Source organism: Stenella coeruleoalba, assembly GCF_951394435.1.
Source record: "Stenella coeruleoalba genome assembly, chromosome: 12".
Classification (NCBI taxonomy): Eukaryota; Metazoa; Chordata; class Mammalia; order Artiodactyla; family Delphinidae; genus Stenella; species Stenella coeruleoalba.
Window position 1 is genome coordinate 12,632,972 of NC_137158.1, and position 142,584 is coordinate 12,775,555.

The window sequence follows — 142,584 nt, forward strand, 5'->3', positions numbered from 1 at the left end:
TGATTAATTTCACTTTATTTTATTTACTTTTGCTTGATTGTATTGTATTTCAAACTTGCTACGAATTCTTATGGCAGTACACACAGTGTTCCCTCTCCACTTTCTATACCAGAATGATACAGAACTGTCATCTTCTGTGTAGTTTTCTGAGAAATTAGGTAACTGGCACCAGGCTTGAACACTTTCAAATTACTGGAAGTCCTCAAGAGTTCAATTCCACACCTGCAATCCAATTCAGAAGTCCAGGGTTAACTTGTGTCAGCCACTAAGGTACTGATAGAATTAGGGACATCCTGTCAACAAATCACTGTTGCTGACATCTCCACTTCATAGTTCCTAATCCTTCTTTTCCATAGTATTCTGATCTTTATGCTATCTGAAACTGGTAAGCTGACTGTGGATACTGGAAATATATTACAGGAGCTAGACTGAAATCAGAAGGGCAGTGTCCAATCTTGGCTCCAACACTTATTTATTAATTATGTGATCTTGGACAAGTTTCTTAACTTTCTTAAATTCTCTTAGCCTTATTTACCTGTAAGATCAGAATATCAATACCAGTATCACAGGGTTATTGGAAAGCTTAAAAGAACAAAAACTTCTATAAAGCAATTAGGACAATGAATAGCATCATTCTTTAAAATGTATACTTCAAAACATTATGAACTCTATTATTTTTAAGAGTTTTTCTGAGTAAGCACACGATTTTTTTTTTGGGGGGGGAAACACATTATGAGAACTTTCTTTTGCTAAAGTAATTGATCTGTGATTCTGTATGAGCAATATTGTCCATTCAGTAAACATCTGCTGAGTGCCTACTCCATGCCAGGCAACACACTATGGGAATCTGCTGAGATGTGTTTCAATAGTAAAACATGAAATTACCCTTAAATTCAAATGATACCTAAAAGTACAAGCAGACCAAAAGTAGTGGGTGAGAAGGTACTGTTTCCTTGCTCTTTCAAGAGGAGAATGGGAGGTTGTTTCTTTCTCATTTGAGAAGACATCTACAGAGATGCATGCTCTCAGAGGTGGCACTCATGGTCCCACCTCTAAAGGAAACTGCATGGAATTCGACAACAGGTCAGAGGTTTACAAGCTTGGGAATCCAACATGGAATCTAGATGGCCAGTTTGAGTGGTGAAGTGGAAATGATGAAGAATCATGAAACAAGATACAATGTTATGTGAAAAAGACCATAGCATGGAAGTATCTCTGCTTTGGTTATAACAGTATTTAGGTATGGACAAACTAGAAAAATGAGAACTGTTGATATGTCAGAATGAGGACAATGTGAGTAAAATTTTCTCCTATTTGATATCCTTTACTGTTGTAATAATGTTGCCTAGGCAATAAAGTCAAGTTAAGAGAAACCAAAAATAAAGACTAAAAAGTTTTTAAAAATGTAAAACTACCATGGGCAAGTAAAAATTTTCAAATTGAAATGAAGCACTATTTATTTAAAGCATTGTCTTGAAATACCATCCAAAGCAATCCTTAACATATGGAAACTCAACCTGTAGATAAAAACAACATTAATTAATTAAACAGAATCTATCCTTTACTACTCACCTCTCCTCCTCCCCATTGTAGAACTTTTTCTCTCTACAGCGAGATCCCAGGTGTCCAAGGTTCTGCCCCTTCTTTCTCCTCTTCCTGAGGCCGTCCTTTGCCACCAGAGTTCCGTATCACTTCTGAAACCCACATCTCCCAAGGGATTAGGACTTAGAAAAACCATCGATGCAAAGTTAGGTCTAATGAAATAGAGTTAGACATCTGTGCACTAGCTTGGGACTACCTCTCATTTGTAACTTTATTTTATGAAAAATTGTACTTAGCAGGTAAATTTTCCTATAAACTTTTAAGTTTCAAATGAAATTTAAGAACAAAATCTATTCTTACCTTTGTCCTGAAAGACAGAGATTTTGCAAGTTTGGTTCCAGACAAACTCAGTAAAGCAAGTCACACAAAATTTTTGATTTCCCTGTGCATATAAAAGTTATGTTTACACTATAGTGTAACATAAGTATGCAATAGGATTATGTTTAAAATAACCATGTACATACCTTAATTTAAAACTACTTTATTGTTAAAAAATGCTAACCACCTCCTGAGCCCTCTGAAAGTCATAATCTTTTTGCTGGTGGAGAGTCTTACTTGGATATTGATGGCTGCTGACTGATCATGGTGGTTGTTGCTAAAGGTAGGGGCGACTGGGGCAATTTCTTAAAATAATATCACAACAAAGTTTGTCACATTGATTGATTCTTCTTTCCATGAATGATTTCTCTGTAGCATGCAATGTTGTTTGATTGTATTTACCCACAGAAGAACTTCTTTCAAAATTGGAGTAAATCTTCTCAAACCCTGCCTCTGCTTTATCAACTAAGTCTGTGTAATATTCTAAATCCTTTGTTGTCATTTCAACAGTTTTCACACTGTCTTCACCAGGAGTAGATTCCATGTCAAAAAATCACTTTCTTTGCTCATCTGTAAGAGCAGCTCGTCATCCATTCAAGTTTTATCATGAGACTGCAGCAATTCAGCCACATCTTTAAGCTCCACTTTGAATTCTAGTTCTCTTGCTGTTTCCACCATCTCCTTAATTACTTCCTCCACTGAAGTCTTGACCCACTCAAAGTCATCTTGGAGGGTTGAAATCACTTCTTCCAAATTCCTGTTAATGTTGATATTTTAATCTCTTCCCATGCATCACAAATCTTCTTAGTGGCACCTAGAATGTTGAAGCCTTTCTAGAAGGTTTTCAATTGACTTTGCTCACATCCATCAGAAGAATCATTATCTCTGATAGTTATAACATTACAAAATATATTTCTTGAATAAAAGACTTGAAAGTCAAAATTACTCCTTGCTTCATGGATGTAGTATTAGCAGACATGAAAACAACATAAATCTTGTTGTATACCTCCACCAGAGCTCTTGGGTGACCAGGTGCATTGTCAGTGAGCAGATTTATTTTGAAATAAATCTTTTTTCCTGAGCAGTAAGTCTCAATAGTGTGCTTAAAATATTCAGTAAATCATGTTGTAAACCTATGTGTTGTCATCCAGGTTTTGTAGTTCCATTTATAGAGCACAGGTAGAGTAGATTTAGCATAATTGTTAAGGACCCTAGGATTTTTAAAAAGAAAAATGATCATTGGCTTCAACTTCAAGTCACCAGCTGCATGAGCCTCTGACAAGAGAGTCAGCCTGTCCTTTGAAGCTTTGAACCCAGTCATTGACTTCTCCTCTCTAGCTATGAAAGTCCTAGATGGCATCTTCTTTCAATATAATGCTGTTTCATCTACATTGAAAATTTGTGGCTTGGTATAGCCACCTACATTAATGATCTTAGCTAGATCTTCTGGATAACTTGCTGCAGCTTCTACGTCAGCTGCTTCACCTTGCACTTTTATGTTATGGAGATGGATTCTTTCCTTAAACCTCATGAATCAACCTCTTCTGGGTTCAAACTTTTCTTCTGATGCTTCCTCACCTCTCTCATCCTTCATAGAATTGAAGAGAGCTAGGGTCTTGCTCTGGATTAGGCTTTGGCTTAAGGGAATATTGTGGCTGGTTTGATCTTCTATCCAGACCATTAAAACTTCCTTCATATCAGCAATATGGCTATTTCACTTTCTTATCATTCATGAGTTCACTGGAGTAGCATTTTTCATTTCCTTCAATAACTTTTTCTTTGCATTCACAACTTGATTAACTGGTGAAAGAGGCCTAGCTAACAGTGTATCTCAGTTTTTGAAATGCCTTCTTTACTAAGCTTAATAATTTCTAGCTTTTGATTTAAAGTAAGAGACATGTGAATCTTCCTTTCACTCAAACACTTAGAGACCATAGAAGAGTTATTAATTGGAATAATTTCAATGTTTCTGTGTTTCAGGGAATAGGAAGGTCCAAGGAGAGGGAGAGAGGTGGAGAAATGGCCAGTCAGTGGAGCAATCAGAACACACACATTTATCAATTAAGTTCAACATCTTATATGGGTGTGGTTCACGGCACCCCAAAACAATGACAGTGGTAACATCACTGATCATCATCATTGATCACAGATGACCATGACAAATATAATAAAATGAAAAAGTTTGAAATATTGCAGGAATTAACAAAATATGACACAGTGTGTCATATATGAAGTGAATAAATGCTGCTGGACGTGGGGTTGTCATAAACCTTCAATTTGTGAAAAACACAGTATCTGTGAAGCCTGATAAAGTGAAGCACAATAAAACAAGGTATGCCTGTACTATATAACACTTGTATTCAGACATTTCACATAAAAGTCATATAATTACAGGCAACTGATCAATAAGTAAATCAGCCTCTATTAGTACTCATGAAATCCTGAATATTAGCACTTTTAAATTGAGTTGTTCTCTTTCTAAACTTAAGGAAGATTTAGCATCGTAAGCCATCACATAGAGACCAACATCTGTACTTCTGAGAGGTATGGTAAATGACAGGATCCACACATTTCCACCAGAATGCTGAGTTCTAGCGGAACAGGATGACACTCTCTGTTCTCATATAAATACAAGAATGATAGCTTTGTTTTATGTCTTTTGAGTTATAGGGAAGGAAGAGAGGACTATATGGCGAAATGACTTAATCTAGATTGTCAGCAAAGTCATAGTGTTGCAAGGTCCCTTATATGATGTTTCACTGGACTGAAACATTTTGGAAACTAATTCATCTGTGCTCCATTTTTTGTTTTATAACCTAGGTACTTAAAAAAAGAAGTTAGTATATAATGTGGCAATAGCTATCTTTTACCTGCTAAAAACAATGTCTTGGGAAAAATGCAAAAGAAAAAATTCAACTGGAGCTTTTATTAATGATATTTCTCCAGAAATTCAGATACCAATCCATTCTGGAAACTCCTCCAACCTAAGTTTCACTAGCATTTTTATTCCTAGAACATTATTATGTATTTCCTCGTGCAAGGTTATATAATTGCTCCCGAAGTGTTCTCTATCTGTGTATTTCATCTGTCAAATTATATTGTTGTTTCCTCTCAGGGAGTGAACATGGCTTTTCTTTTGCACGCCTCCTTTGAAATCGTTCTTAAGTGGTTTAACTACAAAGTAATGGATAGAAAAAATGGTCATATAGTTTACACAGTTTTACTACCACAAATAAAATATTTATTTCCAAAGAAACCAAATTGCATTAATTTAGATAGCTGTCTCTGATGAAATGAGTGGCTATTTTACTTATTAATAATATGTGTGCCATAACATCTGCTCTGTGCTACCCTCCATGTGTTGCAAGCACAGGCTGGACCCAGGCATGGTGAGCTGCCCAGATTCCCTCTCCAGGACTGAGGCCCTCAGTGTTGCCTGCTGATGGTACAAACATGAAGCCCTCTCTAGAAGTTTTCCTAGACCATGAGGAACTGCCTGGCTGAAGGCCAGGAGCAGCCTTTACCTTCCTCCTCAAATAATGACAGCTGTGAAGAGCCATACCTGCTCCCATGAGCCCAGTGGAGCCAGCTAAGACCTCTTTTGAATCTGCATCACAGCTCAACCCTCCCTCTGCCCACGCCTGGCTCCCTCATGCCCTTACAGGAGTAATCCCAAGGCATTACTCAATAACCCCTGCACACAAACCTTGTCTCATGTCTGCTGCCTGAGAACTCAACCTGGGACCTTCCTCCCTCAGGAAGGAAAAGAAAGTGATCTGAGAGAAAGTATAATATGGGAAAGAAAAATAATTTGTTCACAGGCACACTTTGCTTCCAAAATACCTGCATCTGGTATTCTGTGTTTCCTTAAGTGAAAAAGAGCAGCAGCTAGGAGGTTTTAATCCTTTTATTTCTCCTGTTGGTGGCTCAGTCCAGGCACTCCCTTGTCAGGAATTTAAACTATGTGAATCCATTAAACAGGACTTTAGAAGCTCCTTACCCATGATGTACGTGCCAAAACAAATGTACTGCTAACCATCAAGCAGAGCTAATGGATATCTAATGGGACATTTAAAGCACTATTATATGATGAAATAGAAAAATCTATAGTAAAAGAAATCGGTAATACTTCCCTTTGTCCTATGTGCAGCATAACTCAGAGTTTGGTATGAAAATACAGTTATATCCATTTATTTTTCCAGTTAATTTCTCAAACTCCAAATTGTCCTTATTAGCAGGAAGCCCAATGTCTCAATTCTGAGGCTGGAAAGGAATTCAAAGAGAAGTTAAACTCTGATGTTTTATTCCTTAACAAAAATTTGAAACAAATAGGATAAGATAGTAATATGTGTTAATTCTGAGCAGATGTATATGTATATTTGTATTACTTTCAGTACTTTTCCATATTTATGAAAATTTTCACAGAAGATAGATGAATAACCTTACAGTCAGTAGAATAAATAAAATCTTGATTCACTAGGTACCCAACAGCATATGGAAGAGACAGTTTGATTTATCTTAAATTCATTTATTTGAGAATCAGTTCAAACCCCACCCCCCCAAGCAGCAGTTGCCTAGCTCTGGGCACTGCCAACGTGTCACTACAGTAAGTCCCCTACATACAAATGAGTTCCGTTCTGAGAGCGTGTTCATTAAGTCCCATTTGTTTGTTAAGTCAAACAAAGTTAGCCTAGGTACCCAAATAACATTAACAGCTATATATACTGCACTGTAATAGGTTTATAATGCTTTTTGTACAAATAATACATAAAAAAACAAAGAAACACAAAAAATAAAACATTTTTAATCTTACAGGACAGTACCTTGAAAAGTAGAGTAGTACCAGCTACATCACACCTGCTTTTACGCTTGCTTCTGGACATCCTGGGCTTGAAATAAAAGTACTGTACTACTGTACTCTATACAGTACTGTACAGTAAAGTACACAAAAGCACAATCACTTGTAGAGGATGCACACATGTGACAATGTGCGCCAGACACATGAACTAACTTATGTGACTGGACATGCAAATGTATGTTCACATCTTTGAACGTTCACAACTTGAAGGTTCGTATGTAGGGGATTTACTGTACTGTGTCCCAGACAGTGGCTATGTCCCCTCTCTCTGACTTGGTGGCTGAGACATATCTGTTCTCTATTTGCCAATCACCCCAGGTACCTCTTCGTATTCATCTGAACTACGACTTCACACAGGATTCACTCTCGGTCATGAGAGTCCTCCACTCAGAATTAAGTCCTAGGAGTTGTTTGCATTTACCCACTCTTTCCTTGCTTCCTCTTCATCTTGCTTTTTGGCAGTCCTCAATTTTCACATCAGGACCAATGTTTCCCTGTTTTTGTCTACTCAAATCTCTCTAGAGATCCAATCAGCAAGTTTAGAAGTGTGCAAATGTCCTGATAATAAAAAAGAGATGTTAACAAGTCTTTATAAAGAGAAACCATGAAAACACAAAGGGGAACAGGTAGAGTCATGCTTTCTTTGTCCAGAACGCGGGGACCTGGCATTTAAATTTATCTGGAATATGTCCCACAACCTAAAAATTGAGACAAAAAATAAAATAAAAAAGCGTCTGAAAAGTGTAGAGAACATCAAGTCCACAGATTAAGTCACATATTAAGTTTGCTTAGAGGAGCATCCTTCAGGCCTGAATTCAGAAAGTGTTTGCCTTATTTTAGATACAATTTTACTAAGCCTGGTAATCTGGGTTTCATGCTCTCTGAATATAAATTAAATTGGATGAGTCAAGAAGGACTTATAATAATAACTAGACGAAGGAGAAGAGGCTAAAGTTTTCTGAAAATCAATAATAGGAATTTCAAAATAATAATAATAATGTGGAGTCACTTAATATAGAGACTCACGGTTTTAAAAAACTGAGTAGACTTAAAGACCTCTCTGTATCGTGCCACGGTATAATAGTAATAATGTCATAAAGAAAAAATTAAGTCCTGTAAAGATAGTGATTAACAAATCAAAAAAAAAAAGAGTCTAAAGTACATATTAGAAAGCTTTCTATCCATCCAAAATGACAGAATTAAAATATTTATTTAAAGCTGTCTAGGAAACTGGGCTACAGAGCAGTTCTTCCAATTCAAATCTAAGTGTGTCATTTCTGTGCTTAGTGTTTTACTTTGGTTTCTATTTCCACAACCATGGTCTCCAAAGAGGGGTGTATGTACCTCAGGGGGGAAAAGACAATCTTTTGGAGTGAAGGAAGAAAATATTGAATTTTTTGCATTCATTACACTGTATTAAGAAAAAGAAATTCACTACACTCTGTTGATATGTAATATACAGGTGGACCCTGGTGCCCTCCTTCAGTTCCACTGATAATAAATGGTCACATAAAGAATTCAGAAGCAAGAGTTGGGTGCCCCAGTGCAGTTTATGATGACACCCTCACTCTTTCATTTACTTTCAAAGTATTGCAATGTACTGCAGTTTATATGAATCAGCAAGTGAATGTATCATTTATATTATTTAGTTTTGACTAAATCTCAGAAAATGAGCGAGTTGCTTAAGAACACTCCCCCAAAGAAACCATTGATTGAAGACAATAATATAAGCAAAGAGAGCAATTAAAAAATTACAGAGCTGAGACATCTTCTTCCCTTCACACAAGCTTTCTCCCAGCCACATCGCAAGGTAAAGAGAAGGGTGACCTAATAAGAGTTGAGAAGATGGTTGGCAAAAAAGTTCAAAATTATCAAGAAGATTATTAAATATACTGATTAACATCTACCATTATTATAGATGAACCTCAAAGTATGTTTCATACCTAAAGATATCAGCTAATGATAATATAAAGCTATCCCAATTAGCAAAACCCTTCAAACTCCATTTTATTTCATCTTTAGCACATCCTCTTGAAAATTCTATTTTTATTTGTGTTTAGTAATGTGCCTCATTCACTGAACGGCTATTTATTGAGCCCTCTTGTGCCAGGTACTGTTATGGACACTTGAAAGATATCAATAAGTAAGAGAGATGTTTTTTAAAACTGCTCTTATGGAGGTCACAGACAATTAAATAAATAAATAGACATACAGATATTGAATGAGTGCTTTTTTTTTTAACAAATTGTATGTGTAAAAACTAAAAAGTTTGTATAACACTGGTATCCAAAAAAATGTCTTACATGGCATGCAAGAACCTTCCTACATGTGTGACTTTAATTCTTGCCATGTGTAGTATCAAACTTCACTCCCCTGTAATTGTGACATATTTACATTTCTTCAAATATTTCATTATACTACTCCTCTCCTCAGTGTTTTATTGTCTCTCTTCACTCTGACCAAAGTAATTTGTCTACCCTTTATTTCCTGGCCATCTTGTTTCTCATGTCTCCTTTATATCCTTCAAACTAAGCTCACTCCCCCTTCTCTATGGAACCTCATGTGGTTGTTCTCCAGAATGAATCAGTCCTTTCTTATGCCCTCCATTACTGTACCTTGTGTCGAAGTCCATTATTGCAATTTTCACATTGTTCTGACCCAATTTTTGACATACTCATGATATTTCCTCAAAGGAGAGATTACATCTTATCCTTTGTTCTATCTCCAGGCCTAGTACCATATCTAGCTAGCACACAGTAAGCCCTATAAAATATTTTAAGAGAACTGTAAACTAATCTCAAAATAGTTTTCAGATAACTAAAGTTTCACTTTTTCATTTCATCAAAAAAAATTAATTAAGGGACAAGCTTTGCTGGTTTTCCAAGAGAATATGTGTCTGGTCAACATGAAGTTAATAACAGTTATTTGTATCATATGCTGTCTTGATTTTACAATGTCTAAAAGCATTATCCTGATTCCTGTTTGGCAATGTTTGTTCCACAAACAAAATGGTTGTAAATCTGTAAGGTAGACTAATCTGCTAACATTGTTTGAACAAAATTGCTAGAAGTTGCCTGTAATTTTTTTCACTTCCAGGAAGCAAATTGAATTAGAAAGACAGTGTGATCCCAGGAGTATCTCACTTCCTTATTAATTTTACTGAAAAGTTACTGTGAAAACTAAAGAACACACTAAAGACTAAAGAATACACATATTATAGCCATGAATACTGGTAATGTATGTAGAATTACAGGAACCCAAGTTGTGTAGTCTTCAAAACACCAAATAAATTTCAACTACCAAGGTTTTCATTTGGCATTTTCATTAGCTGTTTCTTGCCTCTGGCTAAATTGTCCATTTTATGGCCTTTGTTCTTACATGCCATCTTGTACTACATGCAAAATGGATTTCAAAAGACTCCAGTGATCTATGTTCCAAGGAAGAAAACACTGTGGGTGAGCCATTAAAGAATTTAGGGATGAACTTTACCTGGTAATTTTAGCCACTTAATGCCACATCCACAAATGAGAGAAAGAGAGAGAGAGAGAATATTAAAGAGGTTCAGCTGCAACTATGATTGCAATAAAAAATATGCAGAAAGCAACAGGAAATGCCTAACAGAAAATATGCAAAGGCACAACTTCTTTTGTTTTCATTATTTTGACAATAAATCTTAATATTTTCCAGAAATTTGGATGGATATGATAAGAAACTATGTTTATAATAATGTGATTAGGTTTGCTAAATTAAGAACAGCAAGAAGGTCATGTATCCTCTGCTATTTTGGGAAACAGTGAACAACTAAAAAGACTGATATCTATAGAAATTCTGTTGGTCCCATTAATTCTTATTATAATTGAAATAAGGGAAAGCTTACATGTTCTATAAGATCATTTTGCCTAAGCTACCTTAATCATTTTCTTACTGGTATTGACTAAGTTCCATTGTTTTCTTAAAACCCTTTTTAATGCAACATTTTTTATGTTCTATATCCACATCTAAAATATGAATCTTCTACTTTTGACTTCAGTGTTGGGTACTTTGGCTTAATCAGACATGGTATTTTAATCATTTATCATCTGGTTTATTACTATATGATAAACCTTAGCAAGAATTTTTTTTCCTGAAATTGACCTTTTATTGTGGTCCAAGTACAGAATTACCAAACTGTTCTTTGTTAAATATGTAAAAACAAAATTAAAACCAATATTATAGTTGATGATACAAATAAATCTACATGTGCTTTTGTACTGAATTATGTGGACGTAAAAGAAAAACACAAGTGGTGGCTACCATAATAACTTAAATCAGTGGCTTTTATGCATTTTTTCCTTTGACAGATTTCTTTCATTATATGACATCTGATGTCAAAGGCTACTGAATAAAATAGATCAAAGTGAAGCTCCTCTGGTAGAACCCGACTTTATGGGGTCAGAGCTCTTTCTCCTGGCACCTCTCCCTTGTCCCAACCGTGTCCCCCAAGGCACTGCCACAGAAGCTCTATGCTTCTAGAAATTCCCGATGTCAAAACTGTGGTTTTAAAGTATAAGATCCTTTAGAAGAATGGAATATTACTTCTAGAAAACTAATGTGCCAGTTATTTCATACATATATTCTTATTTCACCCTTGAATCAACCCTGTAGATGGGATATTTATTCCTACATTACATCTATGGTAGCTGAAATTCAACACAATGAAGCCATTTACCTGGGCATTTATGCTGCCCATGAGTGGTAGAGTTGAGGTTTCCGTTCACATCTGTCCATTCCAAAAGCTGACTTTTTTTTACTTTATCATCTGCATTTCCTTAAAAAAATAAAAGGGTGGGAGAGAGACAACAGGGCTGTGATTAGACCCTCTTATGAGAATTTGGCATTAGATATATATTAAAAAAAAAAAAGCATTTGCTGTTCTCTAGATTAAAGACACCAAATTACTAAGTTGGTAGTTGAGCAGTTCGCTCTTTTTGGGTCAAAAGAATGGTCACAGGGTAAATGGTTTCTTTTGAGCCAAAACCTATATGTGCCCAGAAGTGTGCTGGGTGCTGCTCAGGGGTGTGATGGTGGAGAACAATTTTTTCACTGCTAAACTGGGAGGGAAATGTTGACCAGTGGATTCCCAAGCCTGGTTGACTTTTAAAATTATGTGGGGAAGCTCCTAAACAAAATGATACCTTCATCCCACTCAAGGATTCTGATAATTGGTGGAGGTGGTGATCTGGGCTTTTGTGTTTTTAAAAGTGATTTATCGAGTAGTCAGAACTGATGTCAAGAAAGTGCTCAGGGGAGGAGTTTCAAGATGGCGGAAGAGTAAGACGTGGAGATCACCTTCCTCCCCACAAATACATCAGTAATACATCTACATGTGGAACAACTCTTACAGAACACCTACTGAAGGCTGGCAGAAGACCTCAGACCTCCCAAAAGGCAAGAAACTCCCCCACGTACCTGGGTAGGGCACAAGAAAAAAGAATAAACAGAGACAAAATAATAGGGACGGGACCTGCCCCAGTGGAAGGGAGCCGTGAAGGAGGAAAGGTTTCCACACACTAGGAACACCTTCGCGGGCGGAGACGGAGGTTGGCAGAGGGGGGAAGCTTCGGAGCCACGGAAGAGCGCAGCCACAGGGGTGCGGAGGGCAAAGCGGAGAGATTCCTGCACAGAGGATCGCTGCTGACCGGCACTCACCAGCCCGAGAGGCTTGTCTGCGCACCTGCCAGGGCAGGCGGGGCTGGGAGCTGAGGCTCGGGCTTCTATCAGAGGACAGGGAGAGCACTGGGGTTGGCGGCGTGAACACAGCCTGCAGGGGGTTAGTGCACCACGGCTGGCCGGGAGGGAGTCCGGGAAAAACTCTGGACCTGCAGAAGAGGCAAGAGACCATTGGTTCGGGATGCGCGAGGAGAGGGGATTAAGAGCGCCACCTAAACGAGCTCCAGAGACAGGCGCGAGCCACAGCTAACAGTGCGGACCCCAGAGATGGGCATGAGACACTAAGGCTGCTGCTGCCGCCACCAAGAAGCCTGTGTGCGAGCACAGGTCACTCTCCACACCTCCCCTCCCAGGAGCCTGTGCAGCCCGCCACTGCCAGGGTCCCGGGATCCAGGGACAACTTCCCCGGGAGAATGTGCGGTGCGCCTCAGGCTGGTGCAACATCACGCTGGCCTCTGCCACTGCAGGCTCGCCCCACATCCATACCCCTCCCTCCCCCCGGTCTGAGTGAGCCAGAGCCCCCCAGTCAGCTGTTCCTTTAACCCCGTCCTGTCTGAGCGAAGAACAGACGCCCTCAGGCAGCCTACATACAGAGACGGGCTCCAAATCCAAAGCTGAACCCCGGGAGCTGTGTGAACAAAGAAGAGAAAGGGAAATCTCTCCCAGCAGCCTCAGGAGCAGCAGACTAAATCTCCACAATCAACCTGATGTACCCTGCATCTCTGGAATACCTGAATAGACAAGGAATCATCCCAAATTGAGGTGGTGGACTTTGGGAGCAAAGATATATTTTTTTTTCTCTTTTTCTCTTTGTGAATGTGTATGTGTATGCTTCTGTGTGTGATTCTGTCTGTATAGCTTTGCTTTTGCTTTTACCATTTGTCCTGCAGTTCTATCTATTTTTTTTTTTATATATAGTTCTTTAGCACTTGTTACCATTGGTGGATTTGTTTTTTGGTTTGGTTGCTCTCTTCTCTCTTTTTTTCTTCTTTTTCTTATTACTTAAAAAATATTTCTTATTGTTAATAATTATTTTTTACTTTAATATCTTTATTTTATTTTGTTTCTTTCTTTTTTCTCCCTTTTATTCTGAGCCATGTGGATGACAGGGTCTTGGTGCTCTGGTCAGGTATCAGGGCTGTTTCTCTGAGGTGGAAGAGCTGAGTTCAGGACATTGGACCACCAGAGACCATCCAGCTCCATGTCAAATGAAACGGCAAAAATATCCTAGAGATCTCCATCTCAACGCCAAGACCCACCTCCAATCAACGACCAGCAAGCTACAGTACTGGACACCCTATGCCAAACAACTAGCAAGACAGGAAAACAAACCCACCCATTATCAGAGAGGCTGCCTAAAATCATAATAAGGTCACAGACACCCAAAAACACACCACCGGACGAGGTCCAGCCCACCAGAAAGACAAGATCCAGCCTCATCCACCAGCACACAGGCACTAGTCCCCTCCAACAGGAAGCCTACACAACCCACTGAACCAACCTTAGCCACTGGGGGCAACACCAAAAACAACGGGAACTACGAACCTGCAGCCTGTAAAAAGGAGACCCCAAACACAGTAAGATAAGCAAAATGAGAAGGCAGAGAAAAACACAGCTGATGAAGGAGCAAGGTTAAAACCCATCAGACCTAACAAATGAAGAGGAAATAGGTAGTCTACCAGAAAAAGAATTCAGAATAATGATAGCAATGATGATCCAAAATCTTGGAAATAGAATGGAGAATATACAAGAAACGTTTAACAAGGACCTAGAAGAAATAAAGAGCAAACAAAAAATGATGAACAACACAATAAGTGAAATTAAAAATTCTCTAGAAGGAATAAATAGCAGAATAACTGAGGCAGAAGAATGGATAAGTGACCTGGAAGAAAAAATAGTGGAAATAGCTACTGCAGAGCAGAATAAAGAAAAAAGAATGAAAAGAATTGAGGACAGTCTCAGAGATATCAGGGACAACATTAAACGCACCAACATTCAAATTATATGGGTCCAAGACAAAGAGAAAAAGAAAGGGACTGAGAAAATATTTGAAGAGATTAGAGTTGAAAACTTCCCTAATATGGGAAAGGAAATAGTTAATCAAGTCCAGGAAGCACAGAGAGTCCCATACAGGATAAATCCAAGGAGAAACATGCCAAAACACATATTAATCAAACTATCAAAAATTAAATACAAAGAAAAAATATTAAAAGCAACAAGGTAAAAACAACAAATGACATACAAGGGAATCCCCATAAGGTTAACAGCTGATCTTTCAGCAGAAACTCTGCAAGCCAGAAGGGAGTGGCAGGACATATTTAAAGTGGTGAAAGGGAAAAACCTACAACAGAGATTACTCTACCCAGCAAGGTTCTGATTCAGATTTGATGGAGAAATTAAAACCTTTACAGACACGCAAAAGCTAAGAGAATTCAGCACCACCAAACCAGCCTTACAGCAAATGGTAAAGGAACTTCTCTAGGCAGGAAGCAGAAGAGAAGGAAAAGACCTACAATAACAAACCCCCCAAAATTAAGAAAATCGTAATAGGAACATACATATTGATCATTACCTTAAATGTAAATGGATTAAATGCACCAACCAAAAGATTTAGACTGGCTGAGTGAATACGAAAACAAGACATATATATATGCTATCTACAACAGACCCACTTCAGACCCATGGACACATACAGTCTGAAAGTGAAGGGATGGAAAAAGATATTCCATGCAAAAGGAAATAAGAAGAAAGCTGAAGTAGCAATTCTCATATCAGACAAAATAGACTTTAAAATAAAGAGTATTACAAGAGACAAAGAAGGACACTACATAATGATCAAGGGATCAATCTAAGAAGAACATATAACAATTGTAAATATTTATGCACCCAATGTAGGAGCACGTCAATACATAAGGCAAATACGAACAGCCATAAAAGGGGAAATCGACATTAACACAATCATAGTAGGGACTTTAATACCCCACTTTCACCAATGGACAGATCATCCAAACTGAAAATAAATAAGGAAACACAAGTTTTAAATGACACATTAAACAAGATGGACTTAATTGATATTTATAAGACATTCCATCCCCAAAAACAGTATACACTTTCTTCTCAAGTACTCATGGAACATTCTCCAGGATAGACCATACCTTGGGTTACAAATCAAGCCTGGGTACATTTAAGAAAATTAAATTCGTATCAAGTATCTTTTCTGACCACAACACTATGAGACTAGATATCAATTAAAGGAATTATCTGTAAAAAATACAAACACCTGGAGGCTAAACAACACATTACTAAATAACCAAGAGATCGCTGAAGAAATCAAAGAGGAAATCAAAAAATACCTAGAAACAAATGACAATGAAAACACAATGACCCAAGTCCTATGGGATGCAGCAAAAGCAGTTCTAAGAGGGAAGTTTATAGCAATACAATCCTACCTTAAGAAACAAGAAATCTTAAATAAACAACCTAACCTTACACCTAAAGCAATTAGGGAAAGAAGAACAAAGAAACCCCAAAGTTAGCAGAAGGAAAGAAATCATACCAATCAGATCAGAAATAAATGAAAAAGAAATGAAGGAAACAATAACAATGATCAGCAAAACTAAAAGCTGGTTCTTTGAGAAGATAAACAAAATTGGTAAACCATTAGCCAGACTCATCAAGAAAAAAAGGAAGAAGACTCAAGTCAATAGAATTAGAAATGAAAAAGGAGAAGTAACAACTGACACAGCAGAAATACAAAGGATCATGAGAGATTACTACAAGCAACTATATGACATAAAATGGACAACCTGGAAGAAATGGACAAATTCTTAGAAAAGCACAACCTTCCGAATTGAACCAGGAAGAAATAGAAAATATAAACAGACCAATCACATACACTGAAATTGAAACTGTGATTAAAAATCTTCCAACAAACAGAAGCCCAGGACCAGATGGCTTCACAGGCGAATTCTACCAAACATTTAGCGAAGAGCTAACACCTATCCTCTTCAAACTCTTCCAAAACACAGCAGAGGGAGGAACACTCCCAAACTCATTCTACAAGGCGACCAACACCCTGATCCCCAAACCAGACAAAGATTTCACAAAGAAAGAAAACTACAGGCCAATATCACTGATTAACATAGATGCAAAAATCCTCAACAAAATACTAGCAAACAGAATTTAACAGCACATTAAAAAGATCATACAACATGATCAGTGTGGTTTATCCCAGGAATGCAAGGATTCTTCAATATACTCAAATCAATCAATCTGATACACCATATTAACAAATTGAAGAATAAAAACCATATGATCATCTCAATAGATGCAGAAAAAGCTTTCAACAAAATTCAACCCCTATTTGTGAAAAAGCCCTCCAGAATGTAGGCACAGAAGGAACTTACCTCAACATAATAAAGGCGATAGACAACAAACCCACAGCCAACATCGTCCTCAATGGTGAAAACTGAAACCATTTTCACTAAGATCAGGAACAAGACAAGGATGCCCACTCTCACCACGATTATTCAACATTGTTTTGGAAGTTTTAGCCACAGCAACCAGAGAAGAAAAAGAAATAAAAGGAATCCAAATCAGAAAAGAAGAAGTAAAGCTGTCACTGTTTGCAGATGACATAATACTATACATAGAGAATCCTAAAGATGCTATCAGAAAACTACTACAGCTAATCAATGAATCTGGTAAATTAGCAGGATACAAAATTAATGCACAGAAACCTCTTGCATTCCTATACACTAATGATGAAAAATCTGAAAATGAAATTAAGGAAACACTCCCATTTACCATTGCAACAAAAAGAATAAAATACCCAGGAATTAACCTACTGAAGGAGACCAAAGACCTGTATGCAGAAAAGTATAAGACACTGATGAAAGAAAGTAAAGACGATACAAATAGATGAAGAGCTATATCATATTCTTGTATTGGAAGAAAAAACATTGTGAAATGACTATACTACCCAACGCAATCCACAGATTCAATGCAATCCCTATCAAACTACCACTGGCGTTTTTCACAGAACTAGAACAAAAAAATTCACAATTTGTATGGAAACACAAAAGACCCCGAATAGTCAAAGCAATCTTCAGAAGAAGAACAGAGTTTGAGGAATCAGGCTACCTGGCTTCAGACTATACTACAAAGCTACAGTAATCAAGACAGTATGGTACTGGCACAAAAACAGAAGTATAGATCAATGGGACAGGATAGAAAGCCCAGAGACAAACCCACGCACATATGGTCACCTTATCTTTGATAAAGGATGCAAGAATATACAATGGAGAAAAGACAGCCTCTTCAATAAGTGTTGCTGGGAAAACTAGAGAGCTACATGTAAAAGAATGAAATTAGAACACTCCCTAACACCATACACAAAAAGAAACTCAAAATGGATTAAAGACCTAAATGTAAGGCCAGACACTATCAAACTCTTAGAGGAAAACATAGGAAGAACACTCTATGACATAAATCACAGCAAGATCCTTTTTGATCCACCTCCTAGAGAAATGGAAATAAGAACAAAAATAAACAACTGGGACTTAATGAAACTTAAAATGTTGCACAGAAAAAGAAACCATAAACAAGATGAAAAGATAACCCTCAGAATGGGAGAAAATATTTGCAAACAAAGCAACTGACAAAGGATTAATCTCCAAAATTACAAACATCTCATGCAGCTCAACATCAAAAAAACAAGCAACCAAATCCAAAAATGGGCAGAAGACCTAAATAAACATTTCTCCAAAGAAGATATACAGATTGCCAACAAACACATGAAAGAATGCTCAACATCACTAATTATTAGAGAAATTCCAATCAAAACTACAATGAGATATCATCTCACACCAGTCAGAATGGCCATCATCAAAAAATCTAGAAGCAATAAATGCTGGAGTGGGTGTGGAGAAAAGGGAACCCTCTTTCATTGCTGGTGGGAATGTAAACTGATAAAGCCACTATGGATAACAATATGGATGTTCTTTGAGAAACTAAAAATAGAACTATCATGCAACCCAGCAATCTCACTACTGGGCATATACCCTGAGAAAACCATAATTCAAAAAGAGTCATGTACCACATGTTCATTGCAGCTCTATTTACAATAGCCAGGACATGGAAGCAACCTAAGTGTCCATCGACAGACGAATGGATAAAGAAGATGTGGCACACATATACAATGGAATATTACTCAGCCATAAAAAGAAATTGAATTATTTGTAGTGAGGTGGATGGACCTAGAGTCTGTCATACAGAGTGAAGTAAGTCCGAAAGAGAAAAACAAATACCATATGCTAACACATATGTATGGAATCTAAAAAAAAACAAGAAAACAAAAACGATGGTCATGAAGAACCTAGAGGCAGGATGGGAATAAAGACACAGACCTACTAGATAATGGACTTGAGAACACGGGGTGGGGGAAGGGTAAGCTGTGACAAAGTGAGACAGTGGCATGGACATATATACACTACCAAATGTAAAACCAATAGCTAGTGGGAAGCAGCCGTATAGCACAGGGAGATCAGGTCGGTGCTTCGTGAACAGCTAGAGGGGTGGGATAGGGAGGGTGGGAGGGAGGGAGACACAAGAGGGAGGAGATATGAGGATGCATGTATATGTATAGCTGATTCACTTTGTCATAAAGTAGAAACTAACACACCATTGTAAAGCAGTTATACTCCATTAAAGATGTTAAAAAATAATAAATTAATTAATTTTTTTTAAAAAGTTCTCAGTTAGGGAAAGTTTACCTGTCGAGGTACAGTGTTACATAGCTGTGACAGCAGCGAGGCTAGAAGGCATGGATGTGGGGATAAGGCGTGTAAGAGAGGTTTAATAGCATCTTTATTTCTTTGTTGAAAAAACAGAAAGCTCATTAAAGATTTTTAGATCCTTTCCAAAATGAGGCCTATATATAAAATGTTGACAAACTTCTGAATTGCTGAAGTTTCTACCTTAAATGTCTACATGTTCAAAATTTTTAAACAGAACAAGGAAAATTAGGGAATACCTGTAGATCAAAGCAACTGAATTATAAGTTTGAGTATGGAGTTCATCTTGATTTCAATCCAGTTTTAAGTTTTCCAATGGGAGAATATTTTCAAACATGAAAAATCTACTTTTTTGACTATAACCCATGCATGCGGGATCTTATCCCCAACCAGGGATGGAACCCACACCCCCTGTTGTGGCAGAGTGGATTCTTAACCACTGGAGCACCAGGGAAGTCCCTGAATAATCTTTTAATAATCAGCTTATGTGCTCAATAATGAGTAAACAATCCAATTATTTTTATTATAGAAAAAATTATCTAATGGTTTAAAAATTAGGTCATTGGCTGTTCTGAACAGATATTATTTTACATCTTAAAAAGAATGAATTGTTCTGACTGTATCATCCAACAATAATATTGGATGTCCATAAAATATTTCTTTTCATTACAAATGTCTAAATAGTCAAAGATTAATGAGGATAATGAGCAACTAATGGATTATTTGCAAGACTTAGAACATTATCCCATCCAAACAGAAACTACCTGAATGGCTTTTTCTGCAAACACAAGGTCCTTGGAAACTTGAGAAGAATTTGTAGAACTGTCTCATATTTAAGTAACTTTCTGAATCTGCTAGTGATTAGAATATGAAAAAATAACATGGAATGCAAATAAGTGGCATATACATTTAACAAAGAAACCTAAAGCCCTACTTTGATAAAGCATCTAAGTCTGTGAGGAAGACTACATCTAACAAAGAACAGACCAGTCAGAATATACTTTCTGGCCAGGATTTCTGAGTCTCTTAATGTGCCCAGTGACTAAAGTAATATTTCCTGAGTTTCAAAACATGTGTGCCTATGTACACAAGATAAAAATGAGGTACCAGTGAGTTTTCTTTCTTTGATTCCTCCTTAGCCTCAATCTTTCCTCACTTTGCTCCATATTATTAATTGTTCAATCCCATCTGTGAAGAACAGACTTGCTTCCCCCAATGTTACCACCTCTGGCAGGAAAACCCTGAAATAGAGCCATTCCTCTGCCCCTTGTTATCTTTTTCTCAACCTCTTCTCAAGTACTTCCCAGCCCTTGTACTGCACATGGTGACAGGGCTAATTTTCATCCCAGATAATCAGATATTTGCTCTACAGAAACTCTCCAGATAGGTTCAAGTAAGCTATAAACTCGGTGATATATTCGTTTTATAGAATTTAGTCCATCCTTTTGTATCTTTCTCATTGTTATCAATAATATGATCCAATGACACACAGCAATTAAAAATTTGAAAAACCACAAGGGCCAATCAAACTTAAAAGTTTTAATGTCTGTTTCCTTATGATATGATTATCTTTCTGTGTATTATAATTTTTTAAGGCCTTAAACCTGGGCTAACTTAAACACGGGAAAATTGTAGTTACAACAAATATGCTCATATTTGTGCTCTCCCACTTACTAACCCTCTTGCCTTGGACAAACCTCAACTTCTCTGAGCCTCACTTTCTTTATCAGTAAGATGAATTTAATATTACACCTGGCTTTCCTACTGCAAGGGATTATTGCAAGAATAAAACAAAATCATTTATGTAATGATGACTAGTACATAACACTGTGGTATCTAAATACTATTGTTGGCATGTTGTGTGCCATTTTCCTTGTGCACTGACAATGGATACAGGTAAAACATTGTAAGTGTCCAGTTGCCCACATAACTGTGCTCACAATATTAACATCATACATGCCAAGAAGCAGGTGAAGCAGAGCTCCTAACATGACAGATTATATACCCAATAAATATAATTGAATGAATACCACATTTTAAACTAATTTTCAACAATTCTCATTTAGAGTCTCCCCCCAAAATAAGCCTGAATTTGAAGGTAAAAGGGCAGGCGGTTATATTTATCATGTCGGGTTCGATATATCATTCAATGTTTGAGTTCTTTCATGAAGTTTTGAAGACCCCTAAACATATAAGGCTGGTAAATTCTTCCTCATTTTATGGGTGAGCCGACTGAGAAGCAGGGAACTGAGTGGGCCCCCGTGATGGACGGCTGGGAGGGAAAACATGCTCTGAGTACCAGCCCTCATGCTGCCTTCAGACTGGCAGACCCAGTGGTGCCTTTGCAGTTTGGACTTAGTCCCCACCTGATTATTAACCAATGTGCTCTTTCCTTACTTACCCTGCAAACACATGTGTTTCATGTTTGTAGTTGGATGTTAGTTCGCATCTTACTGGAATATTTTGTCTACTGTTATATAATTAAGCTAGAAGGACCACTGTGGAATGTGGCATAGCAACATGACCCAAAGATCATCAAAGGAGTCACAAGTCTTTTAATGATCATGTATAATTGGTTAACCACACAAAGTAGTCTTGATTTTGCTTATATCAAGCAAAATTTAATAATATTTTGAAAACAGTATCTGTGCCTTATTTTGTTGTTTTTGTTTGTTTGTCTGCAGCATACCAATACCTAACAAGATTTTATAGAAGGACGTGTTGTCTATTGAGGACAATTCCTGGATCACAGAACAAAAGTGATCATCCTCATTGTGGATATATTATTATAATCATCAAGACATTGGCTGAAAGCCAATTTATGTATTTATAAAGTCATTTTGTTTTAGGTTGAATAATTCTAACTGTAATTTGTCACTTTGAATAGCAGTGACACTTCTGTTCACAGAGCCAGAAGAGTTTAAATGGGATGGGATTCTCTGGAAAATTTTTCCTCCTTTAATTTTAAAAGTCTGTCAGAATGTTCTCTTTTCCATTCCATCAAATCATGAGCTTTTCAGTAAAACACCAGTGAAAGGGGAAAACGAGGGAAATATTGACTTTGCAAATGGTATCCATGAGTCTTTTCTCTTAAAGACCCTTACCAACTTTTTAGTTCAGCTACACTCAGGTTCTTTTTTATTTTAAGACAATAAAGAATTTTTTCATAATTAATCTGTCATATTCATTCTGACAAAACAGAGCTCAGTGTTTAAAGTTATCCTAGGACAAACACAAAAACTGCCAAAAATAGTAGATTCAAGACGTACTGTTGTTCAATTACTCGCTGAAGTACCCTGAAGTTTGACTTTGCTATTTTCACACATCCTCTGTCTTGCAGGATTCACTAGCTTGTGCCTGGTTGAGAGTCCTGATTTGAAGTCTCCTTGGCAAAACATAGCTGTCTATTCCAGGAGTTTTTCTCGTTGCTTTTGTAACATTTTTCTTAAATCCACTATAAGGAAAGACAATTTTACATTAATTTTTTAAAAGCATGGGTGTACAGTGCTATGAAATTCTTGATGAATTTTATTTTCCACCGGAGATTATGTATCATACAGGTAATCAAAGCCAAACAAACTAAACAAAAAAACAATTGACCTGACTGGAAAGGAGGGATCTCTGAACTTTCTCCCACCGTGGGTTAGAACCCAGATATTTGGGGCTGAGGCTGGAGTGTGAAAGACTGAAAATATGCCAACCTTTGATTTCTACCTGAGAGTACACGTATTTCTGAGCGTAGGTTCCCTTCTGGTACTTCACACCACACAGCACATGCGAGTCCATATACCACATGGTGTAATGCCATGTTTGATGGTAGTCAGGATCAGTTTCTCATCTTCATCCTCTGCTTCTTGTCTTATTATTACTTGAGTGCTAGATTTATAGCTGTGACTTTCCCAAATGGAAATGGAACACATCAGAACACATTTTTCCAAACATGTAATTAACCATAGATTCATATTATTTCTTATGTGTGATTTCTTCAAAGAGCTTTGATTTTTTAAATTTAAATTTATTTTAAACAACATTTTGGAGAATGTACTGTGTTGACACTAGAGGAGGTAATCTAGGTAACAACAAAATGCTCACTTTGTCCTCTTATTATGGTTCAGAAATAAGATAGGTACACAAATAATTACAATATAAAGCAGAATGTGAATTGTTTCAATCAGGGGAATATGTTTTTATTTTCCCTTCCTTGTGTGACAACTTACTGTAGCTTTTCCTGACTGCTTTTTCTTTATATGTTTATAATGTATGCTGTGGCCTTTGACATTTATGTATGCTTGAAGTAATCAAGGTTGTTATTTCTTCAAAGGAAAATATTTTTTATACTTTCCAATAGTTTGACATTTGAAGTGTTGAATTTTATCTAATAAAAAGGAAAAAATAAAATGCTGTTGCTTACAAGACATTGCCATTACTTCTCAGTTTCATAAAAACATACTCCTTTGCCTGTAGTAAATGTAAGTAGAAGGTGAAATGCTTATAGAGGATGATAACTACCAGGGCGGCTTTGATTTTATTTTTGCTATATGACTATGCTCTGTGATGGTTTCATTTCAAGCCAGACACGATGACCTTCCCAATTTCAGAAAAATTTTCTCCATGATTGCTTCATCTTAGAACTGTAGAGCACATATTTCCATCTGGAAATGAATCACTCAGTGATCCACATGTGCCATACCAACTAAAGTCAATCTGGGGCCCGTCTCCAGTGGCTCTGCCAAATACAAGGATAATCCAAGCCATGAGATGTTGGCTTTCCTATTTGATTAACGAGGGCAATACTTAAATTTGATATATTTTAAGGTCAATCGTTTGCTTAAAAGCAAAAGGCCTTCATTTATCTTATTCTTAATAAAATGGTCAAGTGTAAATGTGGATTAAAACCTTCTTCATTTTGAGCCATTGAAACGTGCTTCATTTTGGAAAGTGGATTGTTTCCGTCTAATTTTCTCTTTTTTCCTGATGACAAAGAATTTCGTTTATTGAATTTGTTGAATTTCATTTACTTCCCATTTATTTTACTGATGGCAAGGGATTTTATTTATTGAACTATTGAATTTCATTTATTTTTCTTTTATGATATAAATTTCTCTTTTATTCTTTAAAATAAATTTTGAAAATCTTTTGACAAATCAAAATAACCTAAGTGCCCTCATGTCTCAACAAATATACCTACCAAAGGACACAATGGGTTTTAAAAGAAAATGAAAAGACTGTACCATATAGACACACCAATTCTGTTATCAGCAATATCAATGAGCACAATTCTTGTTGTCCATGCAATTATCTTTTTGTTGTAAAATTTATACCTTGTTTACCAAAGGTCAAGATCACTGAAGATCTTATTAAGTAAAGGTGGAAATGATAGCGATAATTCACTTATAAGTCAAACTCAAATAAACCTTGAAATAAGGTGGGCTTGTGTTAAATATGAAAAAAACACTTCTTTATTCTTCCCTCCCTATCAGATGTAGAATGTGAGTTTTGTTTCATACACAATTACTCATAGCTTGTGTACTAAGTTCAAAAGGTAGAAAGCACAAGATTTGTTATCTATATTATATTCCATATAGAGTATATAGCATATATTAGATAGGTCCTTATCTTATATAAGGACCTATCTAATATTGACTTAGCTTAGGTTCCCCAGAAACCAGAGCCTGAGACAAGAGTTTGTATGCAAGCAGGTCATTTGATAACTGATCCTATTTATAGTAGTGAGGGACTTGAGAGAGTGAAAGAAGGAAGGAGGGAGAGAGTCAACATAATTATCACTGTTTGAGCACCACTATGAGTAAAAAGGTGCTCAATCCTTCTGGGAACTTCAAGGGAAGGGGACTTAGAACGTTTAGTTGTAGATGGCCAGTAAAGTCTATTATATCTTGCAAGCTTATGACCTGTACATCATTGCTAATTCAATACAGTTATATTCTTTCAGAGCAGCAATGCCCGAGATGGGTTCATTAGAATACATGAATAATGATAACATTTGTAACCGGTACCCCAAGTTTTATGTTCAAGTAAATATGAGAAGTATTTAAACAAACTGGAATAGATTTCTTCGCTCAACACTTTCTGAATATTTAATACTTTGATGAGTTTCTGAATCATGATTTTAAATGATCTGCTACTAAAATTATTTTTTCTATTTCAACTATGTTTATTGTCTCATTTGGATTTTCTCTTTCTCCTTAATTTTATTTAATTTTTAATGTACTCTTTAAAAATGAAATTTTCAATTAAAATTTCCTACTATCATAATAATTTTTTACTATTTCAATCTCATCCATATTCCCAATATTATTTATAATTATGTCTTCTCTCATTTATATAGACCTGTTACTTTTGTAAAAGAAGTAATTTCTGGATTTAGGTTTCAATTTGAATTTTTTTCTAAATTAATTCTTTTATCTTTCTCATTCTGTTTTCCATATATTAATTTTTTACTTGTTTTTCTTTTACTAACTTCTTTTTTATTCCAAATTCTGAAATTTAATTTTTATTGAATTATAATTGACTTAAAATATATTAGTCTCAGGTATACAAAATATGGTTTCTTTATTTTTATACATTATGAAAGGATCACCACAATAAGTCTAGTTACCATCTGTCATCATACAAAGATATTAAGTTATTATTGACGATATTCCCCACAATGTACATTTCATCCTGTGACTCATTTACTTTGTAACTGGAGTTTTGTACCTCTTAATTTCTCTTACCTTTCACTCATGCACCTACCCCCTTCCCCTTTGGCAATCACCTGTTTGTTCTCTGTATCTATGTCTGTTTTGTTATGTTTGTTCATTTGTTTTGTTTTTTAGACTTCACAAATAAGTGAGATATATATATATATATATATATATATATATCACATCTTCTTTATCTATTCATCTATTGATGGGCACTTAGGTTGCTATCATATCTTGGCTATTGTAAATAATGCCAGGAGTGGAATTGCTGTATTGTATGATAGTTCTACTTTTAATTTTTTGAGGAACCTCCGTATTGTTTTCCACAGTGGCTGTACAATTTTACATTTCCACCAGCAATGCACGAAGATTCTTTTTTCTCCACATCCTCACCAACACTTGTTATTGCTTGTCTTTTGGATGGTAGTCATTCTAACAGGTATGGAGCGATATCTCATTGTGGTTTTGATTTGCATTTCCCTGATAATTAGTGATGTTGAGCATCTTTTCATGTGCCTGTTGGCCATCTGTATGTCTTCTTTAGAAAAGTATCTATTCAGGTCTTCTGCCCATTTTTTAATTGAATTATTTGATTTTTTTATATCGAGTCATATAAGTTCTTAATATATTATATTCTGGATATCAACCTCTTATTGAATACATCATTTACAAATATATTCTCCCACTCAGTAGGTGGCCTTTTGGTTTTGTTGATGGTTTCCTTTGCTGTGCAAACCTTTTTAGTTTGATATAGTCCCATGTGTTTATTCTTGCTTTTGTTTCCCTTGCCTAAGGACACATCAAAAAAAAAAAAATGCTAGGACTGATTTCAAAGAACATAATGCCTATGTTTTTTCCTAAAGGTTTTATGGCTTCAGGTCTTACATTCAAGTCTTTAATCCATTTTGAGTTTATTTTTGTTTGTTTGAGAAAATGGTACCATTTCATTCTTTTAGGTGTAGCTGTCCAGTTTTCCCAACACAATTTATTGAAAAGACTGTCTTTTCACCATTGTATAGTCTTCCTTCCTTTGTCATAGATTAATTGACCACACCAGTGTGGGTTTATTTCTGAACTCTATTTTTCCCTATCGATTTATGTGTCTAATTTTGTGCCAGTACCACACTGTTTTGATGACTGCAGCTTTGCAGTATAGTTTAAATTCAGGGAGCACAATACCTTTAGCTTTGTTCTTCTTTCTCAGGATTGTTTTAGCCATTCAGGGTCTTTTGTGCTTTTATACACATTTTAGAATTATTTGTTCTAGTTCTGTGAAAAAATACCATGAGTATTTTGATAGGAATTGCATTGAATTTGTACATTGCTTTGGGCAGTATGGACATTTTAACAACATTAATTCTTCCAATCCATGGGCATGGAATATCCTTCCATTTATTTGTGTCGTCTTCAGTTTCTTTCATCAATGTCTTGTAGTTTGCAGAGTATAGGTCTTTCACCTCCTTGGTTAAATTTCTTCCTAAGTACTTTATTCTTTTCAATGCAATTGTAAATGGGATTGTTTTCTTAATTTCTCTTTCTGATAGTTTGTTATTAGTTTACAGAAATGCAACAAATTTCTGTGTATTAATTTTGTATCCTGCAACATTACTATATTCATTTATTAGTTCTAGTAGTTTTTTGGTGGCACCTTTAGGATTTCTATATATTGGTATCATGTCATCTGCAAATAGTGACAGTTTTACTTCTTTCTTTCCAATTTGAATGCCTTTTATTTCTTTTTCTTGCTTAATTTCTGTGGCTAGGACTTCCAATATGTTGAATAAAAGTGGTGAAAGTAGGCGTTCTTGTCTTATTCCTGATCTTAGAGGAAAAACTTCCAGCTTTTCACTGTTGAATACGATGTTACCTGTGGGTCTGTCATATATGGTCTTTATTATGTTGAGGTACATTTCCTCAATATCCACCTTGTTGAGAGTTAATATCATAAATAGATGTTGAATTTTGTCAAATGCTTTTAGTGCATCTATTGAAATGATCATATGATTTTTATTCTTTGTTTTGTTAATATGATGTATCACATTGATTGATTTGCAAGTGTTGAACCATCTTTGCATCCTTGGAATAATTCCCACTTGATTATGGTATGTGATCCTTTTAATGTATTGTTGAATTAGGTTTGCTAATATTTTGTTGAGGGCTTTTGCATTTGTGATCATTGTTGGCCTGTAATTCTCTTATTTTGTAGCATCTGTGTCTGGTTTTGGTATCAGGGTAATGCTGGCCTCAAATAATGTGTTTGGAAGCATACCTTCCTCTTCATATTTTGGAATAGTTTGAGAAGACAGCTATTATTTTGTTTTAAACGTTTGGAAGAATTCACGGGGGAAGCCATCTGGTCCTGGAATTTTGTTTGTCATAAGTTTTTTGATTCCTGATTCAATTTTGTTGCTAGTAATTGGTCTATTCAGATTTTCTGTTTCTTCATGGTTCAGTTTTAGAAGATTTTATGCTTCTAGGAATTTGTCCATTTATTCTAGATTGTTCAATTTGTTTGTATATGATTGTTTATAGTTGTTCCTTGCTATCTTTTGTATTTCTGTATTGATTGTAACTTCTTTTTCATTTCTGATTATATTTATTTTGGTCCACCTTTTTTTTTTTTTTTTTTTTTTTTTTTTTTTTTGCGGTACACAGGCCTCTCACTGTTGTGGCCACTTCCATTGCAGAGCACAGGCTCCAGATGCGCAGGCTCAGCGGCCATGGCTCACGGGCCCAGCCAATCCACGGCATGTGGGATCTTCCCAGACAAGGGCATGAACCAGTGGCCCCTGCATCGGCAGGCGGACTCTCAACAACTGCGCCACCAGGGAAGCCCTGGTCCACCTTATTTTTCATGATGAGTCTGGCTAAAGTTTTATCAATTTTATTTATCTTTTCAAAGAATCAGCTCTTAGTTTCATTGACCTTTTCTATTGTTTTTTAGTCTATTTCATTTATTACTACTCTGACCTTTATTATTTTCTTCCTTCTAATTACTTTGGGTTTTGTTTGTTCTTTCCCTAGTTCCTTTAGTTTTAAAATTATTTTTTTTTATTTGAAAATTTTCTTGTTTCTTGAGTAGATGTGTATTGCTATGAACTTTCCTCTTAGAACTGCTTTTGTTTTGATACCACTTTATACCAGTGTGGTCAGAAAAGATGCTTGATATGATTTCAATCTTCTTAAATTTATTAACATTTGTTTTGTGAAATAATATGTGATCTATCCTGGGGAATGTTTTATGTTCACTTGAAAAGAATGTGAATTGCTCTTTGGGGATGGAATATTCTGTATATATCTATTAAGCCCTTTGGTCAAATGTATCATTTAAAGCCAATGTTTTCTTGATTTTCTGTCTAGATGACCTATTCATTGATGTAAGTAGGGTGCTAAATCCCCTATTATTATTGTTTTGCTGCCAATTTCTCCCTTTATATCTCTTAATATTTAGTTTATTTACTTAAGTCCTTCTATGTTGATACATAAATATTTACAAATGTTTTATTCTTTTGGATTGACCCCTTTATCACTATGTAATACCTTTATTTGTCTTTTGCTATAGTCTTTGTTTTAAAGTCTATTTTGTCTGATATAATTATTGCTACCTCACCTTTCTTTTTGTTTCCACTTGCATAATCTTTTTCTATCTCTTCACTTTCAGTCTCTGTGTGTCTTTAGATCTGAAGTGTGTCTCTTATGGGTAGCATATATATGGGACTTTTAAAACATCCATTCAGCCACCCTATGTTTTTTATTGGATAATTTAATCCCTTTATATTTAAAGTAATTATTGATTAGCATGTACTTATTACCATTCTGTTAATTGCTCTTTTTTTTTTTCTTTTGGTAGTTCTTCTCTGTTCTTTTCTTCTTTTTTGCTCTCTTTCCTTATGGTTTTATGACTCTCTTTAGTGTCATGTTTGGATTGCTTTCTCTTTATTGATTTATTTGTGTGTGTGTGTGTCTATTACATGCTTTTTGTTTGTGGTTACCATGAGGTTCATATACAACAACCTATATATATAGTAGTCTGCTTCTGCTCTACATTTTTACTCCCTCACTCTCCCCCAAATTTTGTGTTTTGGGCATCATAATTTACATCTTTTTATGTTGTGTATCCCTTAACTAGTTATTGTAGTTATAGTTGATTTCATTTTATAAGTGGTTGATCTACTACCTTTACTATATATTTGACTTTACTAGTGAGAATTTTTCTTTTATGTATTTTCTTATTTCTAGTTATGGCCTTTTCTTTTCTACTTAAAGAAATTCCTTTAACATTTTTTATAAGGCCAGTTTAGTGGTGATAAACTTCTTTAGATTTTACTTCTCTGGGAACCTCTTCATCTCTCCTTCAATTCTAAATGATAACCCTGGCAGGTGGAGTATTCTTGGTTGTAAGTTTTTTCCTTTCAGCACATTGAATATAGCATGCCACTACCTTCTGACCTAGAAAGTTTCTACTGAAAAATCTGTTGACAGTCTTATGGGGTTTCCCTTGTAAGTATTAAATTGTTTTTCTCTAGCTGCTTTTAAGATTCTCTCTTTATCCTTAACTCTGACGATTTTAATTATAATGTGTCTTGACGTGGTTCTCCTTGGGCTGATCCTGTTTGGAACTCTGTGCTTCCTGGACCTGGATATCTGTTTCCTTTCCCAGGTTAGGAAAACTTTTTGCCATTTCTTTATATAATTTTTCAGACCCCTTCTCTATCTTTCTCCTTCTATACTGTTAATGACAGTCTGCTTGATGTTATCCTAGAGGCCCTTAGGGTATCCTTAGTTTTTAAAACTCTTTTTGTTAAAATATTGCCACTATGTGTGGGTGAGATCCATTGTTTTGTCTTCCAGCTCACTGATTTGTGCTTCTACTTCATCTATTCTGCTCTCGAACCCCTCTAGTATAATTTTCATTTTAATTATAACCTCTGTTTGGTACTTTCTTTATTTTCCATCTCTTTGTTGAAGTTCTCATTGTGTTCATCTATTCTTCTCCCCAGCCTGGTGAGCATCTTTATGACCATTATTTTGAACTCCTTATCTGGTAGCTTGCTTATCTCCATTTCATTAAGGTCTTTTTCTGGTGATTTGTCTTGTTCTTTGGTGTCTTATTCTCTGTCTCCTCATATTGCCTGATTCTGTGTTTGTCTGTATGTACTAGGCAACACAGCTACCTCTCCCAGTCTTGAAGATGTGGTCTCATGGGGTCTTGTGGGGTCTTGTGATGTGTGGGGCCCAGAAGCACAATCTCTCCTAGTCTCCAGAGCCCAGCACTCAAAGGTCATCCCTTGAGCACCCTTGCAAGGTATGGTGGGGCCACAGCTGCTGCACAAGATAGACTGGGCCCAGGGCACTCAACTAACTTGGTTGTGCAGGGCAGGTGGGGCTTGGGACAAGCCCATTGGTGCTAGTGGGAGAGCACCAAAAATGGGGGCCTCAGCTCCATCACCAGCAATTTAGAATGAAATTGCAAAAATGGCACCCACTCAACATTTATGTCCCCAGAGAAAATCACTGGTGCTTCCTGCCTTTCTAACAGCTGTTTTAGGATTAGCAAGTGGGTCCCCCTCACTTCTGGTTTAGGCACTTTTCAAACTGCTGCTTTTGTTCTGGATGTCAGGGTAACTGAATCTGTGTGGGAGATCTTTTAGAGCAGGTTCTCAGCTGCTGTGTGGGATGGGTGGGACATGGGACCTGCCCACCAGTGCAAGCAGGCTAGAGGGAGGGCACCAAAAGTGGCACTCACCAGCTCCAACACAGGCAAGTTAGAATGAGTTTGCAAAAATGATGCATGACAGTGTTGCCATCCCCAGAGAATGTCACTGCAGGTTCCCCCCTTTCCAGCAGCTGCTTTAGGATTTGTAGGTGGGTCTCCCTCACTTTTCAAACTGTTGCTTTTGCATTGGATCTCAGGGCAAGTGAGTTCTCACGTGAGCTTTTCAAGAGTGTGTTCTCCATTCCCCACAGTTCTATGGCTCCCCTTGATTTAATCCCTATTGATTTTCAAAACCAGGCATTTGGAGGGCTCATTTTTCTAGTGTTGGACCCAGGGGTCAAGGTGCCTGATGTAGGGCACAGACCCTTCACTCCTTGAAGGAAAGTTCGTATTTTGGGGACCCCTTCCCAGTTGTGGGACATTGAACCTGGCATGGAGTCCTAGATGAGAGACTGATTCTCTGCCTCTCTTACTGTCTCCATACAATACATCTTTTTTATCTTTTGTTGTGCAGGTGCTTTTCATCTAGTTCTCAAGTCCTTTTCAGGGGAAAATTATTCCATGTGTAGCTGTAAATTTTTTGTGTCCATGAGAAGAAGTGAGGATGGACCTCCTATGCTACCATCTTGAACTCTCTCTCCTTATTATTATTTTTTTTTTTTGTGGTACGTGGGCCTCTCACTGTTGTGGCCTCTCCCGTTGTGGAGTACAGGCTCCAGACGTGCAGGCTCAGTGGCCATGGCCCACGGTCCCAGCCGCTCTGTGGCATGTGGGATCCTCCCGGACCGGGGCACGAACCCATGTCCACTGCATCGGCAGGCGGACTCTCAACCACTGCACCACCAGGGAAGCCCTGTCTTACTTAGTTATAAAGGAAGATTTTCCTCATGGAGAACTTCAAAAGATGTAGGTGCCATAAATTTATAATTGTAAAAAGTAATAGGTAATACATTTTGAGCTTGTGTTATGTGCAAAGCACTGCTCCAAGAGCTTTATGTGTATTAATGTATTTAGTTATCACAATTTTGCAAGACAAGGAAGATTATTTTCTCCACTTTACAGAAATAAAAAATTGAGGCACAAAGTAAACTGCAGGAAATTTGCCTTAGAGTTTTAAAGGTGATCCAAGACAGAATCTTTTGAGTAAGTAATACAAGTGGGTATGAAAACTGCATTGGCATATTTATTTTCCAATTATGTCCAAAGTTTGGTGTATCTGGAAGTTTCAGTAGTACATATTTATAGTTTATTTTCAAACATATTTTATACATCATAAATACAACATAACTTTTAAATATATTTTTCAATACATCAATAAAACATCTATGATATTCATTCTATTTTTCTCTCTAAAGTAGTCTTTTGGCTTTTCTGAAAGCATCTTATTTCCAATTCTAGGGATGACTTTCTTAATAATACTTATTTTGAAAAGAATGTTTTATTTTCATTTTGTGCAATTTCGACCAAGTGTTCAAAATGAAGTTTGAAGGACCAGAACCAAATGTCCAAGCACGAGTTTTAGAAAAGATTCATAAGTATGATGGGTACAGGCTGGAAGTTGGTTTGGAGGATTTGATGGGATTAAGATTAGCGTTAGGGTTAGGGTTAGTGTTGGGGTTTGGATTCGGGGTGAGGATGAGAAAGGAAAGGAAGCTGATGGGTAATTTACATTAAGCAGTTAGACAGAAGTTAATAGTGTCAATTATTATTATTACTGTAATTTGTATATCACAATTGTTTACATTAAAATATTTAGTAAATATTTATATTGGTTATTTTAATAATTATGAAACTGAGCAGGACTCTTTGGGGCCCTCCTGGGTACAAAACCCTTTCTGTATGTCATGTTTCTCATTTGTAGGAAAAAGGCTTCAGTCTCCCTCCCTGAATTCCAAAGGGCAGATTCAAACAGTTACTAATTAAGGAAGGGAGGGAATGCAGAAGCTAAGGAGGAGTGGTCAAGAAACAATAGTGCAGGGATATGGGCTTCCCTGGTGGTGCAGTGGTTGAGAGTCCGCCTGCCGATGCAGGGGACATGGGTTCGTGCCCCGGTCTGGGAAGATCCCACATACCGCGGAGCGGCTGGGCCCGTGAGCCATGGCCGCTGAGCCTGCGCATCCAGAGCCTGTGCTCCGCAACAGGAGAGGCCACAGCAGTGAGAGGCCCGCGTACTGCAAAAAAAAAAAAAAAAAAAAAAATAGTGCAGGGATAAAGCAGTGTCCTGGTTCCTCCTTAAGAGACATACATAACAATATATCTCCGAGTTCTTCTACAGGAACTAAGGCCCCCACCCAGCCAGAGGGTGGTAACTTCAGGCTGAGCACAAGCATGTGGGGTCCAGACTGGTTGGAACCATAAGGCTGATGATTGAGATTTCTAGGACACCAACCTGTTACCTCACCACCAACCAGGCAGTTGAAGGTTACACACCCTGCAGCTCTCCCCCCAAATTTTGCCATTAAAAACTCTCCCCCAAAAACCATTGGGGAGTTCTAGTCATTTGAGTACTAGCAACCCGTTCTCCTTGCTCATCCACTGTGATACACTTTCTGTGCTCCAAACTCCAACATTTTGGTTTGTTTGGTCTCACTGTGCATTGGGCACACAAGCTTGGGTTCAACAACAGTTACAGTGTTACAAGTTAGGGTAGATTGTAAATGCCTTCCATGTCTGGGGAAACCTAACTGGTTCGTTCTCAATACCATAAACCTGATTCCAAAGTGCTGTTTGTGTGTTGACTCATCAAATAATTATTTGTTAATTGTTTAACCAGTGTGCATAAAAGCTTAGCCTCAGCACCACCTGGACTACTTATTCAAAATTGAGGTTCCTGGGCCTCACCACAGATGTACCAAATCTGAATCTCTAGTAAGGAGGCCCTGATATCTGCATTTTCAGAAGCTCTCTGAGCAGCTATGAGAAACACTATTGGAAAACCATTATGTAGGCCAAAGTGATGAACAACTGTCCCAAGAATGTCATGGTCCCTAAATCAATTCCCAGATTTAAGTGGGTTTATAAACGCAGAACCCTTTGAAAGTAGGGGAGGTGGTGAACTCCCCTTGAGGAAGGACCTTAGTACACTACCAAAAATTCATACTCTTAAACTGTTATCCCAGCTTTTCACCCAAGGACATGTGGCCTTTTACCAGAGTAACTGCTATGAGGAAAGGACATAATCAAGCCTTTCAGAGACTACTGGATACTGGCTCTGAACTGACATTAATTCCAGGATTCAAAATGTCATTGTGGTCCACCAGTCAGAGTAAGCACTTATGGATGTCAGGTGACCAATGGAGTTTTAGCTCAAGTCTGTCTCACAGTGGGCCCAGTGGGTCTCTGAACCCATCTTGTGGATGTTTTCCAGTTCCAGAATTCGTAACTGGAATATATATACTCAACAGTTAGCAGAATTCCCACATTGATTCTTTACCTGTGGCTATCATGGTGGGAAAGGTCAGGTGGGAGCCACTAGAACTGCCTCTACCTGGGAAAATAGTAAACCAAAAGCAATACTGCATTGCTGGGGGGATTACAGAGATTAGAGCCCCTATCGAGAACCTGAAAGACTCAGGGATGGTGATTCCCACCACATCCCTGTTCAACTAGTCTATTCGGCTTGTACACAAGACAGATGGAGGTTAGAGAACGACAGTGGATTATTGTAAGCTTAACCACGTGATGATTCCAATTACATCTACTGTATCAGATGTGATTTCATTGCTTGAGCAAATTAACACATTCACTGGTACCTAGTGTGCAGCTATTGATCTAGCAAATGCCTTTTTCTCCATATTTGTCCAAAAGGCACCAAAATCAGTTTCCTTGCAGCTGGCAAGATCAGCAGCACACTTTCCCTGTCCAACCTCAGGAAAGTATCAACTCTCCAGCCCTATGTAATAATTTAGTTTCCAGGGATCTTGATCACCTTTCCCTTCCACAAGATAACACACTGATCCATTACATATTCTGATTGGAACTAGTGAGCAAGAAGACATGACTACCTTAGACTTACTGGTAAGACTTATTGGTATGTCATTGGCTGAGAAATAAATCTGACCAAATTTCAAGGGTCTTCCAGGGGTCCAGCGGTGTGGGCATGTAGACAGTAAGTTGTTGCTTTAGCCTCTTCTACAATCAAAAAAACGCACAATGCCTAGTGAGCCTCTTTGGATTTTGGAGACAACATATTCCTCATTTGGGTGTGTTACTCTGGCCCATTTACCGAGTGAAGCTGCTAGTTTCAGGTGAGGCCTAGAACAAGTGAAAGCTCTGCAACAGGTCCAGGCAGTTGTTGCAAGCTGTTCTGTCGCTTGGGCCATATGATCCAGCAGACCCAATTCTGCCTGCAGTATTGGCGGCAAATAGGGATGCTGTTTGTAGCCTTCGGCAGGTCCTGTAGATAAATTTCAGTGCAGGTCCTCAGGATTTTAGAGCAAAAAACCATCCTCTATAAATAACTGTTCCTCTTATGAGAATGAGTCCTTGGCCTGCTAGTGGGCCTTAGTAGAGGCTGAATGCTTAACCACGGGTCTCCAAGTTAACCAAACAACCTGACCTGCCCATCCTGAACTGGGTGTTTCCTGACACAGCAAACCATAAAGCTGGACATGCACAGCAGTACTCCACCACCAAATGAAAGTGGTATATGTGTGACCGGGTCCAAGCAAGCCTCAAAGACACATGAAGATGTAACCCAAATACTCATGGTTCAAGCTGCTGCTATACTGCTTTCTCTCTCCCAGACTGCACCTATGGCCTGCTGGGGAGTTTCCTATGATTAGCTGACAGGGGAGGAGAGTCTTGAGCCTGGTTTAGATATGGTTCTGAACAACATGCAGGCACCACCCAGAAGTGGATAGCTGCAGCACTACAGCCTCTCAGTCAGATATCCCTGAAGGACAGTGGTGAAAAGAGATTCTCCCAGTGGGCAGAACTTTGAGTAACGCACCTGGTTTTTCACTTTACATGAAAGGAGAAATGAACAGACGTGTGGTTATATAGCAATTCATGGGCTGTGGTCAATACTTTAGTTGAATGGTCATGGACTTGGAAAGAAAATGATTGAAAAATTGGTTGGAAAGAAATTTGGGGAAGAGGTATTATATGAATAGACATCTCTGAATAGGGCAAAAAGAAATGTGAATATATTTGTGCCCCCTGTGAATACTCACCAAAGGGTGACCTCAACAGAAGGGGATTTTAATAATCAAGTGGATGGGATGGTGACCCATTTTGTGGATACCAGTCAGTCTCTTTGCTCAGCCACACTTGTCATCAACAAATGGGCTAATGAGCAAAATGGCTATGGTGGCAGGGATAGAATTTATGCATGGGCACAGCAACAAGGACTTCCAATCACCAAGGTCATCCTTGCTATGGCCATCACGGAGTGCCCAATCTGCCCGCAGCAGAGACAAACACTGAGTCCCTGATATGGTACCATTCCACATATCAGCCAGTTACCTGGTGGCAGATTGATTACATTGGACTGCTTTCATCATGGAAGAGACCGTGTTTTGTTCTTATTGGAATAGTTACTCTAGATAGAGATTTGCTTTCCCTGCACACTATGATTTTGCCAAAACTATCATCCATAGACATACATGGAATACCGTGTATAAGGCTATCCACCATCATGGTATTCCATACAATATTATTTCTGATTGAGGAACACTTCACCGGAAAAGAAGTGTGTCAACGGGTCCATGTTCATGGAATTCACTGGTCTTACCATGTTCCCTACCATTCTGAAACAGCTGGCTCAAGAGGATTGTGGAATGGCTTTTTGAAGACAGTTACAGTACCAGTTAGGTGGCAATAACTTGCAAGGTTGAGACAAGGCTCTCCAGAAGGCTGTCTATGCTCTCAACCAGTGTTCAGTATATGGTGCTGTTCCTTCCCTAGCTAGAATTCATGAGTCTAGGAATTAAGTAGTAGAAATGGGAGTGGCACTACTTGCTAGTGATCCACTAGCAAAGTTTTTGCTTCCTGTTTCCAAGACTCTGCTGGCCCAGAGGTCTTATTTCCAAAGGGAGGAATGCTTCCCCTAGAAGATACAGTAGTGATGCCACTGAACAGGAAGTTAAAACTGCCACTGAATTTTTGGGCTCTTTATGTCTCTGAATCAAAGAAGGGAGTTACTGTGCTGTCTGAGGGGATTGAGTGTGACTACTCTGAAGAAACTGGATGACTACAGTAGAGGTGAGGAATAGTATGTCTGGATACAGGAGATCCCCTAGGGTGTCTCTTAGCATCACCATGCTCTGAGATTAAGGTCAATGGAAAACTACAACAACCCAATTCAGGCAGGACTACTAATGGCCTGGACCCTTCAAGAATGAAAGTTTGGGTCCCCCCACCAAGCAAAGAATAAAAACCAGTTGAAGAGCTTTTTGAGGCAAAGAGAATACAAAATGGATAGTGGAAGGAGATAGTTATAAATACCAGCTATGGCTATGTGACCAGTAGCAGAAATTAGGATTATAATTTTCATGAATATTTCCTCCTTATTTTATGAATACCTTTGTTTGTGTATTTTATATAAAATATGTTATAATAAAATTATATATATATATCTGTAATATCATAGTATTTAAGTTCTATTAATTTTACATCACAGTATTTAAGTTCCAGGACACCAAAGAGAAGAGTAAACGTCACTCAAGGACTTTAGCTCCTCTTCTGGGGAAAGAGTTAGTGCATTTGCAGTTGTACGCAAGAGAGTTGTATCACATTAGTGGAATTAAGATCTTGTTATTGCCTTTATTTGGAGATTAAGCATGGCTTAAGGAGATGCATATAGATGCCAGGTTGACAAGGGGAAGACCTGTGATGTCTAAATCAACTTGACTGAGCCATGGGTTGCCCAGATATTTGTCAAACATTATTCTGGGTATGCCTGTGAGGGTGTTTGGGAATGAGATTAACATTTGAATTGGTAGACTGAGTAAAGTAGATTGCCCTCCCTAATGTGGGTGAACCTCCTTCAAGCAGTTGAATGCCTGAATAGAACAAAAAGGCTGACCCTCCTGTGAATAAGAGGGAACCATCATCCCCTTGTCTGTTTGAGCTGGAACATTGTTTTCTAGCTTTCCAGGATTCAGACTGAACCACGGGCCCTTCTTGGATACTGAGCCTTCTGCTGGCTTTCAGACTGAAACTTATCATTAATTACTCTGGTTCTTAGATCTTCAAACTAGAATTCAGATTAGAAATATATATCTACTCTCCTGGATGTTCAACTTACTGACTGCAGATCTTGGAATGTCTTGGTCTCAATAATTATGTGAGCCAATTCCTTATTTTTATCATATATCACTCTTTACATAAATGAAAAGTTCAACACAAATAAAATAATTTGCTTAAAGTGTTCAGAACATTTTGAATTAATTAAAATTAATTAATTAGAATTAAATTCATTGATTTTTGTATTTTTCCACAAGATATTCTTTTCAGTGTCTTCATGATCATGGGTCATACAACATTTCTTAAAAGATTTCATCATTGTACCCAGAGGGTTAGCTCAAGTTGACAATACTCATTATAGATATTTTGACTATTTCTTAATATTTCCAAAACTGTCAGGTAAAACAGCTATGCTGTATTAATCATCTGACTGATAACAATTATAAGACAACATTGATTGAAAAACACATTCTGACACCAGAGATGTTAAAATATGAAAAAAAAATCGTTCATCTTAGAAATGATGAAATGTTGACGGTTCTCAATAAATAAATAAATATTCTTTTCGATGATGATGGTGATAATAATGATGAATATTAGCTGGGAGAAGTGTCCTTGTGCCTGATGAAGTGTGTTTATATATTTGGGAATGTGTGCCTGATATTTGGTGCATTTATGGAGAGGCTAAAAGACTTGTGCCAAATGAACATGAAAACCAATGGTCAGAGGTGTCACCTGGTAACAATTTTAGTTCCACATGTGACAGTGACCAACTTTTCAGGTTATCATTTGGGCTGCTAAAGCTGGCTGTTCCGACACCATACAAGTTAAGCATTTCACTCTCAACACTATCATTGAGCTTATTATCACTGTTTTTCCATTGCTTGTGACAGAATTCTTATGAGTAAAATTCTTCATGGAAAAAAAAATCAAATATTCCAATTCCAGAATTCCTTTATTTCAGGGCTCCCTTCCTCTGGATATGTTCTTTTACATTCTACACTTACCTCTTCTTTCTCTTTATACTCCCTAGATTGAAAAATAAGTAAATTCTACTCCAAAAATAAAAACAGACTGAAATGGATGGTCCAGAACATCAAGATGAAAGCCATTTAGAACTGTTCACTTTTCAGCAACTGGTTAGCATTCCTTTTCAAATAGTCCATATTTATTTTGAAGCTTGTTCAGTTAATATCATTGTTCTTCTATTTCCTACATATGATGTACTTATGCCAGTGAAGCTGAATTATGCATTTTCCAGATGGAAAAACCTTTTGAAGAAAGTATTGTGGTGGCAGACCTGGCCAGCAGACTGCACCAACTCTTCCTTGTTCAGCTCTACTGGGAATAAATTAGATTAGGCATGGCCTCCAGGAATGCAATCAAGGTCACATTTCTCCTTTAATTCTGCAAAACAACAGTTCTGAAGAGAAGGAGTGCACTGCATAAATTTTGAGTTGCTTTTCATTGGAAGTTTCAAATCATCTAGAGAATCTGATGTGGCTAATAGCAATCCAGAAGAAAGCTTTCATTTTTACTTTGTTTAAAATCTCTAGCAGGTTTGTAAGTTGTTTTACTGGAAATACATCATCTTTATTTATCTCTAACCATCACTCCTGGCTTGGGATCCCTCCCTTTTCTTTGTTTCCCAGCTACATATGTAGTTATATAGCCAGAGTGAACAGGGTTTTATTTTATTTTTTGCTAGTTCATGTTTATTATGGAAGGGAGAATTTCTTGAATCATCACAGGATTACAAAAATAAAAAGATTTAATTTTCCCCTTAGATTGCCTACAATCTTCACATCTGAGTATTTAAAATTATCTTGATATCTGAGAAAAGGAAACCAGCACAGGAACCAAAGACATAGTTCTGAGTAATTCCTGGCGGGTAAGCAGCTCCAACTGATTAATGGGTTACATCCCAAAGGGGAATTGCCGGGCTGCTGCTTCATTCACTGAAGGATCCATGCATGCATTCGCTCATTCACCCATTTTGGGGGAAGAATTTACTTCGAAAGGCCCTGAGATTGCAAAGACAAACATACGATCATTTGTTCTAAGGGATTTACCCTCTAATAGGGGAAGAAAGATATGAAAACAGGGAAGAGCAAAGAAATATTTGAGATATGACAAGAGAAGAAACAAGATATATAGGGGTGTGATGGAGGGAACAGCCAAATCATCCTGGGAGAGTCATAAAAGGCTGAAAAATGAGCTGTTGTCTGTTGTCTTAAAAAATGAGACACTATTTCCCTATCACCTAGTCTAGGAAATCCAACCCAAGTTGGGTTGAGGGTATGGGGGGGAGTGAGGGCAGGGGCTGGAGGTTTTGAGCAGATCCTAAAGACATGAGACCTCCCTATGTGTTCCCAGAACTACAAACATTCTATCTGATTAACAATAATGAGAGACTGCAGATTTATCTCAAAATAAGGGTAGATCATGAAATACAAATTATTTGCCATTCTGAGGCATTTTCTGATGGGAACTCTAAAGAGTTTGTTTTTTGGAATTTAAAATGCACATACAATAATGATTAGGTTCCCCTTCTCCTCAGCAAGGGCCTTTTTCTTTTTACCATTAAAGAAACTGAAACGTAGTGAGACTGTTAATATGTGTAATTCCTGAGAGCCGGGAATGAGTAATTTAGGAGTAAGGGGAAAAAGTTCAATTTCACTACTCTTTTCAGTTGCTTTGCAATTTATTTTCTTTCTTTACAAATTCCCTGGATAACACTCATGCCCTAATTGCCTCTAATCCCTATTCTTCCCTAAACCTTGACAACTGGACTTCTGCTTCTTTCATTCCTTTCCCAGGCTCAGGATAAAGCCTTTTTAAACTTCCTGTAGGTACCCATGCACCTTTTTTTTCCTGCAGAGCCTTAGAACATTCCATCCTGCTGTGCCAGGGCTTCTTGCTGAAGGGAGTCCTGCATAGTCACTCCACCTGCTTTCTGTACAAACTCCTAGTCCCAGAGTGGGATCTCACTTTAGTTTCTAGCAAAAAAAACAATCTGATTGAGCTCATTTCTCTAACACTCCATACATTTCCCAGAAGTATTTGTATTTATAACTCAAATGTATTGGTGGAATTGTTTTCCTTTTTATTTTATTTTTTTTAATTAATTTAATTTTTTATACCGGAGGTTCTTATTAGTTATCTATTTTATACATATTAGTGTATACATGTCAATCCCAATCTCCCAATTCATCCCACCACCACCACCACACACTTTCCCCTCTTGGTGTCCATATATTTGTTCTCTACATCTGTGTCTCTATTTCTGCCCTGCAAACTGGTTCATCTGTACCATTTTTCTAGATTCCACATATATGCATTATTATACAATATTTGTTTTTCTCTTTCTAACTTACTTCACTCTGTATGGCAATCTCTAGGTCCGTTCACGTCTCTGCAAATAACCTAGTTTCATTCCTTTCTATGGCTGAGTAATATTCCATTATATATATGTACCACAATCTTCTTTATCCATTCGTCTGTCAATGGGCATTTAGGTCGCTTCCATGACCTGGCTATTGTAAATAGTGCTGCAATGAACATTGGGGTGCATGTGTCTTTTTGAATTATGATTTTTCTCTGGGTATATGCCCAAACTGGTGGAATTTTAAGCAATAATGTAAACTGAAGGGAATATATTCAGGCTTTAGGAAGAAACACCCTTAAGAAATGGCAGGCACCATTCAGGCCCACTGGTTGTGCCTCAGACACTACCCAGTATGAACTCCCCAACACTGTTACAGCTTTTCCAAGCTCAACTTCACCTAACATGTGGAACCCTCAAATTCTCTAAAAGTTTGATGTATTTTTTGCAGAATCACCTATAGGAGCAATAGCAGGAGCTGAACAGCAATTTAAAAAGCAGTGGCCTCATGCAGGGAAAGTAAGCAGGAGGTTATATGGAGGACCTTATTTTCAATAAAGGTATAATCTTACCCCCCAGAAATAATAGTACTTGTAACCACATTCACATTTCTGGAACTTGACACTGAAGGTTATTGAGGTCTGCGGAGAATATAAGAAATTGTGCATTAATTCATGCATTTGTTTACATGTTTAACATTTTTCCTGAGTATTTTTTATGTTGCTTTTTTATTGCATTATATAGTGGTAGAGCCTCCGAGATTCAAATAAAGATTTTTCATAAAGGTTTAAAAAGCCAAATTTCAGTGAAATCTCTTCTTTTAAAAAGTGATTTCTACTGCTTGCAAATATTGTTTATTTGTATTGTATGTGATAACAATTTACATAAATTTTAAAAAACCTAATTCATGTTTCTAAACAATCAGTTCCTAGAATGTAATAGCAAAAATATTTGCATTCACTAAATTATTCCAAAAGCTTTTTTAAAATTACCACACGGTTAATTTTAAAGTTTTAAACTGTATTCTAAAAATCAGATGATAGTATATGAGAGGTCTAAAAATGTCATTTGCTGCAAGAGCTTAAATATATTTGCCAATGTAAAACTATTTACCAAATATTTATTAAATATCTGCTACGTATAGTATTTTCCTACACCAATAAGTGTTCATTTCATTTGATTTCACTTTTGAGTCAGAAGGGAATATCTTTAAAAGTCTTTCACTGTGCACCTCCTAATTTTGCTGTTTTCTTTCTTTTTTTCTTTTTCTTTTTAATCAGAAAGACTATGTTGGCTAAAGTTAAAAATATGGGGTTCCAACCTAACTCTTTCTTCCCATCTTCTTGACCTCAGACCATAAATGAATTTATTCTTTATAATGTGGGGCTTCACAGATTCATACATAATAGTGAACACAATGAACTTCAAATGCTTCAATTTTGATATAATTAAAGCAAGCAGGCATAAAGTGGATAATTTCTTTTCATGAATTAATGCCCTTTGGAACTTTAGTAGACCCTTACCTTTGTTAAACCTGAGATAATTCTCCATGGATTACAATGAGTCTTAGTGAACTTCATTGAACTTTTCCATCTCTTGACATCTACTTAGAGAGCAGTATGTACCTAACACCTAGTCCCCAAACTGAGCTTCTCATTCTAAATAACCCACAGGTAAACTAGAGTGTAAGAAAGGACAAAATGTCCTATACCAAGAAAGTCACTTCTTCTTGCCTTCCAACTAGCCAAGTCAATCCCAGCATGTACACTTAAGCTTTTCCAGATTCCAAATTAAGGGATCTTGGTTTCTTGGTGATTTCCTAGGTAAATATAGTCATTCTGTTCTTGGTAGAATAGAAACTATCCAAGATTTGGAGCTAAGGAGGCCTGTTTTTAAATCCACACAGTGACATTTAATAGCAGATTACATGACCTCATTTTAGTTTTGATAACATCATCTATAAAATATGAATGAATAAAATGTCTGTTTTACAAGGTTGTCCTGAGTAAAGAGCTTAGCACCACAACTGGCTCGCAGTAGAGGTTTCATGAATCAGTAGCATCAGTAGCAGAGGCAGTAGTAGTAGTAGATGGCTATAGTGGTGGCAGTAAAAGTAATAGTAGTAGAAGTAGTCATAGTAGGTGGTGGAAAGACAGCAGTAGTAGCAGCTGGTACCAGTGTTAGTACCAGTAGCAGTGGAAGAGAAAAAACACAGGTGGCCATTTTCTTGTGCTAGAACACTGTAAGAGTCTCATAGACAAGACTATCTTAAAAGGGGGACTCAGAAATTTCGACAGAGTTATGATGGTCCGTGTCTTGGGAAGACATTATAATTGGGAAAATGAGATTGAATATGGATTGAAGTTGTCAGGGATTTGAGAAAGAAATGTGGAAGAATTATTGGTTATAGAAAAATAAAAGAGTCATTGGTTAGAAAAATGTCATCTGGGCACGTTGTACTGTAAGTGAGATGTTTGCTTAGAGTTATCTTAGATTGTGGACATCAGCAATAAGTCCTAGGTGTTGGTAGATCTGATCTGCTGGGACTCATGCCTGTCTTGGTGACATTTGATATCTCTAAGGTAGATGAGTAGAAGGACACAGTAGACCTGTATCAAGCAGTAATAAATATTCAAAGAACACTTCAGGTGAGACAAAATGAGGAACTCTGACCAGCCTTGACTGACACTGAGAATCACATATTTATAACTGAAGTACAACATCTAGAAGTATACCTACCTCCATCCTTAAAAGATTCCATCAGATAAAAATGCCTGATCCAGCCACTCTGCCTTGGCTCATTAAGAAAGATAGGACGGGGCTTCCCTGGTGGCGCAGTGGTTGAGAGTCCGCCTGCCGATGCAGGGGACACGGGTTCATGCCCTGGTCCGGGAGGATCCCACATGCCGTGGAGCAGCTGGGCCCGTGAGCCATGGCCGCTGAGCCTGCGCGTCCCGAGCCTGTGCTCCGCGACGGGAGAGGCCGCAACAGTGAGAGACCCGCGTACCACAAAAAAAAAAAAAAAAAAAAGGATAGGACGTTAGAAAACTTAATTGAATATGATTGAGTTTAATGACATGCTTAAAGACATGCTTGTATAAAACTTATTCCTATAAACTGATTGCAATTGTTGTCCATGATTTCAAGGAGTTTGGTTGGAAAATTCAGAAGGACTTGATTATTGGTTGGTTTAACTTACTACAAATAAGTATCTCTCTTTAGATATAACATCTCACTCCCTTTTCTTATTACAAAATTATCTGTTTGAACATCAAGTAATCAATTAAATTGGAAGCTTTGCATCTTAATCATATCTGCATATAGTATTGGATAATTCATTTTCAAGCTGTTTTACTATGTTTTTTAATTACTATTCTCTTTGTTCTAATTTGAGAAGGAAACAGGAAGGATATAGTTTTGTAAATTTGTGGTCCTTACTTTTTCAGTTACCCCATCCCACTTACGCGTTTTCAATCTTTCCTCTACTCTCATTGTTTCCATTAACACATGTAAACACACATACACGCAGACCCCTCTACATTTACCTCTCCTCATCTCTGCCTCTACCTGTTCCTGATATCCTCACTCTCCATTTCTTCTTATGCTCTCGTATGTTGAAATTACAACCATGTCTTCACTTCCATTTTGTTTATAAATCCACCTCAGTCTTATCTTGACTTTAGTGTTTCTCTGTATCTACTTTTATTGCAGCTACCATAGATCATTTAATCATTCATTCCATACATTGATGATAATTTGTGGTAGGTACAATGGATGTAAAAATGAACTGATATTGTCTTTGATCTCAGTGAATTTGTAGTGCAGTAAGTAAAATTATTCAATACTTTCTCTTAGGGTTGATCTTGTCCACCACCCATACCAAAAGTCAAGTTCTGTCCTTGACTTTTTAAATTATAATTCCTTGAACAGACATATATTGAGGATGAGGATCTACTATGATTCTAAGCATGTTAAGTAATGAATGGGTGGTATCTGTGTCTCTGTACCATTAATCTTTTAATCCTCATACTCCTTCTCTTAGTCTAGTCTGGCTTCCTACTTGCTGTTCTCTGGCTTCTGTGTTTTTCTGAGCAGATTGCTCAGAGCATGACTGGGCTGCCTGATACTTCTTTTATAATTTCTGTGAAACATATTTCTTAGACTTGTCAAGGGTGCTAGGGCTTCTGTTGAAAAGTAAACAAACATTGTGCAACAAATTAAAAAGCAGGTAGAAGGGGTTGTCATGCTATGTATTAGCTTCAGAGCTAATAAACAATCCCAAGCTCAAGCAGACATTTTTGTTATAAATAATGTGTCTAATCCCAACATGCTACCAATTTGGATGCACTAGAAGAGAAGAAACAGAAGAATTAAAAAATATGGCTGGGTTTATAAAATAATTTAAAGCAAATTAGACAGATTGGAGAATGTTTAATAATTGGATTTCCTATTCCTAGAGCATCAGATTTTAAACCTAAGACAGTAAAACTGTTCTTGACTTATAATCATGTTATAAATCCCTTAAAGATTGGTTCCAGTTACTACTCTGTACTTCTTGAAGACTTGCTATGTCCACATTAATCAATTGACTTCAATGGAAATGTAAGGAGATAGTTAATAACAGTAAATTTTTTTCCTCATAGTTTGATATTATTCTGGAACAAATTAACTGCATATTTTTGATAGGTTAGTGTAATTTTTGTGCAAAAATTTTAGCCCAAAATTACCTAGCTCAAATCTTTCTATCCCCACCCTAGAATATCAATCCTAGGACCCAGGGCTTCCAGCAGCCATTAGGTTACACCTTTCCACTACAATTGAATTAGTAAATAAAGAATTCCAGTGTGATGAAACTTTTGACAAGCTACCAAGATGCAATGCTTAGATATTGAGGTTACTGGTTAAGATTTTGAGTTTATAGCTTAACATTGTTATTAAGTACTGATGATAGTACGGTAAAATGTGTTTTATGATTATTGAATAGTAATTCTAGGATTATCTCTCAGCCCTATAAACTTTACTTTTCTTGTCTAAAAACTAAAAGGAGAGACTATCTGTCAATATATTTATTTCTATTTATTTTAAAATATCCTATATGTCATAAATTAATAATATGGAAAAAACAATAAAAGTAAATGACTAAAGAAGTGAAAAAAAAGAAAAACAAATTATAAACCATTTTTCAAAATTATTAAAGGATCAGGAATATAATTAATCAATCTAATTTCTACAAAATTGCTATAAAAAACACTTAATTTTTATATATAATTGACAAGAAACAACACTATCATCCAGGAACTGGCACTGATCTTCACCACACTTTGAAAAGCTCACATTATTATGGTCATTTTTAACGTTCTCTCAGAGTTAACATTTCATGATATAATATTAGTGAGCAAACAAATGGAATTAAAAGACCAACAAGCGATTTTTTAAATTTTAAAGCAATGTTTTTTGTTTTAAAATATTTCTCCTGGAGAGTTGATTTTAGATATTAAATGGAGGAAAAGACATGCTTTGTGGAAAGAGGAGGGAAAGAAACTGTGGCAGAGACTACTATCAGTTTACCCAATATCCACGCTTCTTACCTTCTTTTGTAGCACAAACATGTTTTTATTCAAGGTGGTGGTGAGCTCCCTTGAAGTTAGAATAGCAAAGTAAAAGTCACTAGGTAAGGCTTCTGAAATCTTTAAAGAGATTTCAAAGAAGCTTACTCAACTAGAAGTGCCTTTTTTTCCACCCCTCTTCCCCTAATTTATTCCTGAAAAGTGAACAAGATGGCCTGAGTTGCAGCAGCCATCTTGTAATCACAAGGCACCCTCAAAGGTGAAATACATAAAGAATGGCAAGGCAAAAAGAGGAAATCTGGGACATTAATGGTTTCAGAAGAGCCTACTTTTAGATTGTTTTCCCACAAGAGAATTAACCCCTAAATTGTTGAAGCACTGTTGTTGGCTGTTACAAGTAATTAAATGCAATTGTAAATGGCTAAAGGAACTAACATTTATTTCCCAACTTTTACCCTTACTCCAAGAATTGTTCAAACCCATAGAATTTCTATAATCTCTGAACTAATCTCTGAACTGTACATGAAAATAAAATTGAGGCTGGTCATCTTGGAGGGAATTGTTCTGACTGGGGGTGCATTTTAGACATAAAATGACAGTATTTGCTGAAGAATGGAATAATCAAGAATGCTGAAACATTTATATATTTGACCAATTGGGTGGATGAGGGTACCACTGACTGAGATGGGGAAGTCCGTGAGATCACTTATTTGGGATTGGCTAATAAGAGTTTGATTTAGGCCATGTTATGTTTGAGATACATATTACAACATCCAAGAGGAGATGCCAAGTGAGCAGTTGATACATGAAACTGGAGTTCTGGGGAAGGCCAGGACAATGAGATTTGGGAGATATTGTTACATAGATGATATCAAAGTCATGTGACTGTAAGACATCACACAGAAACAGTGTATAAATACACAAAGAAGAAAACTAAGGAGTGCTCAGTAAGATCAAAGGAAAACTATGAAATGCCATGTCATACATGCCAACAGAAAAAGGAGGAAGAGGTTGGCTAATCAAATGAAATCACTGAAAGATCAAGAAAGGTAAGAGCAGAGAAGTGACCACTAGATGAAGCAATCTAATTGCCATTTCTAACTTTGTTTTGTTTTGTTTTCATAAGATGGTGGCCAGGTTTCTTTCCTCTTTTTTTTAAATTAATATATAATTGACATATAACACAATAAAAGTTTAAGGTGTTGATTCGATACACATATATTGCAATATGACCACCACGTAGCATTAGCTAACATTTCCATCACATCACATAATTATCTTTTCCTTTTGTGGTGAGGACATTTAAGTCTGGTCTCTTAGCAACTTTCAGTATATAATGCAGTATACTGTTAACTATAGTCACAATGCTGTGTATTAGATCCCCAAAACTTATTCATCTTCTAACTACAAGTTTGTACCCTTTGACTAACATCTCCCCATATCTCCCAGCCCCCAGACCCTGATAACCACCATTTCCAAATATAAGTGATAATTTTGTCAGCAAGGTCTTAGAGCAGTGATGACAGAAACCTGAAAGGAGCAGATGAAGGAAATAACATTATGTAAGAAATTTACCCTTTCAAAAAGTTTGCCAGAGGAGGCATAGACAAAGGAGGTAGTGTCTGGAGTAGAATGTGGACTTCCCATTGCAATTAGAAAAATCCCAAATTTCTCATGTTGTCCTATGAGCCCTGACATGGCCCACTCTCCCTACCTTTTTGAATCATCTCCTAACAACGGCCTCTGCCCCATTCACTACTTTTCAGCCAAAAAAGGCCTTCTCTCTGCCCTTCAAAATCTTCAGAAAGCATTTTTTTTTTTCTATCATAGGGTCCATGCACTTACTTTTCTTCTGTTTCTTTTGCCTGGAATGCTTTCCAACTGATTCCACATGACTGGCTCACTTTGTCATTATTATCTCAACTCAAATATCATCTCCAGGGAGGCACTACATAACCATAACACTTAAAAAGGCACAGACATTATCCCATCACCCCGCCTTTCTTCTCCACAACATACACCACAATATAAAATTCATGTATTGCTACACACAATGGATCGTGAGCTTCATAAGGTCTGGAGCACTGGCTGTGTTGTTTGCGCAATGTTGTTTACTGTGTGTCTTCAATACCTGGTACATAGCAGGAGCTTAATTAATAATGTTGAGTAAATGGATGAATGGTAGCAAATACTAACCAACTGGTAAATTTAGCTAAGCTTTCTCAACTGTGAAGAAAACAGAAAAACATTCAGAAACTTTCAAGAACTCAGGGAAAGCAGCACGTATGAGTAGTTCTTTGGAACATGGAAGCAAACAAAGGAAACCGACAATGAAAGAAAACCAAATAAAAGATGACTCTAATAAGGAACTCTGAAATGGAGAAGCCATAGTAAAATGGATTCATGGTGTACTTTAGATGAGTGCAAAACTAAACAATTATGGAAATTATGGTTACACAAGAGAATGTAAAATTTAAAACACATCAATGTCAGAAAGAATAGGAGGTGTGGGGAAGGAAAATTGGGAGAAGCTTAAATGGGGTATTTTCTCATCTTTTTAGCAGGGTAGTCAACTGATTCTGTCTTTTGTTGAAATGAGTAGCTTAAAAAGAGCCACCAGGGCTTCCCTGGTGGCACGGTGGTTGAGAGTCCGCCTGCCGATGCAGGGGACACGGGTTCGTGCCCCGGTCCGGGAAGATCCCACATGCCGCGGAGCGACTGGGCCCGTGAGCCATGGCCGCTGAGCCTGCGCGTCCGGAGCCTGTGCTCCACAACGGGAGAGTCCGCAACAGTGAGAGGCCCGTGTACCGCAAAACAAAAAAGAGCCAACAGCTTTTAAATTTTTCATAATCTTTTAATTAACTTTAGAAGCATCTTCTAAGATTTGTTAACTTTTGTTGGAAGAAAGAAATCATTTGAAGTTTAACAATTCCTTTACTAACTTTTCTTTGGTTAAATTCAAGAATAATTTAATATATTTTGATTAAAACAGAATGTATCTTGTGATTCTATTTTCCTTAAAATATACATTATATTTTATGCAGCCTATTCTTTCTTTTTTTTTCACAACTCACACACACACTGTATTTTATTTTTACAAGAGATAAATCAACTGACACCAAGCATTGTAAATGGATGACCACAACAAAAGCAACAATGATTGCAATTACCAAACATGAAACACACTCACACTATGTCATAATATTGACATTCAGTCCAGGAATCCTCCACTGTAACAGCTCCTTTACTTTGCAGTGAAAATTAATTTGTATACTTTTTGCCTCTGAGTCCTTGTGAGATTTTATTTTTATTCAAACAGAAATTCACAAAAATTATAACCATCCTCATCAGTTCACTCAGTCCCATGTAATTAATCTTTTTTCATCTTGATCTTTTGTTAACACTTTTATGAATTCATCATTTTCCATTAGAGTTCTGAAAATACTTATTCATTCAGTTCAGCAGTATAGTCAGTTACCAGAAACGTGTACTTGTCAGAATCTTTTCCATGAACTCCTTGAAAATGAAATCTTTTTATAGGAACATTTTTGTGAAAGCATCAGAGTACACCCAGAACTGTCTGTAAATGACAAAAGACTTAAAAATGACCGCAGTTAAAGATTTGATGAAAGTTCATAATAATGCAATTGACAAGGAAATTTAGTTATTTCTGAGATATACATTTTAAAATAATAACTAGAATTATGACTTATAACATTATACCAGAACATATAAGATTTTTAGAAATTTCATGTAATGTCTGATACATTTATATTAACATATTTCCATACAAATAACCCAAACAAAGTTTAGTATTAGTTGGTTTTTCTTGTTTGTTTTTTGATACTGCAGGTTCTTATCAGTCATCAATTTTATACACATCAGTGTATACATGTCAATCCCAATTGCCCAATTCAGCACACCACCATCCCCACCCCACCATGGTATTCCCCCCTTGGTGTCCGTACGTTTGTTCTCTACATCTGTGTCTCAACTTCTGCCCTGCAAAAAGGTTCATCTGTACAATTTTTCTAGGTTCCACATACATGCGTTAAAATACAATATTTGTTTTTCTCTTTCTGACTTACTTCACTCTGTATGACAGTCTCTAGATCCATACATGTCTCAACAAATGATTCAATTTCGTCCCTTCTTATGGCTGAGTAATATTCCATTGTATATATGCACCACATTTTCTTTATCCATTCGTCTGTCGATGGGCATTTAGGTTGCTTCCATGACCTGGCTATTGTAAATAGTGCTGCAAAGAACATTGGGGTGCATGTGTCTTTTTGAATTATTGTTTTCTCTGGGTGTATGCCCAGTAGTGGGATTGCTGGATCATATGGTAATTCTATTTTAAGTTTTTTAAGGAACTTCCATACTGTTCTCCAAAGTGGCTGTATCAATTTACTTTCCCACCAACAGTGCAAGAGGGTTCCCTTTTCTCCACACCCTCTCCAGCATTTGTTGTTTGTAGATTTTCTGATGATGCCCATTCTAACTGGTGTGAAGTGATACCTCATTGTAGTTGTGATTTGCCTTCCTCTAATAATTAGTGATGTTAAGCAGCTTTTCATGTGCTTCTTGGCCATCTGTATGTCTTCTTTGGAGAAATGTCTATTTAGCTCTTCTGCCCATTATTAGATTGGGTTGTTTGTTTCTTTAATATTGAGCTGCATGAGCAGTTTATATATTTTGGAGATTAATCCTTTGTCCGTTGATTCGGTTGCAAATATTTTCTCCCATTCTGAGGGTTGTCTTTTCGTCTTGTTTAAGGTTTCCTTTGTTGTGTAAAAGCTTTGAAGTTTCATTAGGTCCTATTTGTTTATTTTTGTTTTTATTTCCATTACTCTAGCAGGTGGGTCAAAAAAGATCTTGCTGTGATTTATGTCAAAGAGTGTTCTTCCTATGTTTTCCTAAAGAGTTTTATAGTGTCCGGTCTTACATTTAGGTCTCGAATCCATTTTGAGTTTATTTTTGTGTATGGTGTTAGGGAGTGTTCTAATTTCATTCTTTTACATGTAGCTGTCCAGTTTTCCCAGCACCACTTATTGAAGAGACTGTCTTTTCTCCATTGTATATCTTTGCCTCCTTTGTCATAGAATAGTTGACCATAGGTGCATGGGTTTACCTCTGGGTTTTCTATCTTGTTCCATTGATCTATGTTTCTGTTTTTGTGCCAGTACCATGTTGCCTTGATTACTGTATATTTGTAGTATATTCTGAAGTCAGGGAGTCTGATTCCTCCAGCTCCGTTTTTTTCCCTCAAGACTGCTTTTGCTATTCGGGGTCTTTTGTGTCTCCATACAAATTTTGAGATGATTTGATCTAGTTCCGTAAAAAATGCTATTGGTAATTTGATAGGGATTGCATTGAATCTGTAGATTGCTTTGTGTAGTATAGTCATTTTCACAATATTGATTCTTCCAATCCAAGAACATGGTATATCTCTCCATCTGTTGGTATCAACTTTAATTTCTTTCATCAGTGTCTTATAGTTTTCTGCATACAGGTCTTTTGTTTCCTTTGGTAGGTTAATTCCTAGGTATTTTATACTTTTTGTTGCAATGGTAAATGGGAGTGTTTCCATAATTTCACTTTCAGATTTTTCATCATTAGTATATAGGAATGCAATTGATCTTTGTGCATTAATTTTGTATCCTGCAATGTTACCAAATTCATTGATTAGCTCTAGTAGTTTTCTGGTGGCATTTTTAGGATTCTCTATGTATAGTATCATGTCATCTGAAAACAGTGACAGTTTTACTTCTTCTTTTCCAATTTATATTCCTTTTATTCCTTTTTCTTCTCTGATTGCCATGGCTAGGACTTCCAAAACTATGTTGAATAATAGTGGTGAGAGTGGACATCCTTGTCTTGTTCCTGATCTTAGAGGAAATGCTTTCAGTTTTTCACCATTGAGAATGATGTTTGCTGTGGGTTTGTCATATATGGCCTTTATTATGTTGGGGTAGGTTCCCTCTATGCCCACTTTCTGGAGAGTTTTTATCATAAATCGGTGTTGAATTTTGTCAAAAGCCTTTTCTGCATCTATTGAGATGATCATATGGTTTTTATTCTTCAATTTGTTAATATGGTGTATCACATTGATTGATTTGTGTATATTGAAGAATCCTTGCATCTCTGGGATAAATTCCACTTGATCATGGTGTATGATACTTTTAATGTGTTGTTGGATTCTGTTTGCTAGTATTTTGTTGAGGATTTTTGCATCTATATTCATCAGTGATATTGGTCTGTAATTTTTTTCTTTGTAGTATCTTTTCTGATTTTGGTATCAGTGTGATAGTTGCCTCGTAGAATGAGTTTGGGAGTGTTCCTCCCTCTGTGATTTTTTGGAAGACTTTGAGAAGTATGGGTGTTAGCTCTTCTCTAAATGTTTGAAAGAAGTCACCTGTGAAGACATCTGGTCCTCGACTTTTGTTTGTTGGAAGAATTTTAATCACAGTTTCAATTTCATTACTTGTGATTGCTCTGTTCATATTTTCTATTTCTTCCAGGTTCAGTCGTGGAAGGTTATACCTTTCTAAGAAGTTGTCCATTTCTTCCAGGTTGTCCATTTTATTGGCATAGAGTTGCTTGTAGTAGTCTCTTAGGATGCTTTGTATTTCTGCGGTGTCTGTTGTAACTTCTCCTTTTTCACTTCTAACTTTATTGATTTGAGTCCTCTCCCTCTTTTTCTTGATGAGTCTGGTTAAGGATTTATCAATTTTGTTTATCTTCTCAAAGAACCAGCTTTTAGTTTTATTGATCTTTGCTATTGTTTTCTTTGTTTCTATTTCATTTATTGCTGCTCTGATCTTTATCATTTCTTTCCTTCTGCTAACTTTGGGATTTGTTTGTTTTTCTTTCTCTAGTTCCTTTAGGTGTAAGGTTAGATTGTTTACTTGAGATTTTTCTTGTTTCTTGAGATAGGCTTATATAGCTATAAACTTCCGTCTTAGAACTGCTTTTTCTGAATCCCATAGGTTTTGGATTATCGTGTTTACATTGTCATTTGTCTCTAGGTATTTTTTGATTTCCTCTTTGATTTCTTCAGTGATCTCTTGGTTATATAGTAACGTATTGTTTAGCTTCATGTGTTTGTGCTTTGTATGCTTTTTTTCCATGTAATTGATTTCTAATCTCATAGCGTTGTGGTCAGAAAATATGCTTGATACGATTTCAATTTTCTTAAATTTCCTGAGGCTTGATTTGTGACCCAAGATGTGAGTTATCCTGGAGAATATTCCGTGTGCACTTGAGAAGAAAGTGTAATCTGCTTTTTTTGGATGGAATGTCCTATAAATATCAATTAAATCTTTCTGGTCTATTGTGTCATTTAAAGCTTCTGTTCCTTATTTATTTTCATTTTGGATGACCTGTCCATTGGTGTAAGTGTGGTGTTAAAGTCCCCCACTATTATTGTGTTACTGTCGATTTCCTCTTTTATAGCTGTTAGCAGTTGCCGTATGTATTGAGGTGCTCCTATGTTGGGAGCATATATATTTATAATTGTTATATCTTCTTCTTGGATTGATCCTTTGATCATTATGTAGTGTTCTTCCTTGTCTCTTGTAACGTTCTTTATTTTAAAGCCTATTTTATCTGATATAAGTATAAGTACTCCAGCTTTCTTTTGATTTCCATTTGCATAGAATATCTTTTTCCATCCCCTCACTTTCAGTCTGTATGTGTCCCTAGGTCTGAAGGGGGTCTCTTGTAGACAGCATGTATATGGATCTTGTTTTTGTATCCATTCAGCAAACCTGTATCTTTTGGTTGGAGCATTTAGTCCATTCACATTTAAGGTGATTATCGATATGCATGTTCCTATGACCATTTTCTTAATTGTTTTCAGTTTGTTTTTGTAGATCCTTTTATTCTCTTGTGTTTCCCACTTAGAGAAGTTCTTTTAGCATTTGTTGTAGAGCTGGTTTGGTGGGGCTGAAATCTCTTAGCCTTTGCTTGTCTGTAAAGCTTTTGATTTCTTCATCGAATCTGAATGAGATCCTTGCTGGGTAATCTTGGTTGTAGTCTCTTCCCTTTCATCTCTTTAAGTATATCATGCCACTCCTTTCTGGCTTGCAGAGTTTCTGCTGAGAAATCAGCTGCTAACCTTATGGGAGTTCCCTTGTATGTTATTTGTTGTTTTTCCCTTGCTGCTTTCAATAATTTTTCTTAGTCTTTAATTTTTGTAAATTTGATTAGTATGTGTCTCGACGTGTTTCTCCTTGTGTTTATCCTATATGGGACTCCCTGCCCTTCCTGGACTTGGGTGACTATTTCTTTTCCCATGTTAGGGAAGTTTTTAACTATAATCTCTTCAAATATTTTCTCTGGTTCTTTCTCTCTCTTCTCCTTCTGGGACCCCTATAAGGTGAATGTTGTTGTGTTTAATGTTGTCCCAGGGGTCTCCTAGGCTGTCTTCATTTCTTTTCATTCTTTTTTCTTTATTCTGTTCTGCAGCAGTGAATTCCACCATTCTGTCTTCCAGGTCACTTATCCGTTCTTCTGCCTCAGTTATTCTACTATTGATTCCTTCTAGTGTAGTTTTCATGTCAGTTATTGTACTGTTCATCTCTGTTTGTTTGTTCTTTAATTCTTCTAGGTCTTTGTTAAACATTTCTTGCATCTTCTCGATCTTTGCCTCTATTGTTTTTCCAAGGTCCTGGATCATCTTCACTACCATTATTCTGAATTCTTTTTCTGGAAGGTTGCCTATCTCCACTTCCTTTAGTTGTTTTTCTGAGGTTTTATCTTGTTCCTTCATCTGGTACATAGCCCTCTACCTTTTCATCTTGTCTGTCTTTCTGTGTGGATGTGGTGTTTGTTCCACAGGCTGCAGGATTGTGGTTCTTCTTGCTTCTGCGTCTGCCCTCTGGTGGATGAGGCTATCTAAGAGGCTTGATGGGAGGGACGAGTGGGAAGTATAGCTGACTGTTGCTCTGGTGGGAAGAGTTTAGTAAAACTTTAATCCACTTGACTGTTGATGGGTGGGGCTGTGTTCCTTACCTATTGGTTGTTTGGCCTGAGGCAACCCAACACTGGAGCCTACCTGGGCTCTTTGGTGGGGCTAATGACAGACTCTGGGAGGGCTCACACCAAGGAGTACTTTCCAGAACTTCTGCTGCCAGTGTCCTTGTCCTCATGGTGAGCCACAGCCACCCCCCGCCTCTGCAGGAGACCCTCCAGCACTAGCAGGTAGGTCTGGTTCAGTCTCCCCTGGGGTCACTGCTCCTTCCCCTGGGTCCCAATGCACACACCACTTTGTGTGTGCCCTCCAAGAGTGGAGTCTCTGTTTCCCCCAGTCCTATTGAAGTCCTGCAATCAATTCCCACTAGGCTTCAAAGTCTGATTCTCTAGGAATTCCTCCTCCCTTTGCCAGACCCCCAGATTGGGAAGCCTGACATGGGGCTCAGAACCTTCACTCAAGTGGGTGGACTTCTGTGGTATAAGTGTTCTTCAGTCTGTTAGTCACCCACCCAGCAGTCATGGGATTTGATTTTACTGTGGTTGTGCCCCTCCTACCATCTCATTGTGGCTTCTCCTTTGTCTTTGGATGTGGGGTATCTTTTTTGGTGAGTTCCAGTGTTTTCCTGTCGATGATTGTCCAGCAGCTAGTTGTGATTCTGGTGTTCTCGCAAGAGGAAGTGAGAGCACGTCCTTCTACTCCACTATCTTGATTCCCCCCCACCCCGACCTATTATTTCTTATACTGTGTGTGTGTGTGTGTAGGTATAGGTATAGATATGCAGGTGCAGATAGTTGATAGATAGATAGATGTTAGATAGATAGATAGATAGATAGATAGATAGATAGATAGATAAATAGATATAGTGAGTGAAAGAGTGTGGGGGAGAGAGTTTCTGGATGAAATCACGTATCTTCCATTTTTATTTCTAGTTGGTTATATGGAATGGTTTTTTAAAAACCTTCTTCTCATTTTATGTATTTCTTAAATATTTATCCCAAGCATACATAATTTTTATAAAATAATTAAGCCATTAATCTAAAAAAGTCATATTTATGAGCACAATTTTTATGAAAATATTCAAGAGATAGCTGGAGATATTAATTGTTCAGATTTGGTAGACAATGAGATCAAATATGTCTTTTAAAAGCCAAATGCTTTATAGTTAGGTAAAGAATTCCTCAAGCATTTTCATTATTACTAATGGTATTTAACTGATTTGATGACATTCTAAAAATATTACATAATTATTTGGAAATATGCAAAAGTGTTTACATAATAAGTTTTACCATTGATATTTTGGGCTCTATGGAATAGTAACATGACAGTAATAAATAACACTCTAATCTGTTTTATTTCTTCCAAAATGAAGTGAAATGACTGTCTGTCCTATCAATTTTTTCCTTTTGAATCTCTAGCAAAAGAAGAGAATTTATCATCTATTGAAAGATCATCGAAAAAGAAAATTGAAAGAGATAGAAATATAATTTTAGTTTTTTCTCATTTGTTTGACTTTTATTATAAAATACATGACTAACACTTGAGACGTGGCATGTCGTTTTCAACAATGGTACAAATTCTATTGATTAAAAAATATACTAACTAAAAAAAAAAAAGAAGAAGAAGAATGTTGTTGTAATGAGACAGAGAGAGTAAAAGAGAGATTGCACTTTTTCTATTCTTTATCCTGTGGATAAGGGAACATTTTGTTCCTGATACACATTTTTAAATCCCCTTGGCAATCATTCTCTCATGGGTAATCTACCAACATTCCAACATTTTATGGTCTTCAATACTCTCCAAAAGAAACAGATTCCTTTAAACCATTATGTTCTTCAAAAGAGGTTGCCTTTCCACAGTCCCCTGCTTGGCTTTGGATGCAGTTAAAACAAGATAAATGGGGAGAGAATTTAGGACGGCTGATCAGATGCACCTGTTAAAGCCAAACCAGAAGGTCCCCTGCCGGCTCTCTAGTCCACGTGGTTCATCATCAGATTATTTTACTGTCCTGCCTAAAATCTTCCTATTGCTTCTCCTGACTTTTAGAATAGAGTCAAATTTTACCAGAGCCCACAGAGCCCTACACCATATTGCCCCTGACTACTTTTCCTACATCGTCTTTACAGCCTGTTTCACTAGAACCCAGCTACTTAATTTTCTTCCACTTCCACAGGTGATCAATCTTGTTCCTGCCCCTAGCTTTTCACACTTGGGGTCCCTCTGCTTGGAGCAGGTTCCCTCAAATTTCCACATGCCTAACTGCTTTACATATATCAGGTTTTGGAATAGATACGCCTTCTCAAGGATGCCTCTTCTATATCTATACCTAAAATACTGCATTCTCCATTATTCCCATATTCCACTACCCACCTTTATTTTCTTTATAACTCTGAAAAGCATTTGAAATGTTATCATTTTAAACATTTGTCTACATGTTTCCATGCTGCCTTCCTCCAGTAGAAAAGAAGCTCCATGAGAATAGGGACTTTGCTTGTGTTGTTTACTTATCACCTGGTATGTGCCCAGCAAATAAATAAATGAATGAAAAGAAACAGAAAAAGCAAACAACCTCTCTGTCAATCTTAACCTGAACATACTCTCTGAAAGTCTGAGGAGTTGTTATCACCCTGAGGTGTTATGTGTGTGAATTTATATAAAACAGGCTTTTAGTTAATTTTATGAAACATATCTGTGTTAAGATAAGGTTTTTCTATCTACTGTTACTTATATCTAATGCCCTTTGATTACCATAAAAAGTTCTTTATTTACTATATACATGTCACTTGTTTACCGATCATATTTAACTGTATACTCGATGTACTATTTTTACAATTACTTAATATGTCAATGATATTAAAGAAAATATAAATATTGTCCCAAGGTACACTGGCTATTAAGAAAGAATATAATTAAAAGCAAAGGTTGAAATGGAGTGTATAAGAGGAAAGGGACACACATAGTAATATTTCTATTTTGTCTCACTATGCTTATACTTTCAGATAAATAAACATATATGTATATACATACATATATGCGGACCTATGAACATTATATAAAAGCATTAAATGGAGTCAAGTGATTTAAGAAAAACATTAATATTTTTGGTATCTAGTCAGAGTTTTAAAATGTTTTATCTTTATATATCTAGATAATTTTAAATGATGCCAAAAGCAGTTTTGTAGGAGAAAAAAATAAATCAGCTCCTTTTCTGACTTGGAGATGTTCTGTGTATTAATTACAGAAATCATCATTAAATATCTTTTAATGTTGAGTTAGTACAATGTGATTGGTGACACTCTATGTTGTCAGTAATTCAGATATGAAATGGAAGAGATAAACATTTAATTTGACCCTATTTGCAGCCATCAACAGAGCACAAGATTGCTCCTTATTTTTTCCCTCCAACCTCTAATACCTTGAGGAACTCAGAAGATTAGACCAAAGAAAGACACTAGGGAGCCAACCTGAGGTCAAAGATAGTCTCTGTAGGAGTGAGCTAAGAATAGCACATGGTGGCCTTTCAAAGTTGGTCTTTTTGGTTTTCTTATCCTTTTTAATAAGAATGAAAGAGTTTAATTTATCATTTATAGTTCTCTCTCTCTCTCTCTGTGGCTATGCTTCTAATGGCATCCTCACCAGCACCCAATCCAGCCAGCCTTTGCAAAAATGGGACATATGGTCCAGATGGAGGCATAGCTCCTTCCTTTCACTCAGAATTTGCTCTCCTCTGGGACTCCTGATTCCTGTCTGGACTTTGCCTCTGCTTCTCCAGGTTGCCACCTAAGAAGGACTGCTCACCTGACTCTTGAGGTCTGCATTGCCCCCAGACACATCTTTGCATCAGGACTGTCTCCATGCCCTGCAGTCTAAGGTCAGGTTCAGCTGACAAGTCCAGCAAGAGTTCACTGCTCTTTAGAGAGGAAATATCAGTCCTAGTCAAACCCTTCACTAAGGTAATGAAATCAGAAAATTTTAAACTAAGCAATTATTGCTACTATTTAGGAAAACAATAGCAGTTAGCCCAATTCATCCTTCAGATCATTGTAGGCTAACTTAGGTAAGTGTCAGTAAAAATGAAGAAGGTGAAATCTGAGCTGAGCTTAAGGAGGAGTAGGCTGAAGTCAAGCATAAAGGAAGAATAATGCATGTCAGATGGAGGCGAATAAATCAGCCAAGGTACAGCATGAGCAAAACACATTCATCGGACAATCTCGGGAGAGCTGCTGCTTTCAAGGTTACACAGGTAGCCTTAGCCAACTTATGAGGCATTTGATGCCAGTTTTTTGATCCTCTTGTGAGTTGGTTTCTGCTTTTTCAAATGATTGTCTGAAGACCACCTGCATCATAATTACCAACTTGCTTCACTGAAAATAGTTGGGACCCGTGTAAGCCTGCTATATAAGAATCCTTCAGCTAAAGCTAGGGAATTTGGCTTTGTATCAAGTTCACCAGGTCATTCTTGTTTGAGAACAAGTACCATAGAGTTATCATTTTTAAACTTTTTGTTGTTAACAGTCAACTATCATATGTTGACAAAAGCCTTGTTTGCATGGTGTGTGTGTGTGTGTGTGTGTGTGTGTGTGTGTGTGTGTGTGTGTGTCTATATGTGTGTAGCGGGCTCTTGGAATACCTGTGCTCTCAGTGCTCAAGAGAAAATCATTGCTGTAATTAACAGGGCAACTCTCCTCAGAGAGGACAGTTATAATGACAGTGGAGGTTTTAGAAGATTAACCAATCATTAGGGTGTGAAATGAATTTGCTTCATACGAGACACACTTTAGATTCAAAGACATAAATTGGTTGAAAGAAAAGGATGAAAAAGATATGCCATGCATATGGTAACAAAATTAAAGATTTTAAAACAAAATTTATTACTAGAGACAATGATGAGTCAATCAAACAAGAACTGCTATATCTAAATACATCTAATATAGCAATTATCAATATAAAGACATATATGCTCCTAACATCAGAGTCCCAAAACAAATAAAGCAAAATCTGACAGAATTGAAGGGAGAAATAGAAAAATTCAACAATAATAACTGGAGACTTCCATGTAATTTCAATAATGTACAGAACAACTAGGTAGAAAATTAGCAAAGGAACAGAAGACTTGAGCAACACTGTATACTGACTATATTAAACAGACATCTATAGTACACTTCACCCAACAGGAACAGGCTATACATTCTTCTCAAGTGCACATTGAATATTCTGAGTATAGACCATATATCCAGCCATTAAGCAAGGCTAAATAAATTCAAAGGAATTTAAATCATATAAAATATGTTTTGTGATTATGTGGAGTAAAATTAGATGTTAATAAATAGAAAGGAATTTTGGAAGATCACAAGTATATGGAAATTATTTTTTACCCATTTTATTGGGTAAAATTATATTTTACCCAATCTTAAATAAAGATTGGGTAAAATAAGAAATCACAAGAGAAATTTAAAAATAAATCAGGATTTCCCAGGCTGTCCAGTGGTTAAGACTCCATGTTCCCAATGCAGGGGGCATGGGTTCAATCCCTGGTCAGGGAACTAAGATCCTGCATGCTGTAGCCAAAAAAAAAAAAAGACTATGAAATCAATAAAAATTAAGATACAGCATACCCTACAGTTATAGGATAAGGTTCAAGTAATGCTTAGAGAGAAATTTATAGCTCTAAACACCTATATTTTTAAAAGAATAAAATTAATAACTAAAATTTCATCCTTAAGGAATTCAAAATAATGCAAACTAAACCCAAGTTGAGGGAAGAAAAAAAATAAAGATTAAAGAAGAAATAAAAGAAATAAGAAATAGAAAAAAATGAGAAAAATCAATAAAACTAAAATAGGTTCTTTTAAAAGTCGATAAAATTGGCAAGCATTTAGTTTGACTCATAAAGTAAAAAAAAAAAAGAGAGAGAGAGAGAGAAGCTTCAAATTACTACTATGAAGAATGAAAATGGGGACATAAATACCAACGTCACAGAAGAAAAAAAACTAGCAGGCAGGATGGAAGCAAAAGGTTCCATGGTAACCAGGGAATAAAAAAGTAACTATAGACTACTCATTTGAGATGTTTATTGGTGAAAGAAATTAGTTAATTAGGCAAGAGCTTAGGGAGTGAAGAGGAAAGAAGGGTTTCTGGGAAGAGGGTATATTTTCAAATGTTGTGATTGTTAATTTTATGTGTCAATTTGGCTAAGGGATGCCCAGATTACTGGCAAAACATTATTTCTAGGTATGTCTGCGAGAGTGTGTCAGGAAGAGATTAGCATTTGAATCAGTAGACTGACTAGAGAAGCGTGCTCCCACCAGTGCTGGTGGACATCATCCAATCTGTTGAGGGCCCGAATGGAACAAAGAGGTGGAAAAGAAATGAAAACTCACTTTCTCTGCTTGAGCTGAGACATACATCTTCTCCTATTCTCGGACACCACTGTTCCTGGTTCTCAGGCCTTTGGACTCACAACAGGACTTAGGCCACTGGGCCCTCTTTCTCAGAACTTTGGACTTAGACTTAGACCATTGGCTTCCCTGGATCGTCAGGCCCTTGGACTAGGACTGAATTACACCACTGGCTTTTCTGGTTCTTCAGCTTGCAGTGGCAGATTGTGGGACTTCTCAACCCCCATAATCACATGAGCCTATTCCTATAACAAATCTCTTATCTGTATCTATGTCTATAGCTATATCCTATTGGTTCTGTTTCTTTGGAGAATCCTGTTAAATACAAATCTTATATTTGGAAGAGATAAATTAGAACAGTTAAGCAAAATATAAGTGACAATTTACTGGTTCATTAAATTAGAAAGGATAATGGTGGGGTTGAAATCAAGCATCACTGGTTTTAAGAATTTAAAAGTTCCTCTGTCTCTCTTTCTTTTACTCTCACTCTCTCACCCTCTTCCTTCTTTCTATTTTTCCATACTGTACTTTGTGGAAGGAAATCACTACGCTATATCACTTAAGAGGTGAGTGCCCTCCACCTCCTTGAGGGCAGAATATCTACATAAATTATTTGTATATCTACTAACCCATGTATATACACATAGCAATAAACATTTCTATATGTAACCATATTCTTCTATATTAAGCTAAACATGAGTTCATACCAATGTTTATTCTGCTTATGTTTTATAATACTACAGAATACCTTGAGATTCAGTTGGACACAGAGGATGGAGAAAGGAAAATGCAGATTCTCATGCTCCAGAGCAGTACTAACCAATGGAAAGTTAATGTGAGCCACAAATGCAAGCCACATATATAGTTCGGAATTTTGTTTGGAATTGACATGTACATACTGCTATATTTAAGGTAGATAACCAACAAGGACCTACTGTATAACACAGGGAACTCTGCTTAGTACTCTGTAATAACCTAAATGGGAAAAGAATTTGAAAAAAATAGATACATGTGTATGTATAACTGAATCACTTTGCTGTACACCTGAAACAAACACAACATTGTTAATCAACTATACTTCAATATAAAATTTAAAAATTTTTAAATAAATAAAAAAGTAAAAGGAAATAATTGAAATGAATTTTATAATATTTTAATTTAATCCAGTATATCAAAAATACTATCTCTTCTATATGTGATGCTAGACATGGTTCAAGTGCTCAGTAGCTGCCCGCAGGTAGTAGCTACTGTATAGGACAATATGGCTCCAGGGAAAAATAACAATCGAGATCATTTTCCAACAATGCAGAAAGTGAATTGTATCATTGAGAGCATAAAAATGTTTCAGGGCTTTCTTTCACTTTAATTTAAATTTCTTCTCTAGAATCCTACTCTCAGGTCATATGAAATTGTGATCTTAGGATTTGAGATCTTTTATACTGAACTGAAGAGGGGTCCTTTGTTTGTACTTTGTACTCTTAAGGTTAAAGTAATAGGCATTTCATTTGCTTTTTTTGTAGGTTTTTCTTTACTAGTTTATTCTGTTTTACAAGTACTGAAGATGATTGTGAAAAAGATGGTGATGGTGGTATAGTTTTGTAATTGCCTCAAATCTCCCCTCACAAAATGTAAAACAATTAGGATAATAAAACAGAAAATACACAGACAATATCTACAGAAAAACTAAGAATTCCCAGTAACTTCAATATGCAAGTGGGTGAGGACAAAAGAAAGATAACAAGAAGACCATTTCCTATATTAACTATGTAGAAGGAAGTGAAGGAGGACTAGACATTCTGGGGGCTCTAAGTGGTGGAGAACTCCAAAATCAGCGGACCAATTTGAGGCTTGTGGCTGAAACAAATGTGGACTTTTGCAGGCTCAAATTCACAGGTAAGAACAAGGCACCCATGGAAGTTCAGATGGTGTTAAATTTGTTGGTTGGCCCCTTATGAACTCTGAAACGTAACCAATTGAAACTCCATTCTAGAAAAACAATCCTGCATTGGGGAGAAACTGCTGAAGATATAATCCAAACTGAGCAAGAAAAAAACACCAGGAAGCAAGGAAAGAAAAAGCCCAGATAAAGGTGAGAGATATAACAATGGAAGAGGAAGCTCTAAGTCTTGAAACTGTGCTGTCCTCATCCATCATCCCTTCCTAAGAGTTCAGTTTAAAAAACCAATTAAATATAAGTAGTAGGAATGAACTTAGTTGAATCACTTAAAAAGTTTGTAGAAAAAGAAACTAATGAATCAATAAAATAAGTGTACATTAGAAAGGTATGCCCATGCAACAAATACATAGTTTAACCAAAAATATCAAATCAAGCTAAAAGAAGTTAAGAAATGCTAGAAGCAATAAAAGATCGACACAAACCAGAATTATAAAAACTCATAAGTGAGAATGTAAGATGAAAAGGAAGAAAATAAAAGAATTAAAAGAAAAAAAATAACTATAGATTTGAAGACCAAGTTAGAAAGAACACTAAAGCATATTAAAATAACAACTAATGTAAAAGATAAAAAGAATATAGAAATAAAATTTAAAAACAAGTAATGAAAGAGATGGAAAGGATTTGAGAGAAAGTGCTAGATAGAGGACAGGTAAAGAAGGTCTAATATAAGTACACCAGGAGTCACTGAAAGCGAAAATCAAACCAATAGTACAGAATAAATACTAAGCATTACAATTTCAGAAAAAAATTCCTAAACTTTATAAAAGAGCTTGAAACTATATTTAAAAGGTTATGCCACCTACTGGGGGGAATTGACCCAGAACAGCCAATGTTGCAATATATTTTAATAAAACTATTGACCTGAAAACTAAAGGAAAGAATATTTGGAGAATCCAGGCACAAAGACCAAGTCACTTATAATGAAAAAATAAATAGATTGCAGGCCTTTCCAGATCAGTGTTTTATACTAGAATGCAATGGAGTAACATGTGTAAGATTTTAAGAAAAACATTATTAATAAAGAATTTTTTCAGATCAAATTGATCTTGTATAAATAGACAAACCATGAGGAAAATGAAATAGCATAGGAAATATTATTGCTGAATCTACTTGAGAATAAGCTTCAAATAATCTATTTGAGAATAATAATCTACTTGAGAATAAGCTTTAAAACACAAAAATGACCATAAATACACTGGCATAAAGGACTGGTTATGGCCATAGAATCTACATTTACCTGTAGAACAAAGACTAGATAATGATTTTCAGGGAGATGGAATAGTATATGATAGTTACATTCTCTGACAAGGTAGTAACAGTGCAACTACAACAATGTTGTAATAATTGGGACTGTATATAAAATGTAGAACAAGCTCAGTGATTTCAAGTATGTTGCTTGAGATTAGACCACTGGAGATGGAGAAGAGTAGAAGATAGTACTAGTTCATTTTTCTCCTGCATGGGGGGAAAAGATTAATGGTCTCTAAAAAGAGGGTGGGTATGAAGAGTACTGTATAAAAGAATTAATATACAGGGAGTTATTAAGACAAGAAAACAAACCTTTCTAAATATATGATAAAACAAAAAGTAAGAACAAATATATGAAATTGCATTTAAAAGTATATTTATATAGGGCTTCCCTGGTGGCGCAGTGGTTGAGAGTCCACCTGCCAATGCAGGGGACACCGGTTCATGCCCCAGTCCGGGAAGATCCCACATGCCATGGAGCGGCTAGGCCCGTGAGCCATGGCCGCTGGGCCTGCGCGTCCGGAGCCTGTGCTCCGCAACAGGAGAGTCCATAACAGTGAGAGGCCTGCGTACAGCAAAAAAAAAAAAGTATATTTATATAAACATGTAAATGTATATATATATGAATATATAATCATATAAATATAGTATATTTATATTCATCATATAAAATAATGAAATACAACATTGCAGAACTAAAGCCAAACACATTAATTTTGTCAGCAAACATAAATTGGCAAAACATAGCTATCAAAAGAAAAGGATGTTCAAATTTGTCAACAAAGCAAAATCCAAAAATATGCTATTTACTAGAGATATACCTACAACCAAGAAATTCATAATGATTAAAATGACAGGATGAACAGATATATACCACCATAAAAATATAAAGAAAGCAAAGTTGGAAATTTTTAAATCTGGTGAGATAGCAATCAGAACATTAAAAAAGGCAAAGAAGGATATTTTCTAGTGCTAGTAGCTACGATTTACAACAGAGATTTAATTACTGATATTTATGCATCCAATAGTAAAGAAATTTCATAAGGAAAAAAACCACATGAGTTTGCTGGATAGACAAAAACACAGCTATAATAGGAGATTTTAATATACACCTTTAGGATTGTCATGCCTTCTTTGAGAATTGATCCCTGTATCATAATGTATCCTACTTATCCTTGATAATCTTTATTGTTCTAAAGTCTACTTTGTATGAAATTAATACAACTACTCAAACTTTCCTTTTGTTAGTGCTCTCACATTAGCCTAAACTCAGTTTTCAGCAGTTCATTAAAAAATTCTACCTTAATCTTTCTACCAAATTAGATGGCATTCTATCTGAGGCAAGCAAATGCATGGATCTTGTTTCTCGTTACAGGTGTCTCTACAAATTTCAGGTAAGCTGTCTAACCTGCAACTTTATTTCTCTGGTGGGTGCAAGAAAAGTCATTAATTTGTAGTTTGCCTAGGTTTTCATTTTGTTAGGATAGAAGCGATGCTCTTTCCAGCTCTGTATATCTCTGAGGTGAAAGTGGAAGCACTCTACTAGGTTTTTTATTTGACTTTAGTGAGATTAGACATCTGATTCGTATGTCTGACAATATACACGCAACTCTACTTACTCAACAAAGGAGACTTTGGAAGGAGTTGATAAATAATATCCCTTCATCAGGCAAAACCAGGATGCTGAGAGGCTCACCTGGATGCTTATCAAGCACCCCTGTGCCTTAACCTATGTTTGGACTATTTTAAAAGCTGAAAAATCCATTCTTGGTGTTTTCTGGCACAGTATCTTTCCCCCCAACTGGAAATGTGGTTGTCTCTATTATCTGCTCCTTCGTGACCTGGATGGTACATGAGTTGTTAGAAAGGAAGCTACTTGGTCTTTTTTGTATTTTCCCATCTCCCTTTCTCTGTCATCTGCACATTGAAATTCTGGAAACTTTCTTTCTGTTCACAGATTTTCATGGAAACTGAACATTTGAAGGGACTCAGAGATAATGTATTTCAACTCTTCATTTAGGGATAGGAAAAGGAAGCCTAGGGAATCAAAATGACTCTAGTTTTACAGAAAGAAGGATTGTTGTCATATTACCAGTGATCCAGTTCTCTTTAAAGAGTTCAAATAATCAGATAGCAGACAGCCCACAAACTGCTATTTAGTATTTATATTTTAAAACATGATCAGTGAATAAGCATGAAGAAGAAGAAAAAGTATGAAGCATAAGACATGTTAACACCTAGTCTAGCCTGTTGGTTACATGGTTAAAGTACTTCCAAAAATTATCTAAGAGTTTATAAATTTCATCCAATTTTAACATAACTTTTCTTCTATTCGAAAAATATTCTCTTATATTTAAGCATCCTTTCTATTCACAAGCATTTAAAATAGATTTTTATGTGTTGTTTTCACAGTATAACATGCTGCGACATCCATAGCTTATTTTTTAAAAATCTAAAAATACTCCTTTTTGAATTTGTCAATATGCTCTCGAGGTGGTTACAACCATGATTTTATAAGTTAATGGCTATGTGAGCATTTCTATAATTTTGCCTGGCTTCTCCAGATATCTTTATTTTCTCTTCAATGTATTATCTCCTGGGCTTTACATACAGTGTGGCAATTAACATTTTTTAATAAAATAAATAAAAATGATTCAGCCTCCCAGCATTCCTACTTCTATTTTTGGTTGTATCAGAGTACATATTTCATAAAGTTTTTTTTGTGTGTGTTCATTTTTTTGTTTTTGCGGCACGTAGGCCTCTCACCGCTGTGGCCTCTCTCTGCGGAGCACAGGCTCCGGACGCGCAGGCTCAGCGGCCATGGCTCACGGACCCAGCCACTCCACGGCATGTGGGATCTTCCCGGACCGGGGCACGAACCCGCGTCCCCTGCACCGGCAGACAGACCCTCAACAACTGCGCCACCAGGGAAGCCCCTTCATAAAGTTTTTACAGAGCTAACCCCAAAATAAAGAAAATATGAAGTTTACTACGTAAGTAATCATTTTCAGTCACTTTCATAGCTACATTATGAATAGTTAATATGGATTTCCTTTGTTTTATTGCTAGATTTTGTAACACCTCGGCTGGAAACTATCAAAGTAATAAAAAAGGAAAATAAGCATTAGATAATTAGGTTTACATGGGATTAAATTTTGGTGGCACAATTTAATGAGGGACCTCAAATTCATGATGAACGTTTAGTTGGCCCCTCTTCTTTCAGCCAAGCATCTTACGTGATTAGTTTAATAACACTCAGTGTTTAAATGTTACAGGATGTGAATAAATTTGATGATTTGAGAGTGTAAGACATAAAATAGATTTTGATTTACTTGCAGCCCATTATTTTGATTAAATTTTCCATGAAACTACACAGTTTTAAGTTCTGGGGAGCTTGGGTAAATTTTTGCATGAGTAACATACAAAAATATTTAGATAAATATTGCAAAATTCAGCTAGCTCTGTGGTTCCTTGACTACACTGTGTCAAAAATTTAGATCTTTTGAAATTGTTAGCTGGTTCAGTGAAATTTCCATTCCAATATTTGGCATCCTGTGAATTCAAGTTTGACTGGCTTTGTCTTATTTTATATTTTGTCACTGGTTAGTTTCCATAGATCAAAAGGAGACTGAATTAGGAATAATTTAAAGTGTAAGGACAGTCAGCAGAAAACACATGAAAAATCATGATTCTATTATTTCAGATAACTGGGGCAAAGTATGAAAAAACAAAATTCCTGAATTTTGCTTTAGCCGTTAATTTTACTTTCTTGTTTTGCACTTGGCTTTGCCAAACTATCTTAACCCAAATTACTATCAGAGTGAACAATTAACTTCAGATGACTTGCATGTTGTTTTTAAATTATTTTTTTATCAGGTCAAAAACACAAAGACATATAAAGAAAAAGTAACAACCATGTGACCACCAGTCAACTTTATCAGATCTGAGTCTTTTGTCATGTTTGCTTTAGAGTTTGCAAGCAATTAAACATTAGAGATAATACAAAGTTATCATTCCAGAAACCAGTGGACCCCAGACAGTACACATCTAAGGACTAGCTCAAAGACAAGAGACCACTACCATCTCCCTCTCTACCACTAAGGTTCCCTTGTTCACTTATACCCAAAACTATCTAAAGGAAGTTGTAGAGGAATGACGATGATGTTAAGAGACAAAATATTACCAAAGTGACTATTGAAAATATCAGCTCAGATTAGGTTTAAAAACCAGAATGTATGAGTTCCTTCTTTCTCCAGCTAAAAAATTTGTATTTGTGAAGCAGAGATCAGCTTTATCCAAATAATGTAACACATTTTCCTCTACATGTCTGAATTGCAGTAAAAAACCATGCACATACATATAAAATCTATATATATATATAGACATATATTTATATATACACATATATATGCATAGATATAAATTAAGTCAACTACTTTGCATTAAGTAACAGAATATTTAACTTGTCAGAGTCACACAATTTTCCATTTATGGAATAGGTATGTTTTTAATTATTAATGTGAATATACCACAATAAAGCAATTTTTTAATAATATGAAATTGCAATGCACTAAACACCTAACCAAATAATAATGGAAGAGGGTAATGTCCATTTGAAATGGAATACTACTCAAGTAGTAAAATGATTATGAAATAAAAGTCTTATTATGTCTTTGAAGAATTCCCATTTTAAAATATAGCCTAAGGGTGTTTCTTTTCTTTGTTCGATTTTCACTGACTGAAATAATTTAACAGGAAGACAGGCATGCATGACTGTTATTCTGCTTCTTTGGAAATTCAGTGACTAATATGCTCCGGAAGAGTTAATGCTTTGCAATGGAAAATGGCATTGAGGAAACAAATTAATTACATTCTTGAATGGATGTGGATTTTTGCACCAAAAAATTTAGATAAATGTGGATTACATTCACTTACTTATATAAACTATTATCAATAGTATAGTATTAATGCACAAACTGATTTTCCAGCAAATTGTCATGAATATGTGTTTGAATTCAGTTTTGTGTCATATTTATTCCCTAAAATAATTTCTATATCTCATCACCTTGATCTGCTGCTTAGTGCTACAAAAACCTAAGCTGTGGCCTCCAACAATATGTGTACAAGGATACTTAATATAACATTACTTGCAAGGGCAAAAAACTGGAAACAATGTGAATACCCTTCAGTATGGAAATAGTTGAATAAATTATTATATATCTCTACTAAGTATGAAACTAGACATTAGAAGAATAATTTAGAACTCATACACTCTAACTCATGGAATATCCAAAAATATTGTTAAATCAAAAGCATAAGTTGCAACAAAATGTGCATAATATATATGAGTTATCTCAGGATTTTTTTAAAACATGATTTGAATGTTTTCCTTCCTTTACTTGATTTGAAATCATTCAAACAGTATTGAAAGTATCTGATCATTAACAAGCTGATAGAATTTCCCTACAGAACCACCTCGACCTAGTATGTGTTGAACGTTCATTGGGTGGGTGAGATTTTCTTTCTCTATATTTTCTGCAGTAATTAATCTGTTTAGATTTTCTGTCTTTCCCAAGGCCAATTTTGATAAGTTGTACTTTTCTGGGAATTTCTCCATTTCATCTAGAGTTTCAAATTTACTTGCAAAGTTGTGCAAATTAGTCTCATCATTTTAAAAATTTTCTTTTTTTTGATAGTTATTTTCCACTTGTCATTTCTAATTTTGTGTATTTGTGTCTTAGTTTTATGTTGGTAGGATAGCTAGTGGTTTGTTTCTTTCATTGGTAGCCTCCAAAATGAATTTTCTTTCAGCAAAGTATTTCCATAAACAAAATGGATGTTTTTCAAATAATTTCCATTTAGATTTATTTATTAGATCTACTATTTTTCTATTTCCAAATTCATTAATTTCTATGTTTATACTTACTAATTTCTTCTCGTTTTTAATTGTTCTCTTCCTACTTTAATTTGTAAGTCATTAATTTTATTATAGTATATAATAGTTACTTGAATATATTGCTGATTCTAGAACTGAGGCAGTGAAGCTATGAGATGAGCCTGGAGTATCTCATAGTGCCACAAAGGAATGAAGTATTCAAAAGAAAAAATGATGGGGTGGTGTCAAATAGATACAAGAGCCAATCTGAATGAGATTCTAGTGGCCAAAGAATTTGAGCAATAAAATAAATAACAATAGCATTGTTTTATAACCCAAAGTATAAAATAAATATATATGAGTACATACTGGTATAAATAAATAATTTTAATAAATGAGGAGAAAGGGATAGTTTTTTTTTTACAAAAGAATTCCAAATACTGTATATAGATATTACTCTCTCTAGGAGTGGAGCTTAATAACGACACCCTGGAATGTGAAATGGACCTAGTCATGCACTTCCACAGGATACAGGCAGGAAAAAATAGTAGCCATGCAGTGGAGAAATCTGACAAACACAACCTTAACCGAGTGGTCAAGGTTAATATTATCAATATCATGTTGATACCATATACTCCTAAATATATATATGTGATGAGATGGGTGCTTCTTTTCTGTGGTATTCTTCCAAAATCCACAAACCCAGTCCTCATGAGAAGAACATTAGACAAACCCTAATGAGAAACATTATATAAAATACCTGACTAGTACTGTTCAAAAATGTCAGATCATAAAAAATAAAGGAAGATTGAGAAGTTGTCACAGACTGAAGGAGACTAAGGAGACATCACAGCTAAAGGAAATGTATTATCCTGGATTGGATTCTGGAAATTACTGGAAAAATGATTAACTAATTGGTTAATAGTAATGTACCAATGTTGATTCCTTAATTTGGACCAAAAGTACTATGATACATAAGATGAATACGATAGACTCAGTGGCTTATAAACAATAGAAATTTAGTTCTCTCAGTTCTGGAGACTAGGAAGTTCAAGATCGAGGTGTCAGCAGATTCTGTGCCTGGTGAGAGCTCCCTTCCTGGCGCACAGACTGTAGTCTTCTCACTGTGTGCTCGCATGGCAAAAGGGTGAAGGAGTTCTCTGGGTTTTTTTAATAAGGGCACTAACCCCATTCATGAGGGTTCCACCCTCATGACCTAATAACCTCCCAAAGACCTGCCTCCTAATTCCATCATATTAGGAGTTAGGATTTCAACATAATGAATTATGAGGGGATACATTCAGTCTATCACCGATATTAACACTAGGGGAAACAAAGTAAAAAGTATATGAAAACTGTCTATGTTATCTCTGTAACTTTTCTTTATATCTAAAATTATTTCTAAGTAAAAATTTTATATCTAGAATGGGTTGCAATGGCTTAAGTAAAATATAGCTTTGTGAATTCAGCCAATGGAAATTCAGATATTAATCCATAGTTTCTTCATTAAGTTATTTATTCATAAATATGTATTGATAATTTAGTGTATGAATAGCATTGTGCTAGGTTATGGATTGTAAAATGACCAAGTTAAAATCCTCAAGGCAACTCATCATCCTTAATAGATATGCTCAGATTCTGTCAAATAAACTTTTGAGGTTTAATTAGGGACAGGGGATTATTTTTGAAAATGTAAGGGAAAAACTGACTCTAAGAGACAGATGCAATACCTGAGTCTTCAGAGAAATCCAACTATTTTTATGTCTTTTAATATGATCTTTTTATTGATGAATTCAAACTACTCTAGCCTTTTAAAATTATTTGATCAGGCAAATATTACTGTCAGAAACTAGCTCAAATCAAAATTATCATGTAACCAGTTAAACTCATTGCATTTGAATATTAATTTCTGCCAATCCATAATCTAATCGTTTCAAAATAATCTGTTTTCTACCAAGTCTAATGATTTCTCAAGGAATGAAACACTTGGGAAAACATTACAACGTGTTTTGCTGGGTACAAACTAGCCCTTTAAATCTGTATTTTTCAAAACATTTATAGTGGCCTATGGGTGAGCCATGATATTTTTAAGTATTTCATAATGAAATAGATAGAATATAATAGAGTACAATACAATATAATACAAAATGGGAATAACCAAATGGCATTTAATGCAATAAAGATTGTTTTGTAAAATTTGTTTTAACTTAGATGTATGTGTGGGGGATGTGTGTGTGTGTGTGTGTGTGTGTGTGTGTGTGTGTTATGTCCGGATGTAAAATATATTTCTTATATATGGATCAAGAAAAAACAGTTCAAATCTTCTGCTCTTATGCTTTTTTCAGTGTTGTTCCAGGACCAGAGACATAGCATATAGGTCTTATAAGAGGAGTCTTAACAATAAGCAACATGAAGGTAAAGAAAATAAAAAACATCTTCCTTGGGGAATCGGAAAAGGCTTTTTGAAGGAGGTGAGATTTGAACAGAATTCTGAAGAACTCATAATTACATACAAGAATCCCAATAGGTCGACATACTAGGAAAATGATACTTACTATAGGGTGGCTGGAAAGATGAAGACAAATGCTTCATGTGAATCAGAATCATCTAGACGCTTGTCAAAATGCAGATTTGGGGGCCTTGCACCCAGATATTCTGATTCAATAGATCTGGAGTGTGACCAAGAAATCTGCATTTTTAATAAGCACCTGCTCCATAAAAACACTCCCTGGGATTCTGATTCATGGGCTCCAAACACCCTGCTAGCTTAGAGAAACGAAATTTACAAGAGGTCATTTAGGACAGTTTGACTGAAATAAAGTGAGGGTCCATAAAGGAAAATTTTAGAAGAACAAGCTAGAAAGCCAGATTGAGCCGTGTTGTAAAGGGCTGGGTATTTCGATTTAAAGAGTGTGCACCTTACCTCAAAGCCATAGAGAATAATTTTTATGGAACTGAGAGACACCACCTACAATGATTAATTTGATGTTGGTATTAAAAGAAAGATAAATTGAAAGTGGAAAATTGGTCATAAGCATGTTGAATATCTAAGTATGAGTTAAAAGACCTGGCTTATTGCAGAGGAAGAGCAAATTTTGCACACTGAGAGTGTCTTGATTTTTACATAAAATATCAAGTTAAGTAAAGTAATAAATTTTCAGATGATAGACTTAATCAGAATGTTTAACCACATATATCAGGTACATCCGTGACCACTAAAAGAACGGCTAATATTTTGTTCTGATCGGAATTCAGCATATTATGCTGTCCCTGAGATTTAATAACAATGTTGTCCCCTGCGAAACCTCATTCTGTCCCTTAAAAATAATAATCCATTTTATTCCTAACAAAGTAGGAAAACATTCGGCAATTTTTGATGCATTAAGTTTCAGCAGAATTGACATTAATTTTCAAAATAAACCACCTTTGTATTAGAGAATAATCATTCATTCATTATATCCATAATGTTTTCATTTAGCCTTAAGTATGTATAAATACAATCTCCAATTTCTGCTTATTTTATCTAAACTATGTGTTTCTGGTAACAAATCTTGTTTGTTCAAAAATGAAAATAAATTAGCATTAATTTTCATATCCTTGAATCCTGATATCTATCTATAAAGTCACTGTAATAATCTATTTACTATGGTCTCTGCTCATTTGGAAGAATATAAACGTGTTTCTTCTGCAATGTGAACAACTCAAAAAAAAAAAAAAAACAATGGAAATGAAGCCCAGGTGAACTTCAGAATGTGCTAGATTTTTTTTTTTAATTTTACTTTTTCACAAAGAAAACTGCATGGGGATGCCTGGAGGCCAGGGTTGTCTTTATAAGGAAATTGAACTTTAAGGAAAAACAGATTTGACCTCAAGCTACACATGCATAGATGGAACTTGGCAAACTTTCCCGTGGTCTAATGATTCTGGGAGTAAACAGGGTGCATGCATCCCCACCAAATGGCATCGTGCAGTCAGAATACAATAGGACTCCTTCCTCTACAAGCCTCAAGCTGAGTAAAACAACACATTTTCAGATTATAGACTTAATCAAAACACTTAACCACAGATGGCAGGCACATCTATGACGACTAACACAATTGCTAATATTTTGTTCTAAGAGCCTACACTGGGTTCTGTTTCTCTAAAGCACACTTATTTTAATCATTAGAACTAAATTTGATTGTTAGAATTTCAAAGCCACAATTCAGATTAGAGTTTACAAAAGCAGCTCTCTAATTATTCAGGCACAATAACCACTGATGTCTCGTGTTGGAAGTGACTTTACAGCTAAATTGAGAGTCTTAATATTAGGAGTGTTTTCTAAAATCAACTTATATACCATACAGTCTTTGCTTTTGAATTTTTAAATGCTTATAGGATATACACTATACTAAGGGCCCAATTTACTTCTATTAATAAACTGTGTCTATGGGGTTGCTTAAGCTAAATGTCTATGGCAGCATTTATTAAATTTATGTTTATTAAATGCCTGGCATTGTACTAAGTGCTCTCTGTATGATCACACAAACATACCTAGAAGAGGAGTGCTATTGTTACATATGAATGAAAGCAAACTTAACCTGCCCATGGTAACACAGCTAGTAAACTGCAGATTTGAGATTGAAAACCAAGCAGTCTGGCTCCAAAGCCCATGATCTTAACTGAAATAAATATTATAAATATTTATTGATGAATATCTAAAGAAATCATAGCTTTAAAGGATCCATCCCTATGTGTTCTGATTACCTTTCGCTACTGAGCCAAAATAGAAGGTAGAAATGAGAAGCTATTTTCCTCTGCAAGTTCCCATTTGAAAGTAATAAAGGAAATGTTTTTCGGATGACTTCTGCTCTATTATTGCACATTATCAACTGGATCACATTTCCTATTGCTTTGCAATTTATTTGCTATATTTAGCTGCAATTGGTCATTAGTCTACTTTGCTGGGTAAGTTGAATTCTCTAAGTAGGGTTTCAAAAAGTACTAAAGAGGGCTTCCCTGGTGGCGCAGTGGTTGAGAGTCCGCCTGCCGAGGCAGGGCAGGGGACGCGGGTTCGTGCCCCAGTCCGGGAAGATCCCACATACCACGGAGCGGCTGTGCCCGTGAGCCATGGCCGCTGAGCCTGCACGTCCGGAGCCTGTGCTCCGCAACGGGAGAGGCCACGACGGTGAGAGACCCACGTACCGAGAAAAAAGAAAAAAAAAAACATTCAGCAGTATATTTCCTAAATTGGTGTCTGCAGCTGTGCTTCTGATTTGCTATAGGTTTTAATGCAGGGTACCTATACCCTTCTCTTTTAAATTCATTTTCTTATAAAATAGTTTATAGTTTTTGGAGTAAAAAGCATCTCCTTTTACTTGAGTAATTACTATTTTGGGCGGTTCATCATCCCTTCCTTTATCTTTGCCTTTGCATTCATTTCTGCCATTTTCTGCTTGGCTCACCAATGTTTTCGTGAAAAAATGGTGAAGAAACTGGTTTACTTTGTGGAATATTTTTGCCAAAAAAGCTGGTTTGCCAAGGGAAAATAAAAATCCAGTCAGGGGGCCAAAGCTTAACAAGCCTAAAACAGAGGCATCAATCTTCTTGCAAAAGCATATATTGCTCCTAGCAATGGGTCCATTTTCTTTTCAGACACAGACTTCACTTTCTTTTCAGATGTAGCTTTAGTTTTGCTGTCATGAAACAAAAATGATGGTTCTTGCTGTAATTTGTTTGAACCAAATAGGGAAAGAGACTGTGTTTCAACCAACATTTTGTTAGTTCCATTTTGATCATTATTACTGCCCCTGTTCCCATGTTTAATGTCTGCTAAATATTTCTTACAGTCTTTAAAGATAGGTGCTAGATCAGAGTGGGTTTGTGTCACATGCTTCACTATCCAATCATGAAGAAAAAGTTTAACACAGCCGACTTCTTGTTACTAGCATTCCATTGGTATGCTTTATCCCAATAAAGACAGGAAAAGGGCCATTAGTTTTGGGATTTGAACTCTTTTTCTCACCTTTTGAAGTAATAGAATCAAAGGCTACCTTGGTCCATGTCCCAGTCTTTGGACTATTGAGGGAAGGGGCACTAATTACTGCTCTTTCCATTTGACAGTCCTTGTGAAGGTTGAACTCCAGTGCCTTTACCAAATCCAGAAAACTGTCCTCCTCCAGAAAGTACAACCAAACCGTTGAAACATTTAAAAGCCCTTTTCACTATCAGATTGAAATTTAACCTTCCTACACTTTGCTTTTTTTTCATGACTCTATTCCTCAAGACTTCCTCACTGACCACAGAGGATGCTGCCACATCTTCTGCTTTGTCATCTTGATCCCAATTTCTGTTTATTCCTTCTCTGTGATTCTTTTGGCACGTCCAAGGTCACAATAGAGGAGCTTGTGTCTGAGGTAGATGCTGGTCTCCTGGAAGAGCGCTTCGTTGCTCCCAGTGAATTTCTAGGGCTCATGCTAATCCGAAAACTTCATGGTTATTAAGCCCAGAGTCTCAAACACTGCTTTTCCCAGGGGCCTCATCACTATGTTCCAGAGTGAAGAGGAGACCATCTCCCACTTCACTAAAGACCACTGTAGTAACAGTGCCAAGCTCTGGGCTGCCATCTTGTAACTACAAGGGCATTTTATATTTTTTAGTTACTAAGTCTGGCAACCCTATACTGAGCTGTGAGATATTTCAGGGAAAGGATGAAAGACATAGTCAAGACTTAGCAGATCGACATTACTAGAAGGAGCTAAGAGGAGGGTCTTGTTTGTAGGGAGATATAATCAAGATCCCTGCACGCTAGTGGTACCCAGGGTTCGGTTCCCCTTGAAACCCCTAGATAAGGGAAAATCACCTGGAAAAAAAGGTATTTTTGTACACTGAACTACGTATCCTGAAAGCAACTATTTTGAAACAGTGTTCCTGGAAGTGGCAATATTAAGTGTTTTCCCCTGAACAGAAATAAACACTCTTGGGAAAGTTTAAGTTACATTTCAAAAAATATGAGTTTGTGACTATAAATTTTAACCTGTGACAGTTGCCTCTTTGAGATGTGTTGCCAGTGCCAAGATATATTATCAGGGTTACATATAGCAAGAGAATGAGAGCAGGGGCACCCCTCACACAGTAAAGGATAGTGCCTTTGTTTCTGTGATAGTGACCACTGCAGTTCCCTGGATACTAACCAACCTCTTCCCCAGAAGAGCCAGGGATAGCAAGACTTGTGTTCATAATTTTTTTCTTTAAAAAAAAAAGAATTATCTTATCAAAATAATATCCCTATTTTTAACGAGAAAAAGTAAATAGTCCTAAAATCTTATTTAAAAGAAAAAATAGCAATACCTTGCTTTACAGTTCCTCATCCAGACCCCCACTACCTAAAATTTAACTGAGACCTTTTCTTTGCCATTTGCTCCTATTCTGACTACAAGTTTCTACCTTTTCTGTTCTTCTACACTCTTTCAAGTGGGGTTTGTGGAAGATCTTCAGATAAATATGTGTGTCTTCAATACGAAGTCTGGAAGTCTGATTTTCTTTATAATTCTTCACGGTGGCTAACACAGTGATCTATCCAAAAGGACAAATCAGTAAACAAAACTGAATGTTACTGAGCACATAGAAGGAAACAGCTGCTCTGAAAAACAGAAACTGGCAAATTCCCATTGGTAAATCTGTTTTTAGTGATGACCAAATACCTGTGGTCTGGATCTGCTGCACATCAGTGTTCTTGTAGTTCTTCAACCATGTGTAAATAGTCTCCAAAATTATTGGGAGATCCACAAGAGCATCAGAGCACATGCATGAAATCGGTGGCCACTGCCAATTTTTCAATGCCATGTCTCTCTCTTTTACTAAGCAATAGAGTCACAAGGTCTTTCCTCTGTGTGCTCATGGAGAGAGCGATTTCTGATGTTTTTTCCTCTTCTTATGAAAACTTCTTATGAGGACACAATTCCTGTGGAATTAGGGCCACATTTAACCTCATTTAAATGACCTCATTTAATCGTAAATACCTCCATATAAAGCCCTATCTCAAAATACGGTCAAATTGGGGGTTAAAGACTTCAACATATGAATGGGGGTGGGCACAATTCAGTTCATAACAAACAAAAATCATCTAAATAAATATTCAGTGGTTACATGTTATGTATATTATAAAGTATATTTAACACTCAAGGGGAAAGTCTGGGAAAGTTGAAAGCAGGAGTTAAACAAAGACACAAATTTTCAGTTTTCCCTCAATTTCACTTGAAAATAAAAGCATGACTTTAAATATGTCATTGCAAGGCAGGAGAACCAGCTCTATAAATCTGGATATTACATTTCAGTTAGTAAATACCTCTTCTAAAAGGAGGTATCCTTATCAGTTGCTATCTAGTTTATAGAAATTTACTAAAAATAGGTCAGACAATTATTTGAACCTGGAGATTATATAATCTCAGCACCCTCTCCCCACAGATTAATTGCAACTCTGAATGTACAAAACTTGAATAAAATGTTAACAGTAAGCCTACTTCCCTTAGGAATTTATTATATTACTGGAAATTATGCAAATAGCTTTCCCCAAATTTTTTTCAGAAAATATTTATTGACAAACCTCGTGGAATTATCTCAACTATTTCCATGGCTGTTAATTTCTCTTAAAGTCTGCATCAGTTTATTACTGTACTTCCTATTTGTGCAGGTTGTCATACTGATGAAAAGAATAAAAATAGCTATTGCACTTATTTGTTTGGTTTTTGTTGCTGTTGTTGTTTTTGTCTGCAGCATGTGGGATCTTAGTTCCCTGACCAGGGATCAAACCTGTGTCCTCTACAGTGGGAGCACAGAGTCTTAACCACTAGACCACCAGGGAAGTCCTTTTCTGCACTTATCTGTAACAGTGGAAGTTTTGTTGCATGGAAAGGACCAGATTTATCATTAAGTTTCAGGATACTTTTAAACAGAATTCAGTCTAGAAATAATATGAGGGAAAAGTGCTTCTTTTGAAATTATGACAAAAAGCTCATAAAATAATTATATCGTCATATTACGTAAGTATGAAACATGTGACCATATGGAATCATTCATAACCAGAGAAAGTGGGTCCAGAGGGTGGCTGAGGGATTTGAAGGGTGTATGGCAGGAACAGGGTCCAGTGGGGCCTGCTGCTGATTTGCTAAGCAGAGAAGGGATCAGTCTCCAGTAACAGACTCATGTTATTCAAATTGCCCAGGAGAGATCCAAGGAGAGGACTGGGGTTGGCTGCATGAACACAGCCTGAAGGGGGCTAATGCACCACAGCTAGCTGGGAGGGAGTCCGGGAAAATGTCTGGAACTGCCTAAGAGGCAAGAGACCATTGTTTCAGGGTGCACGAGGAGAGGGGATTCAGAGCACTGCCTAAATGAGCTCCAGAGAAGGGCGCGAGCCGCGACTATCAGCACGGACCTCAGAGACGGGCATGAAACGCTAAGGCTGCTGCTGCAGCCACCAAGAAGCCTGTGTGCAAGCACAGGTCACTATCCACACCTCCCCTCCTGGGACCCTGTGCAGCCCGCCACTGACAGGGTCCCGTGATCCAGGGACAACGTCCCCGGGAGAACGCACGGCACGCCTCAGGCTGATGCAATGTCACACTGGTCTCTGCTGCCGCAGGCTGGCCCGACATTCCATACCCCTCCCTCCCCCCGGCTGGAGTGAACCAGAGCCTCCTAATCAGCTGCTACCTTAACCGCCTCCTGTCCGAGCAAAGAACAGATGCCCTCAGGCGACCTACATGCAGAGGCGGGGCCAAATCCAAAGCTGAACCCCAGCAGCTGTGCGAACAAAGAAGAGAAAGGGAAATCTCTCCATGTAGCTCCAGGAGCAGCAGATTAAATCCCCACAATCAACTTCATGTACGCTGCATCTCTGGAATACCTGAACAGACGATGAATCATCCCAAAATTGACGCGGTGGACTTTGGAAGCAACTGTAGACTTGGGGTTTGCTTTCTGCATCTAATTTGTTTCTGGTTTTATGTTTATCTTAGTTTAGTATTTAGAGCTTATTATCATTGGTAGATTTGTTTATTGATTTGGTTGCTCTCTTCCCTTTTTGTTTTTTTAGTGTATATATATATATTTTTTTTTCCTTTTTCTCCTTTCGTGTGTATGTGTATGCTCCTTTGTGTGATTTTGTCTGTATAGCTTTGCTTTTACCATTTGTCCTAGGGTTCTGTCTGTCCATTTTTTGTTTTTGTTTGTTTGTTTTAGTATAATTTTTAGCGCTTGTTATCATTGGTGGATTTGTTTTTTGGGTGGTTGCTCTCTCTTTCTTTTTATTTTTTTAATTTTTAATAATTCTTTTATTTTTTATTTTAATAACTTTATTTTATTTCATTTTTTTTCTTTCTTTTTTCCCCCTTTTCTTCTGAGCCGGGTGGCTGACAAAGTCTTGGTACTCCAGCAGGTGTCTGGCCTGAGCCTCTTAGGTGGGAGAGCTGAGTTCAGGAAATTGGACCATCAGAGACCTCCTGGCCCCACATAATATCAAACGGCAAAAGCTCACCCAGAGATCGCCATCACACGCTAAGACCCAGCTCCACTCAACAACCAGCAAACTACAGTGCTGGACACCCTAGACAAAAAAACTAGCAAGACAGGAACACAACCCCACCCATTAGCAGAGAGGCTGCCTAAAATCATAATAAGTTCACAGACACCAGAAAACACACCACTGGACGCAGTCCTGCCCACCAGAAAGACAAGATCCAGCCTCATCCACCAGAACACTGGCACCAGTCCCCTCCAACAGGAAGCCTACGCAACCCACTGAACCAAACTTAGACACTGGGGGAAGACACCAAAAACAATGGGAACTACCAACCTGCAGCCTGCAGAAAGAAGACCCCAAACACAGTAAGTTAAGCAAAATGAGAAGATAGAGAAATACACAACAGATAAAGGAGCAAGGTAAAAACCCACCAGACCAAACAAATGAAGAGGAAAAAGGCAGTCTACCTGAAAAAGAATTCAGAATAATCATAGTAAAGATGATCCAAAATCTTGGAAAGAGAATGGAGAAAATACAAGAAACGTTGAACAAGGACCTAGAAGAACTAAAAAGCAAACAAACAATGATGAACAACACAATAAATGAAATTAAAAATTCTCTAGAAGTAATCAGTAGCAGAATAAATGACGCAGAAGAACAGATAAGTGACCTGGAAGATAAAAGAGTGGAAATAACTACTGCAGAGTGGAACAAAGAAAAAAGGATGAAAAGAATTGAAGAGTCTCAGAGACCTCTGGGACAACATTAAATGCACCAACATTCAAATTATAGGGGTCCCAGAAGAAGAAGAGAAAAAGAAAGGGACTGAGAAAATATTTGAAGAGCTTATAGTTGAAAACTTCCCTAATATGGGAAAGGAAATAGTCAATCAAGTCCAGGAAGCACAGAGTCCCCTATAGGATAAATCCAATGAGAAACACGCCAAGACACATATTAATCAAACTATCAAAAGTTAAATACAAAGAAAAAATATTAAAAGCAGCAAGGGAAAAACAACAAATAACATACAAGGGAATCCCCATAAGTTTAACAGCTGATCTTTCAGCAGAAACTCTGCAAGCCAGAAGGGAGTGACAGGACATAATTAAAGTGATGAAAGAGAAACACCTACAACCAAGATTACTCTACCCAGCAAGGAGCTCATTCAGATTCAATGGAGAAATTAAAACCTTTACAGAGAAGCAAAAGCTAAGAGGATTCAGCACAACCAAACCAGCTTTACAACAAATCCTAAAGAAACTTCTCTAGGCAGGAAACACAATAGAAGGAAAACACTTACAATAACAAACCCAAAATAATTTTTAATATGGTAATAGGAACACACATATTGATAACTACCTTAAATGTGAATGGATTAAATGCTCCCACCAAAAGACATAGACTGGCTGAATGGATACAAAAACAAGACACATATATATGCTGTCTACAAAAGACCCACTTCAGACCTAGGGACACATACAGACTGAAAGTGAGGGGATGGAAAAGATATTCTATGCAAATGGAAATCAAAAGAAAGCTGGAGTAGCAATTCTCATATCAGACAAAATGGACTTTAAAATAAAGACTATTGCAAGAGACAAAGAAGGACACTACATAATGATCAAGGATTCAATCCAAGAATAAGATATAACAATTGTAAATATTTATGCACCAACATAAGAGAACCTCAATACATAAGGCAAATGCTAACAGCCATAAAAGGGGAAATCAACAGTAATACAATCATAGTAGGGGACTTTAACACCCCGCTTTCACCAGTGGACAGATCATCCAAAATGAAAATAAATAAGGAAACACAAGCTTTAAATGATACATTAAACACGATGGACTTAACTGATATTTATAGGACATTCCATCCAAAAACAACAGAATACACTTTCTTCTCAAGTGCTCATGGAACATTTTCCAGGATAGAGAATACTGGGCATATACCCTGAGAAAACCATAATTCAAAAATAGACATGTACCACAATGTTCATTGCCTCACTATTTACAATAGCCAGGACATGGAAGCAACCTAAGTGTCCATCGACAGATGAATGGATAAAGAAGATGTGGCACATATACACAATGGACTATTACTCAGCCATAAAAAGAAACGAAATTGAGTTATTTGTAGTGAGGTGGATGGAATGTCATACAGAGTGAAGTAAGTCAGAAAGAGAAAAACAAATATCACATGCTAATACATATATATGGAATCTAAAAAAAAAAATTAAAGAAAATGGTTCTGAAGAACCTAGGGGCAGGACAGGAATAAAGATGCAGACGTAGAGAATGGACTTGAGGATATGGGGAGGGGGAAGGGTAAGCTATGACAAAGCGAGAGAGTGGCATGGACATATATACACTACCAAACGTAAAATAGCAGCTAGTGGGAAGCAGCCACATAGAACAGTGAGATCAGCTCGGTGCTTTGTGACCACCTAGAGGGGTGGGATAGGGAGGGTGGGAGGGAGACACAAGAGGGAGGGGATATGGGAATATATATATATGTATAGCTGATTCATTTTGTTATACAGCAGAAGCTAACACACCATTGTAAAGCAATTATACTCCAATACAGATGTTAAAAAAACAAAAAACTGCCCAGGAGAGAGATCCAGTTTATTCACAGTTTTGCAAGAGTCTGAACCTCAGCGTGTGATTTTTAACATAAGATAACGTTCTGATGAATATAGTAATTTGTGAAAGTTTGAACTATTTACTTTGAAAAATAAGAGACTGAACATAAGCATGGTCTATGAATCATTTTTCACAGATTTCACAGAGCAGGAAGAAGCTGACATTTATTATCTTTGCCCCCAGGTATCCCAGTCTATGGATACTTCAGAGTTAGAGTTGATTGTCCACTGAGACACATGCAAACGGGCTGTTTATGATCAACTTCCATTCTGATTGGCCAGTGTTCTATTTTGATGCGCTACTGTCTGTGCCATAAAAGGTGCCTAAATATTCTGAATATCTCCCTGATGATAATGTTATAGCAAGTATTCAGCTTAAATTTTCAAATGATATTATTTCATTGATACATGTGTGTGTGCATACACTTGATTTCACTTTATAGTAAAATATAAAAATTCTGAATATCATTTGACAGATTTTACAACTCCAAAGTAGACAAAATAAGCCAATAGGAAGCCAACTGACCCTGTTCTTGGATGTCGTATGCCCTACAAAGAGCACCATCTCTTCACGCCACTAAACAACCCTGCATAATCCGAGCAGCATCATTATATACGAAGCAGGGACTGCAATAATGAAGGAGAGACTTAACCCAAGTCTCAGTTCTGAGAACTTGCACACATCACCTCTGTAAGTGAAAGCCTCCTTACCTCTAAAATAGAATCAAACAGTATGACCTCATCTTTTCCAAAAGGCTGCTGTGAGAGGCAGGTGAGAAGGTAACACAAATGTGAGGTCTTATTTTTCATTTTGTTTCCACTAGCTTTTAAAATCCAATCCATGAAATTTTCTTACTTTTAGGGACAACAGTGCTTAAACAAATTATCTTTGGTTCACTTGGATTCACTGTTTACACTAAAGAGAAAGTACCTACAGCAGAATTCTTAAGAAGTTGGCCCTGATAACTGGCTGTTTCCTCATTTCTCTCCTGTTAAGCTGAACTTCTTGGACCATCTTCTATACTGAAGAAACCTAGCGTCATTATCCCACCTCCACGTGTTCAATTCTCTTTCAAATACACTTTCCCCAGTATATGACATGAAGTGACTGGAGGCATATCGCATTTTTATTTCATACAACAAAGCAAACATTGGATTTTTTAAACTGTCACATTGGCTACACATGGGAGGTAAACATAAAGTGAATTTTGTTATAGCCCCTCTGTCAGAGAATTATTTTTACACTTAATAGAAAGGGGAATTTTATGAGAGGTTTAAAATCTGTTGTACAGTGTGAGCTAGAAACACAAAGGCCACATAGCTAACTGCAAATGTGAGACATGGCTGAGCGTGGAAGAGTGAGTAGTGGGGACAAAGGGTAAGCGTTCTGTGTGGGAAGCAACCTCTTCTCCTGTATTTAACCTAAGTTGTAACTCTGATTTTTTAAATTTACAAACAGTTTGCCAATCTTATAAAGACCCAAAGGCATACTCAGTCATGATAAAAATAGAAAATCATATCTGGCCACCTCCGTTGTAAAGTGGGCATGGTCGCCAAGAAAGGGGAATCCATGCCAGCACCTGTGGGTCAGGTGACTTCAGAGAGCCTGACCATATGGATGAGTAGCTCTTGTGTCTGCTAGACGACTGAGGAAGACAAAGTATTCAGGACTAGCATTATTTTTGCTTAAAGATTCCAAGAGGGAGAGAGAGACTATACTGAAAATAATGGCATTCTAAAAGTCACAGGTGGTTTCAGAAATTCATGGCAGTCCCTCTACCCAGAGCCTTTACCAAAATGTCAAGGCCGTGAGGACTTGGGGAATTTGGTTGCTGGTTGAGCAGCTGTTTCCCAGAGACAATTCTATACCAAGAAAGGAGAAGTACATGTTTGAGGAGCGCTAGTCATCTCTGCCACAGCTAAACCTTTGGCTTTAAAACGTTTGGGTAAATAATTTGCATACAATTTTCAAACTGAGCTGTGTATGAGATCTTGAACATTATTATTTCCTTGAGTGATTTTTATGATAAATCTAAAGTTGAGATTTCATTTTAAATGGATGAAGGGTAGATCCCAGCTTCCAATATAATCTTTGATTACATTGTTAATCAAAGTGAAATTATTAATTTAGGGAGTATTGCATTACGAACGGTTTTTGAGGAAGAGCTGTCTTTGTAAGCCAGCTGAGATTGCTTGGTCTTTGGTCTTGGCCGTGTCCCAAGTTGCTGACTCTCCTTTTGTGGTCAATGAGTTCTTATGACAATCACCAATCTCACTTGTCCAATAATTTTCCTCTGTTGAAAGACTTTCCTTTTGCTACCTAGTGAGCAAGATTACTACTGCCTAAGAAAACAAGACTCCCCGTAGATTAAAAATCATAAAATGTATACAAATTGGGGGGATTTGAGGTGGGGCAGAATCCAGATGTTTTAGAATGGTATGACGGATTTTGCATGGTTGGTTTTAGTTACTATTACCACTAATAGCCCTATCATCAAACCACTTAAGCCTAAAAACATCATACAGTAAAATCACTCAGCTTTCACTTAAATGACAAATGGAAGAGTTTATATATACACTGAAAACCCATAAGTGACAAGGAAAGAATAAGTCAAAGAAGGACATATACTCATTTTCCTATGTGTCCCTTTTTTGGCTAAATAGAATTCTAAACATGAAGATAATTTATATATGGATTAGGAAAATAAAGCTTGTAACTTACTCTCATGTTCGGTGAAGTTTTGAATTTTAAAAAGGGGATGAGATGTTAGTAATCCAGGTAACAGAGGCCAGAGGATGAACATCTGAATGAGAGCAGGGGCTGGCACGTCTATGTAAAGAAACACATATAGAATATCTCTTATGTTCATGAGTCTATGATTATTACTGTTATGAAAGAAAAAGACACAACATTTTGCTTACAATGTGAATTCAGCTTGTGTGTCCTACTCTGAATGCAGAGGCATAAGCTATCAAACAGCAATAGATTTGCTGAGCCAAAAAATGAGTTAAAAAGTTATTTTAAAATATTTAACCTCGGTTCAGGATTTCAGATTATACTTCGGTAAAAACGATTATTTTAATAAGAACCTTTTGCTTCTACTATCAATAAGTATTTTGTAATACATCGATATATATAAAGGTTAACTTTAAATTTATTGTATATTTTTTAATTCAGTCTAGGAATATATTTTGGCATCTATAAAAAAGTTTTGAATTCAAATTTAAATATTTTTATTGTCAGAAAGGTCAGTAAATTCACTGAATAAAAAAGCCTACTATAACTTTATTAAACCTTCAGTGTTTGGTAAATTCCACATAAATCAGACTAAAAGCAGTGATCGCATTTCAGCATTCTACCTAATGACAGTACAAAATACACCACAGATCAAGATCTTTAGGTAAAGGATGTTTTCTGATGAGAAAAAAAGTGGAAATTCAAAAGGATAAGCAAATTAGCTTGAAAAATATTTTTACACACAATTGTAATAAAACTTTAGAATAAAAATCAAGTTTTTTTTTAGAAAATACCGTTATGAAAATAAAATTTTCTTACATATTCCCTATGGATATTTTTAAATTATTTTAAATGTAAGAATTTGTGTCTGGTTAACAGCTTAGAAGTATATGTTTGTTTACAACTGTATAGTCATATTCAGCAGAAAATGGCAACTAAATATGAAGAGTCATAAAAAGAAAGCTATATTTTTCCATCAGCTTCTTTTAGTTTTTGGATTTATTCTGGTGCATGGTCAAATGTCCTAAATCATTGCTGGGGTATTAGGTCCCCAGAGCTGCTATAACAAAATACCACAAACTGGGTGGATTAAACAGACATTTACAGCCACAAAGCCTGGAGGCTAGAAGTCCAAGATGAAGGTGTAGGCAGGGTTGATTTCTTCTGAGGGCTGTGAGGGAAGGACCTATTCCATGCCTCTCTCCTTGGCTTGTAGATGGCCATTTTCATGTTCCTATGGCTTTTCCCCTGTATGTGAGTCCATCTCCAAATTTCTCTTTATAAGGAAAACAGTTATATTGGATTAGGGCCCATAATCACCTCATTTTAACTTGGTAAAAACCCTATCTCTAAATAAGGTCACATTCTGAGGTACTAGGGTTAGGACTTCAGCATATGAATGGGGGAGCACAATTCAGCCCATCACAACTGTAAATCTCAGTAATCATGAGTGCAGGTATCGGAGGATATATGATAGAGGCAGGTATATATATATATATATATATATATATATATATATATATATATATATATATATATATATATATCATCTTTCCAACTCTTGTGGTAGCAGAGGGTCTTTCCATCCAGGGGAGAGCGCTGGCAGCCTTCTCAGTTTTCACTAGCACAAAGTAGTCACAACTCCTGCTTTGCTGGCTTCCCAAAGTGAACGTGTTGTTTGACAATAAGTGATATATGATGTCTGCAATCCAGAATGAGTGCTTTGTGAACATTCATTTAAGGATTCTAATGCTACTCTTGAATCAAATGAGTCATTAAAGGTCTACCTGAGAGCTCTCCATACCAAATAAATACCTTAACATTTGTTACACTAACTCCTTGCAGGGGGTTGATCACAGACTTACAATGTAGTTTTAGCCCTTGGAGTTTATCAAGGTGAATGTTGGAAATAAACTTTTGAATTCTGATTCTACATTTACTGTAAAACTACTGTTGTCCATTTTTTTTGTTTGTTAATTAGGAACAGAATTGTCTTTCTCAATAGCCAGCCTGTTCTCCCTTCTCTGATTATGAAAATATGTAATTTAAAATGCTATCATTTTGGCCTTTGTGACTGTTATCAGAATTGGTGCTGTCAGAGGAATTATGGAGCATAATTGTTTTTCTCCTCTTAGATGCATTATTATCTTTTAAAAATATTCCACATTTAATCTGTCTCTGTGTGTGTGTGTGTGTGTGTGTGTGCACATTTACCCATGCATGTGTGAGTGTGTCTCTTTTTTGGCAAGTTTTTCCTTAAAAATTTTGTAAATACATGAGGGGAAAGTGAGTCAATAACTTAAAATTTAATATCACAAGAAAAAACCAAACTACCTTCTTGTTTCTTATACTGTCTATTAATCTACATGACCACCTGTGATGACACAGTTACTCTCAGTAACTAAGGAGAATTAAGCCAATTTTATCTGTCCGAAAGCAGAATGGTTCTTAGAGTCTATAAATGTCAGTTATTCCAACTGCATCACGTGATTAATATGCAAACACTGAATGGTTTAAGCAGATGTCACAACTGAAATATTTCAGGAATCTTAGCTCCTGCTACTGAACCATTAAATATCACCTGTTGCCTTAGTACCATATGATTCATCAAGGACTTAAATAAAATTAAGTCTCTAATAGTACTTTCAGTAGATTTAAAGTTGAGGTTACACTTCTCCAATGCCTGGACATTTGTGTTAATTTATAAATTATTCATAGCTATAAGAGCATTCTATATCAATTCTACAAACAAATTCAGGGGCAGCAAATTTAAATCATATTTCTTCTTTAATATGTTTTATAAAGTTAATTTTGTTTGCTTTGACCTGTGATATCACCAAAATCTGGTGAACAATTGAGACTAAACAACATCCTAGGCGTGTACATTTATAAGTTGGGTAACACTTGAACAAATTCTTTAATTTCTCTATCAAGATCTCTCATATCAGATCATTACACGTTCGCATCAGGGTTGTTTCATTATTGAGTTGTATATCCCATCTCAATAATTGTTACATGACTCTTAGAGATATTAAATTGCCAATTGGATAATGACCATGGGATTCTTATTTCTCCACTTCTAAGAAACTGTTTGGTATCTAGGGTATTTTTTTATTATATAGCTGGTAGGATCAATCAAAGTATTATTTTAATTCACAGATTTTCTAGATCAAGTGCCGCTTTCTATCTTGTCTGTAAGAGTTTTGTGTAACAGACTATTAATTCAGAGTCCTTGCTTACCTGAAAAGTTCCTTCATTTCACAAGAAAACCCCATTATCCAACAACTCCTCCCTGCTAACAGGAAACGTCTTTACATGACAGATTTAGGGTATTTTTTAAAGTACTTTAATCTTATTTTATCCACCCAGAATGTCAGTTCTGCTCTCCAAAGAAATTTAACAGTTACTCTATGTAATGTTTGCATTAAAAGGTGCTAAAAAACAATCATAAGTAGATGTTGAATAGTTTCCAGGCAGCTAAACACAGAGTGTGAAGATGTACAGAAAATATTAAGTTGTTAATTTACCTCATGAATATTATTATTAAAATACAAATTTTTTATTCTTCAAGTAACATAAATTTATAGGATTGATAACATGCTATAGTAATTTGCAGTCAAGTTTCCATTTGTCAAATAGCCTACATTTATAAAATTTTTAAACTTATTACCTGTTAGAAATTATACTAAGATGCCATCATGGGTCCTATAACTCAATAAGTTAGAATGGCTATCATGAGATGATATCTCAGTGTGGTTTTGATTTGCAGTTCCCTAATGATTAGTGATTTTGAGTACTTTTTGTACCTGTTGGCTATCTGGATGTCTTCTTTGGAAAAATGTCTATTTAGATCTTCTGTCCTTTTTAAAATTAGATTGTTTTCTTGTTATTGTGTTTTGTGAATTCATTATATGTTTTGGATATTAATCCCTTATTAGATATATGATTTGCAACTATTATCTCCCATTTGGTAGGTTGCTTTTTCATTTTGTTAATGTTTTCCTTTGCTGTTCAGAAGCTTTTTAGTTTGACGCAGTCCTACTTATTTTTGCTTTTGTTGTTTTGCAAAAAATCGTAACTAAGATTTATATCAAAAAGCCTACCACCTGTTTTCTTCCAGGAGTTTTATGTTTCAGGTCTTACATTCAAGTCTTTAATCCATTTTGAGTTGATTTTTGTGTATAGTGTAAGATAGTGATCCAGTTTCATTCTTTTACACGTGACTGTCTAGTTTGCCCAACACCATTCGTTGTACAGTTTTGACTTCTTTATCATAAATTAATTGACCATATATGTGTGGGTTTACTGCTGTCCTCTTTTTTTGGTTCCAATGATATATGTGTCTGTTTTATGCCAATACCATACTCCTTGGACTGCAATAGCTTTGTTGTATAGTTTGAAATCAGGAAGCATGATACCTCCAACTTTGTCCTTCTTCCTCAAGATTGTTTTGGCTATTCAGGGTCTTTTGTGGTTCCATAAAAATTTTAGGATTATTTGTTCTATTTCTATGAAAAATGCCATTGGAATTTTGATAACAATTGTATTGAATCTTAAGATTATTTTGGGCAGTATGGACATTTTAACAATGTTAATTCTTCCAATCCATGAGCATGGGACATCTTTCCATTCATTTGTATCATCTTTAATTTCTTTCATCAATGTCATATAGTTTTCAGTGTACAGGTCATTATTAGTGTATAGAAATGCAAAGAAAACTTAATATGTTGATTTTGTATCCTGCAACCTTACCAAATTCATGTATTAGTTCTAACAGTTTTTGGTGGATTCTTTAGGGTTTTCTATAATATAGTATCATGTTATCTGCAAATAGTGATGGTTTTACTACTTTTCTTATTTTGATGCTCTTCATTTCTTTTTCTTTCCTAATTTCTCTGAGTAGTACTTCCAGTACTACGTCAAATAAAATTGGCAAGACTGGGTATCCTTGTCTTGTTTCTGATCTTAGAGGAAAATTATCAGCTTTTCACAATTGACTATGATGTTAGCTGTGGACTCCAATCAATTTCTTTTGCATAGAAATTAAACACTACTGATTTTACTAGATACCTACCATGTTTTTTTGAAGGGTGACTTGTTATGCTGTATAGTTTATGCCCAGCCAAAAAGTTTGAGTGACAACCAAAATCCTTATTGCTCCACTCACCAAACATTGCTCTTTGGCTTTAGTTCTTATCAACTCAGAGGGTGAGTCTTTTTTCTAGCTTGTCAATTCAGACTGTACCTTTTCTAAATAACTGTATGTGATGATGGGGTAGCCCCATCTTTGGGGTCATTTTATTTTCAGTTAAAACTATCCAAAGTTTCCTTTAAGGCTAGGAAGTTCATATAATATCAATCTGAGAGGTTTGTCATTTAAAAGCCTTCTAGTGGGGACTTCCCTGGTGGCACAGTGGTTAAGGATCCCGCCCACTAGCTAACTGTTTTGCATTTCATAGTGTATATATGTTGATGCAGCAGCATAGCACAGGGAGATCAGCTCGGTGCTTTGCGACAACCTAGAGGGGTGGGATAGGGAGGATGGGAGGGAGGCCCAAGAGGGAGGAGGTATGGGGATATACATATGCATATGGCTGATTCACTTTTTTGTACAACAGAAGCTAACACATTATTGTGAAGCAATTATACCCCAGTAAAGACCTATTTTAAAAAAAAATAGAATCTGCCTATCAATGCAGGGGACACAGGTTCAAGCCCTGGCCCGGGAAGATCCCATATGCCACGGAGCAGCTAAGTCCTTGTGCCACAACTACTGAGCCCACGTGCCACAACTACTGAAGCCCACGTGCACAAGCACTGGAGATTATACAGACAAGAAAAGATGGGGAATCTCTAAGTTGGAGCACATTTCCCCACTTCCACAGATCATCAGTGGGGGTGGGGCTGGAGGACAGACTAGGAGCCAATGCATTACCAGTACTTTTCCTCTAACCTCACTTCTTAGCTGTCAGGTGTTAGGTGTGGAGGTAAGAGTGGGTTGTGTGACATGGAAAAGAATATCCCCAAAGCCAACTCTGCAGTTTCAGAACAAAGGTAACTTAGGGGGAAAAAATATACTTAAGAAGTCAGTACATTTTCTAAACTATATTCTCACCAAAGTGTTGGCACACCCAGAAGCAAAAGTTGTGTCACAATTTGCCAACACAATAGTCTCAAGCAATTAAAGAAAAATCACGCAAACAAAGAAACAAAACGGAGAAAAACAAAAACTCAGATTGTAGCTGCAAATAACAAAGTCAAGGAAGTTACAACTACACTATTCTGGAACAAATAATAGGTGGAGAAATAACCATTTATTCCAAGATGTGTAGATAGAAAAATATTGCAACTTGAAACTTTGTCAAAAAGACTTCAGGTATATATTACAAAAGGTATAGAGGATGTCAGAAATGAGAAACAATTTTAGGAAATTGAAATATATCACAAAGAATTAAATAACATGTGTCTGTACTTTCAAGGAATGTTGAGAACACTAACTCTATGAAACATGCTGAAACATGAGTTAATAAGGCATTAGGGTGATATTTTATTTTTAAAATCAAATAGGCACAAAAAAAACTACAGAGAAAAATAATACAAATGAAGGATTTGTAATGTAATTAAAACCATTAATACACAGAAGACTCTAATGATGGTATGGAAAAGTAACTTCAGAAAAATTACACAAAATGAAGAAATGGACAAAGAGATAAAAATAATTATAGATAGATATGAAGATAGATATTGGGGACCCAAAATATGGTGTTTTTTGAAAAATGACTAGGATAAATGGAACAGGGAAAAAACCCTCACAGATATAATAGAGGGCTTCCACATAAATATGACAAGCTAGCCACATGTTTCTATCCTCCCTTACATAAATCTGCACTCAAAACACCTTACAGTAATGAAAAGTGGTAATGAAAGTCCATACAGACAAAAGAATTTGAAAGGGGACACCAGTGAGATAAGACTCCAACCAGGTTTGCGAAGAAGGAAAGCCGATGAATTACAATGTTTTGGCCATGGAAAGCAATATCGAAGAGAGGTTCAGAACTGGGGCAAACCGTGAAGTTGGAAAGTGAGGTCCTTGTTTCAGGCATCCCAAGACCACCCACAATTTTGATGATTCACTAGAAGGAATCACAGGATTCAGTATATAGTTGTACTCACAGCGAATATTTATTACAGTGATACAAGAAGGATCAGTAGGAAAGACATAGGTGGAGCCTAGAGGAATCAATGCGAGGACTTCCTACACTCCATCCTCTGTCATACAGAGCACACATTCCTGCCATTGAGGAAAATGCAGCAACATGTGTGGTGTTGCTGCCCAGGGAAGCCTGTTTGAGACTAAAAGTTTAGGGTTTTTACTGGTGGCTGATCATGTAAGCACCTTTTGCCTAGCACCTACCAAAATCTACACTCCCAGCAGGAAAGCAGGTATTCACCATAAATCACAGTGTTGTATAAACAGACGAGGCACAGCAACTAACCTTACCACTTAGGGACAAAGGGAACGTTTTGAAAAGCCAAGGTACCAGAAGCCAGCCAACGGCCAACCTTGCAAGCAGGCCCTTCTAAAGACAGGAGCTTCAGCCTGCTGTGCAATGTCTCCCCAGGCCCATCTCAACTTTTACAAAATGACTTCCTCTTCCTCCACTCCTTTGCCAGAGAAGAGAGACTTATTCCCTGGAGAAATTGAACCAGGCTGTTTTAAACTGGGGATGCAGACCTCATGTAGCACAAAAAATGAGGCACAGGATGAAATGCAAGGAGAGTAGGTAAAAGTCTGTGCATTGAGCTATGGAGTTCTTGGGCCACCACTGCTAGAAGGTTGGAAGATTATAGTCTAGAGAATGATTCCCCAAGAAAATTATCCTGTACTTCAGGTAAAGATTTTCCAATGAAAGAATTTTAGAGATATTTAAATGCATTTCTCTCAATTAACTGACTAAGTTACTTTAGTAGACACCTGAGCTGGTTTGCTAAGGATCTCCTGTCTACAAACTGCCTCTTCCCCCATCATTATGTTTAGAAGGAAATGCTTCTTTCAGTACAGTGTGACCTTGTCCCTTGGACCAATTTGATTTATGTTTTGTGCTCCACTCAAGTTGAATCCTTTTCTAGGATATTTTAATTCAGCCCTAGGGTGATATCTTGAGGTCATTCTCTTCCTGGTGTCTTAAAGGATGAAGTATAAAGATGGAAAGCCATTGGCAACCACATGTTCTGCCATGTGGAGAAGTGTGTTCTTCAATGGAAGAGAATAAAGTTCAACAACAGACAGGAATGGTGGCATCTGAGTACCTGGCATGGAATGTGCCTCACGCCCAACTGCATCCTTGCCCTTCCCAGGGTTTGGTAGTCAACATTTTCCTGAATTCTATAAGCCAACCCATTTGTCTTTTTTCATATGCCATTTGGGGTTGGCTTTCAGTCGTTTGCCAATAAGTGTTATTACTGAATATATTACGGTAATAAATCATTCCTGTTAGGTGAATTTTTAAGTTTATTTTTAGTTTTATGCATTCTTCTGGAACCCAAATGACATTTTATCAATATTTCCTCTGATTCAATTATTTCATCTGTAAGATAAAATGTTGGACACTGGTTTTTCAACCCTGGCTGGGCATTGAGAGTCACCTGGAGGGTTTGTGTGTGTATGTGTTTAATGTCCAGACCCCACTCTGCATACTTTCCTTTTCTTCTTCAAATACTAAAATTTATTAGTCTATGATTCAACTTGAACATTTATACAATACATTAGGCTAACCTGAGAGATATTTTTGGTGTTGAAAGGTTTAAGAAAAAATTGACATTATATAATAGAATATAAATCTAATCTAATTTTTCAGTATTCCAAAAGAAGCTAGTCAGTTAAATGTCAGATTCACTGTGGTTGTTATCTTTTACTATAATAGCAGGAAAGGAACAAAAATATCTGAGGCAAGAGAAAAATTACATAGTATGTAAATAATACCAGTGCAGAATATTTTTTCTAAAGAAGTAGTATTTAAGGAAAATCTCACTGTACAAAGGGAAGAATCTCTTAAAGAAAATAATATTAAATCTGGTCATCTGCAAAGAATTCAAGAATTGCTTTCAAATGTCTATTTCATCATAGAAAACAGCTATAAAACAAAGATGAACAGCTCTTGTAGTGGAGCCTTGCAGACCTCCAGCCTCGTATAAATACCCTGCAAAGTCCCACACACCCGAGGTCACAGCCTCTTTCCTCCTTCCCACAGAAAGAAACAGAAGAAACACGTCTCTTTCTCATTTTCATTCAAGTCTTAATCATAATCCAAAGCTCTTATCTGCCATTAGTTTTTTCATTATTTTTCACTAATTGAGTCAACTAAATATTAAAGCATCTATTCTAGACAAAATACAAGGCCAACTCAAAGGAAAAAATAAAATTAAAATACAAATTCTACTATACTCTGAATTTGTGGGGATAAAGCAGGTCTACATATAAAATATATGGGCACCACAAATATATAAATACCAGATGAGCTCTAAAGAGAATAAGATCAAACACTAGAGCCATTGTACCGTAAAGGGTGAAAGTCTAGATTTTGAATCCAGCATTTTCATTTTCCTGCTTTGTAACTTTAATAGGTATTTAGTCTCAGCTTCCTTATCCTCAAAATGGGGATGACGATATCCCCATTTTGAATTTTTGAAATTCAAAAAGTAGTTGTAAGAATTAAATTGATTAACATATGCACCATGACTATCACAGTACCTAGAATAGGGTAGTCATAAACCAAAAGAATTGTCTTAGTCAAGGCTCTTTTGAGGGCAAGTTTCAGAGGAAAAAAAAAGGGTACTACCTTAAATGGGATTATCTCAAGGAAATCAAAAGAAGAAATTTCTTAGGAAGGAAGAAAGGACAAAAATCAAGACCTAGCCTCTGGAAGTCTCAGTAGCCATTCTCCCAGCTGTCTCTCTCCTCCTCTTTTCTTTTCTCCTCACATAGCCATAACACATACAAACCCACACTTTACAACCTGGAAAAATCTCCTAACCAACTGTCAGGCACCAGTTTAAATTTGATTTGTTCTACAAATTGTTCACAAATGCCCCAGAGCAGAATTAACTACTCTCCTTTCTATATTCCCATACACATTGTATTCTCATACATACATACATACATACATATGTAATACTCTGTGCAGGTCTGATCTCTTTAAAGGTGATCAGAGTGAAAACCTCAGAACACATGACTACAGAAACCACTCAGAACCAGTTTGATCTTTCCTAAAAATGGTTTCACCTAGCTGCCTCTTCCATTTCTTAAGTTCATAGCTCTTCCTTTTTGGCTTCTTGGATCAGGAATTCTGGAAGAGCATGGATGGGATGTTCTGAGTCAGTCTCTCTCTGAGTTGGTCAAATGTTGGCTGCAGCTGGGGCAGGTGACTGGCTGGGATCTATTTTTCTAAATGCAGTCTAAGAGCTTCTCCGTAAGGTCTCTCCGTGTGGGGTAGCTTGGGCTTCCCTGATGAATGGCTTCCCTGGGGCAACTGAGCGGCTTACAAGGCAGTTTAAGCCTCCAGTACTATTGTTGCATAACAAACTACCCCAAAACTTAGTGACAACAAAAAAATCATTAATTTATTCATGAATGGCTTCAAATTTCATGAATCTGAAATGTGAGCAGGACTAAGCACAGTATCACCTAAAGTCATTCAACTGGGGACTAGATGGTTAACTCTCAAGATGGCTTATTCACATGACTGACACACTGGTCTAGACTATTGGTGGATAACTCACCAACGAGTACGGAACGAAGCCCCATGTTGGCTTTTTCATAGGTTTCTTGGGCTTCCTCAGAGTGTGGTGTCTGGACTCCAAGAGCAAGTGTCCCACAAGAACAAGGGCATTTGTGGCATTTTTAAATCCAGCCTTAGAAACACATAATGTTAATAATACCACATCCTACTAATTATAAGCAAGCCCCAAACATGCCAAAATTCAAAAGAAAGGAATTAGGTTCTACCTCTTGATGAGATCATGTTAAGGTTCGAAAAGAACATGTGGAATAAGGAATTTTGTTAAGGACATTTTTGGGAAACAATCTTCCACAGCATATCCCTAAGAATATGGAAAATCTTATCTGAAAGCTTTGGGGCTGTGTGTGTTTAAAAATTCAGAATTTTCTACCTTTTAGAAAGGTAACATGGTATCTGAATGCTTCCTATATAAAATCCCCAGCGTTAGGGAAGCAAATGTAATCAAGAAGAGTAATATTTTCCCACTGCAACAGTCATTCTAAGTAAAGTAAATAAACCTTGGAATGACATTATGTCAGCTCAGATCCTGTTTTGCCACCAAATATTTGCCACATATTTACAAAAAAAGAAAAACTTATTTTCAGAGCTTTTTGGGGGTTTTGACTTGTAAATAAATGATTATACAACAAAAATAATTTATAAGAAAAGATTAATGTCTTAGTGATACCTCATGGATACATATCTTTAAACACTGTATTTCTCTTTTTTTAATTATTTATTTTTTTAAGCCATACATCCTTCAAGTAGTACTAGTTTGTAATTTTTATATCTTGCTGTGATACATGGAAAGCAGAATATTAATTTAACATCTCAAGATTTCAAGATTTGGGGGAAAAAGGTTTCCAAAATCATGTTGACAACATCCAACTATGAAAACTGTCTTCTATCCAGAAGTAATAAAGAATATGAAGAAAAAACAATGGTGTTAGAGAAAGGTGGGGCTTTTCAACCACCAGTTGAATGTTTATTTGGCAACACAAATGTGGTTTGGAGGAAGCTCAGAGCCATTTGTTGTCCGCAGTGCTGAGAGACTATTGCTCCTGAGTTATTTAACACATTTAAATGTTTACTATGAACAGTTATCAAGGACAATCTAATAATAAATAATTATTGGATAACATTTCAGCTTTCCTCCATTGCCCCAGAGGCTCGTTCTACGATGGTGATCTTCAGCCTTGACTTAAACTAGGCATTGATTTTAATGCCCAAACTTCCAGCATCTGGCCAAAATGTGTATTGTGTTACCTCTTTGAACAGTTTAATCTGTAAAACCATTACTCCTTCATTAAAAAAAAAATTATCTTGACTACAAAAGCAAAATAAGAATGAATGAAATATTACTTGATCTTTAATAATTTTTATTTTTCAAAAGCAAGATGTATAGTACTCACTTTATAGTGTTGTATGTTTTTTAAATCAACTGTCCTTTAGATAATTAAGAAGGTAGCAGAATCATTGAATTTTAAAGCCTGGAACATTTTTATATAGTTAATCCAAACTGACTTTATACATGAGGCAACCAAAGCATAAAGCAGCTAGCAGATTTGCCCAAGGAAGTTTCTTTCATTGTTATAGAAATTTTCTCCACTATCTTTTTCTCAATAAACCCATTTAAAGTAAACCAAATGAATCTTTTCACAATAAAAGATAGCCGAAGCTTTGTTCCTGACTTCCACATATTTCCAGAAACCAAAAAAAAGGGGATTCCTTCCAAAACTTTTCTTCAGTAAAACCTTTCTTAACATCTCTTTTTAATAAAATAATTATTAATGATATGCATAGTTTTCCTGAAAAAGTAAGTGATTTCTCAAGTGATACTTTCACTCTGTTTAGTAACAAAGTATAATTAAGAAAAAAGCACCTGGGGACTTCCCTGGTGGTCCAGTGGTTAAGAATCCGCCTGCCAATGCAGGGGACACAGGTTCGAGCCCTGGTCAGGGAAGATCCCACATGCCACAGGGCAACTAAGCCCGTGAGCCACAATTACTGAGGCTGCGCTCTAGAGCCCACGAGCCACAACTACTGAGCCTGTGAGCCACAACTACTGAAGCCCGTGCGCCTATAGCCCGTGCTCCTCAACAAGAGAAGCACCGCAATGAGAAGTCCGCCCACTGCAGCGAAGAGTAGACCCTGCTCGCTGCAACTAGAGAAAGGCTGCTCACAGCAACAAAGACCCAGCACAGTCAAAAAAGAAAGAAAGAAAAAGGCAGCTGAATAAACTGTGTGATGTTTGAAGGTTAAACAGTATCAACAAAAATGCACATAAAAGATTTTTAGTTTCTTTTTTTCCAAAATTAACCTAAAGGTTTTGTGCAGTTTGGATCTGACATAATTCAGTAGAGTACGAATAACAAGCCAAACTACATTTACTCTTTCTTTTCTTGAAATCTAACTGAGAAAGTTTATAACCATCATCACACTTAACACCCCTGAGGAATGCTTTCTGGGTGAACACAGCTTGACTTTCATTTTGATAAAATAGCTGATGTACCTGAATTCAAAATTTATAATAATCCAATCCAGTTTCAGCATTTTTTCCAGAAAGGTTTTTACATGCTATATTTTTCTGGAAAATATGAACTATAAGTCATGTGTTCACCTTTCTCAACTTCATTTCGTCCTTTTCCCGCTGCTTCATTCCTCAGAAAGAGAAAATAAAATAAAACTGATGTGACACTTTTAATATTAACCTCAGCTATGTCTGCAAGAATACAGTGATGTGATTTTTGTTTTGAGGTTTCTTTTTTTTCCTTTTGGAATGTGGAACGTTAGGTCATGCCTCAACTTTGTCCAGACTTAACCACCCCTCCTCTACTTTATATGTCTTGCTGGACCCACAGAGTCTGAGAATGGGACAGAGGACGCTTCCACATCTGGAAATGGGACGGGGAACCGATTATATCTATTTTTAAATCTTCAACATTTTTGTAGTAGCTGAAACCTGGAAACTGGACTTGAATTATCTCATTGTTGGCCCTCATCTAATACCCACTTATCCTTTCCCGCATGTGGTCGCTTGGAGATTTCTCCTGCCATTTCTGCAATGTTGTCAGAGGCCATCACTTCTTCATTCATTCCCCAACCACTCGCCACCTCAATACTCTAACTAAATGATAACCTACTGGCTGGAAAGAGTTAAGATAGCTTTCTAAAGGCCAAACTAAATTCCATTCAGTAAAGCAATTGGATGGTATCTTTGTGAGTTTGAATAGTTAAATAACGTCCACAGGAATGGAGACTAACAAAATCCAATAGAGCAGACTAACAAAGAGACTGGAGCCTCACACTCTGGGGAGGGGAGTTGAGTTTTTGTCCCTTTAAATAACATTGATACACGAGAAATAAGCTGAATATGCTACAGCCACTCCATTTCCAGATGTACTCCCAATGGGTTCTCCATCCGAGATTCAGTGTAACTGAGTACGTGCTAACTGAGTACTTCCTGCAGGAGAGGCTCTGTGTTTACTACTCCTCTCTGTCAGACTCTGTAATAAGAAATGGGTCCCATGCAACCTCCTTCCTTGACGGGCTCATAGTTTAATAGGGAAGAGAGGCACTGACAACTCTATTAGAAAAGGGTTGACCTGGAAATATAGCCAGAATGAGTTGGGACCCCAGCAAAGGGACACCAATCCAGCCTGAAGATAGAAGTGAATAGTTTCCGGAGAGAGATACCTGGTAGATGACAGTGGGTGGATAACAAGAAGGGTGGGAGATGAGAGGAGGTGCTTTTAGGCAAGGGGAACAACACAGATGAAAGCATGTAACAAAGCACAGTACGTTAAGGAACGACAAATTGTTTGGTGTGCTGGGAGCACATAAGAAGGTGTGAGCTGATACGGGCTGGGGAGATAATAGCACGAGATAGTATCATGAAGGGTCTTCTATTCCTAGTCTACAGAATGTGGATTTTATCTACAGGCAATGAGGAGCCATTGAATCAGTGCATGATTTAGCCAGGGGAAAGAAGAGATTTTTCATTAAAAGAATTCTCGAAGTAGGATGCTGAGTTAGAGTTGTAAACTAAAGCAGTGGTCCTGGAAATGAGAAAGAAATTTGGAAGCTGTTTGGAAGTGCTCTATCACTCTTGATTACAGGGTATTTGGGAAAAGAAGCAAGTTAGGGAGGGAAATAATGTGAGAGGAATAATAGAAGCAAGTTAGGGAGTGTTTTGACGTAGGTAAGTTTGAGGTGCCTGAGAGACATCCAGGAAAAAATGGAAATAATTATACATGTATACACCAATAATGCAGCTCAGGAAAGAGTTTTGGGCTAGAAAGTGATATCATGAGCTCCTGAACAAAGCTCACATGTCACAAAAATATTCAAAAGATAAACAAAGCACAGGTAAGTGAGAAGTTAACCCAGGGATGCTCCTTCCCTGAAACTTTCACTCATGAAGGCATTTGTTCAACCCCATCTCTTGGAGGCTGCTGAGGGATAGACTCTCTGCTGGGGCTTTTAAAGATGAGTGGAATCCAGCTTCTGCCCTCAAGTGCTCACAGTGGGGGGAAGGTTCTTAAATGGGAACAAACAGTAGAGTGTGAAGAATAAGTAACAGAGGCACACTACAGTGGTTGTTTAGGACATAATTTGTTTTTCCTAGGAGACAGAGTCATAAGGAGACAGTGTCACAGAAAGCTTCACATAGTAAGAGTGACATATAAGAAAAGTCTTGAATATCTTTAAATGTAAATTAAATGAAGAAGAAGAGAGTATTATAGCACAGAGTTTAAAGTTCCACATAGTAAGACTCTCTAGAGTTCAGTAGTGCTAGACACAGACCAGAGTTTCCAAAAAAAAAAAAAAAAAAAAAAAAGGAAGAATGGCTAAAGATGATTTAAGGCTTAGTTTTTTATGTTTGTTTGCTTATTTTGAGTTTTCATTTTCAAATAATGATGGATTAGATTAAGCCATGGTTTCTCAAAATCAGCATTATTGAAATGTTGGACCAGATAATTCTTACTGTGAGGGCTGCCCTGTGTGCTATAGGATGTTCATCAGTAGCCCTAGCCTTTACCCACTACATACCAGTAGCACCCTTACTCTCATTTATGACAACCAGAAATGTCTCCAGACAGTGCAAACATCCCCTGGGGGAAAAAAAAACCCTTGAGAACCACTGGGTTAAGTTATTTGTACTTTCAATTTCCCACATCACACAAAAAAGACAATAGTTAAAAGGTCCATATGCCTTTTCTTCATTCTTAGTACCTAAGTGTTTACCCATGCAACAAAATTATACTCATATTTGAATCAGGGATCACCGGAATCGTAATTTCCCAGCCTCTGAACAGGATTCAACTTATACTTCTGCTCTCCTCTGATTATCACTAAGTGATTAAATTGAGCAATACCTATGCCTTCTGGTCTCCTGTTTATTTCTATTATGTTTTCCTTTTTATTTCCATAGCAAATGTTACTTAACATTACTACAGTACCTTATAGTGTTCAGAGTTCTTCCACAAAGAGAAACGATTAGGCATGTTCCGTGGTTGTGAAGACAGGGAGTTTGGAAGTCTGCTATTGGCAAATCTTGGAAATGAGAAAAAATAAAGAAGTAGACATAGTAACTAAGGAAATAAGCTCTACTGGGAAACAGGAGGGAGAAAGAGCAGGAAGGAGGGAAGGAAAGGGGACTCCTTAATAGACACAATCTCTTTTCTCTCCCTTCTGAGAAGCCCATTAAGCCTTCAGAAACAGAATGATTCATTTTTATATACACTTGATATTCTGTAAAAGTCCATAATTACATTAACAATGAAAACATCATGGATGCATTGGAATAGTGCTAAGGCCTCCCAGGTTCAATACCCTACAAATCATTTGACAGAAAACAAACACAGGGCAGTCATGCAACCAGGTCACCACGTAAATAGGTTCCATCCCCATCTGCTCAAACTTTTGACACATTTAAGCCTCAATATCCTTTCATCCAAGAAATTTTCAGAAATGTTTTATTTTAAGAAGAGCCAAAGGAAAACCTCTTTGCATTTCAAATACCTTATTTAGACACTGAGTAGCTAATGTTTTATTTAGAAAAATGAGTAATCATCCTGCAAGACTTATAAAATGCTTATGAGAGGAAAAAAAGACCTTTAAGTTGGAAAATTCCTCTCGAAGGAATTCTAAATGTTGCAAAGAACATACTGGACCAATTTTTTTTTTAATTCTCTTTGCATCAGCGTGTATAATTCACATCTGGGTTGCAACACAGAGGCTGAGACTGTTTACAGATCATCATTATCAGAGACAGAAAAATGTAACTCTAGTGAAGCGGGGTCCGGGGTGACTGAAATCACCAGCAGATCTCCCCGAAGGAAGCCCTTGAATCTGGCCTCCCCTGCAAGCCAGAGAAGTGGAGCCAGACCATGAAAACATTTTTGTGTAGATACATGCTACCCCCCGCAGAGGACTCCCTGGAAGGACCAAGACTTCTTGGTGGTTAGCGCTTTCCCATCATTTCTGTCCCCTTCAACCAGTCTGCTTCTGGACCAACTTTACAAGGTTGGATAAGATAAATGTTTTCTGTTAGCCCCCATGTGAGCTGGAGAAAGTGTACTCCAATCCTTCCACTGAAATGAAGAATTTACAGCTTCCTACCAGTAGTTTGGGTTTACGTACTGGGCCTCAAGGCAAGATTTCTGTGACAGCTTCAACTGCCCCACAGACTGTTCGCTCTACAGATCCTCTGACTGGTCCTCCTTGAAACCCGGTCTTGCTTAACAGAGAGTCCTTCCAAATCCAGTGCCTGAGCAAAACAGGGCCAGACTGGGAGGCCCAGGGGTACCCTGGGTGGATTAGAAGCAACAGAAGAAAACAGGGAGTAAGGGGAGGATGTAAGAGAATCCAAACAGCTAAACATCCTTTTCAGTTGTTTTAAATGCCCTTCTTCCTCCCTCCAGACCCCCAGGAGGAAGGATTGTATTAATTTGTTGCCTTTCCTTTTGATCAAATGCTCTAGAGCTCAGCTGCCACAGATAGTAAAATAAATCAATGTCTAGAATCCTGCCAGAAGGGAGGTGCTGCTGCAGAGAGTGTGAGGAACCAGAAGTGAGTATAACAGCCATGTTGCCTACCAAGAAGCTGCCCTCCCTGGGTGGGTCCCCAGCCCTGGATGAGGCAGCTTATTTGCTTTTATATCCGTGGTTTCCACAAAGGTATGATCCTGATCATTGTTATATCTGTGAAGAACAAACTAAAAAGGTTTTTCTCTCAGTAAATGAGCTCCCCAGTAAGGAATAGAAGAAGGTCTTCTCAATGAACCTTCTACATAGCATCAAGAATCCAAGGACAACTCTCCATGGACTAAGTTGCCAATCCTATGATCAACTTCAGGCATGAGAATGGACACCATCATTTGTTGTCCAAATGAAATGCAAACCTCAGAATATTTTAAAGGATATCAGTATTTCTTGGGAAAATAAAGTATTAACAGAAAATACTTAATAAATTCATGATGAAGTTTTATTTGCTTATAAAGCTTATGTTCGATTTTTTAAAATCTGGTATTTATCCTTTCTTCTACAGTTATAACTTGACCCTATTTGTCAAACACCAGATGTTTAAAAAATTATTTCTGCTAATATTGTGCGTTTAAAAATTGTATCTCATTAAAGTTCTCATTTGCTTTTTTTCTCAGTATTAGCACTGAGATCATGATTTTTCTTTTCATATGTTTGAGTCATTTCTATTTCTTTTTCTCTCTGGTCACATGCTTTGTGCATTTTATTGTGGTTTCTCTGACCTTCTTTTTAAAATCAATTTGTAAAAGCTATTCATATAGCAAGGAAATTAACCAGTTAGCTGTCTTATGAATATGAAATTACTTTTTTTCTGTCATGTTATCTGTTTTGACTTTTTATAGTATATATGCCATATACAATCTTTTTTTTTCTGACACCACTTTTCTTTCTAGAGGTATAATGGTATATACTATTTCTGGGTTGTGATTATATGTTCTTATCTGTTTCTTTAAAAAGTATTTGAAGGCGGGAACTATATTCATCTTTACAGCCTCAACACAGTGTCTGGTACATATTGGATGCTCAATGAATGTTTCAGTTCCCTCATGGTAGAGGTTTTGTCTATTTTGTTCACTAGCTTGTACCTAGGACCTAACCAGAGACTGCTTCTAGGTCTCAAAAAGTCTTTGCCAAATGAATGCATGAATGAATAACTCAAATAATGTTCTGGGAGAAACATTAATTCAGGCATCATTATTTTTTGTCTTTAGAGAAGAAATTCAGATTTTTAAATATAATACAGTGTTATCAACTGTAGTCACCATGTTTTTACATTAGATCCTCAGAAGTTATTCACCTTATAGCTGAAAGTTTTTACCCATTTCCAACCTCTCCCTATTTGTCCCTTCCCCCAGCCCCTGGCAACCACTTTCAACTCTCTATTTCTAAGGGTTTGACTTTTTAGTTAGATTCCATATATAAGTAATACTGTGCAGTATCTGTCTTTCTCTGTCCGGCTTATTTCACTTAGTATAATGTCCTCAAGTGCCATCCATGTTGTCACAAAAGGCAGAATTTCCTTCTTCTTAATGGTTGAGTAATATTCCACATCTTTTTTATCCATTCATCTGTTAACAGACACTGAGGTTATTTCCATATCTAGGCAGTTGTGAATAATGCTGCAACCAACGTGAAAGTGCAGTCATCACTTCGATATCCTGCTTTCATTTCCTTTGGATATACACCCAGAAGTTGGATTTTTGGATCATATAGTAGTACTATTTTTAACTTTTTGAGGAACCTCCATACTGTTTTCCACAGTGGCTGCACCCATTAACAATCCCACCAACAGTGTACTAGGGTTCCCTTTTCTCCACATCTTTACCAATATTTGTTATTTACTGACATGAAATGCCACCTTCACCATATACAAAATTCCCACGTGAATATTCAGTTTGGTTCCATGGATCTATTTGTGTTTTCACGGATCAATGTTGTTTTATTCATTCAGATGCTCAAACTTTCCTGAGCATCTACTAAGTGCCAGGCATTGTTCTGTTTCAGGCACTAAAGATACAGCCTTTGGAGGGTTTTGAGCAAGGGAATTATATGATATGCTTTTTGCATTAAAAAATTATGATGAGAAATGTATTGAGAATAATTACAGGTTGAAGGTGTAGAAAAAGGGCAACCAGTTTAGGAGGTGAACAACAATGGTAGCTTAGAGCTAAATGGTAGAGGTGAAGTTGGAAAGAAGTGGTAATAGTATGGATGTATTTTGAAGGTAAAACCAATCAGATTGACTATCAGATTGGAGGCTGAGTGTGAAAGAAAGAGAAACATGGAAGATAAGATTTTTTAACAAAAAAACAGAGCAAATGGAATTGCTATTAAGTAAATTGGGAAGAGTATGAAAGAAACAGGCTTGGGGGAAGTATCAGGATTGTTAAGAATTCTTGTGCATTCCACATCTGCACCACAGATGGGCAAGTTAAAATAGCAAAAGCTAGAACCAATGACTATTTTGCTCCAAAGATTATAAAATTCGTTAGAGCTGTTCACAAACATTCCAGTTTTCTTTCCAGGCATCTGGTAGTCTAACAATTCCCCATCCAATTTGAAGTTAGGTATAGCCAAGTAACTAGCTGTAGTCAATGAATGCTAGTTACACGGAGCCTTCATCAACTAGAGGCTCCATCAGTCTGAGTCCCTGAACATCCACAAGGAAAAAAGTTCTTCTATTATCCTGTGTTGGACATGTAGCTGGAGGAGGAAATAAACTTTGTTGGGTTAAGCCACTGAAGTTTTAGGGATGTTTGTTACTACAGCATATTCTAGCTAGCACTACGTAGCATATTCTTACTGATACAGAAGTTAGCACGTAGTGTGACGTGCAGTCATGATATATAACATAAAACCACAAATACATAGCATTGCTTAGTAATCAGGTGATGGGCAGCTAGGAAACTGTTACTGGAAGCTGAAAAGATGAGGATTAATGCTGCATACCAATGATATTTTTGGTAAAACTGTTGCCTGAAATAACTTGGAGGGAAGATAATATGTAGAGAGAATCTGTAGCTTTAGTGAAAGACATAAGAAAATAATGTTACTGTTGTGTGCTGGTTGCTGTTAGCTTCGTTTGATAAAGTATTATGAGGAATAGATGAGTTCAGAAAAGAATTGGCTAGCTTCATGCAGAAGTAAAAGCAAATAAACTGGAATAGATAAAATCCACAAATCAAAAAGCTGCAAGAGGCTACTACTTCTCCTTTCTCAATTTGTACAAGAAAGAATTAAGGATGCCTTAGAATGATAGAGACCAGTTAGAACGCATGGAGGATAAAATCAAGGCTGTGGCTTTCAAACTCATTGTTAAAACCTCTGAATTGATTAAGGAGACAGAACAGCAAGGTACAGCTAAAGGTTTAATGCTTATTTCTTCCAACTGGAAACAGGGTTTAGGGAAAGAAGATAAAAGCTTCATACACTCTTAATTAAGTCAAGTGGAGACAGGAGAACTTCAGCAAAATGAATTAGTATGTCTAAAACGAACTGGTTACTGGCAAATATAACTGAATGGAATCTAAAAGATATGGTGCTTGCTATTTTCAACAGTTACATTACCACAGAAACCATATATGGGAACTGAAAAAGGGTGGTGACTGTTCAAGACTTAAAATGATCTCAGGTGTCCACAGGTATGAAGCAGATTGATAAAACTGCTCAGTACTCAATGACAGACAAACTTCCCAGTATCTGTTTTGATTATATACCTAACTTCAAAGAATAATGGAAAAGAAAGAACACTCTAGAGTGACAGATTCAAAAGCCATGGGGAACAGTGGACCAGGAAGCTCTCCCAGTGAGCAGAGTTGGGGTCTAAATCAAGGAATGTTCCTCACTGTCTGGATTTCAGAATCACTATGGACCTGAAGCTGCTTTGTGTCTCCAGTTCTTCCCTCTTTCTAAATGGGAATGTTGATTTTTCTTGTCCTATTTCTCTCCCACCACTTTGTAATGGGTGTGTGGGAGGTAGGTAATTTGTCTATCACATTCACAGGTCTTCAGAATAACAGCGGCCATGTCTAGACCTGGTAAAAACACTCTGCAGCATCACTCAGAGATTTTGGACTTGGGGCTGAATGCAATACCTGGATGGAACTTTTGGGTAAGAGGTAGCCAACTATTTGAGGATCAGAAAGGTAGACTACAGTGGTCATTGGCTGATAAAAACTGACTAGAAGTGAGATAAGCCACTTCCAGACGGAAACTTTAAGAATGTAGGATTCCCTCACATTCCCTTTTTCCTCCATCTGTCAGTATAAAAGTACATAAGGGAGTGGGTAAGTGCAACTCCTCCAAGTGTCAGGAAGGAGAACAGAAACCCCGATGAGCAGCCCTAACGACCACCAGAGTCTGCCTGTTCTCAGAGAAGAACAGTTATCCCTGAGGTATTCTAGTCTCAGCCTCCTTTCTGCAAGTAAAAGGGAAGTAAAGGAGCAGACCCTGCCCACTCCCATTCCAAATCTACTGGCAGAGAGGACGAGCTAAGTTTTCAGTCAGAAAGGAGACTAGAGTTTTAAAATCGACTCACTTTAAATCATCCAAAGTGACCCCAATTCTAATCTGCCCAAGATGTTGTCCAAGATACAACAAAGAGAAATTCATCTGAGCTTGGTCCCAGTCAGTGACTACAGGAAAACTGGATGGTTTCGTGTTCATTCCCCACTGAGTTCAGACTGCTTGAGAAACCAGTTACAGCTGTGACCCCGTCGGAGCCCTGTTGTGCAAAGATAAACGTGGACTCTCAAAACGACGGATGTGGGAAATACCAGTGAATGTGACAGAACTGAGTTTGAAAGCATGTACAGAATGCTTTAAATCTCCTAAGAAAGTGTAGAGTAATACTCAAAAAGTTTAGAAAGGAAAAATAGCTGAGAACAATCTTAAGAGTTTGCCTAAGAGGTGGATTTCTCTGTCATTACTAGAGAAACACCAAAAATAGAGGAGTATAGAAATTGATTTGTGAAGTCTCTGTCTCAGATCCTGAATTTCCAAACAGGAAACATCTTCATAAATAAGAAGTGCCCACGATGACCTGGATGCCAGAGTCCTGGGGTATGAAAACACTCCCATGGTCCCTCACTTAAACATACCACCCAAGACAGCAGCTAACACACTGAAACAGGCAGTGGGGAGAAGCTGTATTTCCTCTGATGCAAAAAGTAAGTTATCAATAACTGAGTTTATTTTCCAGGAAAAGAATTCCCACCCTTTAGGGCTGTAGTGAATTTGAATGACTGTCTCACTAATGAAAACAGATGCCCCGATGTGTTGAATACCAGAGATCAGAGCATGTCAGTTGTTTGAATGAATGCCAGGAGGCCAGTTGAACAGGTGTGTGTGTAGATACACACTACAATGTGGACGGATTGGAGGGGTTCTAGCCACGGTCCCTTTAGACTCAGGAAATGTGGATGGTCTCTTAAAAACAAGTACAGCAGGACAATTTTCAGCCACTTGCTTTGCTCTGAGATCAATTTGACTAAACCCTGACACATCTCTCATTTTTTTCAACTACCGATGCCATTATAGAAAAAAGCAGAGGAAGGCCGCGATGGCCCGCATCCAATATTTGAGAAACAGGCGTCAAATGGATGATTTCAGGGGAACTGGCCTAAGCTGTAACCAGCTAAAGTGGACAAGACATTATCAGAGCAGCTGAAAGCTCAGTCAGCTGCTTCGTCAGCTGTTGGGAAGCCTGGGGTCAGCACCTTTCCTGAGACCCCTTCCAAAACACACTGGCAGATAAGATAGCTCATACCTACCAGCGGGCAGACCTGTCAGTCCGCTTGCTTGTGACTAGTCAGTGTGACTAGTCGGGCAACAGGCAAAGGCCCAGGGTTTGCAGGAGAAGGACTGAGCCCACAGTGAGGCTAAGGACCACACCGCACAACCACAACAAGGGGGTTGAGAAGTGCAACTGCCCGTTGGTTAGCTTTACGTGTGGGCAGGGTGAGTGGACTGGAACGAGCTGCACCCACCAATCTGAAAACAAGGGCATAGGCATCCCGTGAAAGCAAAAGCAGGCTTGGTGGAGCTTGAAAACCACAAACCAGGTGGGGAGGGAGAATGTCCTGGTCCCCCAAGAAACCAGTCTCTGACCCAGGTAGGCAAGAGAAAAAAACCTGACATTACACCTGGTGATGGACACGCAGTAGAAAAGGGATGGGCTGCGAAGTGGCAATGCCAGCCTCTCCTGGGCCCAGGAAGGACCTGCAAAGTCCACAGCCTGGATCCTTCTCTCTCAGGGACCTCCGTAGAAATAGAAACATGAAATTTTTGAGATTCTCAGTTAGAGATTCTGGTTGGAAGATCAGCCCAACTTTCAGCTCAAAATTAAATCCTACATGGCTTCCTTTAAGGCAAAGGCAGCTTCTCACTGGCTGATGAAGCTGTCTATAACCATGGGAAAGTGAGGGGCTCAGAGGGTCCTGGCCCAAGTTTTCTGACCAGTTAAGACCCTGGAACTTTTGCCAAAGCCTCTGGCAGAATAGAATCTTCTCATAAAAGCAGAACTACAGTTACATTTCCCACCAATAAAGCACGGAGCCTGGAAGCCAGGTTATATTTGAGTAACAAAATATATTAAAATGTGACTTTTTTCCACCTGAGTTTCATGGAGCAAATTCAAATCTAAATACATATATTAGATAGATAGGACTCCAATCAAGAGCTACTCTTTTATACAAAAATATTTTTTGTATTATTGGAAAACATGGATAAAAAAGAGAAGGAATATCTGCATGATTTTGCCACTAAAACTTCAGGTCATTAGTGACTAGTGGGTATATGACTTCAACCAAAAGAGTCATTCTAATGAGTCAGACAGCATTATGTACCTCTTGGAACAAACAGCCTTGGAGTTGTTCGAGGTTTGATATAGTTGCTGTTATTACTCCCAGTCTCATAATTTTTTTATTGAAGTATAGTTGATGTCCAATATCGTGTTAGTTTCAGGTGTACAGCACAGCGATTCAGTTATACATACATAAATGTATACTCTTTTTCAGATTCTTTTCCCTTATAGGTTATTACAAGGTATTGAGTGTAGTTCCCTGGGCTATACAGCAGGTCCTTGTTGGTTATCTATTTTATATATAGTAGTGTGAATATATTCTCTCTCCCCCCACCTTCCTTTTCCCTTTGGTAACCATAAGTTTGTTTTCTGTGTCTGTGAGTCTCTTTCTGTTTTTGGAATAAGTTCATTTGTATCTTTTTTTAAGATTCCACACATAAGTGATATCATATGATATTTGTCTTTCTCTATCTGGCTTACTTCACTTAGTATGATAAGCACTAGGTCCACCCATTTTGCTACAAATGACATCATTTCATTCTTTTTTATGGTTGAGTAATATTCCATTGTGTGTGTGTGTGTGTGTGTGTGTGTGTGTGTGTGTATACCACAGTCCCATAATTTAAATACCATCTACATATTCTAATGATTTCAAAGTTTATATTTTCATCCTACACTCACTTCTAAGCTCCATGCATTCAACTGCCTGCTTTATACCTCCGCCTGATGCTTGCAAATCACACTTGGTTTGCACATCTCCTCCTCCAGTCGCGCTCTCCACCTTAACTGGTGCCGCTTCCATCACCCAGTCTCTCAAGCAGGGATTCTGAGAGTCACTCTTGATAGTGCCTCATCACTCAGTCTTCATTTTTTTAAAAAAATCCATCCCAATTACTGTCAGTTCTACACACAAAATAGATTTCGAACTCAGCCACTTTTCACGAGTTCCACTGCCTCACGCTAATCCCTAGTCCCAGCCTCCATCATCCCTCCTCTGGGCCACCACTGCCCAGCCTCCTCTTTTGCCTCCTTTTCTTCTCCTGCTGCTCTCAATGTTATGTCTCTATCATCCAGTTTTCTCCTGCCACATGAGGTCTTCTTTCAGTTCTTCTTGCAGCACTGACACTGTGGAAAATGAAAATGCCCATGGAACTCCAACCTCAATCTAGGATCACAAGATCCCTTCCTTCCCAATGTTTCTTTCAAGTTTGCTTAAAAATGTAAAACATGAAAAAAATTGTACATGATTTTGAAGACCTCAAACATTGCAGTTCAACAGAGCAGACTTCTTTTTCCTACCAACCAAGACTTTCCTTCCTTCTAATGCCAATTTATGCTCAAATACCGTTTTTCCCCTAACAACCTGAAGTGTGAAAACATACGCTTTCCTCTGTTCACACCGTGTCCGTAGCACATCCTGTAAAATTCCATCCTTCAGCAGTTAACTTATAGCTGTAGAATGATTATAGGTCTTAAAATGAAAGTTCGAGGGCTCAAGGAAAATAGTGGGTTCCTACTGTAAATATATCATGAGGCCAAACATTTCAGAAAATATTTGAGTTCCATAAACTTGCCTTTCTTAAAGGAGTCTTTGGAGAGCTATTGCTTTTTTCGTTTCCATTTAAAAATATGAAGTTTGTGCAATGATCATTTCCCCTAGGTTTGTAAATGGAGGCAAGTTGTACTTGGCTCTCCAAGAAAGATCACAAAGCCTAGCCTTTCAGGATACTCTGGAAAAATGAACCATTTTTAAAGCAGTTTCTGCACTGTTGGGATAAATTGCAGTACTGAATTCAGTGTATGCCTCAGTCTGGAAAAAAAAGTTTTTAAACCCACAATAAACTTTTTTGTTTAATATGAGTATGATCCCAAAGTAGATAAGGTGGCACTGTTCAGTAGCTAAAAGTTAGATGGCAAAATGTACTGTAGCCAAGCCATTTCTGTATGGATCCCATAACCTCAGAAAACAGTGCAGTGAATGAAGTGGGTATGAATATCCCATATTCTGTCAAAACCTATAATAATGAAGGGAGTAAGGAGAATAAAACTTATAATTTTAGTGCAGGTGGATTCAATTAGGGGAAAAAATGTTTTTTGGATCCAGAAATTGCAGAGGCATAATAAGTATCTTTTGAATGAAATAAAAGAGGCAGATAGTCTTTTATTAATAGCAATGAGCATACCTAACTGAAGGGATAACCAGAAGAGAAGATGACAGAAAACAAATCACCAGACCTGGAAGTCCGTTGTAGCAGAGTGGTTGACACTGTGTGACTTATTTCAAGGGGCGACTGATAACTGGAGACGGGTTTCTCTTCTATGGGACTTTGGCATCACTCGGTCTCTCCCTCGTCTGTTTCCGAATGTAAAGGTTGTGTGAGATAATGTCCAATGGCAACGTTTGCATGAACAGGCTGTACCATGTCCCTAAGAAAGAATCACACCTGTGCAACTTCCCACAGGCTTTAAAATGCCAGAAAGTACTAAGTGGCCTTTCCAAAGGATAACGGTATTCTATATCTGGAATCCCAGATGCATTTTGTTAAAGAAATACTGAGTTCAGAACTGAAAATTGATATGGATGATTCAGGGAGGGTTGTTTTGTTTTGTTTTGTTTTGTAGCATTAAAAGTAACCCTAGATCATGCTGAATAATGGGAAGGTGGAGAAAGATCAAAGTCTGACAAGTAGAAGAATGACTGGGCTAATTGTTATGTTGTCTTGATGAAACAGTATGCAGCTACTGAAGATGATAATTATGAAAATGAAACATTAAAACCATTATAATTTAATCGTCATTGATAAGAACACAACATTGATTACAATCGTGGTAAAATATTTTTTGCACAAGGGCTAGAAGGGAGTATAACACATGAAAGTTATGTTTGGATGGTTGCATGATGGATTTTTAAAAATTTTTAGATTAATTTTAATATTGTTTTATAAATTTTAAAACAATTCCTGACTACCAAGTTTATTATACTCTGTATGTCTAATATGAAAATAGAAATTTAAAATTCGAAATTAAGCAATTTTTATCTTCATTAAAGAGGTACAAGAGCATAACATTCGGCTGGTTCAAAGCCTAGCTCGGCCCCTAGATAAGGGGGTTAACTTTAGATAAGTTAACCTTTCTGCACCTCAATTCTCTCCTCCACAAAATGGAAATACTAACTCCTCATGACTATTGTCAAAACTAAATTAGATAATTCATAAAAAGACTTAGCAGAGTACTTGGCACGTAGGAAATGACAACTACTATTGTGAATATACAAAATATAAAGCTCATTTATATTCATGTTTGTATTACATATATGTTTATGTATGTAAGGGCACTTAGCACATGCCCGTCACATACACTCAGTACGAAGGAGCGATAACATGATACTCATATAGCTACATCTATGAGCACATAGTATATGCCAAGAATTCTGCTAAGAATCTTTTTTTGTTTGTTTTTGTTTTGTTTTTCGGTACGCGGGCCTCTCACTGTTGTGACCTCTCTCGTTGCGGAGCACAGGTTCCCGATGCGCAGGCTCAGCGGCCATGGCTTAGGGGCCCAGCCACTCCGCGGCATGCGGGATCCTCCCAGACCAGGGCACGATCCCGCGTCCCCTGCATCGGCAGGCAGACTCTCAACCACTGCGCCACCAGGGAAGCCCCACTGCTAAGAATCTTAAACACATATATTATGCACTGTATGTGACATGTTATATGTTCTGTACTATAGCATCTCATTCTTACAAATATTCTGAGGGTGGGGAATTATTATCCCCATTCTACAGATAAGGAAATGGAGGCTCAAAAAGCTTAAATAACTTCCCCAAGATCACAGAACTGCTAAATGCCATAGCTAGACAAGAACAAGGTTAGCTGACACCAAATACAAACTCTTCCCTGCTGGCCATACTGCTTTCAATAAACGAGAAATAAGATATACTTAGCTCATATTTCAGCCCAATAGATGCATCAATGGTCTGGTGACACTCAGTAAAACGGAGGTGCAAGTCAATCTCCTGGGAGTGTAAAGTCCTGTTGTGAAGACCGTGACTTTTCTTGTTGCTAAGAATCCTGGTCCTTCTGACTTCAGCTGCACCCAGCAAAGGCTGTGGGCCACGCTAATTTGAGAAATGAGGACGAGGGGTGTGAGGTCATCCCAAACTGGTGTTAAGGGAAAACAATTCCCCATTAGCAAGATGTACAAAGAAAGTCTTTCTCTGCAGATATGTCATCTTAACTATTAACACTGTTAAAGAATTTTTTTGTTTTGGGGGGTTTTGTTTTGTTTTGTTTTTACCTTTGGAACTCCTTTAAGTTTCTAATGTGCTACTATGAAACCTGGATCCCCAAGAGAAGGATTTAACATGCAGTATTTCCAAGACTCTTTTTCTCCCTAGAACCCTTTGTTCTGGGAGCTCCAATTAATACCTTCTGGAATGAGTGTCCCTAGCAGCCCATTTCGGGGATGCTGATCGAGCAGAATAAGCCATGGCCTGGCATCAGGAGATGGAGTCTGGGTCCCAGCCCTCCACATATATCCAAGTGATCTTAGGCAACTGCCGTGAGCGTCGGTTCTCGCCTATAAGATTAGGAGATGGTATCTAAAATGCTATGAGTGGTACAGAATGTCTTTCTCTGTCAACTTCTGGAAAAAATCAACCCACACAATTACTCCACACCAGTGTGGCTCTTAATTCCATCCTTCCATGTGGTTGAGAACTGGTTGATACAGGAACAAGTGTTAAAAAGATTGAAGCCCACATTGTTTGTTCTCAGCATAATACAGGAGGAATGTAAGAATTATAAAGCTAATAATGGAAAACTTAACAACCTAACAGGGCTCAGGAAAAATATTCTTCTGCCAGGCAACACACTGATGCCATGCTCAGAAAGCAATCCCAAGTGTTTTTACTGTGGAATTTCTCTCTTTGCCTACCCAACCCTACCGCCCACCACTCTCCAATACCCCCTCCCCTCCAGCCAAGCCAATGTCTCAGGTAAACAAAGCTCACCACACCTAAAATGCTTACTCCCTTCCCATAATGCTCTATTCTTTTGCCCAAAACAGTGCCTCCCACCTGACATGTGGTGCCTTCCTTGATTCAGGAGATTCTGAGCTTCTTGAGAATAAGAACTCTGTCTTCTTGAATTTCCAGTTCCTCACATAATACTAGGCATATTGTAAAGACCAAATGATAACACCAGCTTATCATGTTCTCTCCAATCGCTAACGCCTTTTCTACTTCTGTAAGCATACAGATAAGCATTTAAAACTATAATCTGCCACATATAATCATTTTTTCCATATTTTTCATGGCTGCCTGTGATATCTCTTCAGTAGGTTATAAGAGACTTATTCCTGCAGGTCATAATACCAAGAAAATTATTAGGCAAGTAGAAAGTATTCCTTGAATACTTGGGATTGTCTAGTTGATTGTAGCCTTTTTCTAAGAACCATTATAATATTAATAATATTGCTAGACTGTGATTAGCACTTGACACATATTATTTCCTTTATCCCTCATACTTAACTTTGACATAAGTAACATCATCCCCATTTGTACATAAGAAAAATAAGACTAATGTAGTTAAGTGATTTTCTCAAGGTCATGCAGCTACTAAAATAAGATGTCTATAAAATCTGTTGTCAACTGGGATACATCTGAACATGAGCAAAAACACAAAGTCATTAAAGTTATAGGACTTTTTGAAATATTTATTGAGAGTTGGTTTTATTACATTAGTAAACCTACTAAATAATTTTATTCAAAATTTTTCAAAATTATAATTGTTTTAAAATAAAAATAAAGCAAATTGAAAAAATTCATGACTAACTGAACATTAAAAATAACATAAATTAATAATTAGTTATGATACATATTTCAATATCTAAAATTGTTTTATAGTATCTTTTGAGGAATTTTATTTTCATGATAGTTTTATTATTTTTACATTTTTCATAAAGTTTCCTGAAATCTTCAGAATTGCACTTTTGATAAGTAGATATAAAATTATAACACTTTCAATGGAATTTTGCCTATGAAACATACTTTTTATTAATTAAGAAAAATACTTTCTAAAGGTTTTGAGGTACTCAGAAAAATGTCTGCTAAAGGAAGTCTATCCTCATTTCTATTTTCCTCATCTTTTTTGTTTGGGAACAGATCAATTTTGTAGGCCAAGTAATTTCATTCAACGTTGTCTATTCAAAGAATGTTTCCTTTTAAGGAAAGTTCTTAATATAAGTTGATTTATTACCCCTTAAATACTTTTCCAAACACAGACCCTGCAAAATTATAGGTAGGCACTCTCATTCCACTGCAATTCCAATATATAATAAATATTTGTCCAATTAAAATAGGAGTTCCACCAGAAGGTTCTTCCCATGAGTCAAGATATTCCAAAATACAAGTACAGAGTTTATAAATCATCTTTTTTTCAGCTTTACTGGGGTATAATTGACCTATGAGATTGTAAGATATTTAAAGTGTACCTTGTGGGGCTTCCCTGGTGGCGCAGTGGTTGAGAGTGTGCCTACTGATGCAGGGGACGCAGGTTCGTGCCCCGGTCTGGGAAGATCCCACATGCCACGGAGCGGCTGGGCCCGTGAGCCATGGCCGCTGAGCCTGCACGTCCGGAGCCTGTGCTCCACAATGGGAGAGGCCACAACAGTGAGAGGCCAACGTACCACCAAAAAAAAAAAAAAAAAAGTGTACCTTGTGGTGATTTGCTATAAGTACACATTGTGAAAGAATTCCCCTTATCTAGTTAATTAACATGTCCATCACATCACATCTTTCTGTGTGTGTGAACATTTAAGTTTTACTCTCTTAGCAAATTTTGATTATACAATACAGTGTTATAAAATATACTCACCATATTTTATAGGAGATCTGAGGACCTTATTCATCTTATAGGTGAAAATCATAGTAACTTTTTAACCAACTTTTTCCTATTTTCCTCACTCCCTAACCCTTGGCAACCACTTTTCTACTCTGTTTCTATGAGTTTTGACTTTTATTTTTGATTCCACATGTAAGTGATACCGTGCATGACTTGTCTTTCTCTGTTTGGCTTATTTCACTTAGTATAATTTGTCCAATTAAAATAGGAGGGTCCATCTATGTTGTCAACAAAGGGCAGGATTTTCTTCTTTGTCATGGCTGAATAACATTCCATGGTGTGTGTGTGTGTGTGTGTGTGTGTGTGTGTGTGTATGTGTGTGTGTGTATAATACCACATCTTTATCCATTCATCCATCAGTTATTGACATATCTTGGCTATTGTGATTAATGCTGCAATGAACATGGAAGTACAGATATCTCTTTAATATCTTGCTTTCATTTCCTTTGGATATATACCCAGAAGTGGAACTGCTGGATTGTATGGTAGTTCTATTTTTAATTTTTTGAAGAATCTCCGTACTGTTCTCCACAGTGGCTGCACCAACTTACATTCCCCCCAATAGTGCACAAGGGTCCCCTTTTCTCCACAGCTTTCCCGGCACTTGTTATCTCTTGTCTTTTTTGATGAGAGACATTCCAGCAGGTGTGAGGTGATATCTCATTACGGTTTTGCTTTGCATTTCCCTGACGATTAGTGAGGTTGATTATTTTTAGATAATTGTCTCTTCATCCAGGCAATAAGTTTCTAAAAAGCAGGAATTTCTAATTATTAAAATTTGTCTTTCTAGTTACTACTTTATCATCTCTTTTTACTTCAATTAAATAATTAAGTCGGCCCTTTTCTAAAAAGTAGAATTTTTTTAATTAAAAAATTTTCGACTCAGAGGTTTCTATAGATAGGAACAAAGCTATGCCTTGGAGCAAAAGCTCATCACCAACACATAGTGTTAGTGCTTGTAGCAGGTTGTTACAGAACTGGCCATTGTGGATTTTATTAGTCAATGTGTTTTCTCTATAGGTGATTAAATTTTAACTATCTTCCAAACATTAGGGACTTTATAAGGTCCTGGAAGTGCAAACACACAGTGAGAATGTTGAAAGTATTATTAAAAGGCATAAAATTACAAGAGAAATAAAAATAGAAGAAATAAAAATGAAAGTGGAGAAAAAGTGACCAATGTTGTACCCCATACAGGATGAGTTGTTTGACAATGGAAATATTTGTGAAGAATAAAGAAGAAACTATGCATGCAAGAGTTGCATGGCGCCTGAGCAGTGACATTAAGCCAAATAATTCAAACGTGAGTTCCATGAGGACAGAGAGCCTGTCTGATGTTTCAGCTTTGTCCACTGTGCCTGGCACATGTGCTGCAAATATTTGTTGAATAAGTTAATTAATCAACCAATCAACCAAAGACAAGGAAATGTAATTGGCCAAATAAAGACATTTTAGGGTATATTTAGAGAATCAGCGTCCATGTTTCTTAAAGACTGAAGGGAAAACTTAAATGCTGAGCCTGATAGAAGCGCTATCACCCACAGATTATGACCACCCAGGAATAATTCAGTGGGTTCACGACCCTTTAAAGTCATCAGAAGCAGAGAGTGTGTGGCAAGGTAGTGTCACTTCCAAGGAGCTTCCTGCCTCAGTGGTGTCACCATCTAGAAAAATAACTGATTTTTTAAAAGATGCCTGAAGAAAGTTGTCAGCCAGAATTATAGGACTGCACTGGTTTACAAATGAGCAAAGAAAATGCATCTACCCTTCCTCACAAGTCCCCATTAGGAAGAGAGTGAGATCCTAACCTTGCAGACTAGTGGCATCTCAACATCTTCCAGTACAAGGGACAATTTTCTGTGACTCTGTCTCTTTTGAATAAAGGCTTAATCATTCACACTTCCTCCCCTCTCCACACTCACCTTCAAGATCGATCTGGGTTAAGGCAGGAGGTGTAGGAGGTCCACATGCCTTCATTGCGGGAAAGGAGCGGCAATCCTTGTCTCCTCCATCTGGGGGGATTTCTGCTCTCCATGGTGCTGTCCCCAGTCAACCTGGTCATTTGTACCCTGCTGGCCTCCAGGCAGCTGTGTTCTCTTTTCTGCATATCTTGATGACTAGGCCTACTTTAGCTTTCACCTGCACTTGGGTCTCCTATGAGGTCTGCTTGTGACTTCTATTCCATCCTGCCTCAACAAGTCTGCCTTTCTCCAGTCCTGGTGAAACATCCAGTCACCTCTGCTATGATAAACCCTCTGGCAAGTTCACCAGTCAAATTCTTAAATATATTCCACTTCATCCAGAGAGCATGTCAGAATTTCTGGACCCTTTCCATGACAACACAGTCCAAGGTCAGCTTGATACAAACAAGCTTGTTTTTCCAGACATCTTTTGCTGCTACTGCTACTCTAATGGGAACCACTATTATCCCTCTGCCATGTTGTTTTTGAGGCCACACACTAAGACAAACTCTTTCTAGGGTTCCAAAAGGGGAGTGGCCTAACATTCCTCGGCATTGGGTTTTTCCCTTAAACTAAACGACACAATCTGTTCCCTAAGATTTGAGCCTAGAGTTAGAAGTTTTGTCACTTATCTAATCTCCATCTACCCCTTTCCACAATCCCTGGGAGAAACTGTTGGCTTCCTACTCCCTCTTCCTTTCTGGGTGAAACTTTGTCTATATCTTACCCTACTTCTTTCAGAGAAAAGACTGCTGGTCTCCATCTTAATGGCAAAAAGTTATCCTTTCTTTACAATGGGAAAATTTTGTGATCTAAATCAGGCAACTAAAGATATTCATAAATAAGGGCTTAATATCCAAAATATACCAAAAATTCATACAACTCGATAGAAAGAAAAAACAGATTAAAAATGGGCAGAGGACTTGAAGAGACATTCTTCTGAAAGAAGGCATACAGATGGCCAAGAGGCCCATGAAAAGATGCTCAACATCACTAATCATCAGGGAAATGCAAATCAAAACCACAATGAGATACCACTTCCTAGCTGTCAGAATGGCTAGTATCAAAAAGACAACAAATAAGTGTTAGTAAGGATGTGGAGGGAAGGGAACCCTTGTGCACCTTTGGGGGGAATGTAAATTAGTGCAGCTACTGTGGAGAACAGTGTGCAGGTTCCTCAAAAACTTAAAAATAGAACTACTGGGACTTCCCTGGTGGCGCAGTGGTTAAGAATCCGCCTGCCAATGCAGGGGACACGGGCTCGAGCCCTGGTCCGGGAAGATTCCACATGCCGCAGAGCAACTAAGCCCGTGCGCCACAACTACTGAGCCTGCGTTCTAGAGCCCGCGAGCCACAACTACTGAAGCCCGCGTGCCTAGAGCCCCTGCTGCTCAACAAGAGAAGCCACCGCAATGAGAAGCCCGTGCACCGCAACGAAGAGTAGCCCTGACTCGCCGCAACTAGAGAAAGCCTGCGTGCAGTAATGAAGACCCAACACAGCCAATTAATTAATTAATTAATTAATTTTTAAAAAGTAGAACTACCATATGATCCAGCAATTCCACTTCTAGGTATTTTTCCTGAAGAAAATGAAAACACCAATTCCAAAAGATATGTACACCCCTATGTTCATTGAGCATTATTTACAATAGCCAAGATATGGAAGCAACATAAGTGCTCATTGATAGATGAATGGGTAAAGGATATGTGAGATATCTATATATAGATAGATATATAGATAGCTATATATATACAATAGAATATATATATCTTATATATAATAGATAATATATATAATGCATAATAGAATATTATTCAACCATAAAAAAGACTGAAATCTTGCCTTTTGTGACAACATGGACAGACCTTGAGGGCATTAATCTAAGTGAAATAAGTCAGGCAGAGTAAGACAAATACCATATGATTTCCCTTATACACGGAACCTAAAAAACAAAACAAAAGAGCAACCATAACAAGACAGAAACAGAGTCATAGATAGATGCAAAGAAAAACGGGTGGTTGCCAGAGGGCAGTGAGGTGGAGAGATGAGTGAAATAGGTGAGGAGATTAAGAGGTACAAAGTTCCAGTTACAAAATAAATGAGACATGGGGCTGAAATGTACACAATGGGGAATATAGTCGATAATAATTTAATATATTTGAATGGTGATGAAGGGTTCCAGCTATATAATAAATAAGCGCTAGGGATGTGATGTACAACATGATTAATATAATGAGTGCTGCTGTGTGGCACAGATGAGAGCCGCTAAGAGAGTAATTCCTAAGAGCTCTCATCACAAAAAATTATTTTCCTATTTTGTATCTACATGAGATGATGCACATTCACAGTAACTGTTTTTAGAATTATATACTCTATATATTAATAAATATGTATTATTTATAAGTATCATAAAAGCTTAAGATTCAGAAGTAATATATAATTCAAATACTATTCAATTGCTTAATATAATACCACAAAACTAGGAATTTGGCTATATTTTATTCAATTAGCCTGCATAAATACCTTCTGGTGTGTCCTAGATAAGCTCCATTAGTTAAATATAAAGAAGTGAAGAAAAGTTCAAAATCTGTTATTATATGTACCAGTTTAAACGTGGACAGAGAAATATATATGCAGCAATAACCCATCACATTTTGTAATTATTTACAAAATAAATCATTAGCAGTTCAAGGAAGAGTAATGAATTATACTACTACTGAGAAATAATTTAAAATAACAAAATTCTTAACTTCTTTCAACACAGAAAAGATTAAGCCAATAAGAGAAATTATTTAACTCTCAAGAACTGATTATATAGGGAGGGTGGGAGGGAGGGAGACGCAAGAGGGAAGAGATATGGGAACATATGTATATATATAACTGATTCATTTTGTTGTAAAGCAGAAACTAACACACCACTGTAAAGCAATTATACTCCAATAAAGATGTTAAAAAAAAAAGAACTGATTATAACTTTCGTCTACACAGCATGAGAACTATCGATTTCACCTTTACATTTCTAAATAAAAGTTTTCCATGTTTTTCTTTCTGTTTTATTTTCATGGTGTACATTAAACTAAGATGTAGGGTGTATATATAAGATAGTTTCAAATAAAAATAGCCTTTTATTATCTTAGAGAATCTCTCTTTGGGATGCCAAAAGAGTAATCTCCACTAGCCCATCAAATAAGGCCTATTTCACGTCCGCTTTGTGTAAAGAGTTGGGCTAGAGGACGTAGACTTAAAGATGATTAAGACACAATGAGGGACTTCCCTCGTGGCACAGTGGTTAAGAATCTGCCTGCCAATGCAGGGACACGGGTTCGAGCCCTGGTCAAGGAAGATCCCACATGTCATGGAGCAACAAAGCCTGTGCGCCACAACTATTGAGCCTGCGCTCTAGAGCCTGCACGCCACAACTATTGAAGCCCGCACGCTCTAGGGCCCATGTGCCGCAACTATTGAGCCTGCATGCTGCAACTACTGAAGCCCACACACCTAGAGCATGTGCTCCACAACACGAGAAGCCACCGCAATTAAAAGCCCATGCACTGCAACAAAGAGTAGCCCCCACTCGCCACAACTAGAGGAAGTCTGCGTGCAGCAATGAAGACCCAACACAGCCAAAAATAAAATTTAAAAAATTTTTTTAAAAAGTATGTTGATGAAAAATCAGAGATTAAAAATAAAAAAGACACAATGAGTATTATTATGAAGTTATGGAAATAGGAAATACAATTTTAAAATATTTTAATATAAAAGAGCTAAAGGTAAGCGACATACATGTGAAACTTGTCACTGATGAGTGCCCTGGTGAGCCCCAGTGGGGTGCGGAGCAGCAGGTACTGGATTGTGGAGGAAGGAACCTGGTCCTTGAGATCCAACAGATCTGTATTCCTCCCTGTTCTGCAATGTACTAGATAGAAGAACTTGGGTAGGTCACTTCATGTCTCTGGGTCTGTCTACAAAATGGTATGACAGCATTCATCGAGGGTTATGTAAGGGCTCAATGGAATGTCAGCTTTAAAGGCTATCACAGTGACTGGCATAGATGATACATCACTTCTCTCCCCAAAGACCCCATACAGGTTCTGTTATCTATGTTTCCTTCCCCAAGAGCTGTATTTGGTCGTCTGAATTTGCTCATTCTCTTTGAAAGCACTGTGTATTGTTCTAGAATATCCATCCTGTTCTTTGGGGATTGAGAAGAACAGGACAGCGCAGACTATGGAGAATCAGCTGTTTTATGGTGAGAACCTCTATTCCAGCATTTACACAACATATTACAATGTTCTTCTATGATACTTAATAACATAGTAATGACACACATAATTTTTTTTTACTTTATCTCATTTTATGGTGCCTCTATGGGTTACAAACTTTAATCTGGCAAACTATTTCAGATGAAGAATTTAACTTTATTTTGTCCTTTCCTTTGCATGTTTTATATGGAATCTGTTCATTTCTGTTTTTCCCATCTGGAGACTTGGTGAATTCAGCAGGTACATTTGGTTTTTTGAATTGCCTTGTTCACATTTGGTTTAATCATATAAAAATGTCAGAAAAATTAGATCACTATGTAAAAATACCTAGTGTTTAAAATAATAATAATAATCAAATAAGAAATTAAGAAAGTGCTCCATTGATTGGTATTTATAATTTTTCACCAGGCCCCCAAAATGATCCTTTTGTAAAATTATGGACAAACAGCACTTAAATATGTTGAGCAAAATTTACCTTAATAAAACCCAAATCCAATTGAAAGCAAAGATCCAGAACCTGGAGCCCAGAATAACAGCAAATACTGCCATCTGAGAATGCCACTCTTCTTTTCCTCAAAGTGGTGGTTTTACCACCCACTCTCTGTCCTTCTGTGCACAATTTTAACAAGCTCCCTTAAAGTTATTAGAAAAAAAAAAGGAGATAAATTCATGTTCCATTGAATGCTATGATTTTTGAGAATTTTGTCACTTTTTTATTATGATATAAATCAGTTTCTAAGTGCGTGTGTGGTGTACAGAGAGATAGCGAGACACAGAGATAGATATTGATTAAATGTATGTTAAAAAAGATCTAGAAAGATGCACCATGACCTGTTAACAGTGCTCAACTCTAAGGAGTGAGATTACAAAGGTAGATTTTTCTCGTATACTTTTATATTCTTTGCATTTCCCACAAATATTACACTTGAAAATATTTAAGTAAAGGAAAAATATTTCTTGGTGCACTTAATGTAACAAAACATAGCAAGCTACATTCAAGGGTTAGGATAAGTCTTCCCTCAAGATTTCCCCCCTCAGAAAAGAAAGGCAGCGTTCGCCGTCTCACATAGGAGCAAAACATAGGATTCCTGTGTGCTTCTCTTTCCTTGACACGGTACTTCCAGCAAGATCTGTTGGTACCTTACCTCCTTCACCATCAGCAGGCCAGGTCCAGGGCACATTCTCGTCCATGTGGGCTACAGCACATGCCTGAGAACTGGTCTTCTGCTTCCGCTTCGCTCTGCTAAGTCACTCATGTCAATCCCCCGTGCAAAAACCTGTTCACACTTACTAGGAACAAAACCCAGCTTCCTTATCACCACGTGATCTGGTCCCTGTCTGTCTTTCCAGTCCTATCTCGTACCACTCACTGTTCCCTTCTCAGTCTGATCTACCTGCCATTCAGCAAACATATCGAGCTCTTGACAGCTGACATACTTGTATTAGTCGGCTTGGGCTGCCATAACAAGATACCAGAGTCTGGGTGGCTTAAACAATAGAAATTAATTCCTCACAGTTCTGGAGGCTGGAAGTATAGGATCAGAGTGTCGGCAGGTTTGGTTTGTCCTGAGGCCCCTCTCCTTGGCTCACAGATGCTACCTTTCCTGTGTCTTCACATGACCATCTCTGTCTGTGTCTGTGTCCAGATCCCCTCTTCTCATAAAGATACCAGTCATATTGGATTAGAGACCACCCATGTGAGCTATTTTACCTTAATTGCCTCTTTAAAGGCTGTATCTCCAAACATAGTCACATTCTGAGGTGCTGGGGGTTAGGACCTCAACACTGCAATATGGAAAGGATACAATTGAGGCCGTAACAGTGCTCTTGTCTCCGCCTAAAATGTTCTTTCCCAAGGACTTTCATGGTTCCTCCTTTCATATCATTCAGCCCTCTGCCTAAATATCATCTCTTCAAGCAGGCCGTCTTCTATACCAGTTTACAGTAGCACGTAGGACCTCTTCATCCTATACCTTACCTACTTTAGCTTTCTTCACGGCACCTCAATGCTTTAGTAGCGCTATATGATTTCTTTTTTAATTTTCATTGTTTCTTCACCCTCACTTCCAGCACACATGCACACACTTGCATTCACACGCATGCACACACACACAGACACACACACATTAATGTATGTTTTATGAAGGCAGGGATTTTTATGTCTTATTTATTGCTGTAATTCAGTGTGCATAATTCTACCCAGAACACACTCTCAGCTCAGCAAATATTTACTTAACTAATTAATAATATTTCAAAGATTTTGCAAAGAAATTTCCATGAGGTCTTTCTAAGAGCATAAAAGCATGGGGTAAAAAATAAACAATTCCTTATATAGACCATGTACAGAAATGAGCATGGAACATGTTATTTTGGTCATGTTCCCTACAATTAATGTTTGCTGTTGGCTATTTAACAACAAATTTAACAGAATGTGTTTTACCGTGATTGATGTAGTTTATTAATTATGTACTGAATTAGACCAGCTGTTCTCAACCAAGGTCACTTAAATTCTCCCCAGAAGACAGTTGGCAGCATCTTATAGATTTTTGGTTGTCACGAGTGGGGCAGGAGTTCTCCTGGCGTCTAGTAGGTAGAAGCCAGGGATGCTTTAAACATTATACAATTCAATGGATATCTTCCCACAACAAAAAATTATTTGGCCCAAAATGTCAATAGTGCAGAGGTTGAAAAACCCTGATCTAAAGAAATTTAAATCAGAATAACAGAGATTCTTCTACTAATTACCCCTAATTTACTCCTATAGCTTTTTTATTTTTTTGCATAAATGATGGGTTCTATATAATAAAATATCAGTGTGTCTTTTTAAAATGCCCTATTCCTAGCCAGCTCTAGACAAAATTGCAAATTTTGTCTTTGGAGGCCTTTCACTTTTTCCCTTCTGCCTTACTCCCCTTTTAATACCTCTTTATCCCTGTTAGTGTGGTCCCTTAAAGACTAAGATGTTCTCCCACTGAAGCTCCCTAGGGGCCAAAGTTTTCACTAGATACAATACCAGGATCTATCCTTACATGGGATAAGCCCCAGATGCCCACCAAGCTTTGTCACTTGTCTATGTCAGCTCAAAATGCTAGAACAATGGAAACAAACCATTAAAAAAATAACTAGAAGGGAAAAATATAGAGCTCTGCATTTACGTCTCATGGACCAAATTTCACCAAGACGACTGGATCAGGGAGATGATTTTCATGTTGAAAAGATCTGGGATATTTTATTGAGCCCCAAGCTCAGCATGAGCCAGGACTGTACTGGAGGCTTAATGCCCTAATCTAAGAGCGTAATAAAACAACCATACTTGATCTGGTAAGCAGAACCTGGAATATACAAGAAAGTGTTGGGAACCTACAATGATTATGTGAGCATCAATTTCTGGGGGTACACTAATAAATCACTCTATTCAGTGGAACTGCTGAAGTGACTGGGTACCTCAAAGCCATGCTTTATATGGAACAACTAAAGAAACTTGAAATGCTGGTGCAGCAGAAGAGAACACTTAGAACAGACAGAATAACAATCTCCAAATATTTGTGCAATGACTACCCAGATAAATACTTTTCCCTTGCTTTAGAGGGAAGAACTAATAGTATTGAGGTGAAGTGGCTGCCTTATGCTCAATATGGAAGAATTTTATGACATCTTGGTAAAAAGTGCTGCTTCACAAATAGTGTGTTTCTCATTACTAGAAATATGCAAGCAGAGACCACAGGACTGCTTCTCAGAGACACTGCAGAAGAGATTCCTATTTTGGGTAGGAAGTTAGACTAGAAATCTCTATGTGCCCTTCCAATTCTGGGATTCCATGAGTCTAACCATTCTTTTATTAAAAGCAAAATATTTAACTATTTTCTCCCCAAAGAAAATATATTTGAAATAAGCTTTTCTCCTTACTCTCAATGGCCCTAAGCAAATCTTGAGAGAAATAGATTATCGAACATCTTTCAAACACTAGAAGGTTGTCATTAAATAAGTACCCTAACAAAGTTATAGTAAAAATTATAATTGATATCACTTTTTTGACATATAATTATAGTTTACTCTGGGCATTAGAGTAAGAATACATATAACTTTTAGTAGCACAATCTGTCTATTAATCTCTTTTGATTTTTATTTAAACGCTTTCTTAGATATATTTTTTCAGGTAGGTATAAAAATTTTCTATAAGTTACATTTTTTTTAACAGACATTAGGGAATAATCAAAAAAGCTATTAATTAGATACAGAGAGATGGGTTTCCAGTTGTGGCTTGTTCCAGTATTCTAGCATTCTGGCCACTAATGACTGTGTCCTCTGTCCAATTAATAAGTCTCTGGATCTCATTTTCCTCATCCTTAAAATTAGAGTTTTGTACTCAATTATACCTGAGATTTCTTTCATCACTTATTTTTATTATTCTATTACTTGCCATCATAGATTAAGTTGCTACACAAGCTACCAGTGTAAGTCTTGAAGACTTCAAAGAATTACAAACAAAAGAGAGGTCAGAAAATCAAGGGAATAGGACAGACCCCAGACTCCTCAAAATGCTGACGTTTCATGTGTTATTACTGACATATAAAAGTGTAAACAGAACTGTGGTGCCCCAATCAACTAATTTTAGAAATCACAGCTTTTTGAGAATTAATCATTCACATGGTCCTGTTTGGTATGATGGAATCGAAAAGGAGGATGCAGTGCACATGTGAATAAGAGCAAGGGAAGTAAACCTATATCATATTTTTTCTTTTCCTTTCATTCAATTCTACCCAAAGACTCAGTACCTGCAGCAGCTGAGAAAAACTGAGTTTCTTTGGCATAGGTGAAGAAGCCATTCTGAAATGTCTATAGCAGCCTAAAATGCCAAGCCACAGTGCTGATTAATATTGGTGAGAATACTGATTGGTTCTTCACACTTGGGTTTCTTCAATGCCACATCAGTGTGACTGTAAAACCACATGGAAGCCCCAACGCTATGAGTGGACCATTGAAATAGAAGAAGTCACCATAAAAGCTGTTGCCTTCCCCTCTTCATCAGATAGGGAAATTGAGATCCTTTACTTGAAATCTGTATGTTATATCAAAACTTTAAGCAAGTTACACTCTTGACAATTAAAATTGTACTTTAACAACTTTCTCAACTTGATGATGAAACAAAATCATTGTTCAATTATTTCTTTTTTCCTACAAAGGAAACCCCTCAATATTATGATTTAAATCAATAGTTTATTGGCTATCATCTACAATGTATGTCTCATTTTTAACCAACAATCTGCAATTTCCCAGCATATGATATATAAGAGGTATTGCTTGAGATTGAGAACCCACACTCGGAACTGGTACGGTGCTGTGCCCCTCCAATGAACTCTCCACCCTTCTCCACTCTGCTCTGTAGCCTAAGAGGCTGACCTGTATGGACAAGATCAGTGAATTCCAGGGCCCTCTGTTGGCTTCCAGTTGGGTTCACCAATGGGGAATTCCATCCGGAGACAGGAAGGAGAGAGCAGAGTGAGGCTGGGGCATATACTTCCTGCCTCCTTTTCCGCAGGGTCAGTGCAGGCTGGCTTTGACTCTGCACTGAAAGCCATGGAAGATGGCTTCCCTGCACAACTCTCCTCTTCCACGTTCTACTTGTAGCTTCCCCTCCTTGTCCCTTCAAAAGTGAATAGTGATAACAACTCTACTGTTAATACCTGAAGATACTGTGCTACTTTCTTCATTTCTCCTACCCCGTACCCTTGTCTTAGTGAACAGTATCTTTTTCAAACCATCCTGGAATTACTCTAATAATTTGAGTGAACCATTTATTTTTTTGTTGGAGCCTGATCGTGTCACATATTTAGGTGAAGTTTAATAGAAATATATAGTTTTCTTTCAAAACACCTGCTTTTGGACTCATTTATCCTTTTAATAATTTTTGCTTTCTATTTCATTAAGTTTAGGCCTTATACCAGTTAATCCCCTCTTCCCAGTTTCTTTTCGTTTATTTTTAATTTCAGTAAGAGAAGTAGCTAGTTATTTTGTCTCATCCTTACTTTTTAATAATGGTGATATCTAATATTATACTTTTTTAATGAGAACTATAGCTGCTAGGTTTCAATGAACTTGAATAAAGTATTTTTTCCCATTGATTTCTAGAAAATGATTTTCCTTTTAATTTCCTTTTTGGTTCAAATGTTATCTACCACTATTTCTTAATTTTTAAATATTTTAAGTTTTTGATGGGGTCTCCATCTTACTATTTATTTGTAATTTTAACATGGTATATATCCTTTAAAGTCTCCCTTTTTTTGAATTTAGTAAGGACTTCTTTGTGGCCTAGTACATAATCAATTTCTTTGTACTTAGATACTTGAAAAAAATATATTTTCTATTTGAAGAATGTAAGATCCATACATTAAATACATCAAGTTTGCTAAAGAAATTCTTATTTTTCTGCCTAATAAATTAATCTATTTCTGAGAGAGATATAATCAAAAATCTTTCACCATCATTGTACTTGTATGAGGTTTTCTTTGCATTTCTAATAGTTTTTGCTTTGTCATTTTATGACAAATATTTATTGGCTTAGATTTATATCATTATACAATATGTCTGTTTATTCTAAGTGCTTTTAATCTTCAATTTCATCTTGTGTGATGTTAATATTGTCATTCCAGTTTTCTTTCGGTTTGCATTTCCTTATGTGGCCCTACCCCTTTACTGGGAAGAAGGAAAGAAGGAAGGAAGGAAGGAAGGAAGGAAGAAAGAAGGGAGGGAAGGAGGGAGGGAGGAAGGAAGAGACAGAGAGAGACAATTATTTATTTTTTTTATTTTATTTTTTTGTGCTACGCGGGCCTCTCACTGCTGTGGCCTCTCCCATTGCGGAGCACAGGCTCCGGACGCACAGGCTCAGCGGCCATGGCTCACAGGCCCAGCTGCTCTGCGGCATGTGGGATCTTCCCGGACTGGGGCACGAACCCATGTCCCCTGCATCGGCAGGCGGACTCTCAACCACTGTGCCACCAGGGAAGCCCGAGACAATTATTTTTGACTCAATATGCACTTCATTGCAGACTCACATATCTGGAATTTGTTTTTTAGCCCAAAGTAGCAGTTTCTAGATTTTAATGGATGAATTCAGTCCATTCACATTTGGCACAAGATCTGATGTTGTTGATTTTATTCTTTCCACTTTACTTCATTGTTTTCTACTCATTTACATTGTCGTTTCCCTATTTTTCTTCCCCTTGGTTTTGCTAGTTTGATTGAATTGTTGCTTGTTCCTATTTCCCCCATGTTAATTTAAAGGTTCTGGTGGATTTTTCCATTTCCTTAATGGTTACCATCTCTTTCCCTGCTCTCCTAATCAGACACATATGTCACTATGATTGCTTTAAAAACAACGTACTAACTATATTCCTGTTTCCCCCACCATGATGTTCTAATCCTACCTTCTTTCCCACCTTTCCAATAGAAAAAGAGCTTTAAAGTAACTGATCATCCCTCCCATCCTTCCCCCCTGACATATGCCCCCCATCCCTTGGGATACTTTTATCTCTCCTTTCTTGCCCCTACAGAGCAAAGGTTTGCCAGGATTCTTAAGTGCTCACTGTATCAAAACTTCCCTTACGGAATGTCTCCTCTATTTCAAGACTCCTTAACCAGCAGTTATATTGTCTATTCTTAGACAGCATTTTCTTAAACTATTGTATAGAATCATAATGATATAACATTTACTGAGCATATATTACATGCCAGATTCTCTTCTAAATGTTTTACATTTATTAAACCACTTATTCTTTGCAACCACACTATGGGATAAACTCTACCATTATTCCCATTCTTTATTTTACAGATGAAGAAACTGAGGCAAAGAGATGTTCAATACATGCCTAATGTCACACAGAAAATGTGACACAAGCGAGAATTGAATCCAGGTGTGCCACTCAGACCTTGTGTTTCCAAGTTCTGGACCACACTCTCCCACCACTGTGGTTGTCTCTCTTCATTGCTGTTCAGGTTGAAGTCCCTACTTCGGTTAATTTGTTGTCTAGTTATAGTCTATTTCGTGCATTTTCCTAATATGGGGAAGGTGGGTGGCATTCAGCCTGAGTTCTTGCTTATTCCCGAGTTCATGCCTTTTACCCGACATATGAATGAGTGTTGGCTCTGTATAGGATTCTTGGACTGCGAATCTTTTCTCTATATGGCTTGTCTCCTAGTCTCTGAGACTGAAAATGAGAAGCCTTCCTTACCTTACTCGACCAAGAAACTATGGGAAGGTAGAAAGTAAAGAGACTTTACATGGTGCTAACATCCTGCCTGTAGCCCATAGGCTAATGAATGAATTGCAGCAGAATTCCCACCAGTCCCACCAGTATTTCAAGCTCCAATGTGCTGGCAGAAAAAAATAACTACTGATCTGTGGAGCCCCAAAAGCCTAAAAGAAAAGGATCAAACTAACAATTTGAACACACACTATAGAACTGCTAGAAGAGACAGGTGATCATCTGAATAAAAATTAATCATGAATGCTTAAGGAGAACAAAATGGAATAACACAAACAAAAACAATTTCTAGAAATTAAAATCATTTTCAAACTAGACAAATCAGTAGATAATAAAGGAGAGTTTGACCACTGAATGCTCAGATCAGCAGCTTAATTTTAAGAAATATCTTAAGGCACAAGAATGAGAGAAGTAAAAGTCATGTGGGAAAAGGTGAAAGAGTGGTAGAAGATCTAGCAAACACATCATGGGTGTTTGGGGAGAAAAAAGTGGACCAGATACATGAAAGAAAAATATTCCCGGGGCTGAAAAAAGATCTGAATCTGCACACTGAGATTCAAATGGTTTTCATGGAAAAAAAATCCACGTCTAGGCACGTTCTGATGGATAAGAAAAATACATCAAAATCTAGATAGAGAAAAAGTCACCTATCAGTGCTTATTTCACTCTCAACCTGTGAACAGAAAACTCAAGTGTTGTCAATGTTGAGAACAAACTGAATCCCATCCTAAAATAATCCACAAAGTTGTTCCTGCCATGGTTGTTGGACAATATATTTAAAAGAAGGAGACCCATCCTGCAGGCAAGTGGCCCTGTTTGTTCAGCAAAATGGTGTCACGATACAAAGGGACTGTGATGGAAAGAGACTTAAGGGGCATAACTACACAAAGCAAACTGTGGCTGTGAATTGGATACTCTTTTGGACAAACCAGCCACAGAGGTCATCCTGGAGTCAACTGGAGAAATTTCAATAAACTTTGGGTTATCACGTGAAAGAGAGATGCACTGATATAGTAAAATGGAGATGGTTAACTGAAGAAAACAGGTTACGAAGCAACAAACCACACACACCATACACACGTATATGCATGTATTTTGTATGTATGTACATACACAAAACATACAAATGTGTTTACATATACATAACAACTATATATATATGAAAAACCACATATGTATATTATATATGTTCTATATAGATATGAGACCTGAAATGATGTACATTAGAGCTTAAAATGATGATCTATGGTTGGTGGCAATATGATGTTTATTCATCCGATTTTCTAATTTTTAACAATGCAAAATACTTCTACCATTAAATTGATATCTATATACTTATATCTAAATCTATAAGAGAAGGAAGAGGAGGGGAGAGAGGAGGAGAAGAGAAATGGGAGGAAGATGAGAAGCAGGAAGGGAAATTGTGAGAGAAAATCCAAAGGCCTCCAGATAGAAGGAAGGTGTAGATTCAAGGACAAAGGACACCCACATTGCATGATCGTCGTGGAGTGTCTGGTGCACAGCACAGTTACAGATGCAGAGTATGGAAGAGTGTTTCTTGTTGCAAATCACCTGAACTACCATCGGAGGAAGATTTAACCCTGACCGTTTATGTTTAGTTTTTCACACATCAAAATGTGGCATAAAAGGTTTCAGAAAGACAGAACTAGATTCAATTTTGAAAAAAGAAGCCCAAAACATAAATTAATTATTGATGTCCCCAATTTACAGTGCTTGTTTATACACATGTTAATGATTTGATGAGTTTTACGATGTATATTTCTCTTATAAAAATATCTAAAATTATTTAAAATGAACCTGGTCTTTGTTTTGTTACGTCCATATTCTCAGCAGTTTTAAATATCATCAATTTAGACTTCACAATTTTGAACTATATAAAATTTAAGCTGGTGCAAAGCAATATTTACATAAAGTAGTCCATGAAAAGGGATTTGTGGACAAGTTCATCTTGTAAATAAAATTGCATGAAGCATGTTTAATTTTCATAAATTACATACTCTTGTTGAAGAATTTGTAAAACTCTATGTACACTGAAGATGCTGAATTTGGTTAAATCTTAGTATACATCAGCAGCAGCTGATCAAACTCATCAGTATTTTTTTTTTCCTGACTTTTACTAACTATACCAACTTGACAAAATAGGCTTAGTTCTGTATTTATCCTCCCAACAATTAGTCAAGATTGGGGAACCTCGAATGTTCTGAGAGTTAAATATATTTAAAATAAATTTCCAATTTAGTTTTTTCTCTATTTCATAAGGAAACGCATTGGGCATGTTGATATTGCTGCACTGAGCCACACTCAGGGTTAACTCCTGCACACGCTGTGATAATGTCCCTCATCAACGGTTGCTAGGACAGTATAGAATTTTCAAGCCAAATGGTTTGATGAATTTCCTTCCACCAACTGATTGATCCTAATTAAAATTTCCCCCATTTTTGGTTCTGTAACACTTCATTTTGGGGGGGTTCCCAGGAACTAACAAACAGCCACAAAACCAACATAAGAATACAAATTATTGACATTGTTAAACAATCGATGTGATGTATATACAATGATATTGCTGAAGCCAAACCTCTTACCACCAGTGTTTGGCCCTGTGACAGCATGAAGAATCAGATTTCATGCTGCTTTGAGAGTTTTCCTCTTGCACCTAAAAATGATGTCTATGTGGCAGCATAGAAACCAAGCATTCAGTCACTAATTTTTTCTGCAACACAGTTATTTTTAGTTTGTTATATATGTAAATACTGAGTCAACAAATAATGTTACCTTCGGAGAATTTTGATCCTCTTTCAAGTTCATTACTGTTTGTCAAAATACAACAACATATAAAGAATTCGTTCAGGGTCCTCTTTTTTTTTTTTTTTTTTTGTACATAAAATTCTTCCGAAGGTATTCAGCTAAATATGGTTCTAATGAAATGCTGGCAGTAATGTCATAAAGTAGCAAAACCTTCCAGGCAGTCTGAGATTTTGTTTTCCAGGAAGCATGAAATGTAAACGGTTGGAATGTATCCTGGGATGAGGAATATCAGTGGCATGCTTACACAAACAGAGGAGATAACTTTTCCAGTTCTCTGATGTACTAGATCCATGGAGCACATGGACACAGTTGGCATTATAGCCTACTATCTTATTCCCTGCGTGCTGAATTGAACACACTGTCCTCTGCCCCAAATTATCAAGTCTTTCCCATTCATGGTTAGTCTGAATACTTTCACCTAGCCGCAGAGCCCACAGCTGCCAGAGCTGCATACAGGCACACCCTCATATTCTTAAAATGGACGTACTTAGAAATTTCAGGAGCCCCTTTGCTTAATGTCTCAAGATTTTCTGCTGTCAGCCTGTCTGTTCAACTTTAAAATAAGCTTGTTCCCGTAATTGTTCAGGTTTTAAAAGCGTGGGTGTGCCTAAAATCTGGGACACGGTTCACAAGCAACTTCAGTCATTCATTTTTGCATTAACTCATTGTCATTTGTTCTAATTAGGGCCTTGTTTCAATTTGGATGAAGGTAGAAATCTCCCAAAAGGAAGAAGCATGTGGAGAGAGAGACACTTAACCAAGGTTCGCACAACATGATCTTTTCCTTTTCCACAGTCATTCTTTACTTCCCATTGGTTTTGTCTGGTTAACGCCTTTACACAAGGCAGGTACTGCAGTCTTTCCTAACTGAACGTGATGAAACCATTCTTAGTGATCAGATCCCTTCTCTCTTACAACCAGGCCACCATGGTGGCTGAAAGGTAGGGTCAAGTGTGAAAGCGGGGGTTGTCTGTGACAGAGGCTCCCTCAGTTCACTTCAACTGAAGATACTTGTGGTCCAGCTGGAACCGCCACCCCCAGGAGACTGCCAATCCTTCTGTCTGCACATGTGCTCAGCTCTCATCTCACGCTCATTGTTCACTTCTTCTTCTATGACCTTAGTTAGCTAGCTGCTTCTCCAACTGCCAAACCACCTCATTAGACACTGGCCAAGCCACAGCTGGACACATTTGAGTCAATAGCCTGAGTCTGATGCAGCACAGGTCTGCCTCTGAGCCTGGGGATGAGTGTAGTCAGTTCAGCAAGATTGAAAATAGTACATGGTGAGTGCCCACTCTGGCAGATGCAGCGCAGGTCGCCAGGCTCCAAAGCTTGATAAAAGGTTTTATAATGTAGCGTGCCCCACAAGACAGTATTTTCCACTCAAGTTTTGAGCCACATCTTCTTGGTTACTCTTGACTTTTATACAACTGATTTTCGGCAAAACTCAAAATGCTGGTTTTGGTGGATGAAGTCCCAATTCTGTTTTCTTATTTTGACAACTTGCATTTTCAGTAGCCGGTCTATTGAATTCTTCTAACTGACTCTAAGACTTAGCTCTTCTGGTACGTAAGAAGAATTCCAGATCTTTAAGGCGGGGAGGTGAAACTACACAAAAGCAATACTGCATTTTTTAGCTAGCTTCCTCAAAAAACAGACCCCTTTACCAGAAAAAGAAGATTATACTAAGAAATTCATGAGATGGCATGACAGGTAGGGACCTCAAGGGTCTTCAGTTAAAAGGTTTATGGATAGAATTATGGATTATGGAGGCTATGCCCTCCCTACACCAGGGCACTTGCCTGGAATAACTGCCCTTCTTCAGTGCTTTCAGATACTGTAGGAGTGAGAATGCAAGTGGAAACCGATGTTTTGCTAAGTTGACTCTCAGGACAGTTTTCTCCCCTCTGGAGGTGTGTACATGTGTAGAGCCTGGGTCCACATTTACTGCTGAAGAGATCATCCCATTTATGTAACCAGCTGTTTCAATAAATGTCACAGATTTTAGATATAATTACAAAAAAGGAGTTAGAGAACTTCAGTCCCCTAAGGAAAGCAGAATATGTCTTTATTATTTAAAATGGGATCCCCAGACATCAGATATGTTAGGTTTAGCCACAAAACAAACAGATTCAAAAGAAGACAAAATCAACTAGGTAAAATGAGTGATGCCAGGTGAAGAAAAGAAGGAACAAGGCAATTCTATAATCTGGACTATTAGTTAGATGTTGACAAATTAAAGACAATTCTCTTGGATTTCAGAAAGTCACATTCATTTCTATTTCCATATTTCTTATATTAGAGCACAGCTTAAGGCTGCACAGGTTGTTCACCGCACAAATCTAGGGAGTGCAATTCATATAGACAATACTCATATGAATCATATTATAGAGATAAGACCCTAGGAACTGTGCAGGGCAGCAGCTCTGCCTTCCAGTCTGTGTAGCATAAGAACAATAGCGTTAAAAGACACTTGTCTGCTTACAGGTTCCTCTCTCTTCTATGGCTCATTTGATACAGTATTTCTTTATAATTCATGGGAATTTAAGTCTTCCTAGCTTGCCCAACACCTAAACAAAAAAATAGAAGTTGAAGTCAGTTCCTCACCCAAAGTCACACCTCTTCCAAGGTGGCCCACATCCAATGATTAATTGATGGAGAGACAAAGGCTTGGTCCTCTCCTCTACCTCGAGACAGCTCAGAAAGGCCATCCCATCGTAAGAACTTTGTCACTGTCAGCTGAGGTCTCCATTGTGGCTACATCAAAGCTCGATTTCTTCCTCTCTCCTAACCCTAACCCTAACCCTTCTTTCCTTCCCTTCCATGGGTGTTGATCTCAAGAGCACCCCCCAGTAAACCTCCTACACACGAATTTCATCACAGATTCTGTTTCTGGGGGAACCCAAGTTGAGGTATCCTTGAATTCCAAATCCCATGCTCTCTTTACCGAATTGCACTTGACACCCTCATGAAGTTTGTCTGTAGTAGATTTGGAACAACTCAATCATACATAGAACAGACAGGCCCTTTTCTGTTCACATCTCCTTAATTCTTCTCATTCCCAGACATCGCTTTTTCATCACTGATTCTTGAAATCCCCTTAACAATGCAAAATTGTCCATTCTACAGAGTATATTTTTATGACAATACCTACAAAGGGTAACACAATAAAAAGTGACTACAGTGCATGATGTGCAGGCCGAAGTTCAGGGATCCTGCTACTGGAAGTGTATGGGGATAAGATGAATGATAATACAATCTACCTGATAAAATAAATCTATGTGTAATCCGGTCATTGTTAGCTCTGTGTTGCATCTACACACTCAGCAGACACGTTTGTGCATAAGGGTCAATGTCTCATAGACTTACTTCCTCTGCCCTCTCTCATGCCTCAGCTCCCTGGACAACAGGTTTAATGTCTCTCTTATTCGTGAAGATTCAAGCATGCCTCTTATATAGCATTAACATATGACAACATAAAGTCATAAGCTAGACAGATCTGCAAAAGCAACCAGATTCAATTCCTTCCTAATTATTAGACAGAAACAAGACAGTATTCTCCTTGTCCTCCTAACGCAATAAGAAATGGAGGAGGGCTTCCCTGGTGGTGCAGTGGTTGGGAGTCCGCCTGCCCATGCAGGAGACATGGGTTCGTGCCCTGGTCCTGGAAGATCCCACATGCCGCGGAGAGGCTGGGCCTGTGAGCCATGGCCACTGGGCCTGCGCGTCCGGAGCCTGTGCTCTGCAACGGGAGAGGCCATGGCAGTGAGAGGCCCACGTACCACAAAAAAAAAAAAAGAAATGGAGGAAACAAACCCCAGACGTGACCACTGTTCCTCGTACACTCACTTCTCTAAATAGGAGAGATTAATTATAGGGAGAGAGAGGAATGTGTAGCCTGAAGAATGGGAAAAGTTTTATCATCCAGTGTCCTCACACAAATAAGGATACATGCACAAGATCACACACACACACACACACACACACACAGACACACACACACACACACACACAATCCTACTGATCCCTTGTAAGCCTCTGTTGTTGTTGCTATTGTTTACCTAATTATAACTTTGTAGCAGTCAATGTACATCAAATCATACTGTGACAAAAACCAACCCCAGTGGCTTGCACCATAAAGTAAATATTCACTCAAACTACCTGTGCATCACAAGACTTCTCCACCTTGTCTTCATTCCAGGACCCAGGCTGAGGGAATGGCTCTGATTGGTTTTCTTCTACATATTTAGTAATATATTGATATTGTGTGAAATAGAAGAATGTGTTTAAGTTTCTTCATAGGTACCTGGCAGAGGAAGCAAACCGATGATTTTTTATTTTAAAAAACTGGAAAACTGAATAATAAAAGGCTTTCTTAGCCATATTTTACCACATATAAAAAATAAATTTCTGTTTTCTAGGTTGAAGACTTTTTTTTGTTTTGTTTTGTTTTGTTTTGTTTTGTTTTTTTGGTTTTTTTTTTATTATTATTTATTTATTTATTTTTTTTTGAAGACTTTTTATTTCCTTAAGGATTTAGTCTAGAAAGACATACTGTCCACTTGGAAGAAAGGATAAGGTAAATCTGCACTCCTTTGTCCTATCACTCATGGCCAAGGTAAATGTGATTATTCAGGTCACTATGAGGTTATAACTTAGAAAGATTATCATCTGCCATCTTTGTTCCTGATTCTTTTGTCCAAGTTTGACTCACAAACCAGTTACAAACCTCCTCTGACCTCACACCTGCTGAGGGAAGTGCGTCAACCTGACCAGTCTTGGCCATAGTCAGTGACCTCTCTAAAGAAAACCAAAAAACAAAAACAATGAAACAAAACAAAACTTGAAAATAATACTTCAATAACAGTTTCAACTATTATCCTGATGTTCTGGCTTCTACTGAAAATCTTGCTTAAGATTATCTTAATTTCAGATTTGGGGGGTTTTCCCCCTAAAAAAACTATCTCCTGGTTCACCTCTGTCCCATACTCCATTTTGTCAGCAAGTAGCCACATAGGAGGGTGAGTTATTACAGGAAGACAGAAAAAAAGACCAAACAGGAAAGCAGCTAAGAAAAGAGTAAGAAGAATAAATGGCTTGAATGGGTATTCTGTGAAAATTTTTCAGTGTTAAGGACCCTGTTTTGATGGAGAAATTGAAACAGGAAGCAAATACTCATTCTTAAGAGGAAGTTTACTGTCCTAGCTACATAAAGACCACACCTGGGACTTTAGCGGGGAAAAGCGATACATGAGTAAGATCATTATTCCCATCACTTGAATGACCTCAGGCATAAAAGTTACAGAAGCCACCACATCTTGATCCAAGTACTGCAAGTTGCCAAGAGTGCTGCCCCCAGCCTTGACAACCTAGATTGCCGGAAGTAACTAGTCACTAGTAACTAGTCACTTCTTTGGATTCAGATATTTTAGGGCCATTTGTCTAGTCTTAATATAATTATATTATTTTAAAGAAAGAAACAAACAATGTTTAGTTATTTTTTTCTACTGTTTACTAAAGCCTTAAGATAAAAGAAATATAATATTTCCTAGAAAATAAGAAAGCA

The 142,584-nt window shown here is 37.2% G+C and overlaps 1 pseudogene across 1 annotated transcript; it reads right to left on the reverse strand.

The window, feature by feature from the left end:
* Positions 1–60,524: 60,524 nt before the first annotated feature.
* On the reverse strand, positions 60,525–121,684 carry LOC307195228 (nuclear pore complex protein Nup50-like; annotated as a pseudogene). The gene is made up of 3 exons: positions 121,630–121,684; positions 77,504–78,212; positions 60,525–60,728 (listed from the first exon to the last, which is right to left on the reverse strand). The product of its transcript is annotated as a nuclear pore complex protein Nup50-like (transcript).
* Between the last annotated feature and the right edge of the window lie 20,900 nt (positions 121,685–142,584).